Source organism: Ylistrum balloti, unplaced genomic scaffold (assembly GCF_031769215.1).
Source record: "Ylistrum balloti isolate Yb309-2 unplaced genomic scaffold, AGI_CSIRO_Ybal_v1 Utg369758, whole genome shotgun sequence".
Lineage (NCBI taxonomy): Eukaryota > Metazoa > Mollusca > Bivalvia > Pectinida > Pectinidae > Ylistrum > Ylistrum balloti.
Genome location: NW_026781958.1, coordinates 1,166,045 through 1,301,046, shown reverse-complemented (window position 1 = coordinate 1,301,046; position 135,002 = coordinate 1,166,045). Strand labels below are relative to the sequence as shown.

The following is a 135,002-nucleotide window of genomic DNA, read 5'->3' as shown; positions in this document are numbered from 1 at the left end:
ATTTGCTTTTAATTATACAAAATTGGAAAATTCCGCTCTCGAATAACAATAATAATTTTCAATTGTCAAATTAAAGTTTGTCGGTTGTAAGTATTTTTGTTTTCCCTGACAGTCCTAAAATAAAACAAGAGGCCCATGGGCCTTAACGGTCATCTGACAAAAAGCAAGCCAAACCTAGAAAGTGGGTTGAGGTCATTCATTTGAACAAACTTGGTAGCCTCTCCTCCAAGCATCTTACAGGCCCAATATCAGCACTCATGGACTTTTGCTTGTTGAGAAGAAGTCGTTTGTATATTTTAACATATTTGACCCCTGTGACCTTGAAAGTGGGTTGAGGTCATTCATTTGAATAAACTTGGTAGCCTTTCCTCCCAGCATGCTACAGACCCAATATCGGCACTCACAGACTTTTGCTTATTGAGATGAAGTCCTTTGTATATTTTAACATATTTGACCCCTGTGACCTTGAAAGTGGGCCAAGGTCATTCATTTGAACAAACTTTGTAGGGCTCCATGCCAGCATGCTATGGGCCAAGTATTAGCCCCCTAGGCCTTCTAGTATTTGAGAAGAAGTTATTTAAAGATTTTGACATATTTGACCCCTGCGACCTTGAAAGTTGTTCAAGGTCATTCATTTAAATAAACTTGGTAGCCTTTCCTCCCAGCATGCTACAGACCCAATATCGGCACTCATAGACTTTTGCTTATTGAGATGAAGTCCTTTGTATATTTTAACATATTTGACCCCTGTGACCTTGAAAGTGGGCCAAGGTCATTCATTTGAACAAACTTTGTAGGGCTCCATGCCAGCATGCTATGGGCCAAGTATTAGCCCCCTAGGCCTTCTAGTATTTGAGAAGAAGTTATTTAAAGATTTTGACATATTTGACCCCTGTGACCTTGAAAGTTGTTCAAGGTCATTCATTTAAACAAACTTGATAGCCCTTCATCCCAGCATGCCACAGGCACAATATCAGCAATCTGAGCCTTTTGGTTATTGAGAAGAAGTTGTTTAAAGATTTTAACATATTTGACCCCTGTGACCTTTAAAGTATGTCAAGGTCATTCATTTGAACAAACTTGGTAGTCCTTCATCCCAGCATGTCACAGGCCCAATATCTACACTCTGAGCCTTTTGGTTAATGAGAAGAAGTTGTTTAAAGATTTTAACATATTTGACCCCTGTGACCTTTAAAGTGGGTCAAGGTCATTCATTTGAACAAACTTGGTAGAGCTTCATGCCAGTATCCTCTGTGCCAAGTATTAGCCCCCTTGACCTTCTAGTATTTGAGAAGTCGTTTGAATGAAAAGTTTACGGACGGCGCACGGCGGACGGCGCACAGCGCACGGCGGACGACGACGGACGAAGCATGATGACTATAGGTCATCGGACCCTTCGGGTCAGATGATCTAAAAACACAAGGGACCGAGGGAAAACTACATATAAGATTTGTGAAAGGCCCATCCAGTACCTCTTAAGAAACAGCGAAAACAAACTTTTAATGTCGGAAACCAAGACTGCCTCCTTTTGTCTCTCCGAACAGATTGAATTGAATGGGCACAACTATGGACAACGACGAACATATTTATGAATTTGAGACAGACCTGCCCAGTGCTTCTCAACAAATAGTGATAACAAATGTTCATTGTCAAAATCCAAGATGGCCACCTATCGGCCATTTTGCTTTTTCAAGCAGATTCGAAATCAAAATCAAAGGGCACAACAAGGGACCTATGGAAACCCACAAAAGAAATTTAAGACTTCTAAAGAAAGAGTTATAATAGTCTTTCATTGTCAAAGCGCCAGATGACCAAAATCGAAACGGCACAATTAGGGAACAATGTATCCTTACTTATGAAATTTGAAAAAAAAACCCAATATTTCTCCAGCAATCATGATATCAAACTGTGAATGTCATGTGTATGTTTTTTTTCGTATCAGTCCGAAAATGAGACGTCTAATTTGGGACCAAGGGGTCCCTATACGAGACAGATCTGTTCAGTACTTCTCAAGATATAGTGATAACAAACTTTCGTGGTCAAACACCACAATGGTCGCATACCTTATGTGTGGCATCAGAGAGAGAGAGAGGAGGGGAAAGGGGAAAGAGAGACTGACAGCAGACAGACAGACAGACAGACAGACAGACAGACAGAAAACAGCATAAAATCAGAATAATGGTGAATTTTTATTTTTAATGGAAAACAACAATGCATTGATCAAATACCATCAATATGTGAGGTTACATTGCAAAAGTAGCACTTGATGCACAACTTTGTTACTGCTGACTTACTCAAATAATTATCTCACCAGAAAATAACAAATATCACATGTAAATTGATAAGTATCACAGGAATAAATAACAGTCAGTGGGTGTTGCTTTGATAGGAGGCAGTCATTGCCAATCAAATTATTAGTAAAATACTGTCACCACAAATACTAGAGGTATATTCTAATCAATATCAGAAAAACATGAATAGATAGATAATACAAAAGAGACCAGATATAAACTCTGAATAATCAGTCAATCTATATGGAACAGATACTATTCAATAATATTTGCCTTTTCAATATCTATACCAGGTCGTCTAAATTGCTCAAACAAAAAGATGAACACATTTGAAACTTAATATTGTTACTTTTTAACACATTTTATCACATTTTCATAGCAATTTACAAAGTGCCCAATGAGCTTAAACCCCTCACAAGTTCTGCAGTAACTCAGAAGTCTTTATCAGTTCCTGAAGTCAATTTCTAGAAATGTGAAAGCCTGTTCACCAAGCATGCTACTACACAAATACTATGACTAAGGACCCATGGCTTAATGAAAAGAAATTTTCAGTTCTTATTACCTATGACCACTGTGACCTTAAAGCCAGATAAGGTCATTTATGTTAACAAACTTGGTAGCCCTTTATTCAAGATTTCTACAGGCTCAATATCAGTGCCCTTAGCATTTTGGTTTTTGAAAATGAGAAGTGATGCCAGACACATGGATGGATGGATGGAGATGGCCCCTATAAAACATAGGCGATAAGCTAGTAAAATTATACGGCAAACATATCATTTATATGATCAAGTAAAAAACAAGATTTAGATATCTTGAATAATTATTGACTTATCAAATCACAGTATTACCAAGAAAAAAATCAATTTCTCTACGAGTTGCATTGCAGTATCAAGAAATAACAACTCTGTGACAAAAAATGTGGGAACTCCTTCTAATATAGGGTACTGGTCCTGGTCAATGTAAATCTTATTATTAAAGTGGACGGGTTGTAGAATCAAAGCTGTGTACTGTTTAATGGTGGGTAGATGGGTCCTAGGCCTCCCATCTGCATACCCGAGGGTATGCAGGGGAATGATGCGAAAGGGTGAGCCTAAAAATCCTGAGAATCAATCACCTCAGGCTGAAGGCTAGAATCTGCCTCCAGCCAGTTGTGATTGAATATCCGGATTTTAATTATTAAAGTATTCCACTTTAAACTTATGAAAGACCTTTGTCTTAAATGTGGAACTAATTATCTGACAAAGCGAAATACACAAATAGAGCAATACATCCAAACTGGCATCAATGAAAGTTGAGAATAAATGTAACGGAAAGAATCTTCTGGAGGGAAAGTATGATATTTTTCTTTTGTGCTGTGCACTCCTGAAGAACATCAAAGTTTCCATCTCACTTGAAGAAATGTAACATTATTAATCAATGAATGAAGAATATATAGAATTATCATTGTAATAATACATGTCATAACTTTCATTTACCTTTAACACATATGCTTTGTAATGAATAACTTCCTTCATCCATTTTCTAAAATCTGATTTTCATGAACTTTGTTAATCATTATATGGATAAAAGTGATACAAGTACTACAAAGGGAAACAACTCATATAAGATTTACATTGATAATACCAGTATTATTCCAGATGCAGACCTATTTTATTCTTATACACAACAACGTAAAAAGAAACATAATTTTATTGAGGGATGGATATTGAAACTCTCTCATTTATTTAGCTGTGGGATAATAAAGGACTTTTGGATCAAATATGTGTCTTTTCTTCACCTTGGGATCGTAAATACCTGAAGAAATTAAGGGAATGGTTAAAAACAAAACAAAAAAACCCTCATAACCAAATTAAGATCAAGAATAGAGTCCTTCCATGGCTTACAATAACTGTTGACAATTCAACAACATTTATACTGTCCTTTAAGAATGAAGGAAAAAACCGAGATATTCTTTATAGTCTACTGATAAAGCAGCATAAAAAGACTTGCTTTGTTTTGTAACACAACTGTAAATCATGACAAAAATTGAGGACTACATCTACTTTATGAGTCGACGAATCACACAGCGACATTATTACATTAATGCATAAGCCCTTAATGTTAACTCGATATATTTACAATCTGGCAAAATATGGGCTATATGTGTCTGTTTTGACATCAATGTGACGTTCCCTTCCCCTGCATATTATACACTTATACTTAGTACAAATGTACTATTAAATAAATATGAAAGACAAAGTGCATCAATACAGATAATACAGGTGTATAAATAAAAAAAAACAAATTCTGTTGTTATATCGCAGAAATAAATTTTAAAAGGGAGTCTCTTTTACACTGTATTCAATACCTTAAACAATTCAAACTATCCTTACAAGGATGATTTTCTGACTTTTTTTTTTAAACCTGACATGATGATATTTTAACTAGAAATATGTATACAACCATTGGTAAATTAAACACCTTTAATTATAAATTCCTGCTGATAGTGATGGAACACATTTACAAAGACTAGAAACAATTATCTTCTTTTAAATTTGTGAGTCAGCAAGATATCTGAAAAAAGAAAAAAACAACATTAAAAACAAAGCAATTACACCAAAATCAATGAGAAAATATTCAATTTGTGTTCTTAGTCAGAAAAAAAGGAAAAAAAAACCTCCCACCTCAATAATATAACACAAGACAAAGCAAAACAATTCAGAGATTATAAAGATGTCAGGATGGCTAACCTTCTGATGGTCTCGTTCTGTCTTTGAAGGTGTCCTGTGAAGTTTTTCTATATGATATATACTTCCTGTGAGGAAAGACGATCGTAGGATCTGTTAGACAACATTCAGTAGCCTGTGATAACTCAAATGACTTCTTAACAGATTTAACAGATATCTTTCTGAGAAAATCAGAGTCAAAAGCCTTCAAAGTAGATTCAGATGAAGATTGAATATGAACAGATGTATCAGTTGATGATGAAGTTGACTTCCGTTTCCTGTTCCCAGTAGGCGTTTTCTGAAGATTCTGCTCCAAACCTCTGTGTTTCCCTGGTAACTCCTCCTTAATGTCAAATGGAAAGGTATCAGGGTAAAATCACTTGTTATCTTCCTTTAATTAGTATGTGTATTATATTCAAAAACCCTTGTAATAATGATTGCTACACTGACCTTTGTAAATAGCCCAGAAATATCCTTATCACAAGTTAGAAAGTTATTAACATAAAAAGTTGGTGGCACCTGGTACATAGCCACACAAATTAACAATTGTTTATTTAATCTTTTTATCCTGATTCAGTAACATATACACTCGCCTGTGTTCTATGTTCACTCCAAACCTTATTGCTGAAGTACCAGAACAGCAGGGGTTTGCATTGATAACCCCTCTCCCCAATCTTTTTCTGATCTATATCAACTGAAGTATTAATCTATCAAAGAAATTTTTATTTCAAAAGTGGTCAACAATGACCTTTGACCTTTAATCTTCACCAATGATCACTAATATTCTAAATGGTTAGAACTTGTTAGTGTGATGTTACAGTGTGAATACAGTATGAACAAGATCTGTCCATGACGGCATAAGATATCTTAGTACACAAGAATTACAGACAAAGGAATGGAGAGTGATCACTCCATACCCCCATTACGTAAGAGGTGTGTATAAAGAAGTAAAAAACTATACACCTGGATATTGGATACAGAGTAACTCTATAGTCTTGTTTCTGCTCCTTTGAAGAGACAGAATCCTGATGCTATACATTTACCAGGGCATGTATCAGTAAATAATAATCTGCAACACCTACTGGTAACAAAACCACGGACTGTAATAAATTTTATACTTTGTCCCACAGTGTGGGATATTCTACTGTTTATTCCAGTAATTGCGTTTCAGCTTAGACTTAACATTATTCACAATTTTCTTTGCATCTTATTTTACCTCAACATCTATATCTTCCTCAACCAGGTCTTCTGGAACGATCTCATCAGAATTCACCTCGATGGATTCATTGATCACTAACTCATCCTCAAAACTTAGACATGGCACGCAGGTCAGGTTAACCTGTCACAATACAGATATGTCAGTCTAGAGAGGTCTGCAGTTCCGTCACCAGAAGTAATAATACAATTCATGCAGTAGTATCAGTGATTTCAACAGAACAAAATCCATCTCCTGTACATCCTCTTTAAACATATCATTTTTTAACTTCCCTTCAAAAATAAAATTATAATTTACAAAATGTTTATCTAGTCAACATTTGTCATATCCTCGAGCATACCCATCCCCTTACTATATCTCAATCTAGAGATCTCAAATGTCATTGTTTAAATGCTAAAGTAGCAACATATTAAGATTGCTTTAAGCCCAAGGAGGCTAATACATAATCTTTCACTCAAATGTCCTCTTATTATAAATGGGTGACAAGGCAATTAACAGCATATCATGGATGAGCTTATTACAAGACATGACATTGCTGAATAAATATGACATAGGCAAAAATGACTGCTAATTAGACAACCTAATTTTGAAATTTTGAAATCTTTAAGTAAGAGTATTTTGTGTTTCAGGAACTACATCCATTTATGGGAGATGTTACATACTTCTGGTCTTTTAAACTGTGTATGGGTTGAGGAGACAGGAGTGCTTGTCAAAATCTTCTTAGATTTTTCAGAATCCTGAAATCAAATTCCACAATGCCAATTTTAGTTGATACATATTTTTTGAAATAAGATAATCTGAACCAATACAATATATTTGTTAAACAAACAAGTCTTTCAATCAATATGTGAATATTTTCTACATATTAATTTCTTTAGGTTCTGTTGAATGAAAAGGCAGCTATTGCAAAACTTTTCAAAAATCGTGTCACATCTCAAAATTCAGAAATGTATGAGCTAGTGGATATAATATGCATACAAGGTATTATAGGTAGGTCTTAGATTAGTCATTTAAAGATACTGTCTTGTCCAAACTCCAATGAAAAACGTACATTGATGACAATGAACAGAGGAACATGATACATCAACACATCACCTAAAGAGTTCCAACGATATTACAATTTTCTGCCAGAAGATTTTTCTCACAAACCTCTTTCCACAATGAATTAGGTCCACTTCTAAAGAAATGTTTTTCTTCCTTTGATTTCTTTGTTTCCTTGCACGGGTTGTCTTTTGTAACTTCCTGGTAACTCAGGTTATACTCTAGGAGGAATAGTTAAACATATTTAATATTGGTTTTAAATCCAATTCACTGCATTACTAAAGGTATATTCAACTTTAGCATGTAATGAAACTAATGAATGAATCTTATATACTCATCCTTTCATCTCCTAAAACAGTAAGTCAAGGTCATTCATATGAGGCAACTCCACTTAGTCCATATTATTCTGTCCAAGCCACCAGCTATATACCATGGAATCATGGTTTTTATGGAACACTGCTAGAGTTTCTTTTTCATTCCTTATGACCTAATCTTGACATGCAAACCTGGTCAAAGTCCTCGAAAAAAACAGAACAACACAACTGTTCAGAAAAAGATATGGTCCAAATAACATTTAACCCTAATGATCATGACTGCTTACAAAGACAACATCAGTGGTAATTTTGCTGGCAAGACCTCATCATCATTCTGCGTCAGTTTTCTACTTCCACCTTTAAATAATGTCTTACTTGCAGATGCAGCATCATACAAAACCAAGAGCTCAAACTTGTATCATGTAATGTTCTTTCTACTAGACATATAGACAAAAATACAATTGTATTTAGAACATCTTCATGTATCAACTGAAATTTTAAATCACTGTTTGTCTATGAAAATAGCAGTTTACATTTTTACTCAAATTAACCAATATTAAAGTTGATGAAATGATTTAGATACCACCACCGACTGTAAACTGAGATAATTCAGGCACCTGTGTTTTGTGAACTTCTGATTGATGACAGGGAAGGTGTATGAGAGACCAGACTTCCATTACAGCCAGACATAAACAGAACTGTGGAACTCTTGGGCAATAATCTTCTCTTCTTCTTGGTGGCCACAATGGCTGATTTCACTGGAGTTCTTATGATGAAAACAAAGTTATAAAACTTTTTTGTTTTTTATGATCAGATCAAACTAATTTTGCTTTTACCTTTCCTCTAACTGCCGTGGTTTCTAAAATATTATCTCTGATGCAGTATACTTGTTTTTGGAGGGGTTATTCTTATACAAATGCCCAAAGACACATGCACACATTGAAATTCCAAATAATCTAGACATGTGACACACCGTATTAATGTATATTTACTTTGGCATTAAGCCTATGTCTGGTAATAAGCCCACTGCTCTTGTTGAATAGAACTACCAACAAATGCTATTCATTTCATTGTCCTGTAATAAACCCATCCCTTGACTTAAGAATCCCCTGGAATGGCATGAATAAATAAAAGCGATTCTTAATAATAATCGTTCTGGTTTAGGCAGAATATCAAGAGTTCTATTTTAACTCATGGTTTCCGTGCTGAATTACAGACTTACGCAACTTCTGATTTTCTTGTTCTTGCCTTCGGCGTAATTTCCTGTACCTGTTGTAAATGACCTTGTCTATCTGGGTAAAGGAAAACAATATAATCATAGTTTAATGTCAAAGTAAAACTGCAATCATCACAAGAATGTCTGACACCAGGATACCCCAATCCGATATTTTTTGCCAAGGTGAACCAAAATATTACTAAATAGTACGCAAACCTCACTGATCAATGTTTATATCGAAGAATAGCTGTCGAGGTAAAGCAACATATAACTATGTAGTACTAAAATCTCATTGATCAGTATTCATATAGATATATAACACGTGTTTACATAAAGTACTTTAAGCTGTGGTTGAGCTGAAGCAGTGTCGGGAAGATAATATGACATTTACTATATAGGTAAAATGTTTGGTTCCTTAAAGGTAATCATTAGAAAATGCTATAACATAGAGCTGGTAATTTTCAAAGGTCAAAATTTTTTAGATTTTCTTCAAAAACGATAGAGTAACATTTCCATGAATTAAAATTTGATGATCTGTATGTAAAAGGTCATCTAATACATATGTGCCTGATTATTTTACAGATTATATTTTTGCAATCACGTTGATGTAACTTGAAATTAATCAGCTATACAGTATTAGTCAACGAAACTTCAATACACAGCTTAGGTGTCAATGTATTGATGTGTTAAACAAAAGGCAAATATGATCATAAGAAAAGGACCCTATAGAAAACAAATATTGTTAACACTGAGACGGATTAGTCACCATCCACAGAATGCACTTCTTTGATTTCAGAGATATCAGGCATAAATTTGTCCTCATCAAAGTCAAGTCCTCCCCTTCTCCTGGTTGAACTTAAGCAGTAGGGCACTTTATCATCCTTCATTATGGCCTTGGGCTGATCAACAAGACTACACTGCCCTGAAAGATAAAAAAAACATTGTTTAAATTAAAATAATTGCAGATGTGAATTTGTCAATTAATTCATGTCATTTAATTTATATATGAACATTTCTGAGCTGCATTCCCTTTTTTTTTTTTTTTATTTCAATCTATTTTTGTCTTCTTAAGGCCTAAATTTTTAGTACTTTTGCTGAGAAATAATTTCAAATTTGATCTTTTTCTTTCAACACCCTCTAGCTTCTCTAGGGTTGAATTAACTTGACTACTTGTTTCCAAGGTAATTAAGACAATTTTGAAATTGAATCTACTCCACAGTAAAGGCACTATTAAACCACATGATCAATGTGTGTTGAAAGTTTTATGAAGTTGATTGATTTGTGTAGAAAGTTTTCTGTAGATATATCATTAACGGTTCTGGAGTCCAGAAATGCCCCTTGACACATGGATATGCACATGGACAACGTTTGGAAAGAACCTGTTGTGTATTCCCATGCCAACCTTCAATAAAAGAAATAAAACTGAAGTGCGTCAGTTATTTCATTTACTAACCTTCCACTGGACCAATTCTTTCAATGACTGACATGTCTGGTAATTTTATCAGATCAATATCCAAACCATCCTTTTTCCGTGTGGAATTCATTTGCAGCACTCGTTTGTGACTTTCTGCTGGGACGAATGAATCCTTATCCTGAGAAACAACTTTTTCTAGAATGGCAAAAGAAAACAAGATACAGACATATCTCACTATGAAAACCCACAATGGACCTGCCCTAATCATCCACTTTGGGTTAGATAATTTCCTTGTCTACAGAGGCCTGATACTCATTAGCAGAAGATTATTTCTGTGAATTTTAGAGATAATACATCAGCAGTTTTCTGATGTCCATTTGAGGAAAGCAACCAATTAATATAAAGAAATAAGATCCAATTGCTTTCAAAGTTCTGTATACAGTGGAAAAGTGGCAGAACTCTCTGTCTCGAAGATAACTAAGATAATCAAATTCAAGCTATTTATTTTGTAATTATCTTTACCTTGTGATGGACTACTCGTGATAACAGACAGATCCTCTGGAAATTTAGCTTGAAATACACTTAGAGCACCAAGCTTCTTAGTAGAGTTGAAGAAGCCATGAGACCATTTGTTCCTGTCAGTGTGTTTAGGTTTGCTCAAACCAGATCTCCTATCCAAACCCTTGGCAGAAGTATCTAGGAAATTGCAATATATTTTCAGCACAGTCAGTAATGATTTTTACGCAATTCATTGAGCCTGAACAACTGGGCCATACTTTCGTGGATTTATTGATCATAAGAAATACATTTTTTTAGAACAATAGGGTGATCAGAACCAGAGTTATGACATTGCTTAAAATTACATATTTCTACAGATCTGACAGAAGCTGTCACGTGCTAATGTTTTTCCTAGACTTAATTTCCATGCTTACTTTTTATTGCTACCTCTGTTTTTCCTGAACTATGTTACATACAATTTCACACCTTATAATTTTCTCTAGATTATTTATTCTGCTATACACCATTTCGTCAATACCAACTTTCAAGACATAAAACTTGATAAGTTTTCTCAGGATTAGCAATCTACATATACCTTTACCCTTCATTTAAACTCTATTTCACCATCAGGCTGCATACCTAAACTTCATGGCTTTCTGAAAACCAGTTCTCCTTCCATTAATAAGTAGATCTGTCCTTAGAAACTGTCAGACTATTCATAACTAGTGGACTATGTGTCATGACTCCAGCGTTTCCCTACCTGGTTTTGTTCCCTGTGCTGTGCTAGAAGGACAGTCATTAGAAATTGCTTGACCATCTCTGCAGGAGTGACCACTGACTGGACGGTTCTGAACCATGTCTGAATCTGTCACCCAATCATAGGTGTACATATCACTATTGGTTTGAGACTTCCTGTTCACAGTTTCTAAAAAAAATATTTACAATTTTTGTTTATCAGTTAGATGAAATTCGTAGACAAGATTCGTGGATTTTAATAATTTTCCTGTTCTTTCTGTTACTTCTCAGAAAACAGTTCATAAGCTACCTTATGACTCAAAAGAAATTTTAATTTAAGCACTACCTGGACTTGACACATAACTTTTATGCAAATAAACAGTGCTTTTTAAGTTTAAAAACATAATTACTGGCAGAGATTAATATGAAAGAAAGTGGAAAATGACTTGTGGTCTCAAAACAAGAAATGATAGGTTTACTCTTGCTTACGTCTTCTTATTAACAGCCAAGATCATTTTAAGGATGTTTGTGTCATGTAGGTTTTCAGTCAGAATTCCCGCAGAAAAAAATGCTTACTGCGGGCAGAACTTAGCGACTGCAAAACATTATCTGAAAATATTTTTTGATAGTTTCGACAAATGTCATTCCCTGTGACCTTGAATATTAGGTTCAAAGTCATTTCTTTTCACAACCTTTGTCTGGATTCACCCTTAAAACCTACCAGCAAAATATCATGCTTCTGGGCCTATTGGTTAATCATAAGAAGTTGTTGGAAGGTTTTGACTTACTTGACCCCTGTGAATTTTGAATATGGATCAACATTGTTTCTTTTTGCAAACATTATTGAGTTTTATTCCAGGGACCTACCAGCCAAATATCATGCACTGAAGGCCTTTCTGTCAATCAAAAGAAGTTGTTAAAAAGTTTTGACACATTTGATCCTGGTGAACTTGGATATGAATCAGGGTAATTTCTAATTGCAAATGTTGTTGGGTTTCATCCCAGGGCCACAGCCAAATAACTTACACTGAAGACCTTTCTGTCAATCAGAAGAAGTTGTTAAAAAGTTTTGACAAATTTGACCCCTGTGACCTTGAATATGTGTCATGGTCATTTCTTTGCACAAACTTTGTTGGGACTTTATCCAAAGGACCTAATTGCTGAGTATTACAACTCTAGGTGTGTTGATTATTGAGAAGAAGATGTTAAAAGGAAGACATTGATGCCCCTTGGCAAGTCAGGTAATGAACTAAATCTGAATTGTATTTACTTATAGAGGACATTCTGTCTGTAGATTGAAGTGTAGTCTGTGCCGTAGGGCCTTTTCCCCTCGTACTGCTCGTCTGATGACTAACTGGTCGTGAATCTGCAGTGTCTGTTACCCATTCATAAGTGTAAGTGAATTCGTCACAAGTGACATCATATGTTGGTAACTTTGAATTTTTATTCTTGTTTTCTGTAACAAAAAAATGTGAAATAACTTGTAATTAAACATTTCTCTGTTTTATCAGAATCTTTATACCTTACTAGCTTTTCAAAATACAAATTCACATTTTTCCGATTGAAAAAAGGAGGCTCAGATTATGGATTTTAACTCTGATTAAGGTAGTTTAGAAAAGAATAAAAGGAAGCAAGAAAACAAAGGGCGCAGACAAGCATGCAAGTGTAGGCTTCATGGGAAGGCCAGATGTTTTGTCAGTATACCATTCCTTTACATTACAAACCTTGTTTCTCTTCTATCGGTTCCATCTCTGGTAATTTATCTAGAAAAGGTGAATGATGAGGTGGCATTCTGGAGGCTAGAATATTGGAATTTTTCTGCTCCTTGGAAGTTCCAGGTGATGATAAACAATGATCATCACTGGATTCGTCATCATCCTCCATCACCTCTTCAGCACTCAGGTTCAACACTGAGTGACCAGCCATTTCACATCCAGACGTTACTCCTGATGTATAAACAATGTACTGTCACTATAAAGGGAAGTATGTTAACTCCTGAGGTATAAACAATGTACTGTCACTATAAAGGGAAGTATGTTAACTCCTGAGGTATAAACAATGTACTGTCACTATAAAGTATGTTCAGTTAGACACCAGGAAAGTCAGTCCATTATCAGAACAAATTGTTTGAGCATTTTAAAGAGCTTAAAAATCATTGTGAAAGCTACAGATATCTAAATACAAAGCAATGTAGAGTGACTACAATATGAACGATGTTGCCCTATGTAAATCATAATGAGTCTACTCTCAGTTGATGATGGTTTAGGAGTAATTACAAAGTTTCTTTAGTGCAGAAGCAAAACGTAAGACGTTTAAACTGAACACCTTATTATTTTTTATTCCATAACTATCAACAATATAACAAACCTGGTGAGAAAGATTGGCATAAAATCCGTTTAAATAATTTTGAACATCTCATGTAGACATTTTTTTTCTTTCGTAAAAAGTATGCTAGGAGAGTTTATATACCTGATACTTTTTGATCTGTCTGGTGCGGAGTCTTGTGGATCATTTTTGGCATCAGCAGAGATATTTTTTCCTGCCCTGTGGATGTAGAAAATCTCGATAAAAATAAAAAAAATCTGGTAATGAGTTAGCAGGTAATGATCATCTGCAAATAGAATATACAACAAAATCCAGTATACATTACTAATAATGGTTATACATTAGATTATCATTTCCTCATCATTATATAGACTACTAAGTCTAATGTCTTAGCCTTACTTACATGTCAATTCTTGGTCTCGCCTTGGCAGCTCAATGCTGTCGTCTTCACTGTCACTACCTTTAACCTTTGTCTTGACCCAGCATTGATTAGCTTGATCAAGTCCATGTCTAGGAGTGGATTCCATTTGTGGAGTTGGTTGACTTTCTTCTCTCTGCTTTTCATTTTGCTGAACGATGATGTATAATTTAACACACTGACATACCATGTGTTTTTAATGAAACAAGGAAAAAACAAGAGCAGCTTTGATGGCCATCTGAGGTAAGCAATACTAAATATAAAAGTTATAGATTGAAAATGCTCCGCTGAAACAATGGAAGTTTTAGAGGTCAACATCTGTACACAAGCAGACTGTTTATGTATCATACAGCTATGTGTATAATTACACATTAGGCATTGTCACAATCTATTTATACAAATTTCAAAAATATTACTTGGGCATATTGACAATAACCGTCTAAGATGTAATATTAAGGCAAAATACGTTTGCTTGTAACCATAATATTTTGCTTTGCAAACCCATTGGGTTCAAATTCTTATGAAACGGAACAAGTACAAAAATTCAGATATCCATCTAAAGCATATTTTTTACTGAAACGTGCTGATCATATGAATGGCACCTATTGTAGTTTATAACACCTTGACATCATTACCAGGTGATAATAAGACAATGAAACACTTTTACCTCAGACATCAATTAAGCTGTCAAAACCTCACTCATTTCATTATTTTAAGGCCATGAGACAATTCTATCAAATAAATAATTCAAGTTGCAGGTGAAAACTTAACTATCAGCTTCACTGTTTTTCCTACCTCTGAAGATGTTTTTAGTGGCCATCTTGCAACTCTTTTTCCCCTTGTTTTTCGAGACTGTTTTTGTATTGGAGTACCAGTGCCTTTCCTGCTTTGTGTGGTTCTTGATGTCTTCCTAGAAACATTAAAGTATTAAAAATATATGTTATATACATGTACATGACTTTATTTTCATGCATCCACTGAACTTTAATAACTTTCATCCAATTCCATCCCTCCATCAACTTTAAATTAAATATTCTTTCAGAGTTGAACTGTTTTTTTCAGTATTTGGTCTCACTTCTCTGTCCCATCATAAACAACATTAACTAATTCTGTTTGTCTGATTGCAGTATTGTATCCTTGCAATAGCCATAGTGAAATGATAATAATTTCATTCCTTGTCTCCTTACATAGTCAAAAGACACTCTAGGGATAAAAGTTGGACTAGATTGAATTGCTTCCATTCACACTGAGTGATTCCATTCTCTGAAAGATTACCATCTGTGACCCATTTCTCTGTTCTTTTGGGGAGGGGTTGGAGCCCTTAAGAGATCAGGCCACACTATGTCTTCTGCTCTTCAAAAAATACCATGTCAAATATTCTGATGTAACGATACACTGAGCCATGATTTGATACGTATTTCAATACACTACCCACATTAGAGTATATCATCAATAATTTCTTTCTAAATCATGTTTAAATATTTGAATCCGAACTTTGTCAAAACACTGTACCGGAATGATTACTCTTACCTCTTGCACAAAAGAGTTCCAAATTTCCTATGAATGTTGACAGCGTATTAACACTCAGAGAAATGGAAGGCATGAACGCATTATTCTAAAATCAACTTGCTGCAATATGAGCACAAGCTTTCAAAAGCAGATAAATGAATAGTTTATCATTTACAATGGATACCTATATCAGCAACTCCATACATGTATCTAGCTCCATATAACATGGTGCACCAGTGTATTGTTACACAAATAAATTGTTTTTCTTGTTATCAGAAATCAACAGGGACATGAAGACTTAAATTAAAACAATATTTGATAAAGGCTATGACTACAGTATTTTTATGAAGTGAAAATTCACAGAAGATGAAAGACCAAGATATACATCCTAAATTTCACATTAGCTAAAATGGTGTGATACAGTTGTGAGATGAATATTAATATTTGCTCAATAGGACTGAGACAATACAGCCTAACTACCCTACCAGAACAGATCATACAACTAAAAAAGGAAGATGATGTAGGGTAGCATTTGGCAGATCACCTTTATAAAGCCCATCAGCATTTTCCATTTTAGTTATTATAAAATATGTTGTACATACCTTTTATTGTCTTTAACTGTTTGAATGTCATCCGAGTCGTCTGTTTTAAAAAAAGAAAAAAGGAGAAAAAAGAATATTAATAATACATGTTGGGTTATCATTTAGTTATTCATTAAACATAGAAACACTTTCTTTAAAATTCAGAGTCAGAAATGAAAAAACGATCAAATGAATTATATCAATTTTGCTTTAAACAAACCAACTTTGTAAAGGTCAATGCAAACTAACTCCGAAGAACACTTGTACTATTTGTATATATGTTTTGATCAAATTCAACATCACATTAAAATAAAAAGTCCTCAAGGAAGCCAAACAAATATATACAATTATGGCACTTTGCTTTGGTCAATATGAGGATTTATGGAGAGCAATAATCAATATTGACGATAACCATTATTGACCGAAGTGCTACAACTGTTTTAATATGCCACATCTTTGATAAAACTTTGTATTGCACTTGTGTGCAAATTGCTGAACATGTGTCCAACACATCTGATTGGCTGAAATTATGTAATGTCATAGAATGCATGTACTTGAATGCAACATGATTTTATCACTTTTCCAGAGAGAAATTTGATGTTAAATGAAATGACACTTAATTGGATGTAGACCAATCAGCATCTAATACAGAACTTTAATGACATTAACAATTTAAACCAAAACATTGGATCATCCAAACTTCAAATAATTGCAAAAAATCACCAATACTGTAAACATACTTATTTTGGCGACAATGTTATTTCAACACTCAAGATACTGCATTAATATATGATTGTGCTCATTACACTTGCAATATAGAAATATATGTAATTGCAAATGCGCGATTTCCTCATTGCCACCAAATTTGTATATTTAAATCATTTTTTTACCAGACAAGCTGAAAGTGTTGGTATTTTCATGTGCTTTGGAATTTCCAATCTGGCTTTGTGTTTTTTGTAGGAGAATCCCTCTCGGCCGGTTACTAATCCTTGTCCTACTGCCATAGGTCCTCAGTACCGGACATTTTGGGGAAAATATTGTTCTTGGGTTCATAGCTCCTAAAAAGCATGCAAAAATAACTTGAGAAGGTAGACAAGAAGACAGCTCAAAACATTTTTATTTGAATTTAGATTCCTTTAGCTTAGTTTTGGTAATTTTTAGAAAACTGGTTCCTCTTCACTATAAATGAAAATAGTATGCTAATACAACAGCTAAATAATTTCTATTTCATTATCATTATTAAATTTACTATTGATCCAGTGCTTCTCCTGTCTGTTTTCAAAATATTTATTGATGGCACTCATCAGAAAATTTGTTACCCTTCAAACGTTATTGTGGCTTCTTATCATGAAAAACATATCTCCATGTACACATTTGTAGTTAGGTGTTAGCAATTTCAGCCTTTCCAGACTTGATAGCTCTCCAAAGCAGGGTACTTGTTTGGTTTATCACTAACTAAAGAATAGAATTCTCCACAACTTTCAAAAGGATTATGTAACGCCATCAAAACCGCATGAGAGTAATTAGTTAGTGGTTGATTCAGGTCTGTGGTGTGCGGTAAAAAGTCAGTGTAGTGTTCAAAGTGAAAAGCAGCAGACGTGAAGAAAGTGGACAGAAGAAATATGGGTGGATACAACCACAGACACTAGCCTCGCCTGTTTATACATTCATACGCAAAAACTAGTGCATGGGTGTATTGACAAACGAGGCGAGCACTTGTCTTGTGTCATGTATTAGAGTATATGGCATATCTGTGCGCGAGAAAAAGGGGTATGACGATATAATTTCCGAATCTTGTAGAATATGTAATGGTCTCTAAAATGTCTAGAATTAGGTAGTCATGATAAGGGTTATGCTTGTGAAAAATTCAGGGATGCGCCGACAAAAGTGAAATAGGCCTATAGCTGCATACAGCCAGTTCGACTGGGCCTGTGGTCGTGCATGTGATTCAAGCTTATACTCACTAGTCTACCGTCCCTGGTGTTATTGGCAAAGCCTATGATAGGCTAGTGTGTCCGAGGATGCTACCATCAAATATATTTCAAACCAATTGCTAAAACGGGTCTTCTGGTCATTTTTGTAGTAAAAGTTATCGAAAATACACTAGCCTAAGTACCGTAGGTTCTTACAACTTCCTGTTGTAATGAGACGAGCACGTCGATTGGTCTTTAGTCGAAAAATTTATCTATCGCTCATTTTCATTGGTTAGTCTGAAAAGGATTTTTAACCAGACGACAAAATCGAAGTAGAAAGGGCGCTTGGATACCAATTCGTTAAAAGTAATATTGACAAAATTTTTGTAACTAAATTGTACGCAAAACTATATTCTGGTGAAAATGCAATCATTTCTTCTCGGAATCCTTTGCTGTTCACTCCTGCTTAGAATAATAAGTTCCAAACTGTCAATTGAAGAACTTGCCCTAATCACGATGCCACTGGGAGTACTTGCTGCTGTGTTGTTAGCGTCATTACTGCTTATAATCTCTGTGGTTTGTATAAAGTAGTGTATCGATTTCTTGTTTCATTTTCGACAAACGACTTCGGTAATCACACATTTTAGTAAAATTTATATAAATATATTAATAAAGTTAACATTACATGGTAATTTTACATACAATTTAGTTACTTTGTCAAACAGTCGTATTAGCCGACGTTCATGATAATTGTACGCAAACAGAAAGTAAGATTGATTGATTAGTATACTGAAATTCAGACAATCTCTTTGGATGTTATATTTAAAGGGGCTGCTTCGAGACAACCTTTGTTGAAAATGAACAGCTGTTCACCAGCACAGCATGTGCCGACCACACCTTCCTTGAGACACCAAGGACAGGACTGGTGGGAGTCGCCTTCTGCTGTTGTACCAGTAACAAACAGCGATAACGATAATATAGGTGATAAACAGTGGCGTAGCCAGGATCTAAAGTTGGGGGGAGGCAAAAATCTGGCAACGCCGGCGAAGCCGAAGGCGCGAAGCTTTGGCGAGGGGTCTGGGTGTCCTCACCCAGAAAATTTTGAAAATTATGGCTCCATTTCCTGCATTTTGAAGGAAAATAACGACATAATAATACTGAGATAAGTCGATATAATGTATTGAAATAAATAACGTTTCACAAAAGTCACCTCTGGGACAATTATGGGGGAGGGGAGGGGGGGACGGGGGGGGCAAGTGCCCCCCCCTTGCCTACGCCAGTGGTGATAAATGTTTTCAATTGAACTATAGATCTAGCTTATCATCATGCGAAACCTGAGATCTATCTAGATCTTCCAGGAAAAAGCAATACGAACGTACATGAATGTCGAATTTGTCACAAACAGAGATTTACACGTGTATTTTTAATAGACACCCTTGCAGTGGTAGTACCACGAACTCCACAACATGTATTACCTTGGAGTACACCATTACGGGAGGGTAGAGGAACAACGACTACATTCAGAACACCTATATCTCCGGCCACACCCAACCTCACACAACTATCAAGGACCACGCCTTTATTCGCCACGCCATTTACGAGGACCATGTCTACAGTGACCACGCCCACATCCGGGCTCACACCAGTTCCTCCCTCGACACCCTCCCAAGACAATTACTGCAAAGGCATCCGACGGACGTCGCATTTGGGTATTCACTTTACTAATACAGAAAGTAGCCCTTCATAGACAATTGCTTTGTGAAAGGAACGTTTATTCTTAAGTCAGGGGCTTTTATGGTATTACCAAACAAAAATTGTCTAAACTCGATGGTATTAGTTATATAATAAAATTCAAGATTTCAAAAATTCACAGATACGGAGATAGGCCATTTAAATGACTTGCAACATCAAAACGTCGTCACACGGTTAATGCGGGTTTATCATAACACCGAGTTAACATGCATACTGATTTAATTTTTCCTGTAAGATAATGAGTTCAACTGGAGGCTGTGAAATATATAATTATCTGAAACAATGTCACTGCATGGCTAACAATAATCTTTCAACTACCATGTCTTCTTTCTTGCCATCAACTCTTCGATAACTCTACCAGGTCATCAGCCTCGCTGAACTTATTCAGAAAGTCTTCACTACCTAACGATCTTCTTTTGCCTCCTTACTTTGGTATTGGTGACCGTAAACTAAACATTATTCATACAAAGCTAAGACATAATTGCAGTTCCCTAAGTTACGACTTATTTCGGATGAATCTTGTGGATACCCATAGCTGTGTATGTGGAAATATGTGTGAAAATGTCTATCCCTTTTCTTTGAATGCCAGCGTTATAATGTTCACAGAAATGTCCTTTTCCAACGTTTAAATGATATGAATTTACAAGTTCACTGTGACTTAGATCTGCTCCTTAATGGAAATGATCAACTGTCCCCTTAAACAAACTCTGATTTTTTTTACGAGTCCAACATTTTATAAAAAGTAGCAACAGGTTTTAACTATGAAACTCTGTTATAATTTTACTTCCAATGACGTCATCCATTCTACCATTCCCCCACCCCCATCCCACCTCTCTCTCTCCCTTCTCTTTAAAAATATATTAGTCAATATTTATGTAAATTATTGATTACTTTACAATGTGATGTTTTTGTTTTGTAATGTATTAAGGAAAGGGCAACTATAAGTTGAAATAACTTGTGCCCGATCCTTTTGTAAATAATTTACAATAAAACATGCTTAATTTAATTAACAATAATAGCGGTATTGTCTTTGATATTCCTCCAGGCGGAGAGCAAATTGTTCCATCTACACCAAAACTTAACGAAGCAGCAACGCCAAAAACCCCAGCTTCGATACCAACGGTGCATACCACACAGGGGGATAATGGCAGGAGAACACCGAGGGTGCTTTTGTCACCTCAGAACCCCTCCAATTACACGTATCTGGATCTGTTTAGTGGGGATGACTTTTTCGACTGATAGATAGAGAAACGAACTCCACCACATGTCGACAGGGACTCTTTTTGTATGAGTATTCAACCTTCAAGAATTTAAACTATTCTCCTCGTCAAGATCATGAGTTTTGTTCAGTTATACAGCATCAATGACTACAGCAACACGTGTAAAGTATCGTCAGTTTTAAACCTTGTAGACTTATGGAATCGGTACTAACAACATCGTAGATTTATAGAATCGGAACTGTTTAACTTTATGCGTTTATTGACCCGTTGATAGCAGGGTCCAGTGATTCTGGTGGCTACTTTTCTTTACATGCGGGAGAACTTCGCATACTGTCTTCAGGATTCGAACAACTATGACATGTGCCAGAAAGATGCTTGCCCGTCAAACAGGATTAACTGGTATTGCGCTGTTAACATATGACGTTTTCATGTTGAGATGTCGTTTATATCTAAATGTATGTACTTAGCTCTATTTTTCACATTTATTACCTGTACATTCTGTTAAATTAGAATGTCACAAATGATATCCTGTTTCTTCCTAAGAATCATTTGATGCGAAAAGTAAAACAATGTCACTCATGAAATATATCTCGCCTATTTTTAATAAAACAAAAACAAAAGAACACAAAGAAATCACAAGCTGTTGGCTTCACAATATATGTCTTGATATCCGCGAATACTACTCTGCCTGTTAGGACCGTTCAATCGAGTTTTAATTTTTTGGGTCTTTATTTACAACTTGGTTCCACTGTGGAAGTCTGTCTGACGAAGCAGCACAACAGGTTTTTACGGATCCAGCCTTTCTTCTTTGCGACCTTGGATGGACGTGACGTCTGCTTGCCGACTGAGGCGCCACTGCTGCCACCTATTGGCCACAGAATGAACGATATCAGAATTCAAGAGGATTATCAAAACGAAAAACTTAATATCAAAACATGATATTTCAAATAGATTATTGATAAAATACGTCGAGTCTGAATTCTTCTATCTTTTTGCGGTATTTCTGATTTTACCGCACAGTAATTACTAATACTTGACTTGAATTGACGGAAAAACTTTTCGTAAAGATTTCGTCCGGTTTCTGGTTATTTTTAAACATATCATCGACACAGAGTTCAAAACTGAAAGACATTGAAAATAGATATATTCTCACCCTCTGTAGTAGTGGCGGTTTTCTTTACTTCTTTTTTTTATCTCTCTGAAACAAATTTAGAAACAAATTATGTGTAAACACTCTAATTCATTATTCAGGCAAAGACATCACAGAAATAAAGTCTTTTTATAGTGCTCCGTTGTTTTACAGATATAATGAAGAAAATTTTCACTTTGTTGAAATTAGTTTTAATTTGTTATCATAATACATCCGTTTTCCGTTCTTACGCTTGTTACCTGTTGAAGAACCCCGTTTTCACTTAAATTATCATATGCAGCTATTACTAGCACGTGGTTTACAATGGTGCCGGTAAGCTTACCTTCAGTAGTCTGTCTAACAGTCGTCCCAATATATTCTTTTTGCCGGAAGTCTCGCTCAACTGATGTGTAGTCACGGGTTCGTTAGCTGTTTTACAAAAAGAACACTAATTAGATATCTGGTAAAGTTATTCGGATACATTTATTCAATATAAGATAGTCTGATGTATTGTATTTATGTCAGTAAATAATGCCGTATACGAAATAATAGGGTTTTCTAGAGTACCTTGGACGATGTTTCGAGTTGCAGTTTGTAGCTGGCTGTCACTTCCACTTCCTGTCACGTCTTGCTTGATTCCCGCGTCACAAACCTTCAGTGGATTACTTCCTGATGTGACAGTTGTTACTTCCGATGTTGTTTTGAACAGTCCTTCCATCTTATTACCAGTCGGCGATGTTTGACCTTTGCGGATGGCGGTCACCGATTGTCCAATGGTCAACTCTACAATATCGCTTACTTCTTTATCAAAATGTCCTGACCATTCCTTCATCTTATCATCTGTTGAGGAAGTTCTACCATCGCGTATAGCGGTAATTGACTTTCCAATGGTCAGTTTCACAATATCATCCACCCCTTGGTCAAGATCTTCGGCCATTACCTCTGTAAAGATTTTGTCCATTGCATTGTCTATTGCAGTATTCGTCAAATTCCGCACTATACTGCGCAGTTGTTCATCGTCCATTCTGTATTCTGAAATAACAGTTCCTGTTGCTAAGTTTTTCTGAGTAAATTAAGTAATTAACCTTGGGATGTCGAGGGATGACAAATATTACTTAATAAACAACGGCAGCAGTTTCAAGAAGAATTGACAGACGGCTGATATACGCTTTGTCTACCTTAAAGTTCAGTGGGACGAACAATGGTTATCAACCCAACCCTTCTTTGAAATGTGTAAATACTTTGGTTTATGCAATTTTTTGTTAAAAAAAGAGCAGCTTGCTTCGATGGGAATCGAACTTGCAGCTTCCTAACGCAGTCTGTTTCTCTCCAAGTAAAAAGGCTTAAAAAACTAAAAGCAAACATTTAATCGGTGACCTGTCGTCATAATCACATCGAAAACCTGCACGTGAGAACAGTAATTGAAAGAAAAAAAGAAATAAGAAAAAATGTATTTAGATTTATTATAAATCTTTAAAATAACATGAAATTGGGAAAAAAATAGTTTGCGTCCAAATGTTGTAGGATATCTTTCTTGTCCAAATGACATTAATAAACATTAATGTTTGATACACATATTGAAGGATAATGAATAGTTTTACTCACCTTATAAAAATTTTTTTCAATAGGGAAAAATGAATTAGCTAATTTCCTTCTCACTCTCCTAAAGACGACGTCTTCTGTCGCTAGCAACAAAGTGACAATGACGACCAGGAAATCTCGCGTGATGACTGCCTATTGTGACGTCATAGAGAAGGTAGATAGAATATGAACCGTAATTTACTTAGTTTATGGAAAGCAATAACTTTTTGTCTCGCTTTTGTGGAGATGAGGAAAAGGAAATGACAGCTGCAATGATGAGTATTGCTGCAATGATCACAATTACTAGTCACAGAATCCCAATCCCACGACAGTCTATCCTTGAAAGGAGAGAAAAAACGTGTTTATAGGAACTCCCGATCGTGAAGGACAATTTTCCATACAATATCATAAAAGAATCCTTTTTTTCATAAAGAATATTTCATCGGCAATGTTGACCTTGTATTAATTGCTAAGTAGACATTTGTCTGTCAATTTGACATCTATAGCCATGGTGCTAAGGATTGCACAAGAATATACTCTTTTTAACTTCCACCTTTAACCCATTTTGTATCATTTCCCACCATTGTTGTCCGGTAAATAGTCAGGATAGTTCGCAGCTACCCTTCTGCCATGAAGATCACGAGTACTAACTCAGTCCCTTGGCTTCCCTCGCGTTCTCGGGACTGATGATACAGTGTTTGTTAACTTGGCCACTACTGTTCGACTGGAGCGCTTTCGATCAACTAGTTTTTTTCCTTATTTTTAAACGGAACCGAAATGCAATGTAAAGTCGTTTTATTATTGACTCTCGAACTGTTTCAGTGATGATTTTGATCCTGATCCGCGATTCATTCCAAGGTAAACTGAAATTTCTGCTGGTTAAAAGTTCATCGTTTAACAAATGGTCGACTAATTTTGGATGCACCACTAATGAAAATAAGGGGTAAATCTTTATCTTGTATGTTTTTTTTAAATGAAAAACAAGGTAATCTACAAGAAGATAATCTTAAGAAATCTATAGAGGCAGAAAAGGCCAAACCAGGGGCAATTAGAGGGGTTCAGAATAGATTTAAAGTTCATTCGTTTGAAGGGAAAAATAGAGGTAGTCTCATTGGGGCAAAATGGTTGAGGAAAGAGGAGAACCGACTTTTTACTTTCTTACTCTAGAAAACGGAATGTTTACTTTCAAATTTTTACATAGAATTTGAGTAAAATCATTCAATACAAAATCACATAAGATTCAGGAAGTTAATAACATTAATTTAGGAGCACACATTAAAGTACAAATAAAATCAAATTAAAGTTGTTGAGATATACTTACTTATTTAATATCAATTTAAAAAATAGAAACCTCAGAAAGTTATACATACTGATTATCATTTAATTAAAATATGGTTCTAGCTCTTCAGATTGTTACGCCGGACGCACACTAAACACTACTACACTATCTTTACTCTTCTTTGTTATCTCCCTTGTGGCGCTTTACATCGAGTGACTAGTTACCAAAATGGACGACGTTTTCTGAAGATCTGATAATCACGAAGAATGGGTGGACGAACCGGGAACGCAGGTTGCTATAAATTTGTTTTATACCCTAGATTATATCAATATAAGCAACATCTACTTATTTACTTATTAAACGCGCCATTTTATATCGCAAGTTCAGTCTGTGCGAGTTCTTCAACATTCGTTACATGTAGAAACATGTTCGGTTACCTCAGCAGTTCAGTTTATCATAGCCGAAATCGGTCGATTTCTAAACACAACACATTCATTATTCATGTCTTAGTCTGTTGCTAGCCATGTATTCGTCTTCTGTATTGATCTCGTCTCTGTAAAGCCGTGTTTTAGTATGATTCAATTAACTTTCATTGCACCCAGCTGCTATAAATAGGAAATATGATTTAACATATATTTGTCGAAAACATCTTGAAATCCAGACTTGGTTCTATAATTCCTCCTTCTGATTCGTACAAGTCTACAATCTACATCACATTGCCAGTATGTAGAATTTTTTGTAATCGTGTTTATTACGCAGTCGCGCAATGAAAAGCACACAATTTTGCATATACATTTGCATTTAACACGGACAGTATATTTGAAGTATGGGTTATTGTACGATAATTAATAATAGAATAAGCCTAGCCTATTAGAAATTGTAGTGTTAATGATAAGTCCCATTTTGAAGAACCTCAAAACAAAACATTCTTTGGCTATTTGATGCTAAAGTTGTATATTGTGCTCAATTCCGAATGGTTGTTGTTAATAATTAAATCACACAATGTCATTGTTGTGAAGTTTTGCAAACTTCAAGAGTATTCATGATCATGATAAAATATATCAGGTAATTATATAAGAATAATAGACCAATATAAAGTCAATGACAGTGGTTGATCTGAGCTCATTTTATTTCAGTTAGAGAGATTATAACATCCTACCCATTGTATAAAAATGAAGAAGAGTGATCATGAGAACATTATTGATATAGATCATCTATATACATCATTATATCTGTTATATTGAATTGGTAGAATATCATTTACAGAAGTAGCAGCAGAATTTACAAGTTTTGTGTTTGAATTTGTTGATAAGAACCTTCATTAATATTTTTTATTCCTATCAGTTTGTTGAATTGTTGGTAAATGTCATTACATTATAGTGATAAAAATTCCAGATGACACCATATATACATATATTAAAACTGTGAGTTTCATGAAAATTTCTCCCAGCATCAGTTTCTACTTTTCCTATCACTCTTTTCCAACTTTTTTTCGTCCTCAGCCTTATATTTAAACATTTAATGTATTTATCTGATTTTGAGAAACATAAATAACATGTGATGTTAACCATGTCTCACAAACTCTTGCTATAAGGCTGAATAAATAATGTTTTTAAATATTCCGTTAAATCAATTTTGGAAATTTGACAAAAATGGTAATCCAAAACACATCATTTGTTTGGACTTAATGCAAGGTAACAGATTGATGTTGTTTATCTGAAGGGATGCAGGCGAAATCCAACATGTCATCTATGAAAGGCCAACTTGGATTGCGGAGCAGTGGTAATATACAAATTTGAAATTTGTAAATCTTATGTTTTGAATTTAAAAGAAGGGCTGGTGTTTTTATTTCAAAATTTCACTGTCAACAACAATAATATTGAAAGTACAATGTCTAGTGAGATATTGTTTTGAATTAAGATCAAAGCTAGTAAATTCTAATATGATGTGTTTTCTAACTGATTCTGTATCTTTACTTATTAATAAACAACATATAGATGTATTTCATTTTAATAAAATCATTTTTCTGTATATAAACATAACCTGGGAATCTGTCTTTTCTAAATAACATAATTTACTCTATTCTTGATTGGAAAACATTGATTTTATCTATAGCTACCAAAACTTTATTTTCATCCCTGTCAGACTTCTTTTACAGAATGGTTGCTAAGAAAAAATATATATGATAATAGTGAGGTTGTACATTTTCAATATTGATAAGTGTACTGGTACCTTCCTTATAGGTTTTGATTTTAATTCTTGTCAAGGGGAAATATCAATGCATTAGTTTGAATTGAATGTGATTTAATGCAATTGTTTTGTTTTCTAGCCTTGGCCCCAACCTCTGCCAAGTTGACGACTCAATACCTTGTTCTGGACCATATGAACAATCATTACAGCAAAATTGTCAATGCCAAATGTAAGTCAGAAATCTACATCAATATTTCATTGGGTCTTAATTTCTATCTTATGGGTGTAATTGCAGAATCTTTCACTGTACATGTATTGTAGGAAAGAAATCAGTCCCTTACAATAACATGTACAATTCAGTTTATACCAAGCATCCAAATGTTTCAGTCCACTACTTCTCAGAGTTAAGTGATAAGAATGAATTTCATTTAGAAGAAGTAAAATTTAAAATAGGAAATAAGTGTTGGAATGGATTGGAATCTTTTATTAACATAGTGTATACATATTCACTGGTGTATGTAACCATGGCATGGAGAATACATTCACTTTCATTGAATATTAATCACACAGTCAGCTGATTATGTAATCAATTAAGTACAATGAAAAGCCAATATTACTGATTGCCAATCACTGGCCTTGTCTTAACTTATTGATTAGTGATGGTGTTGTTTTCTGTTGTCTAGCTGCCATTGATAACCGCCCACCAAAGGTCTTGTCAACTAGCCAGAAAGGTAAGCAAGAAAAGGATGAGTAGAGCAAAACAAGTCCTTTTGTACAAACTGCCTTATATATTGTAGCAGTATGTCACGGTAGGTTAGAAAAACAATGGTTTAAAATAGTGGAATACATACGGTAATGAAAATAGTCGTGGAATACATAATGAAAATAGACGTGGAATACAGAATGAAAATAGGTATGGAATACATAATGAAAATAGATATGGAATACATAATGAAAATAGATATGGAATATGAAAATAGATATGGAATACATAATGAAAATAGACGTGGAATACATAATGAAAATAGGTATGGAATACATAATGAAAATAGATATGGAATATGAAAATAGACGTGGAATACATAATGAAAATAGACGTGGAATACATAATGAAAATAGACGTGGAATACATAATGAAAATAGACGTAGAATACATAATGAAAAGAGACGTGGAATACATAATGAAAATAGATGTGGAATACATAATGAAAATAGATATGGAATACATAATGAAAATAGATATGGAATATGAAAATAGACGTGGAATACATAATGAAAATAGATGTGGAATACATAATGAAAATAGACGTGGAATACATAATGAAAATAGACATGGAATACATAATGAAAATAGATGTGGAATAAATAATGATTATATTTAAATAAGAGAGAACACATACCATAGGATATTACATGTACACATCCATATTCTCTACACATTGTGGGGCTCACTAAAACAACTTTACTCATATTCATTATGTCTAGGTTCAGTGATGATGAGACAGCGTAATCTAGATGTGATACTTAAGAATATCTCCACTATCATTTTATAGTTAGAATGGTTTAAGTGAAAGAAAAATTGACTTGAATATCACAATGTTATGAAAATACTCAAAACTGTCGATTTTTATATGGATATATGAGAACATATATAGACATGTAATACAAGATTTATACTACAGCTCGTGACAGGAAGACCCGTGAGTATGTGAAGAAGACTGGTGTACGTCCCAGTTCCAGTATGAATATCCGTCCTACTTCCAGAAATATTTACTATGATGACATGGATGGAATGGATGATCATGCTGCTCTGGTAAGATACGGTCATTTAAATCATTGTATGGAGTATCTCCTCTGTGGTTTATAGCCTTTATGTGGTAGGTTTCGCACGGTTAGACGTTTTCTTGTATAGAAAAAAATCTTCAGATAAGGAAATACTGTGGTAGCAACCAATTTAATGAGTGGTCGAGTAGTGGCTTACATAGACATCTTGGGTTCAATTCATGAAATGGATAGGAAAGGTATGGGGTCACCTACCTGACCACATGTGTTTTCCACAGAAACACAGGTTTCTTCTCAGGGTAAAACCCTTTTGAACTTCCATCTGGGTCAACAAAACTGATAACTTGTTTCAAAATTGTTGTAAAATTAATAAAGTATATCGATACAAGATATTTAATCAGGGACTCAAATTTGTTAGGGTTTGTACTGTTAAAAGGACTGTCCACTGTATACATCACACAATGATCAAAATCCAGGTATACATATACGCAGGTATTTTTGTTTGATTTTTATTCCAGAGTTCCTTTCTCGCTTTATGCTACATGTATGATTATGTGATTTTTAACTGACAATAACTTGAAATGTCTTTAAGTGCATCCTAATGATCTCCTGATCTTTTACAAAAATTTTTTAGAATGACTTTGATCCTGAAGACGACGATGATCGCTTGGTGTTGGACATTATGAAAACAACTCTTAAATCCAACAGACAAGACAAGGTAGAAAGTACTGAGGCTACATATGGTGGTTCACAATCATATGATGCTTATAATGGACAAAGTGAAGGTCAGGTTCAAGGTCACAACTACCGCAGCCAAGGCCACAGCTATCAACGTCCTGATCCTCAAGGCTATCAATATCAGACTTATTCACATCAGCAAGTCAACAGATCAGGTTACCCCAAAAGACCCTCATCTGCTAGATCTGTAAGATCAGCCACTAGTGGTGTGTCAAGATCTGCTCTGCCTCATGGTGCAACACATAACAGAAAGGTTGAGGATGGAGATATTCTTGCCACAAGGAAACACGTTTTTACTGAACCAGAGAAACCGTTCACACCAAGAACTTTGAAGTCAACAAGGACATCAAAACTCAGCCAAACAAAATTTTACACAGCTCCCCCACAGAAGAGAAAAGATCCAACAGAAGAGAAACACAGTGACAAACATTTAGAGGAAAGTGTGGAGAAACCAAAGCCTAAACCACGGAGGGCAAAATCACCAATGAATAGGACAGAAACACCTTTAACAGAAACCAGCCTGATGTATGAAACTTTACAAAGTAGGGATTTCTCAAAGTTTGACAAAGATAAGATGGTTCCAACACTGGACATCTCTATGGACAAAGACCATCTCAATTGGATTAAAGAACAGGCCTCCAAAGCAGAGATCCGTGCTAAAAGCTCAAAGCTCAAGACCAGCATGGAACGAATAAAGGAGAAAGATCTGCAGGACACAACTGATATGGGTGAGACAGGCGAACTCACTACAGGTACTCTGGGCCGAACGACAAGGTAAATCTAAGCCTAGGAAATGATGCTTCAAGTTTCATTAACATCAAAAGTATTTGGCATAGATGCCATTTTTGCTTCAGTCAAAATTTAAAAGATATTTTCACCTAGAATAATTTCTGGTTCCAGAAGAAACAGTTCCTTAATAAAACTATGTGATTGGCATAAGATTTGGGCAGTTATTATCAAATTAATCTTGACATTTATTCAATGTAAGGAATACATTCCCTTAGTAGGGAAAGTTTATCAAATAAATCTAAGCATGAAATGAATAAAGCAAAATTATTCAAACAAATGAAATGGATGGAGTTTGATTATAGAGATTCTTCAAGCTTTGCAACAGTTATTTTACTTGCTTTTTCTTCACCCTGTGTCCGAAACTTTATATTAAATAATCATGAAAAGTATTGACTGCAAATACACAGTTTTCAAAATGAAAAAGTAAATGGAATCATTATTTTTTATTTTGTGGAACATTTTCTTCAGGTTGGTATTACCAATAAAATAACACAACCAGTAGAAGATTCTAAACTTCAGATTAGTTTGTCATTTTGGTGAATATTTTAGCTATTGAATAAAAGACTTGTATACCTGATAAGATGTAATGATCTTCTGAAATTGCCCTGTTTTCATAACTAGAAACAGAGAAAGTTCTCTGTAGAGATGTCCCAGAAAATTGCAAAAGGATTGCACATATTCATGTACATGTACAAGTCATAAATGAAATTTAAATCTTACATCTGTATGTTTAAACAAATTTCATGTTTATGTGTCATTAATACATATGGATACACTTAATTCCACCATTTTCAAATAGTGTCTGATTTCACCCTATTTGTTTTTGTTCCTACAAATGTACTAATTTATAAAAATAGTAAACATGATATTGTTTGATCTTTTTTGATGGTAGGCTATATGTATAAAATGGTAAATAACATGTCCCTTGATTTCTCCATCATTTTAGATTGGTTAGTTACCTGGTAGGTTTTCTGTATGAACTGTAGACAATCTGTGTATCATAGAAAAGAAATTTGTTGAAGAGACCATCTAAGCTGTTATTTTTCAGGTCTATAAGATTGGGGTCAGGAATGTATAATATTTTAAAACTACATGTAAGAGCTCGAGGATGGTCATAATTTTAACATTGCTACATCAGAATGTTCTAATTTCCATATGAGTTGGTAGGCTGGTAGGTAACTGGAATCAAATAATATTTTTGTTTTCCTTTAGAACAACAAGTTAAAACACTTTGAAATAAAATGACATGCTATAACCAGATAAATTTTTAAGATTGAACTGTGAAATACTTCGGAATGAAATGAATTACACTATAACCAGATAAATTTTTAAGATTGAACTGTGAAATACTTCGGAATGAAATGAATTACACTATAACCAGGTAAATTTTCAAAAATGAAATGTGCTAGGAAATGTTGTGATGTACTTGTTAAGTTATAAGTTATGAGCTATAAGAACATTGTAATGTTTTCTGACTCAACAGGTCGTTTGGAACCAGAACTATGGGCCGATCTGGACGCCTCAATGAGCAGTGAGTACTCACATGTACAATGAGCCATGATTGTGTTTCTGTTCACTCTGTTTACTTGTAGTCAACACTCTCTCCAGTTTTACCTGTGGTTTGACATTGACATTTGATTAAACCACAGTTAACCTAAAGACTTACCTGACAAAGTTACTTAATTATTAATTATTTCTGTGATGTCTCTTACCTGTACCTGATTTCAGCTTATACCTGTGACTTACAAAAATCAGCCTGTGACCGTCAATGTTTTGTGATCTGTCTTCAACCTTTCAAGCGATCTTTCACCTTTCTCATATAATTTCACATCTATCATGAGAGTAATGTTAATTACATAATTCTGTAATATTTTAATTTCTTTTGCACATTCTATGTATAATTGTTTCCATCTAAACAATGACCTAAAGCTTGTCTTGTCTATTGCACATTCCATGAGTAACCAGCGACTGGATATTTGTATCATTTTGAGTTCAGCCAGTACTGAAGCTTTACGACTGTCCACTAGTGTTATATAGGTATATACATACACATGTTGTTATGAAATGTAGAAGAGCAATGAAAATTATGATATGAAATATGTTTTGTACTTAATATGTTAGTGAGAGAAACCAAAGGTGTATCTAATTGTATATTAGAAAAAAAAAAACAGGAAAACATATCGGAGTGAGAAAGTATGCAATTTGAATCCCTTCTAATCGTCTTAATGATATCTAACCAAAAAAACCATTTATTTACATAATTTCATTTCGAAATTTCAAAATAAAAAAGGTTTTCTTTTTTGGGAGAAGGAGCAGGTGAGTTAAACAAAAAGTAGGGAAAAGAGAATGACAGCTAGGGAAAGGCATAGAGGGATTAGCTTTAGAAGGTGAGAGACATGAAGACAAAAAAAAAGCACCATAGGAGAAGAAAAAAATAGCTAGGGAAAAGTCCAAGAAAAAGGAAAGGGGAGGCAACCAGGTGGAAGATAATAGCTGGGGGGAGCAAGCTTAATGGATACTGGAATGAGTGACAGGGGATGAGAATTATACAGAAGAGGATAAGCTGGAAGGGACAGGTGAGCTAGGGAAAGGTAGGAGCTCAAGGGGACCCAGAGGCTGTCTTGAGATTAAGGAAAGAAGCTTAAAGGGATAGGAAAGTTGTAGGGGGGAAAGGTACAGGGAATCCATAGGGAAAGGGGAGGGAGATGACAGGGCCAAGAAAGCTTGGTGACACCTCTTTGTGGTGTATACTGTTATGTTGTTAAGATGTACTTGGTATATTTAGTATGGTGATCCAGTTGTTTTTAGTGCTGTTAATGATTGTTTGAAAGTGTGAGTGAATATATACAGTGCTAACTTTTCTAAATGATTTATTTGCAAAAATAAAAAAAAAAAAAAAAAAAGAAAAGAAAAGAAAACTATACACACAGATTTAAAGAATGTACCTAGGCAATTTTAGGTCATCTGACCAGAAATTTGGGCCTCTAAAAGGACAAATATTTGGAATGTTATTTGTTAGAATACGGAGAAACAGATGTTATGTTGTTATTTTTCAGTCTGATCAAAACTTCATCATGGTTTTACAGTAACCATTTTGTAACATGATTGCGCAACTGTTTTTCATGAACAAAACCTACCATTTATGAGTTTCTGATACTTTCTAGAAATATTCAAAATTTGAAATAATCGAATTTGTTAGGCCCCATCAGCAGCCTGGCTGTCCATCTGTTAAGGACCATGGCCTTCTTGTCTTTAATGTGGCCATGTACTTAAAAACATGTATTTAAAACAAGTGAAAATTTTGCAGATCAATACAGTTCATTCAAGAAGATATATTAGAGCTAGTATTGACCATAATTATGAATTTACAATGTAAGCTATCTTGGTTGTTTTTAACTTCTGTCTGTAATGGTGACAAACTTAATTTATTAAAAAATTAAACTGGTAGTTGATGAATTAATGAAATACTTGAATACTATTTATTACACATTTTTATACGCCCATCGAAAGACGTACGTATTATGGTATGGCGCTGTCCGTCCGTCCAGCATCCGTTGTAAACTTTTATTTGTCCGGAGATCTCCTCCTACATTTCTCAGCTGATCTTTATGAAACTTGGTAGGCTTAATCACCATGATATGAAGTTGTGTTTTCCTGAATGGGGTGTTGATTTGGTGATTTGAACAAGAGTTATGGTCCTTTGTTTATTTCACTGTAGAAATTTTGTCCGGAGATCTCCTCCAACATTTTTCAGTTGACCTTTATGAAACTTGGTAGGCTTAATCACCATGATATGAAATTGTGTTTTCCTGAACAGGGTTTTGATTAGACGATTTGCCCCTTTGGATATACATGGGCGTATTTTGTTCTGCTTTGCGGTACTTTTAATGAATCTGTAAAACATCTTGAATAATCTTATGTAAGATATTTAAAGGTCGTTTTGAATACACTATAGTATGATATACATTTATATACTTTAAACACACTTCCTGCCTATTTCATCCTCAGTAATGCATTTTCTAGACATATTTCTCAGTCTTTGCATGAAATTCTATCTTATTCTTTTCAACCTACACTAAAGTAATTGTTTGATATTAAATCAATATCTATTCATTATAGGACTTTGATCCCATGTAATCCCAGATGTAATTATAGACTTGTTTCTATGTAAGTATGGGTTGGTTAGAGTTAATCTACAGCTGCATGTAGTCAGAATAATTTGCATTTATTTTGCCTGTCTTGTTCTGTGTTCAGAAAGTATATATCATATCTAACTGTTAGTTTTACCAGAAACGAAAACATCGCCGGTGATGAGCACAAAATTTATATTCTGAAAAAATATCAAGTGCAACAAATTTAAAAAAAAAAAGAGGAAAATTCTTGACATTTTCTTTGGAGACCATTCTTACATAACAAGAACAACACATGATGATCAAACTTCAGTACTTTAAGATTGTGGTGACTTTAATGAGCCATCCAAGTAGTTATTACTGACAGGTTTCATCTATTCTAAGAATTCTGCACTTATCACTGGTACATGGTATACTGAACATGATAGTTGTATTGTTTTTGCATCGTCCTCGTTAATAGCATGAGTATACAGGTCTATCTAGACATTTATAATGATATAAACATTAAAACAAACAACCACAACAATTAATTATGATCTTCGTCAACATGTTTAACCCTTATTGGGCTTCATATGGTTCTGACGATGACATTAATAAATTGAAGAAACATACTTGGAAGCTGTTCTGTTTTTGTTAATGTTGTATTGAGCCAACCTATGACACAACAGCCCTGCATACCTTCAGGAATCCAGCCGAAGAGTGAAAGAAACCAGGAAGCATACTTTAAATTATACCATTGGCTCTATCCCTTTGGTCTTATAAATATGTTATGCAAATATTGATCATCTCATGGTTTTAAGAAAATTGTAACCGAGAGTTCTAATGTAAGTGGACACAAACTGAGATTTTTATCTATTGTTTATAAAAGACTACTTTCTCAATGTTACAAAATGTTATGATGTTTAAATAGGTAATTCAAATCAATTTATAGATTTCAGACAAAAAACAAAATCATTAAAAACATTAGGTTGATACAAAATTTTGAGGTTCTTTTGAAGTAAAATGTAGTTTCAATGAGAATGAGAAATATTTTAATTTGAATTATATTCTATCATAATATTACATAGTAATGTGAATAGAGATAATAGTCTGACCAGAATAATCTGTCATGTTCACCTTTAATATCTTTATTAATAGGTGGGTGAGCATCTATATATAGTAAGTGAAATAAACTGTATTGGCTGACATAGGGTATATGTACTCTGTTCATTTCTTGGCTTTCAAAAAATTTCTAAAATTGTACTAATTTTTATACTCATAGTTATTCAAGAAATAAAGGGCGGTTATACACAAGAACAAATGGTTAAAGTTCAACATGAGGGGTCATTGTGGTCAGATTATACCTAGTTAATGATTCCATGTTGTTTGTAATATTGTGTTATTGTTATAGACATGGCCTGTGTGTGGTTGGAACGATTGTACAATATTTTATATTAAAAAAGAAAGATAACAGATACAGGTTGTACTCTATGATATTGTGTTATACAAGTTTTTAGAGTAAATTACCATATCCTTGTTGTATTTGACACAGAAGTATTTCTCTTTGACAGAGAATAATACATTTTCCAAAATAAAGGATTACACATCACTGACTATGCCCAGTCAGCACAGGCATACTTTATTGTGGAATATCTGATATTATGAAAACATATATGGTTATGATTCAACAGATATACTTGTGTAATTAAATACATATCTTTTTCAATTATTGTGATTGTAAGACATAGTGAGCTTTAAGATAAAACAGATATTTTTTTATATCAAATGAATCTATAAATGATTGTAAATATGTGTATGACTGAAATATTTTAATTTTACTTGTCAAGAATACTTGAAGCTATTTTTTTTACCCTTTTGCATTTAAAAAAACCCACAGGCTTGTTATATCGATCACATCAAGAAAAAGTTGTAACACATAAGTTTTATACAGTGACAATGTCTTCAAGTCTGTATCATGTACTAAACAGTATTTAGAAGAAGCCTGTTATTGAAGGCCATCATGTATATAACAGTGTGTTGTTTAATTATAATGTCACTTTATAGAGGTGTCATAGTATCAAAGTCAGATCAGTAATGTGCTCAAATTTTGTATATTTTTTTTATTTGTGGATAAAATGTATGAATAGTTTTAACATTAATATTTAGTATTACTGATATCAGGGCTTTTTCACTAGAAATATCATGTTGTTAATAACAATTTCGTAGATGGATAAAAGTGCCAGTATCGAAAGACCTAAAAAAATTGTATGACAGCTTCAACTCCATATAAGGAATATTTCATATTTAATGAAATTATTGAATATTTAGCCAGAAATGAGCCCTTGACTTTCAATAAGATCACCATTATTAGAATTAAAGTTGGTTAAATGCAAACAAATGCTGTTTTATGGCAAAGTATGTTCTGTAAGATCTGTTTCCTTGCCATCCCGGGCTTATTGCATGTTATATATGATTGGTACGCTCAATTATGCTCTCATTGTTTTTGACATCCTTGCCAAACAGCCTATCACCATGTCCATTGAAACAAGGATGTCAAGGTTTTTGACTGTAGTGTGATGTTTGGTCAAACTGTTTGTAATTTATTGACTCATTAAAAATTAATGATAGAAATTCTTCTGTTTGTTTTTTTTTTTTTAATTAGTTTTATTTTTCAATTTGCTGATGTTTGAATTTTAGTGTTTGCTTGCATTGTTGATTTATTATTTGCTTGAAAAGCTTCAGAATAAAACTGGTTTAGAAATAATTGTAGCTTCCAGCAATGTTTGGAGTAGTTGATGAGAGATCACTGGCTTAAAAGTGATTATTTACCAGGGCTGCTTACTCATGGAAGTTTGGAAGAGACTTTAATTGTTGTTTGACACTCTCTGCTTTCTATATGTGCACCTTCACAATTCTTCTCCATAACATTTCATTTCAACTTTTGTGTGTGATTTCTGCTTCAAAAAATTGCAACTAAAACATTTGTCACTTTGTAGACTTTTAAGTTAGAATGATAACATTTTTGCATAAAATTGACAACAGCACAGATTATTTGTGAGACAGCTGGATATCTAATATTATTGTGGTACTTGAATACACTGAATGAAAATAAGGGGGAAAAACTTAATGTATGTACCTTACAAGCATTTTTAGATAAATGATTTGAATGCTGAACACATCCTGTAGTCCATGATTACGATGACATTTTAGTTAAAATATGAAAAAAAAAATTTAAATGCTTGAAAGAAATTGATTCTCGTAATTGATCCAAACAATAGTGAATATACTTGATATATCTGATACATGAAGTATTTACCAAATATTTTTCAAGAAATTGAAACATGGATATAGATGTAGATGCTTGTGCTTATGATACGTATGATAAATGTCTAGTCACTTTACGTATAATATTTAGTGACTCTGTACATGTAGGACGTTGACATTTTATTGAGGTTGATAACCACGAAAATCAAGGCTGTGAATAGAAAATGGCCTCATCAGATGATAGTAATTGTTTTAGCACATGATATACTAACTGTTGATATTGATTACTAACATCACTTATAGCATCCTCGGTTGACTAATGACAATGCTTGTTTTAGCATGATATAGCAGAAAGTTAATTTAGACGATCATTCAGCAGATGTTTGCAGCAACCAATCTGTAATATATGTCATAAGGCTAATATAATATCTGCTGTTGACAGTTGTCAAAAAAAAAAAAAAACAATTACTTTGAAGCCTGAATGTTTAGAAGATGTGGCTATTAACAGAATAGAGATTACTGAGTTTTAGAAACATTATTTAGGAAACATTTGCTACACAAAATGGATGGTAACTGAGACATGAAAGAACATACCATCCATGTGTAGCTTTCATAAGACTTGAATGAAATAATCAAATGAAATGTATGTTGTATTTTTTGGTCACCTGAGACAAAGACTCATTGTCACCTATTGTGATCGCCTTTTCTCAGACATTGTGCAACATGCGTCCGCAAACTTTTAAACAGTTTTTACTTCTTCTCAAAAGCCCTTAAACCAATTTAAATGAATTTTTCAAAAACCTTCCATGGTCTGTGATGAAGCAAAACTGTGAATTATACAGTCCCAACCCCAGGGGCCTGATCATCTTCTCAACATTTGGATATGGTAGAATTGAATGCTCTTCATGGATGGAAGTGTCTTAGGGTGCTTTACCGAAATTATGAATTTTTATTAGGGTGTCATATTTCTCCATGGGGAGGTGAAAAGTTTACTTGACATGTCCTGTATATGGGAAAAGTGCCTTTTTGAACATAATTAGTTTAATTTCCATTAGAAATATTTCAAACTTTGTTGGAATTGAGATTGAATGGATGACAGCTTGATGGTATACACATAGAATCTGGCTGACCCCCAGGACTGATTCTGTCTCAATTTCTGTAGAACTTTTTTTTAATAAAAACTTAAAACTTATATTTTCCTTTACATTCATACTGTTACAACAATCATGATAAAATTAAAAATTGTATCACTAGCTGCATATTAATAAAATAAAAATCAAAATTTTAACACGAAATAACTAAATCTATACATAAAATAAGTATATACTCAGTGATGATACAACTATATTGATGTAACAGTTTTTCAGTGCAGATATTATTGTAACAGCTGTCTGACGACATCTACAGTCCAGTACATTTTCTGTAACGGCTATCTGCCGACATTTACAGTCCAGTACATTTTCTGTAACGGCTATCTGCCGACATTTACAGTCCAGTACATTTTCTGTAACGGCTATCTGCCGACATTTACAGTCCAGTACATTTTCTGTTATAGTGAAACCTTAGCGCTTGTAAAGACATAAAACTAAAAGAACTTTGTTACACTCTAAGTAAATAATGACCAATCCCGATATTTAGAGGTTTTGGGGTTAAATCAATATTGGTTAAAAATAAAAACATTCTATTGTGTTATAAGAATATCATCTTTACAGAAAATTGATCTAAACTCACCAACCCCCTACCCTGACCCCTCCTAAAAAACAAAACAAAAAAAAAGCAACTTTTAAAAACCATGTTAACAGACCTAGGTATTCACCTTATCTGCAACAATGATCAGGTCCCTGTGTAGACGCAACAATAAAATCTGTACAAATATTGGATCCTAAAACAAACCACACATTGATTTGGACATAGTAGAATTTCCAACGTGTTGCTGACATACATGTAATTTGTTAAAGTAAGAGAGGATGGTCAAGGTCTTAACTATAATGGTGTGGAATTCCAACTTTACAGAGAGGAGGAACTGCAGTATGTGGAATTCATGAAGGAAGTGACTGATGACGTCCTCAACAGAGGTGTGTTTACAAACAGGTGAGTGTTACATAGAATTTGAGAAAAAAAACACTTGTTGTATATAACTATATTGATACATTGTATTGTTAAAGTATTGATTTCCATGAGGTGTTAATTTCATGAGTACTTTGACCTTTTGTCATCACTCAAACAAGAACCTTGACCTCTTGTCATCATTCAAACAAGAACCTTGACCTCTTGTCATCATTCAAACAAGAACCTTGACCTCTTGTCATCATTCAAACAAGAACCTTGACCTCTTGTCATCATTCAAACAAGAACCTTGACATCTTGTCATCACTTAAACAAGAACCTTGACCTCTTGTCATCACTCAAACAAGAACCTTGACCTCTTGTCATCATTCAAACAAGAACCTTGATCTCTGTCATCATTCAAACAAGAACCTTGACCTCTTGTCATCATTCAAACAAGAACCTTGACCTCTTGTCATCATTCAAACAAGAACCTTGACCTCTTGTCATCACTTAAACAAGAACCTTGACCTCTTGTCATCACTCAAACAAGAACCTTGACCTCTTGTCATCATTCAAACAAGAACCTTGATCTCTGTCATCATTCAAACAAGAACCTTGACCTCTGTGACCACTAGAACAAGTACTTTGACCTCTGCCATCACTATAACAAAGACCATGACCTTTGTAATGAATAGCACAAGAACCTTGACTACTACCATCACTAGAACAAGAACCTTGACCTCTGTCATCACTTTCACAAGGACCTGACCTCTGTCATCACCTGAACAAGAAACTTGACCTCTGACATACTATGAGGAAAGATCTTGACCTCTGTCATCTTTAGAACAAGTACATTGACTTCTGTCATCAGTAGAACAAGAACCTTGACCTCTGTCATTACTAGAACAATGACCTTGAACTCTGTCATCACTAGAACAAGAACTTTGACCTCTGTTGCTATTAGAACAAGCACTTTGACATCTTTCACTTGAAAAAGTACACAAAGTTCTTTGACCTTGCTGTAAACACAACAATTATGATGAAATTTGAATCTTAAATTGCTTGAAGTGTACACCTTTGTCCTCAGGGTACTGAAGCAAGTTTTCCAAAACCACATTGAGAAGCGGAAAGGACACTTAGATGAGGTATATATCTTTTATTGATATTCATAATTTAATCTCTCTTGGGAATTGTTTACAAATTCATTTAGCAGAAATATTAATTATTAAGTCTCACTGATGGAGTTGAATTATAGTATTGTGCTTCATGTTATAAGATACTCGTCAATGATGTTTGCTGATATGATGTGTTTAATGAAAGACTCCATATAGATATATTCATAGACAGTAACTTTTTTAAAACATGGATTGCAGTCTTATGAATGACATTATAAAATGGAATCTTGTTATATGTCTGTTTAGAAATTGTTTGCATCATCCATTCCTGAATAACACTATAATAATATAATCAAGTTTTTGATGAAATGTTTGATGAACTTTTCTTCACAGCATAAAATGAGAGGTGTTTTAGATGAGATCAGGAGGGACTTGGGTATTCCACATGAGTCTGACTCGGATATAAGTTCATACACTGGGTCTCCAGATATTTCCTCAAGGCTTAAATCTACAGGATATACTGGAAGAAGCAACAACAGCATCGGAATCTCTAAACCCTTTGATAGGACCTTCAATTCGACCATGGATTCTCAGAATACTTATGGCCTGCAGAGTATGTCTGGGGATTTATTTAGCACTATCAATTCTGAGTTTGATAGAGAAGATATGTCAAACACCCAGGCGCTGCAAAGCTACCAGCTTGAAATGACTCGCAAAGAAGCAATAGACGAGGCAATCGAGGAAGGGGTCCCAGAGGCTGATGAGGGCAATGAAAAGCTTGATGAAGGGATAGAACAAGATGCAGAAGGTACACTCCAGCAGCCCAGAGGAAGGTTGATACAAGTCGGTTCTAGGGATACTGATCAAGAGTCAGTTCATTCTTCGTCGTCAAAATCTAGAGTTAGTAGAAGTAAAAAAGATGTCCCACCTGTTGAGTCACATCAGGAAGTATTTGATAAGGCCTCTGTCCATTCTCAGGCGTCACGATCTTGGCTCTCAGCAGCGTCACGAAGTAGACCCAGTAGCGTGGTATCAGCGGGGGAGCAGGTAAGGGACAACATTTCTGTACATTCACATGCCTCAAGGTTGAAAGCGACATCTCCACAACCAAGACAGAATGTGGACCAATATCAGGATATTGTGCAATCACCCAAAAGTCGATCACTGGTCTCGCGTGGAGAAGAGACAGATGACACATTAACACATGACCATTCACAACTACTGAGTGAAGGCGAGACTGAGGGGGCGTATGGTGAGGATGAGTTTGAGGAAAGTGAACCAGATGACCAGCTGGGTACTGCCACACACAGAACATCTGACGATGACTTCTAACAAAAACTTGCTTATTAATGGCAACAGTAAGGAATGCACTATATTTGAAATTGCTCTGCAGCTTTTACATGGAAAAGGAAAAAAAAATTCTCAGTTGTTGTGGGATATATGTATTCCAATCCTTTTAGAGGCATGATTAAAACCAAGCCCTTTCGCTCCAATGTATGTTTATATGAGATGTGGATTTGTAAATTAGTATCTGATTGTAATCAGGTTATGCGATAATCTGAAAAAGAAGTTACAGTAATTTCCATTAATTTTTGCTTTTTAGCTTAGCATATCAAGGAGATCAAAACACGTTATTTCTGAAATGTAATCCCCAAACCTGGTCAGCCATGTTAATCTTACCTCTACTGTAGATATGTTTAATTTGGCATGGTTCGATTTTAGTGTGATAACTACAGGGCAAAAGGCACTAAAATGAAAATACTGCTAAGATATATCCATTTACAGTATTTGTTCTTTGTTCTACGTAAACACTCTATATATTGTCTTTGATATTCGTGGATGTTGCCATATTGATGCATCGTTTATCTTGCTTTTTAAACTCGCAATCGCTCACTTGTTCATGAATTAAACTTTGATGCATTGTAACTGCTTAAAAAAACCTCCCATTTGCTCATCGTTCGTCAATCAAACATCGAAAGTGTCTTAAATGTTGTATATTCTCAATATTCTCTATTGTCATATAAAATACCTGTAGCTGGCTATTGGTACTCTTGTTTATGAACGCAGGAGATGCCCATTGACATGTTTTCTAATGCATTTCTCTGGTGATGAATTCAACCTTTTTCTGGACTGTATTACACTTTGAGTAATGCTGGATTTGAATTTTCCCTTACCTGAATGTTGTTGAAGGTCAAAAAGGGTTGTCTTATGTCATTTATCTAAGATGCTAATTTTCATAATTTGTAAGGACACTGAGAAATACACTTAGGAGAAAGGATAAATTTTGTCTGCATTTCGTGAAGCATGGCAAATTGTGAGATAAGTGTCTGTGAGTAATGTGACATGTTTTTGTCTGGTAACAAAGACAAACATTACATATAAGGCTTGGAACAAATTATCTGTGATTGAAGCTATTTCCTGGCTCATACACTACTGCTGAAAGGAACTAACCATGATGGAGAAAAGAAAATGGAGGCATTTTATTTTTACAAAATATTTTGTTATTTCATGCATTTTCATCAATATTAACCAAATATTATTTTTGTGTGAATCCTGCCAACAATATTGATGTATGTGAATTAGTTACCTGGTATATTTGTCTGTTGTTTTGTTTTTAGTTTTTCATTTTCCCCTTATCCGTCCTTATTTGGCTGTTGCAATATATCCTACATCTATACATTTTTTTTTTTTTTTTAATTTTATTAATTTTTTCCAAAAAAATATTTAGAGGAAAAGGGTGAAAATAAGTTCACCTGTTGATGAAGACCCACACATTTTGTGTTTTGATTTGTTACCCTATATCATTATATATTTGCAATTCTTGAAAAAAAAAAATAGTTTTACATATAGTAATTTTTTTATATGTGTTGTCCTACTAAATATGTTTGCACTGTAGTACTAGTCACTAGATGCTTACCAACCAGTTTGTTTCAATGTACATGGCTACACTGAATCACATTCTCTTGTGATACAGTATGATTGATTGGCAATATATATATTTTACATTTGCACTGATACCAGTATATCAGTGTACCATTTACAGAATTACAATGTATATTTCTCTTCGAGTAGTGTAAGTAATTACAAAAATTGTGATTAATTAGTAGCCTAGGTAAGTACTTACTTGTAGTGTCATTTTCAATGTTTCCATATATTTTGTTATTTTCAACCATGATAGTGTAACTAGATAGTGATAATCTGTAGGATGTTGAATGAGATGTTTTTAATTTTCATTATTAACAACATAAAAACAGGGTTTGTTTTATATAGAAAGAGAAAGTTAGATTTTTATTGACGAGATGTTTGAATTGATAAACCCTTCTTTGAAATGAAACAAGTTTAATAATAGTGGCCCAAAGACTGACTTTTTAATGAAAAAACAAGGACATACCTTTATCATGAGTGTGAGCATTTCGAATCTATATCAACATTGCCAACAGACCCTCACCCAAAAAGGTCATCCAGAATTTGGTTAGTGTTTTTCGTACCGGTTTGTCATGGACAAAGTGACATAACATGAACAAAGGGCCATTACTCTGTGTAAGTGGGACATGAAACCAGATTTATATACTAGAACTAGCTGTGTGACACTGCCACCTCAAGAGATACTCACATGTAAATTTTTGGAAATAAAATGACAACGAAAATTTGAAGAACTGATTGTCAGACAGACAGGACGAATACCTGCAGTCATTTCTGGTAGTATCGTTGAATAAATTTAATGTTAGAAACTTTCATTACAAGTTTCATAAGTAACAAAGTTTGTATGGTGAATAAATGAGACAGAAGTCTCTCTAGACATGACAAAGAGAAATCTCATCTTACTGTTAATTTTGTTGTTATCTCATGTGATAAATGTTGTGTATTTAGCTTTGTTTACAGAGCACTGTCCCACTGTTTTCATGTCATTATCATTTTGAAATGTTTTGGTAGATACAGGGTGAATGAGTGTAAATGATATTTTGTCCCAGGTGGTCTTGAAATCTGTCTCGTGTATAATGCTCCATCCATTCTGTTGTAACCTTTTTACATTTACATAACAATGATGTGTTGCTTATAATGAAAGGGAGATAAGCAGTTTTCACTCTATTATAATTGTTTTTTTTTTCTTGCAATACAAAATTCAAGTCTGTGATTTAAAAAAAAAACTTGTCATTCTTGCAATTTCAAAGCAAAAGTCCCATTATTTATGCAAAAAGATAGATTGAAAATAATGATTTATAAAGTGGAATATATGAATACAAATGTATTAATTATGATACAAAATGTAAATCTTATTACATTATACATGTCATACAGCAAATATTTATATGTGTTTGTTGATAGGATATATAGATATATATGGAGTAGAATGGGTTTAGACAGAGTCCATGTAGAATCTCTAAATTTAGTATAGTTCTATTCAGTATTCAGACAAACTGTTTTGAATTTCAATATATCGTATTTATTTTTACCGATGTCACAGAGTTTTGATATATTATCTTCAAATTCCGCCGTCCAATCAAAGGTTTCTTCATATTTTGTTGTCTTGGCAACCAGTTTTGTTTGTGTTTCTGTATCATTATTTTAGGTATACACTATTGATTTTTTGTCCTGTACGATATATCTAATATTGTGGTTCCTTTTCATTCTTACGGTCAAGGTCAGAGCCTGAAAGTTGAGAGTTTGGATGGGGCTGTATAATGGTGTACCATTAACAAGTATTAGATAGACATGTTATAATGGGTTCTGTCTGAAAATTTCTCTTTAATTATTTGTAAAGAAATGAATATAAGTTGTTATTAGACTTATTTTTTTTTTATATTTTTTTTTAAGATAATTACACAAACTTAAGTGTGATAAATGAACATGTATTCTTTATTTTTTTAGACATTAATTAACATCATCACAATAGTTTGATGGTTTCAGATTGCTAACATTGACTGTCAATCTAATAACTTACAAAATCAAATTAAATAACAATTTGAAATACATATTTATGTCACATGTTCATTTTTGATCCATTGCATTGTTTAAAATAACTGGCTGACTCCATTACTATTCAGGGCCTACCTGCTTAGAAGAAAATTATTAAAAAAAATTGAAAAGGATTCAAAATGTTTTCTTATTTTTTTTTGTACAGAAATATTGATTGATGGATATAACAGCTGTGCACAGTGGTTTTCCTGATGATTTTTTCACTTAGATACGGGATACCATCATCATATGACATCTGATTTTCTCTTTAAATGATTATCATCCTGCTTTTAAAAATGTTTCAGCATCATCCATTTCTTGACTGGTCAATTATCGGGTCATTTTAAACTTGTTACCTGGTATTATGAATTTATAATAATTGTGGATAACATTAAAACAGTTTTACAGCCAGAATAATCATGATTTAAAAAAGATATTATAGATACACTAAAGAGTTCAAAATAAAATGTTAGGTCTTGTGTAGTTTCACAGCTCTTTACTTTATAAAACAAAACACACATGACAAGTACAATATATTTCATTGAAATATTTCATAGAAAAACATATCATGAGATCTTTTGCATTATCAATTCCTAACATATTCATATAAATTCCTAATATGTTTATCTTGAGTAATATAGTTATCTAACATTTTTCAGAAGATTCATGCATAAAAAGCACAGTGCACAACCAATAAAGGAACAAAATATAATGTTTTCTGGTTATGACCATCATAAATAACAGATATCAATACCATGGTCACCAGTCAATACTAGAGAGAGTTAACAGTCAATACCTGAATTACCAGTCAATACCAAGGTAACCAGACCATAACAAAGTTATCAATCAATACTAGAAAGAGTTCACTGTCAATATCAGAGTTTCAAGTCAATATATAGCAGACTAATAAATTCCAATTAAAACCTTCCAAGTTTACAAGTTTACTAGTCAATATGAAGAGTTAGCAGTCAGCATCAGAGATATCAGTCAATACCAAGGTTACCAGTTTCTTTAACTCAATTAAACAATCAGGCTATACCAGGCTAGAGGTTATACATGTTTGTAATACTTGTAACTTTGTATCTTTCTGACGTATACACAGTGCCTATCACACCAGTCTTAGATCTTCAATAAACTGCAAGTAACCAATCTGTTAAGCCTTATTTGTAAGTGGGTATTCATGAAAACATTCCATGTAAATAGCTATATAAACAATTATTTGCTCATTTCTATAGTTGATATGTATAATTGTATATACCTTACAGGTGTTTTTGAGGTATACCTTCCACAGTAAATTAAATATACAGTATTATGTACATAAGTATGTACTGTAGATAGTACTGATATTATTTTGTTTAAATATCCAAATTCGATAACTCTAGTCAGACTAGAATATACTACAAATAAATCAAATTATCAGTCAAAGTGCAAACATGTATTGCAATTTTGGAGACAACATATATGTAAGCAAAAATTTATATCTACATAATCACTTAACAGGTTGAGATTGTCTTGCCTCCTTAACTTTTCGTAAACAATGATAAGCTTGTTTCTGAGCAAATTCATCTCCAGCTTCTCTGGCCAGTTTTAAAGCTGTTGAACACCTTGTCTCTGCTAAATCCAGCTGTGACAGTTTGAGCGAGATCGCACCCAGATTGCTATAGATAGCATGCACAGCATCACATGATTCCATATTCTGACTTATCACTAAAGCCTTCTGTAGGGTCACTTCAGCCTTGGTATAGTTTGATTGTACTATCTGCACTGCTGCTAGATCATTTAACACTCTAAGCATCTGAGAAGAATTTTCTCCTACTGCATGTGAACATATTTCTTCACAACGACAGAAAACAGTCTCAGCTTTTTCCAGTTCATTATGGTGGAGGAGAAATCGGCCGTATGTCTGAAGGGCAATACCTAACAGTCCATATGTATCTATGTCAGATTTTGGATTAGCTTTAATCTTTTCTTCTTGACATTCTATAACTGTTGTTAATCCTAGCCTGGCCTCGTGGTCCTTCTTTATCATGGCATAAAGACTAGATAGTTTCAGAGTAAGCTCCATCACAGCATTGTCTTTCCTATCTCCACCAGTCTCCAGATAACCCTTAAGTGTGTCCTTGTATAAAACCTCTGCCTTGTCAAACTTCCCCTGACTGAGAGCCATATCAGCCATTGCATCAAAGATATATGTCCTAGCTTGTATACTGAGCTTTTTTGAGAGTTTATCTGCCTTAAACTTCTTGTTTGCTACCTTCAATGCTTTATGGTAGTACATGTCTGCCTCTTCAAATTCCTTTTTCATCTGTGCAATTTTTGCTAGTCTAATGTAGTGCTCAATATCAGTCTGGTCTTGAAGCAAATCTTTATCTTTGTCTCCATCAGTGACATCATGTTCAGCTTCTTTTTCAGTTTCATTAACCTCTTCTTTTTTCATAGTGAAAAAACTCCAAATTCCAATGCCAGTATAGCCTCCATATTTCCATGTAGGATGAAAACTGAAAATGGAGTAAATCATATTTCAAAGATATAAATAAACGAAAACCTTAGAGAGAAAAAAATTAATTAAAGAGAGAGAGAGCGAGAGAGCTTAAACACAGCGAAGGGATTCTACATATTACAGTTTTTCTTTATTTCAAAAATTATTTGTTTATATTTACATAAATTAGGAGTTACCTACCTTTGATCAATTGGTCATATTTGTGGTAAAGTGATAAAAGTGAATTAGTCTATATCATGTCGTAAAATCAAATTTCATGGAATATTACATGTGTAATCCAAAACTGTTATTTTTATCAGTTGTTATGATCTACCTAAAAATTATCAGTTTTCCAGCTATTGGTGACCTCCACACAACCTCTCATACAACTAAATTCAGCGGTGCACAGGTTGACATGGGGAATCATAATCACTGCATTACCTTTTACTGTAACACGAGTATTTTTGTGGACGTATAAGTTGTGTATATCCTATTGTGCCTCTAGTCCTACACATGAATCCGAATCCGGTGTGTTTGTAGAATTTATCTGAGCAAGCCCTAATCACTCTAAAAACATGTTTCATGGGGGCGGCCATCTTGACAGTCAGATAAGTAAAGCTGTTTAAAAATTTTCGAACTTTTATGTCATCATCCCAATCAAGCAATTTAAGATATATTTCGAACACAAAAAAAAACACATAAATGTCTGGATGATATTTGATGCTTTTCATATTAGCTTCATTACGATAAAATTGCATCTTAGAATAATCAGAAATCATAGGTGTCGCTTAATGTTTCCGTCGTCAGAGCGAGGCCAACCCATGCGCTCTCTTTTCCAATATCGCCATCATGGGGTTCGCAAACATTTGGAATGCGCATCCCAGAAAGTTCGGGCCAGGCTCCCGTTACTGGTATACAACTTTTCTAATCTTATTTATTAAAAGATAAAACATTCCCTTTTACAATAATGACAATTTTAACACTCTGATTATAGTGGGTTGAAAAGGAATAGGATATCTTTGTCACGATACATGATCAATCCTGTGGAATTATCCCCCCCCCTTTTCTCGAGTCTTCCCCACAATTATAGACTATAGGTAATAACTCGTTTAGACGATTCCCCGTAGATTAATAGAAATTACATTCTGATCTTAAGTTTGTTTCCCAAGATCATCGTAAATTCCTATTCCAAATAAACACTAGCGTATCGACATTGTTCATGAAAGTCTACTTCGGTATAATTATAAAAATACCTTGGGATTCCTCTTTTTGAAAATGACGATAGCGGGGTGACAACATGTTTTGGTAAACATGGAAATCTTAGATGAGAGAATTGTTGCAATTCTGAAAAGAAACATGAATTAGCGTTGTGTACTAGTATGGAAACCCATCCAATCATATTTTTTCATGCGAGACAGGACAGAAGATAGGCCCACTTGACTTATTATCCAGAAAAGAGTTCATAGGTCTCACACTGTCAACCGATTCCTATATCTCTTTTTTCCTATATTTTGGTTCAAAAACCTATTTTGAAAAATATTCAAATATCTCCAGGAAGAATCCCAGATTAATTTCCATATCCAAAATTGAGGCCAAGGGACAGGTCAAGATGAAACTGTGCTAAAGATAACTGATTGAATTAGTTTTTTCTAACTATTTACAGCAATTAATTGTCTTTTGAGTTCACCCTCTTAATGTCTTTTAATGAAAAACCTATAACATCTAATCCCATGATGTTGAATTTTTAAATGATAATACTTTAGAACTGTTTTTTTTGCAAGGACTGATGCACTATTTAGATTTGAGAAATATTGGCCATGAGCAAGTACTACATGTAAGAAAATGTACAGTACCCATTAGGTCACTAATTTTTACTAAAAAGAAGGTATTATGTACAAAATAATGATCAGCTTTTGTTGAATGAAACATGCAGAGATGAATGTATCTCAGCTCTACAAATACAGGAATATGTATTTATATAACTGTAATTTGGGAACAAAAATATGGTAGAAGTTGTTTGGCATGAATTCTAGTTGATATTGTATATTTCTGTATGTTGTTAGCGCTATAAAATATTTTGCTACTAAATTGTTGTAATAATAGTCATATTTTTTAAATTGTTATACTTTGTTTTGAAACTTCAGATTCAGTTTAAGTTGTTTCTGTATTTTTTTCAGCCGAGTGTGCAAAAACACTCACGGAATCATCCGTAAATATGGTCTGAACATGTGCAGAAGGTGCTTCAGAGAATATTCTGATGACATTGGCTTCAAAAAGGTATGAACATAGATATATTCTTTCATCAATTTTTCTTTTTAATGTAAGTATGTATATATTTATGAATATATTTACTTTATATGCATGTAAAGATCCATTTGGACTATGTATTTGCCTCTTTTCTTTACAAAGCTCATTGCAAATATAAGCACTGCTAACTCAGTGAAGACATTTGAAAACATTTGTCTGTAAAGGACTTGACATAAGCGATATCCTGGAGCTTGGGGTACCCATATAAACTTACCTGAGCATTTGGTATTCAGTCAGAACTTTTGAAATCTGGCAGCATAAATTTGACAGTTAAATCAGTTAACTAAAAGTGAAACTATGATACATACTTTTGTCTTGTCCTTGCAGTTGGATTAATTACCATTTTGAAGACTTAGAAAATGGGGAGAAATCCACAGAGGAATGCAGGAGATGAGCTTGCCAGAAACCAAGAACTATCTGAAAGACATTGCTCTCAAGATCTAATAAATCCCTGTTTCCTCTAAACACTTGTAGTGAATCTTATTTTATAGATTTAGGAAATTTCTTGGCATTTCTCCAAAGCATGGTGTTATTTGCTTAACATATTCCTGGCCTTACAAACATCAATGGAAAATGTTTTTTGTTTCATGGAAGGAATAATTCAGTCAAGTAATAGATTGGAAATTGGGCCAAGTATTGGGAAAATGCCACTCCAAGAGACATTTTCCATGGTTGATAATTGATGACATAGGTCATCTGATTTCTTGGGAGATGGTGGTGATAATTTTAGTGTCATCTTAAATACAGCTGCATATGGGCTGAAAACATGACACAAAATTATTCTTGTGAAATGAGCCCTAGGGAAGCATTATGTCTTGCATATTTGATGTAAATGAGGATTAATTGGTCACACACAAAAAACCTTGACGATAAATTACAGACATGTTGTTCATCAAGTATACTAACAAATGTAAATATGTGAACAGTAAACAGAAAATGTATCAACTAATTACATTGCTGAAGAGGACATTATCACGAAGGTAGAATTTTCTTTCTTGAAACTGGTAAAGTAGAATAACCAGTGCTTGAAGGGCAATCTTGCTATGATTTCTCAAAGTGCAGCTAGTACTGATGAACATCCTGTCACATTTAAATCAGAAGGAAATGGCGCCCCTCTCAATATTTGGGCGCCAATTGTTCACTAGGAGTATGAAACTGTTAAGGATAAAGTTATGATATTGTAAAGAAAATTAATTTTGACACTTTTATGTGAAATTGGTTAGGTAGTATTTGTTCTGCATATATGATGAGGAAATCATCTTTTTTCACGTTTGTTTCTAAAGCGAAATATTTATTTGACAAATTGCCTTTCTGTCTTCAAATCACAATTCAGAGAATTAAAGACATTTTAAAGAGCCTGGAGGCAAAGTCATTAGTGATTAAAGAAATAATAGGCACATAGAGAAGTTCTTATGAAGCAGTCAACATGTTAAGTATTTGCTAAAATGTTGAGAGGGGATTGCATACCTTGCTAAGAATAACCATGCAATGTGAAGAAATTTTACATGGGGCCAGAGACTATCTTCTATACTAAATCTAAGGAGCTGACTGCTTGAAATGTGCCGCATAAACTTCTGTCTGGACTAAATGACAACCTCTTGAACTTTGCAGAAGAGGTAACTGACTGATAACCTGATCATGATGTAAATTTCCTATGTGGGAATACAGTGTCTGTGTCCCAACCAATATCAATATAGCAATAATGCTAATACATAGCAAAATGATGCCCATGAAATTCAATGAAGTATTTAGTCGGTGCATTCTTGGAAAACCTGAAGTGTTGTATGATGGTGATCCAGCTAGCACCACCTACAGTACACTGAAGTGTATGATGGTAATCCAGCTAGCACCACCTACAGTACACTGAAGTGTATGATGGTAATCCAGCTAGCACCACCTACAGTACACTGGAGTGTTGTATGATGGTGATCCAGCTAGCACCACCAACAGTACACTGAAGTGTTGTATCATGATGATGATGGTGATCCAGCTTGCACCACCTAAAGTACACTGAAGTGTTGTATGATGGTGATCCAGCTAGCACCACCTACAGTACACTGAAGTGTTGTATCATGGTGATCACGGTGATCCAGCTAGCACCACCTACAGTACACTGAAGTGTATGATGGTAATCCAGCTAGCACCACCTACAGTACACTGAAGTGTTGTATCATGGTGATCACGGTGATCCAGCTAGCACCACCTACAGTACACTGAAGTGTATGATGGTAATCCAGCTAGCACCACCTACAGTACACTGAAGTGTTGTATCATGGTGATCACAGTGATCCAGCTAGCACCACCTACAGTACACTGAAGTCTATGATGGTGATCCAGCTAGCACCACCTACAGTACACTGAAGTGTTGTATGATGGTGATCCAGCTAGCACCACCTACAGTACACTGAAGTGTTGTATCATGGTGATCACAGTGATCCAGCTAGCACCACCTACAGTACACTGAAGTGTTGTATGATGATGATCCAGCTAGCACCACCTACAGTACACTGAAGTGTTGTATGATGGTAATCCAGCTAGCACCACCTACAGTACACTGGAGTGTTGTATGATGATGATCCAGCTAGCACCACCTACAGTACACTGAAGTGTTGTATGATGGTAATCCAGCTAGCACCACCTACAGTACACTGGAGTGTTGTATGATGGTGATCCAGCTAGCACCACCTACAGTACACTGAAGTGTTGTACGATGGTGATCATGGTGATCCAGCTAGCACCACCTACAGTACACTGAAGTCTATGATGGTGATCCAGCTAGCACCACCTACAGTACACTGAAGTGTTGTATGATGGTGATCCAGCTAGCACCACCTACAGTAAACTGAAGTGTTGTATGATGGTGATCCAGCTAGCACCACCTACAGTACACTGAAGTGTTGTATGATGGTGATCCAGCTAGCACCACCTACAGTACACTGAAGTGTTGTATGATGGTAATCCAGCTAGCACCACCTACAGTACACTGAAGTGTTGTATGATGGTGATCCAGCTAGCACCACCTACAGTACACTGAAGTGTTGTATGATGGTGATCATGGTGATCCAGCTAGCACCACCTACAGTACACTGAAGTCTATGATGGTGATCCAGCTAGCACCACCTACAGTACACTGAAGTGTTGTATGATGGTGATCCAGCTAGCACCACCTACAGTAAACTGAAGTGTTGTATGATGGTGATCCAGCTAGCACCACCTACAGTACACTGAAGTGTTGTATGATGGTGATCCAGCTAGCACCACATACAGTAAACTGAAGTGTTGTATGATGGTGATCCAGCTAGCACCACCTACAGTACATAGAAGTGTTTTATGATGGTAATCCAGCTAGCACCACCTACAGTACACTGAAGTGTTGTATGATGGTGATCCAGCTAGCACCACCTACAGTGCACTGAAGTGTGGTATGATGGTGATCCAGCTAGCACCACCTACAGTACACTGAAGTGTTGTATGATGGTGATTATTGTGAGCCAGCTAGGGATGTTATGAACTATATATATTTTCATAGATGATGTCAAATTGTAACTAATTTGAAATCAATTTTATACAAAGGGACGAATGAGCTATAAAAAGTTGATATGTAAGATTAAAAATTATGCTAGACATAAGTCAGATGTTTCATCATAATGTATCTGCCTATGTTAATTTAGTACTGACATCTACTGGGAACATTTATGTATTGCCCGGTGGCCTGATTATATAAGTCATTACCTGAAGCCTATCTAAGCAGTTTGTATGATGGTCAGTGTAACTTTATCTTGTTGTAAACAGCCGAATCTATTGCCATTTATGTGTGCAAGACCTTGTGGACAACTTGTGTATACTTCAATCCATGTTTACCAGTAATCTAATGTGTATTAGTACTTCACCAGTTATTTAACATGGCTAGTATAAATATGACCACCTTTCTAGCCAGTATGTATCGGTTCCTGAAGGCATGTGAGTGTTCCATCTCTCCATAGCCTACATCGCAATAAACCTTCAACACCCAAACAACGTTTGGACTTTTTCATCTCCACTCATCACCATACAAGAACAAAGTATCATTTTAGCTAGCCACACTGATATATCTGCATAGATAGGAAATTATCTGTGGAATGCTAACTATGTTAACTAAAAGGAAAAGCCTTCAAAACCCAAACCACCTGTTAGGCAAGTGAAGTGTATGAAATGCCACAATGCATGGATGAAAGGACCTCTTTCACGAACAATGGAATTTTGCCCACGACCCGATTTAATCCAAACCATGTTGCATTTATAGCACCCCAATACACCCCCCGGAAATAGCACTTAAAAAATTCAAAAGGCCCATAGGGCCTGAATTATTATAGAATTTGTGACGTTAACTGAGGGTATAAGGTAAGGTTCAGAAATGGCTCCACAACAAGGCAAGGGTTCATCGCAAGGCTTCTTATAACCACTTAATTTGTTCATTGGAATCTATTTGTCATTTTAAGCAAACATTATTTGTCAAATTTGGCATCAGAAAAAAGTTACGATCAATTAAATAAAGAAAAATGTGATTTTTTCTTGATTTTTAGAACAAAGTTTGATCTTAGGAGGAGTGTTTCAAACTCTTCCGGTTTCAGTGCACCCAAGAGCTTTTGATATATTTTGGCCCCTTATATTTACTGTTATTAGCCAAAAAATCGAAAAAATTAGTGACCGGTAAGTTTGTCAATTAGCAGCTTAATTGCGTGGAGTCAGAGTCTCGAAAGTGATGTCATGTGATTGATATGTATTCCATTTACCGAAGCCCATGCAGTTGCAGGATAAAAAAGGGTTATACTGTTGAGTTGAAATCCATAAATTCAATGAATCTGTATTGTAAATCAGCCATCCACTTGAGCCAGGTTATTATAGCCTTATTCCTGTAGTTAAATGTGGACAATGCCTATGAAAATGGTGTATCTTAAAGAACTGATATGGGCTCTCCAGGCCTCTTACTTTACTTGCAAAGATGTTTTATATCCAATGTCATCTCTAAACTTTATCTCTGTTTTACTGGTTACAGTTTCTCCTTTTTATAACTACAAATTTACCAGATATATCTAATGAAATAAAGTCAAATGGAATGAGGTGCACACAAGTAAAAAGTGTGTTATGCTACTTAGTAGATGTTCATAACGAAATGTGTAACTTTACTGTGCATACTGAATATGTTTTCTAAGAGACTTGATCTAAAGCACTGATACGGGCCCTCCAGGCTTCTTACTTTACTTACAAAGATGCTTTTATATCCAATGTCATCTCTAAACTTTCTTCATCTCTGTTTCATATTTTGAAGAACAAAAACCTAGATAAGAAATATATCTCAACACCATATCAATCACATGACATCACTTTCGAGATTCTGACTCCACGCAGTTAAGCTGCTAATTGACAGACTTACCGGTCACGAATTCAATTTCAATTTTTTGGCTAAGAACAGCAAATATAAGGGGCCAAAATATATTAAAAGCGCTTGGGTGCACCGAAACTGGAAGAGTTTGAAACACTCCTCCTAAGATCAAACTTTGTTCTAACAAGAGATCCCAGAGGGATCTTGGCGCCCACCATTTGAGGATCTGTTTTCAGTTCTTGAAGATTTGTTTATTTTTTTTTTTTGTTTGTTACAGGTGTTGTAAATGTTCATGAACTGGTCTTCATTGAATGTACTCAATGATGGCACAAGATATTTTTATTAAGCACCTATTAGCAAATATCATTTGAAAAAGATCCCAAAGTATTATTAGATAGCAGTCAATTACAGGTGGATAATGGACAATATGCTTGTGCTGTATTACTGTCGACATCCAAGATGGCTGCCTGTGGGCCACCTTGATTTCAAATCAGTCCAAAAAAGGTACAATGCACAACTAGGGACCAAGGGAAACCAATATCTATGAAGTATCAGAAGGATCCATCCAGTACTTCCTCAGATATAGCAGTAACAAGATTTTACTCTCAAAATCTTGAATTCGAATCAGTCCAAAAAAGGTACAATGCACAACTAGGGACCAAGGGGAAACTGCATATGAAATTTGAGAAAGATCTATCCAGTACTTTCCAAGAAATAGCAGTAACAAAGTTTTACATCCAAAATCCAAGATGGCCACCTGTCGGCCATCTTGAATTCGAATCAGTCCAAATAAGGTACAATGCACAACTAGTGACCAAGGGGAAACTGCATATGAAATTTGAGAAAGATCCATCCAGTACTTTCCAAGAAATAGCAGTAACAGGCTTTTACTTCCAAAATCCAAGATGGCTGCCTGTCGGCCATCTTGAATTCGAATCAGTCCAAAATAGGTACAATGCACAACTAGTGACCAAGGGGAAACTGCATATGAAATTTGAGAAAGATCCATCCAGTACTTTCCAAGAAATAGCAGTAACAGGCTTTTACTTCCAAAATCCAAGATAGCTGCCTGTCGGCCATCTTGAATTCGAATCAGTCCAAAATAGGTACAATGCACAACTAGGGACCAAGGGGAACCTGCATATGAAATTTGAGAAAGATCCATCCAGTACTTTTCCAGAAATAGTGGTAACAAACTTTTACTTCCAAAATCCAAGATGGCCACCTGTCGGCCATCTTGAATTCGAATCAGTCCAAAAAAGGTACAATGCACAACTAGGGACCAAGGGGAAACTGCATATGGAATTTGAGAAAGATCCATCCAGTGGACTAAGGGGAAACTGCATATGAAATTTGAGAAAGATCCTTTCAGTACTTTCCAAGAAATAGCAGTAAAAAACTTTTACTTCCAAAATCCAAGATGGCTGCCTGTCGGCCATCTTGAATTCGAATCAGTCCAAAAAAGGTACAATGCACAACTAGGGACTAAGGGGAAACTGCATATGAAATTTGAGGAAGATCCATTCAGTACTTTCCAGGAAATAGCAGTAACAAACTTTTACTTCCAAAATCCAAGATGGCTGCCTGTCGGCCATCTTGAATTCGAATCAGTCCAAAAAGGTATAATGCACAACTAGGGACCAAGGGGAAACTGCATATGAAATTTAAGGAAGATCCATCCAGTACTTTCTCAGAAATAGCGGTAACAAACTTTTACTTCCAAAATCCAAGATGGCCACCTGTCGGCCATCTTGAATTCGAATCAGTCAAAATAAGGTACAATGCACAACTAGTGACCAAGGGGAAACTGCATATGAAATTTGAGAAAGATCCATTCAGTACTTTCCAAGAAATAGCAGTAACAGGCTTTTACTTCCAAAATCCAAGATGGCTGCCTGTCGGCCATCTTGAATTCGAATCAGTCCAAAATAGGTACAATGCACAACTAGTGACCAAGGGGAAACTGCATATGAAATTTGAGAAAGATCCATCCAGTACTTTCCAAGAAATAGCAGTAACAGGCTTTTACTTCCAAAATCCAAGATAGCTGCCTGTCGGCCATCTTGAATTCGAATCAGTCCAAAATAGGTACAATGCACAACTAGGGACCAAGGGGAACCTGCATATGAAATTTGAGAAAGATCCATCCAGTACTTTTCCAGAAATAGTGGTAACAAACTTTTACTTCCAAAATCCAAGATGGCCACCTGTCGGCCATCTTGAATTCGAATCAGTCCAAAAAAGGTACAATGCACAACTAGGGACTAAGGGGAAACTGCATATGAAATTTGAGGAAGATCCATTCAGTACTTTCCAGGAAATAGCAGTAACAAACTTTTACTTCCAAAATCCAAGATGGCTGCCTGTCGGCCATCTTGAATTCGAATCAGTCCAAAAAGGTATAATGCACAACTAGGGACCAATGGGAAACTGCATATGAAATTTAAGGAAGATCCATCCAGTACTTTCTCAGAAATAGCGGTAACAAACTTTTACTTCCAAAATCCAAGATGGCCACCTGTCGGCCATCTTGAATTCGAATCAGTCAAAATAAGGTACAATGCACAACTAGTGACCAAGGGGAAACTGCATATGAAATTTGAGAAAGATCCATCCAGTACTTTTCCAGAAATAGCGGTAACAAATTTTTACTTCCAAAATCCAAGATGGCCACCTGTCGGCCATCTTGAATTCAAATCAGTTAAAAAAAAGGTACAATGCACAACTAGGGACCTAGGGGAACGTGCATGTGAAATTTGAGAAAGATCCATCCAGTACTTTTCCAGAAATAGCGGTAACAAGAATTGTTTACGGACGGACGGACGACGGACCATGGACGCAGGGCGATTTGAATAACCCACCATCTATTAGATGGTTGGCTAAAAATCAAGAAAAAATCACATTTTTCTTTATTTAATTGATCGTAACTTTTTTCTGATGCCAAATTTGACAAATAATGTTTGCTTAAAATGACAAATAGATTCCAATGAACAAAATAAGTGGTTATAAGAAGCCTTGCGATGAACCCTTGCCTTGTTATGGAGCCATTTCTGAACCTTACCTTATACCCTCAGTTAATGTCACAAATTCTATAATAATTCAGGCCCTATGGACCTTTTGAAAATTTTATGTGCTATTTCCGCATGGTGTATTGGGGTGCTATAAATGCAACATGGTTTGGATTAAATTGGGTCGTGGGCAAAATTCCATTGTTCGTGAAAGAGGTCCTTTCCAGTAAATAGTCTTGGTTATGATGCACTAGCAATATATAAATGACTTAACCACCATAATATCATTCCTACTATCTGACACAAAAAATATTTTGATGATCAATATAAAACATTTCACTCCTCATTAGTTCTAATGAAGTGGTGTTTACAGAAGTCGTGCACATCACTCCCTGTCACAATCAGAGGGACAGTTCTTGATTTGAAATAATTAAGGTAATTTATGTTTTTGGTAAATTGCTGTGAAGATTGATTTGATTCATAAGAAAATTGTTTAAAAAACTTGAAAATTGATTTTGTGGACAAAACAAGGTCTGTGATTATATAAGAACATATTCATCAGTAAATACAAAATATTAAGCTGATGAGGAATAAGACAATTTGATATTGATAACTGAATTTGGGTCATGTGACTAAAGGAGAGACAGACTGATCATCACATTTCATACTTGGATTCCCCATGGCCCTAGATTTCGCATTATTCATTTTGGAACTGATAAGAAAAATAAACGAGATCCCAGATGGATCTTGGTGCCCGCCATTGTTTGATCTTTATATGCTCTTTGAAAATTGGATCTTTTTCTCTCCTTTTCTCTTCTCTTCTTTTGCTCATAATAATGAGACATTTGAACATTCCCTTGCAGAAATTGCGATGATAATCTTTACCTGCGAATTCCAAAATGGCCATCTTGAAGCCATTTTGTTTCTTCTGATCAGTCACAAAATCTAACGAGCACAAGGAGAGACCAAAGGGAACATTAGTATGAAATTTGAGAGATATCCATTCAGTACTTAATAAATAGCAATAACAATCTTTACTAGGCAAAATCCAAGATGACTGCCTGTTAGCCATTTTGTTTTTCTGATCAGTCCCAAACTCAAACAGCCATAACTAGGGACCTTAAAGAACCTATACATAAATTTTGAATTTTGAGAAATATCTATAAAGGAGTTCTCGAGAAATGGTGATAACTTTCAAAGTCAAAATCCAGGGTGGTCGCTTGTGGGCCATTTTGTTTTTTTCTGATCAGTACTAAAATCAAACAGGCACAACTAGGGATGATGGAAAGCATACACATGAAATTTGGGAAAGATCTGTGCTGAAGTTCTCAAGAAATAGCGATAACAATTTTTCATAGTCAAAATCTAAGATGTCTGTTCCAAAATCAAACTGGCACAACTAGGGACCAAGGGAAACCTACATCTGAAATTTAAGAATGATCTATAAAATACTTCTCAAGAAATAGCAATAATAACCTTTCAAAATCAAAAACAAAGATCACCACCTTTCTGCCATTTTGTTTTTTCTGATCAGTCCAAATATAATGGGCGCAACTAGGACATATCATTTAAGATCCATCCATTTCTTCTCAGAAATAACCTTAAAAAACTATCGAATCCAAGATGGCAGCCATTTTTAGTTTTTTGATCAGTCCCAAAATTACATATGGATATCTTGGGACAGAGTGGAACCTACATATTAAATTTGAGAAAGATCCATTCAGTACTTCTAAAGAAATAGCAGTAACAAAAATTATTTACAGGAGGATGGATGGGCCATTGTTGCAGAGTGGTTTGAAAAGCCCAACAGACAGCCATCTTTGATTTTGGTGGTAAATATTCATGAGGTCATTCTTAAATTTTCTATGTAGGTAACCCTTTAGTTATGCACTGTTCATTTTGGGACAAGGAAAGAAAATGCTGAGTGACAGCCATCTTAATTGTAACAATAAAGTTAATTGTTATCACTTTTTTGTTTATATACTAGATAATCATACCCAAGTTTCAGGTTTCCCATGTTCCCTGGTTGTGCATTGTCCATTTTGGGACTGTTAGGAAAAACAAAATGGCCACCAGGATGCCATCTTTTTATTATGTTGGAAATAGTTTGTTACCAGTGTTTCTGGAAAAGTACTGGAAGGATTGCACTTGATTTCAGATGCAAGTTCCCAATACTTTCTGGTTATACGCTATCCATTTTGAGATGAATGACAAAAAATCAAAACGACCAAATGCAGCTTGTTATTGCTATATAAGTACTGGAGGGATCTTTGTGTAGATTTTCCATTGTGCCTTATTGCCCACGTTCAGTGTTCAGAGTATATAAGTAGATAGAAGAACAAGAAAGGGAAAAAAATCCAACTAATTGGTGGATGCTGATATTCTTTGGGGATCTCTTCATTACATCCTGAACCATCCATTATTTGACCTTTGATCACACACTTAGTCATTTCATTTTTCAGCAATGCTTCATAGTATGAAGCTGACCATGACCTCTATATCTAGTGATATTCACTTGCCATTTGATATTGGTCACCTTTACTTCATAATGACATAACAAAATATTAATTATTTAGTGAAATTCTGCTTAGTAAAGATGACCTTCAGCTGAAGGTCACAGTGATCTGTTTGGTGATGTAGTTCTGTGCCAAGTGTCATCAAGATATCTATTGTTTCACAAAAGTTTTGACAGCAAAAAAAGTAGTACTTGAGTTCTTAACCTTTGACCTTGAGGTGATGGTTTTAGTGACCTAATATCAGTACACAGCACACCTACTGCTCCTTTGTAATGTACTTATTTTACCAAAATGTCTGAAGTGACTGAACATTTACAGTCCTGACAAGATTGTTGTATAGAAGGATCAGTATTCTTGCAACATACCTCCCTTCATTGATGAGTAGTTCAGTAGATGTCAGTGATATACAGATAAAATATTGAGTGTTAATACTGGTACTCAACAGCTGTCTTCTGACTGTGATTTGTCCAAGTGGTACATGTTTTGATCAAGGGGATTTTATAAATACTACCATAGAGAAAGTTATATGTGAATGGCATAGTATTATAGCACACATTTATGTGAATCTAAAATAAATCTGAAGTAGAAACAAGAAGCCTTGTACAGCCATAAGTTAACACCATTCGTAGACAGAACGAGTAGGTTTCAGAACAAAGGAGGCGTGAGAGCATGTTCACTTACAAACCAACACGTAAATTACATTTTACAACATTAATTGTTGAGACAAAAAAACTAAACAAGGATATAAGAAATTGCATCATCTTTTATTTTAAATAAAATTCTAGTTCTCAAGATTTGGACGATATGTTTATGCAAATATTTCACATTATATTGCACTATAAAACATCTTGTCACACTTGATAATGGCAAGTTAACCTGTTTGAAATGTTGACTCCTGTTCATCATATTATAGTTTTCTCCTCAAATCGGAGGAAACTTCAGCTTTTAAGTATCCACAACCTTTTCAGTTCGAATCAGTTCGAAACACTTCACTATTACACAGGTTTCAGTGAGTTGGTTCTCAATAAATAATTCAATGGTGAAACAGAGAGTTCCTAAACTAATGGTGATGATAGGGATTCAGAGTAATATATCTTGTCGATCAACCATCTTACCAATCTCTCCAGGTACATAAACATCTCTGTAACTTTCTCAATAGCTCCTTCCAAATAGTGTGTAATATTTGGCATCCTTTGAACAACCTGGGGTGATGCACTTTGTACCGCTAGCCATCTCCTTTGGCTGCTGAAAAGGGATACACAGCCCTTTGGCTCCCATAGCTGGTGCTCCTTCCTCCACCACAGCATCCCTGGAAAAAAAACATATCCCTCAGAAAACCTCTCTGTACATGTTTTAAATGTTGGGGCCTTTGCTTGTTATCTTTGGATAGCAAAATTTTTATTACCACATTCTATTTAAAGTAAACACAGAATAATAAAAGCACAGGAATATGGTTTTTTTGCCATCTTGATGTTGGAACAATATCTAACAGTACTCAAAATATTTGGTGACAATGCAAAATGTGTACCTGGCACTATCTTTTTTGATCTTGTCCTCGCAAGGAATTGCTCCACAAAATGGAGCCTGGATGATCTTCTTATCGTCTAGGCTGTTGCAGAAGTCCTCCCAGTCATGTGACACTGACATATGGTTGGACAGGTCCTTGTTGGCTCTGTAGTAAAAAAGCCACAATTTCAGATTATGGTTTAAAATCACAGTTTCAGATTACAATTATCTCCCTTCATAAGGTAAGCTTGTAAACTGATGGTTCAATTCAATAATTATTCATAAGACTAATTTAAAGGAACAAATTTGAAGTTCGTCAAAATGAGATATGACTTATGAAATCTGTGGCATGGAGTAGCTGTGAAAAAGAGATTCCAGCAGAAACTGGGATAGTTGGTCAATGATCTTACTTTGCAAACAAACTTTGTTGGATGTCACTGAGAGTATCCATGATAGTTGCTGCCAATTTGTCCATAGAAACAGTTGACTTTGCACCCGAGTCTCGTCTCACGGTGACAGCCTGGCTCTTTTTAATGTCGCGAGGACCTAGCTCAATTCGAAGTGGCACACCCTGTAAACAAATGATGTAATTAAGTTTACAAATCACAAGACAAAATAAGATTCACCATCATGATAACATTGGGTGAAATCTTTCACAAAACTTTGCACAATCTATCATGAAAAGCAAGAAAAATCACATTCATGGCATAACTGCTTGTTCATTTAAACATCTGTTTAATATATCACTGCTCCATCTATCTAACACCTTGTTTACATCATTGCTACATCTATCTAACACCTTGTTTACATCATTGCTACATCTATCTAACACCTTGTTTACATCATTGCTACATCTATCTAACACCTTGTTAACAACATTGCTCCATCTATCTAACACCTTGTTTACATCATTGCTACATCTATCTAACACCTTGTTTACATCATTGCTACATCTATCTAACACCTTGTTTACATCATTGCTACATCTATCTAACACCTTGTTTACATCATTGCTACATCTATCTAACACCTTGTTTACATCATTGCTACATCTATCTAACACCTTGTTTACATCATTGCTACATCTATCTAACACCTTGTTTACATGATTCCACCTTGTTTACATCATTGCTCCTTCTATCTAACACCTTGATTACATCATTCCACCTTGTTTACATCATTCCACCTTGTTTACATCATTGCTACATCTATCTAACACCTTGTTTACATCATTCCACCTTGTTTACATCATTGCTCCATCTATCTAACACCTTGTTTACATCATTGCTCCATCTATCTAACACCTTGTTTACATCATTGCTACATCTATCTAACACCTTGTTTACATCATTGCTACATCTATCTAACACCTTGTGTACAACATTGCCCCTTCTATCTAACACCTTGTTTACATCATTGCTACATCTATCTAACACTTTGTTTACATCATTGGTCCTTCTATCTTACACCGTATTTACAAACAAGACACAGTGGTAAATATATCCAATTTTCATATTTTATAAAACCACACATTCTCAGTGGCTGTAGACAGAATAACAAGTTTTTATTCCAAAATTACCATCAAGTTTACAGAGAGTAAATTGTACTACAAGAAAGCAGGTCTCACAACAAGGCACTATTCTTTAACAATTAGCAATTGTAAATGAGGCCGTTGACTTTACTAATAGGACAATATAACCTAGCACAGAATTTTCGGACAGCCTGAACAAAAAGTCAGTGTCCCAAACCCTTGACAAATTTGTGAATAATGAACTGTTTACTTTAAGCTCCCAGTGGTAGAATTTCCAGCCTGGAGAGTAATTATCACGCAGATCACACTTGGTCCTGATGCCAGCAGCTGTGAGTGATTTCTGTAGGTCCTTACACTTCTCATACACACTTTCCCCTTCTGCGTCTGATAAGTTAGCTGTGATACCACAGGGAACAATTATCACCTGTGTAAATAAACATTTAGGTAAGTAAAACCTGATAAAATTATGTTACAATAACATTAAGCAGTGGTCAAACTTGTACTTTGAAACTGGCAGTACAGTGTACATCAATGACAACTTCAAGAATTTCAAATTTATTTTGATAAATAACCTTTTTGGAAATGTAATTGTGGAAAATGAGATACAGTGGGATCATACACATGACGAGAGTCCCAATAAACAGCCAAGTGGAGAATCAATATCAGATGACAAATTGTCATTGTGTTGAATCAAACAACCTACCTGTACACCAGCCACTCTAGGTGGAAGTACAAGCCCATTGTTGTCGCCATGGATCATACACAGCACACCTATTGTCCTAGTGGTGATACCCCATGAGTTTTGATAGACAAACTGCTTCTCCCGTGTCTCTGGGTCCTCAATCACTATCTCAAACATCTTTGAGAAGTTCTGACCAAGATGGTGAGATGTGGCTCCCTACAATTTTAAGAAGAAAAGATCTTGACCATCACAAAAGCCAGTTACATGTAAGACAGAACTGACAAATCATTGCACAGAAATACAGGCCCCTTTTTTTTGGGGTGATGTTTCACAGAACATTTCAGCACATACAGTGATACAACAAACTTCTTGTTAATCATTGAAACTTCTAATTATCAATGAATGGTGCTGATCGTTCCAACTGTAATGGATAGAAACTCACCTGAATGGCACGCCCACTAGCACTGATATAGGCCTCGACTGTAGTTGTAAAATCTCCTCCAGCGAATTTTTCCTTCTCTGTTTTCCTTCCTCGCACCACTGGGATGGCCAGGAGTTCCTCATACACTCGGGCATACAGCTCCAGTATTGTGTATACCTGAAAGTCCAACAGGTATCAGACACTTTAACTAAAGGATCATCACTTACAACTTGTGGTGACTTTCATTTGAAGGCACAAATCCTTATATAAAGAAGGAAAGAAAGAAAGAAAGGCTTTTAATTGTTCAATTATTTGCAGTTTTTTTTTTAAAAATCTTAATCAAAAAGACTTTCTTTCAAAATTTTCATTTCATCCTATAACAGCAAAATTAGCACTCCTTAAATTAATCAATACTGTGGCAGTTAAAATGAAATCCCTGTGAAGTGTAATAATTATGTCAAGGCTCATCACCTTATCATTCAACTACAAACCTCCTCTTGTGCATCCTTAGCATTACTGTATGCTGTGTGGCCTTCCTGCCATAAGAATTCTCTTGTTCTCAGAAATGGTTGTGGATGTTTGAACTCCCATCTCTGTAAAACAATAACCATTGGTATCTCTTTATGTCTGCATTTTATTTTCCATTTAATCTGAATTTAGAATCTGCCACGACTAGATGCTCTAGATTTCTGGTTCTTCTAAATTTAATAGAAATGTTTCTAGTATCACTTGAGTTAAAACTTCCAATACAATATTGTATATGTTTTGAAAATTTTAATCAGTAATTACACTGTACATCAAAATGTGCTAACTTATATCAGAACTCATTGCATGAAGGCTTAATATACAATATATACACATTTTCAACTCTTCCAATGGTCAAATGATAACTTAGGCCTAACTTGACAATCGCTTTAGACCTAACTTGACAATCACTTTAGGCCTAACTTGACTATCACTTTAGGCCTAGCTTGACAATCACTTTAGGCCTACCTTGACGATCACTTTAGGCCTAACTTGACAATCACTTTAGACCTAACTTGACTATCAATTTAGGCCTAACTTGACTATCACTTTAGGCCTAACTTGACAATCACTTTAACCTAACTTGACGATCACTTTAACCTAACTTGACAATCACTTTAGGCCTAACTTGACAATCACTTTAGACCTAACTTGACAATCACTTTAGGCCTCACTTGACTATCACTTTAGACCTAACTTGACAATCACTTTAACCTAACTTGACAATCACTTTAGACCTAACTTGACAATCACTTTAGGCCTAACTTGACTATCACTTTAGGCCTAACTTAACAATCACTTTAGGCCTAACTTGACAATCACTTTAGACCTAACTTGACAATCACTTTAGACCTAACTTAACAATCACTTTAGACCTAACTTGACAATCACTTTAGACCTAACTTGACTATCAATTTAGGCCTAACTTGACAATCACTTTAGGCCTCACTTGACAATCACTTTAACCTAACTTGACAATCACTTTAGACCTAACTTGACAATCACTTTAGGCTTAACTTGACAATCACTTTAGGCCTCACTTGACAATCACTTTAACCTAACTTGACAATCACTTTAGACCTAACTTGACTATCACTTTAGGCCTAACTTGACAATCACTTTAGGCTTAACTTGACTATCACTTTAGACCTAACTTGACGATCACTTTAGACCTAACTTGACAATCACTTTAGGCCTAACTTGACAATCACTTTAACCTAACTTGACAATCACTTTAAGCCTAACTTGACAATCACTTTAACCTAACTTGACAATCACTTTAGGCTTAACTTGACTATCACTTTAGACCTAACTTGACTATCACTTTAGGCCTAACTTGACAATCACTTTAGGCTTAACTTGACTATCACTTTAGACTTAACTTGACAATCACATTAGACCTAACTTGACAATCACTTTAGACCTAACTCGACAATCACTTTAGGCTTAACTTGACTATCACTTATTTCAACCATGAGTAGAACTTGACGCTAGTAAATTACTCTAAGGTAAATAAAAAACATTTGGTGTAGTATGTGGATTATCTTGGGCACAAGCTTTTGATGATGAAAACATCAAATATACTTAGCCATCTATATGAGAGGAATACTGGAAATCAAGTGAGTGTTTCTATTTTCATATCCTTTTCAAAAATAGCAAAAAATTTTCATGAAATTCAAATTACCACTGTAGATAGAAAGTTATACTTCTCAGTCACAACTAAGAATAGAATTCATTGTAGAGGAATTTCTTGACACTGTGACTGTGTAAAATAGCCTAAATGTATAAAATATGCTTTCCAGATTACCCCAGGAATACAAGCTTTGTATTGTACATACCACAACATTGCACCACTGATTAAGTTTAAGTGGCAGGTCTCGATGTGACTGAATCCACTTGGCATACGACGGGTACATTACAGTCTCGCTGGTTGGTCTAATGGCTATAGGTTCAGCTAGATCTGACTTCCCAGATTTGGTTACCCAGGCAACCTATAGTTAAACATATGTTGAATAAGAATACTGACTGGTCTGCAAGAATTCTGGAGGGTGAGTAATAGTTGGATAGCAGAAGCGTCAAAATGGTCAGCGAAAAATGGGACAAAAAAAGCCAAAATAGTACTTATTTATAATAGGCCTAGGGAACTAGCTCATAACTGCTGGCTTTATTCAAGGGATGGGCTTAAAAAGTACACTGGTATAGCACATAACTTCTGGCTTTAAGGGGTGGGCTTATTATATAACAATGGTATAGTACATAACTTCTGGTTTAAGAGGTGGGCTTATTAAAGTGCACTGGAATAGCACATAACTCCAGGTTTTAAGGGGTGGGCTTATTAAATAGCAATGGTAAAGCATTTCTAAGAAACTGTGATTGATTAGCATGGGCTTATTACCAGACATGGGATGAATGCTGAAGATCATAATAAATCTCACCTCTGGAGCAAAATCCTCTATGTGGGTTTTCTCCCTTTCCAGTGCCTGATTAGAGACAAACATGGGGAAGTAAGTGTTCTCTACGCCAAGTTTCTTGATCTCTCTATCAAAGAATTCCTTAATGAATTCCCAGATGGAGTAGGACCATGGGCGCAAGATGTAGCAGCCACTCACATCATAATACTCAATCATCTCCGACTTCGTGATGACCTGGAAAATACATATGTTACATGTCGTAAATCATACCTAAGTGACTTCAAAAGTCAGAATAACATTCTTACCTGTTCAGACTCAACACCTTATTCTGTTTTAATGTGCTTTTTCAGCATTTTGAAAATTAAGATACCGACCAGCTAATGAAATATTAACCAATCAATTTATTGCTTTATATATTTCATTGTTTATTTTTGGGTTTTTTTTTTTGTAAGTTTTCTGGACTTATGATTTTGTTGATAAATATAGCTCAATAAGTCTGCTTTTATTTATTTCAAAAGTTTGTAGTCATGTAAATTCATGGACTATGAGTGCCCACAAAATCAATGAAAATAGAACCCGTATAGGAATGATTTAACAGTAAATCAATTTGTAACTTTAGATCTACCATCTTCATGTGTAGAGAGTATACAGGGTTCAGTTCAGTTGGTCATGCCCACATACCTGTTGATACCAGTCCGATAAATTTTCTTCTTTCTTTGCCTCTAGACAGAGTCTACAATGGAGAGAAAGTACAAAATACTGCTCCTCCCAAATATAATCACTCAGGCTATACTAAAGACTACACCACTTTTCAGTGTTTAACACTCATACCATAAACTTATATAATTCTGTCCTAATTTTACTTACTAAGAGGTGAAGCTAGAAATGGAATACCAACTCAGTGATGAAGTCAGAGAAACTTTCCAGTCATCATATGGAGCAGAACCATTATCCTGTCTATATCTTTTGTGTTAAATCATTTTTCTAATAAAACCAGCCAGAAGTTACATTTGACCCAACACACAATTTTATCACCTGGAAATATATTTTGTGAAGTAAATGTGTGTTTATCAGACCCTGGCAAATTTTAAACATATTCTACATCCTCTAGTGAAATCTAAATGTGTCTGGACGCACCTTGTGACTTTCTTCATGTCCTTGTTTTCCAAGTCATCCTTGCTCGCCGAGTCGTCCTTGACCGGTGTTTTTTCCTGTTTCTTTGGTGGTTTGTTTTCTTTGGCCTTTTTATCTTTCTTGTTTTGCCGTCCTCCTCCTCCCAATTCCTCCCCTGTCAGGTCCTTGTATTTACCTTTTAAGGCCAGCAGTGTCTGTACCTCTTTATCAACATCACCCTGTAAAGGTCAAAAGGTCATACCTCATTTTCCCTTTCACAATGGTAAAATTTTCATCTACAAAAACCTAATAACTAACACAACACTTAGATAACTTAAGTCACAATCAGATATGTATATACCTTTGCTGCCCCAGAAGATTTGAGTGACCGGACTTTCTCACCCTGGGCATCAATCTGTGCCTTCAGATCTTTTGCTTCTGCAGATTCAGCCATGTTGGAGCTGGATGACTCGGTGGACTTTGGGGTGACCTCAACTGGCTGGGGCTTCCAGTCCTTGCCAGTAGCAGTCTTATACTCTGCCTTAAGGGCCAGTAATTTTTTCACTTCAGGGTCAAGCTTGTCCTGTAATGAAGACAAACAAAACACTAGGTATTAACATTATGACTATAGATTTAATGCAGAAAGTATGTTGAACTGATTGAAACAGAGTTATCAGAGGATGAATAAAAACATATTTGTATGTAAAATTCCAGATAAACAAGCTAAGTTCTACAAAATCGTTTACATACTTGCAAGAAGGCAAAGGGGACAACATATAACCTTTAACACAACCTCTAACCCAAAGTCTGGGGATGGAGGCAGCACATAACCTCCAACACACAGTCATGTCGGCAGAACAGTGATTTTTGTTGGTGGGATGATACCCAGCAACAGGAGGAGTTATGGAGATGGAAAACCTGTAACCAACTGGGCTTATTACAGAGTAATGTAATAGATTTGTTGGTAATTCTACTGAACAGAAATACATACGGGTGGACTTATTACCAGACATAGGCTCACTGTGGAGAAATGGTGTACTTGCTTTTATTTTAAAACCTGTGTACATATTTTATAGAGATAGAACTTCTTTTTTATTGCATAACATTTTAAATACATTCTAATGGTCTTATCATAATTGGAGTAAAACAAATATAATGAGTTAGAGGCTATGGGGAAGGGGGAATTCAACCTTTATACGGGATTCATGTTTCTTAGGAAATTATTGTAAGGAATCATGTGCAATGTTACCATGTAAAAATCTTGGATCATCTTTATGACATGATGTCAATAAAGGCTAATGAAATACTTGAATGACTTTAAGTGATTATGGAACTCATCAACTGCCATTGTATTTCTGTTTCACATGAATTTTTCATACACTGCTGTGATATATCACCGAGCACCTTGTTATAAGATTTATTTATTACTTACTGAAATACCTATAATGTATAAAAGCTACAAATGTTATAACAACTTTATAATATTTCAGTGACAGCCATGTCAGATTCGTTACAACTCATAATCAAGCATTTGCACTCACTGTGTGCATCAAAGAAAACAAGTTTTTTGAAAGAACTGCTTGAGAAACACATTTTTAATTGCTGCTGTTGTTTAAGATAAACGAATTAATTTTTTATCAATTATAATACAGGAATAATGACTGCAATGCTGTCAGTCAATGCGACAGATCATACATATATCCAAGTATGTACAGGAATGTCATAAAGATGATCCAAGATCAAGTAGTCATATATAGGTATTTTAATTTTAAAATAATGATGATGTATTGAAGAATTCATTAGAAAAGTGCAATGCTGTGAATATTGTAAAAATTAGTGTGTGTGTTGTGATGTTTTCTACAAAAATGACAAGCCATCATCATATTCAAATGATTATATGTCATGCACTGGAATATGTAAAAAAAAAAATGTGAATTTTATTATTTTTTTTCCTAACTGCTTTAGAAAATTTAAACACTGACTGACATTTGAAAATTGTAATTGTTGTCAATTTGTTCTCTATTAACTTAGGTATCAATATGCTATTAAATTCTGTGAATTTTGAGAGTCAGCAACCAGGAATTTGATTTACCACGCCATTAAGGATATGCTATAACACACTAACAAACCGTAGTAGAAACATATACAGATTGCATCATACATCTTAAGTCAAGAGAGTTTTTGTTTCCAATATCTCAAAACAGAAGTCAAAGGTTCACTAAAGTACACCACCATCAAATTTTTGTCGGTAAGAATCCCCCAACCTATAGTCAACACATATACATGTGCCACCACCTGTTTCCATTGTATCCTTGTATATCACACATATGGGCATGAGCAGGCAATATTTATATCACAACAAATGACCCTATATACCTAACAATGAAACAGGCATTAATATTTGAAATTAACATTTTATACAAACATATACTGGTACATGTGCTAAGCTGTAGGATACTGTTTACATCGGTTTTGCCATTATAAATAATAAACAACATCTGTCAAAACAGGAATCAAGAAAATATTTCTCCTATGACTCCAATACAGTCCTTCAAAGCAATTCTCTGATATAAAACTCACAGATAAAGGCTGTTTCACATTCTGTTACCGATACAGCTGAGAACCATCCACGTGGCTAATTCTTCAAGTCAACATGTACACACAAACACTTGCTCACTATTGCCTGACCTAAATTTAAGGGAGTGTTGAAGATAACACATATGTTGTTATAAATCCTTTAGCCCTTATTGCCCAGAGGTGCATCAGAGCATATGTGTCTGTGTGTGATACTAGCCAATGTTATATAGCCCTGGGCCCCTTGAATATAAAACAGTCAAAAACTGCTCTAAGTAGCTAGCCCCAGGATAAAAAAATATTGATCTGACATTCATCTGGTTCTATATTTATTTTTCCTTTCGGTTTTGAAAGACATACACAGATAGATCATACTGAGAGAATTCTTAAAAAGAAATAATGATTTCCTTGGCCCCTTCCTTCCCCTTCCTCTTCCCTTGGGCTTGCAAGTCAGCAATTTTCAGAGAATTCTTATCCCCCACCTCTCTGGGATCGCATCTACCATATCGGATTAAAATAGTGGTCTGCTAAATAAAGCTGATTTACGTGACCCCATGTGATGATCCTGCCCTCAAGTCTGTCACGTAGTAATAGTAATCATTGTTAAGTTACTTGAAGGTTGGTATATTGAAGTGTTCATATCAAAGACCAGTAATTAGGAATTATTTTATCGAAAAACACACAACACCAATTAAAAAAAAAACAAAAAATATCTGACATCCCCCCCACCCCCCATCCATCCCCCTATACTTCTTTTTCTTTTATACCATTTATTGATCCCAAGAGCCAAAATATAATCCAATGTATTGAATACTTGCCACAATAAGACTTGTTCACTAATTGTTTGTAGAATTAATTGCCTTTGAGAGAATTCAGGAAAATATTTCATAATAGTTACCAACAATCTTAAAAACCCTGACATATAAAAATTGGAATATACCTCAATAATGTTGTAATCAAAATTTTACAAACCAAAGATAATAAGCAAAAGCCTCAATATCTAAATGATTTAAAACCTATAATTCTGTCGGACTTTCTACACCTTGTCCCCATCATCTAATCATGATATCAGAAGGACTACAAAAGAGTCAGCTGTAGTTGTGTTTATCATTTTACAAATAATCTTTTGGTTACTGGATTCATATACAAAAGTGCTATTCATTTAAGTGCCTTTTTGCAAAATCTTTCTCAAACATGTATGATGATGAAAAGTCTTGATCTTGGATTTTAGTTCATGTATAAAACAGGATCTCAACAATTTACCCCTAGATATGTTAAGGTAGGACTAAGTGATAAGGTTAGGACTCGGGCACTGTAGATCTATTCTGTAGAATGAGTGTGTTTTTTTCTCTACATGCCAATAAATTTATAAATTATTGTTGAAAGTTTGAATAGATCCATGTGACAGAACAGATCCTAGACAAGACCTGTTACAGATTTTATAAAAGGCACACAAGTGAAAAGCATTTACAAGGTAATACAAATTTAGATAAGAAACAGCAGAGCTACACAGTAAAGTAAACTGAAGCATAGCTGTTTTGTCAAGAAAGTAATATCACACCCACTCTCAATTTTTTATATTTAAAGCCTCTTCTGCTTAATGCTGTCTGACTTGAAAATAAATATTATCGGCCAATCAAACCTTAGAAATGTATTTTTTTTCCTTACAAAAATAATTTAGAATTTGGCTCAAATTTCTAGATGGCACCGTTTCCTGATTGTTTCCCTTATTGTTGATGTTTGCAATACATTACATACCCTATGCCTCTCTCTCTTTCTCTCTCTCCTACCATCTCTCTCTTTCTCTCTCTCCTACCATCTCTCTCTCTCTCTCTCTCTCTCCTACCATCTCTCTCTCTCTCTCTCTCTCCTACCATCTCTCTCTCCTACCATCTCTCTCTCTCTTCTCTCTCTCTCTCTCTCTCTCTCTCTCTCTCTCTCTCTCTCTCTCTCTCTCTTCCTCTCTCTCTCTCTCTCTCTCTCTCTCTCCTACCATCTCTCTCTCTCTCTCTCTCTCCCTCTCTCTCTCTCTCTCTCTCTCTCTCTCTCTCTCTCTCTCTCTCTCTCTCTCTCTCTCTCTTTCTCCTACCATCTCTCTCTCTTTCTCTCTCTCCTACCATCTCTCTCTCTCTCCTACCATCTCTCTCTCTCTCTCTTTCTCCTACCATCTCTCTCTCTCTTTCTCTCCTACCATCTCTCTCTCTCTTTCTCTCTCTCCTACCATCTCTCTCTCTCCCATCATTAACCTCTTTCTAACTGGCAAATGACAACGTTGAAAAAGTTCAAAACAAGTAAGATTTTTATTTGATATATAAATGTATATGAAATACTGAACAATTCTATAATGCATACACAGTTGTTGTGATGTCACAAGAACAACATTTATGGAGTTAGAGAAGAACATTTTATCGTAAAAAGAACACCCATATAGTTTATCTTATTGGCAAAATGATGGTTTTAATATTCCCGAAGAAGAGACAAGATTTACTTAATTCTGAATACAGGGCTGGTATTGTTTGATAAAGAGAGTTTTAGATTTGACCAATCAGGATACTAATGAATGTTAACCACATTCAAAGCCTGGTAATTATAAATGACAATAGAATACTTATATAAACAAAGAGTGTTCATGCTGTACTTTACAATTTATACAGATATAGCCCTGGTAAATACTAGCCACAATATACCAATCAGCTAGAATGATCTCATTCTGCTCTAGCATCACACTAATAAGCCAGAGGTCCCTGTTTCGATTCCTAATGGAGACATTGAAATAAAAATGGCCTCTGTTTCATTAGAGTTCATTCCTGGAGAAGTACGTAACACTCGCAACTACTAGTGGCAATATACCTCAGTTAGAGAGAATTTCTCTTTAGCTTGATTGTTTGAATATCAGACCAGTAAACCAGAATCCTAGCAGAGGCATTGAAATAGAAACAATGTAAAAATGATAATGCACTTTTAGGCAAATCTATCAGATAATTCAAGACAGCAAGTGGTCCATTCAAAATGTGTACACTCTTGCCAAGTAGATATTCTATTTAAATGGCAGCACACCTCAGTTTTTTTTAATTTATGATCCAGAATTATTAAAAATATCAGTATTCTGCATAGCAATGATAAGAAGCAGCAAATCACATATCCTACATATGTCATAAAGGTTGAAACAATTGTCAGTTCCAAAATTATGTTTAAACTGTATGGAAAATCACTTCCAATTCATGTAAATAATCACTCAGTGTTATATTAGTTCTTTAATTATAGTTACTTAACATGCCAGGTTGTGAAAAAATATCCATTGTCACAATGCAGTACACTGCAAATTTCTTTGTGTATAGAGAGTGCAACTTCTCCACATTGATCCTTCTGAAAACCAATTACTTTTTGAAACCAAACAAAACAGTGATGTATGGAATAATGCTATTATAGTTATCAAGATATTATTTTCTACTAAAAGTCTTTGATGTGTCCGGGTGTAGGATAGAGATATTCCACGCGAGGGGTCACAAAATATCGCACAGCCTGAGGCTCTGAAAAGGATTTCACCTCATTTTGTGAACTCGAGAGTGAAATGTCTCGCCTTTCACCTCAAGAAATAAAGGAGTACTTTTCTTTCATTTTTCATCCTGAAATATTGAGTAAAAATAACTTCAGATGTCAACAATGTACTTCTAGTACAAAGGACACCATATTACACAACAAGAGATCCCAGAGGGATCTTGGCGCCCACCATTTAAGGATCTATTTTCAGTTCTTGAAGATTTGTTTATTTTTTTTGTTTGTTACAGGTGTAGTAAATGTTCATGAACTGGTCTTTATTGAATGTACTCAATGATGGCACAAGATATTTTTATCAAGCACTTATTAGCAAATATCATTTGAAAAAGATCCCAAAGTATTATTAGATAGCAGTCAGTTACAGGTGGATAATGGACAATATGCTTGTGCTGTATTACTATCGACATCCAAGATGCCTGCCTGTGGGCCACCTTGATTTCAAATCAGTCCAAAAAAGGTACAATGCACAACTAGGGACCAAGGGAAACCAATATCTATGAAATATCAGAAGGATCCATCCAGTACTTCCTCAGATATAGCAGTAACAAGATTTTACTCTCAAAATCCAAGATGGCCACCTGTCAGCCATCTTGATTTCGGATCAGTCCAAAAAGGTATAATGCACAACTTGGAACCAAAGGGAACCTGCATATGAAATTTGAGAAAGATCCATCCAGTACTTTCCAAGAAATAGCAGTAACAAACTTTTACATTCAAAATCCAAGATGGCCACCTGTCTGCCATCTTGAATTCGAATCAGTCCAAAAAAAGGTACAATGCACAACTACGGACCAAGGAGAACCTGCATAGGAAATTTGAGAAAGATCCATCCAGTACTTTCCAAGAAATAGCAGTAACAAACTTTTACATTCAAAATCCAAGATGGCCACCTGTCTGCCATCTTGAATTCGAATCAGTCCAAAAAAGGTACAATGCACAACTAGGGACCAAGGGGAACCTGCATATGAAATTTGAGAAAGATCCATTCAGTACTTTCCAAGAAATAGCGGTAACAAACTTTTACATCCAAAATCCAAGATGGCCACCTGTCGGCCATCTTGAATTCGAATCAGTCCAAAAAAGGTACAATGCACAACTAGGGACCAAGGGGAAACTGCATATGGAATTTGAGAAAGATCATCCAGTGGACTAAGGGGAAACTGCATATGAAATTTGAAAAAGATCCTTTCAGTACTTTCCAAGAAATAGCGGTAAAAAACTTTTACTTCCAAAATCCAAGATGGCTGCCTGTCGGCCATCTTGAATTCGAATCAGTCCAAAAAAGGTACAATGCACAACTAGGGACCAAGGGGAAACTGCATATGAAATTTGAGAAAGATCCATCCAGTACTTTCCAAGAAATAGCAGTAAAAAACTTTTACTTCCAAAATCCAAGATGGCTGCCTGTCGGCCATCTTGAATTCGAATCAGTCCAAAAAAGGTACAATGCACAACTAGGGACTAAGGGGAAACTGCATATGAAATTTGAGAAAGATCCATCCAGTACTTTCCAAGAAATAGCAGTAAAAAACTTTTACTTCCAAAATCCAAGATGGCTGCCTGTCGGCCATCTTGAATTCGAATCAGTCCAAAAAAGGTACAATGCACAACTAGGGACTAAGGGGAAACTGCATATGAAATTTTAGGAAGATCCATCCAGTACTTTCTCAGAAATAGCGGTAACAAATTTTAACTTCCAAAATCCAAGATGGCCACCTGTCGGCCATCTTGAATTCGAATCAGTCCAAAAAAGGTACAATGCACAACTAGGGACCAAGGGGAACCTGCATATGAAATTTGAGAAAGATCCATTCAGTACTTTCCAAGAAATAGCAGCAAAAAACTTTTACATCCAAAATCCAAGATGGCCACCTGTCGGCCATCTTGAATTCGAATCAGTCCAAAAAAGGTACAATGCACAACTAGGGACCAAGGGGAAACTGCATATGGAATTTGAGAAAGATCCATCCAGTGGACTAAGGGGAAACTGCATATGAAATTTGAAAAAGATCCTTTCAGTACTTTCCAAGAAATAGCGGTAAAAAACTTTTACTTCCAAAATCCAAGATGGCTGCCTGTCGGCCATCTTGAATTCGAATCAGTCCAAAAAAGGTACAATGCACAACTAGGGACCAAGGGGAAACTGCATATGAAATTTGAGAAAGATCCATCCAGTACTTTCCAAGAAATAGCAGTAAAAAACTTTTACTTCCAAAATCCAAGATGGCTGCCTGTCGGCCATCTTGAATTCGAATCAGTCCAAAAAAGGTACAATGCACAACTAGGGACTAAGGGGAAACTGCATATGAAATTTGAGAAAGATCCATCCAGTACTTTCCAAGAAATAGCAGTAAAAAACTTTTACTTCCAAAATCCAAGATGGCTGCCTGTCGGCCATCTTGAATTCGAATCAGTCCAAAAAAGGTACAATGCACAACTAGGGACTAAGGGGAAACTGCATATGAAATTTTAGGAAGATCCATCCAGTACTTTCTCAGAAATAGCGGTAACAAATTTTAACTTCCAAAATCCAAGATGGCCACCTGTCGGCCATCTTGAATTCGAATCAGTCCAAAAAAGGTACAGTGCACAACTAGGGACCAAGGGGAAACTGCATATGAAATTTGAGAAAGATCCATCCAGTACTTTTCCAGAAATAGCGGTAACAAGCTTTTACTTCCAAAATCCAAGGGGCCACCTGTCGGCCATCTTGAATGCGAATCAGTTCAAAAAAGGTACAATGCACAACTAGGGACCAAGGGGAACCTGCATATGAATTTTGAGAAAGATCCATCCAGTACTTTTCCAGAAATAGCGGTAACAAGAATTGTTTAGAGACGGACGGACGGACGGACGGCAGGACGCCTAGACGGACGGACCACGGACGCAGGGCGGTTTGAATAACCCACCATCTATTAGATGGTGGGCTAAAAAGTCCAGAAAACAATATTCCCTGAGAATTTTCTAAGTTCAAAGGGGCATAATTCTGCCAAGAAGGGTCACAGACAGCCGGAAATCAAACTTACTCTGTACGCTTCCAACAAGAAGCCATATACTAAATTTCATTTTGATAACTCAAAGCATAAGCGAAAAAAGTCCAGAAAACTGTCGTATGGACGCTGCCGACGTTGACGTGTGATGACGGACAAAGTGATCCCTAAGTGTCCGCAAGCTCTGCAGGCGACACAAAAACTACCCTCGTTTGACGAATTTGCTGAGTTGTCCAATTCGACCTTTGACCCTTTACCCTTGACCATTGTCCACTTTCATGTAATAAGGTGTAGAAATTTATCTTGCTATACAACAGGGCAATTACGAACCAAAACCTGTTGAAAGGTTCTCAAGATGTGATATTATTTGAAACAGGATGTAACTTGACATGTCCGAATTGATGGTCATGGAAAACAATATATGCCCCCCCTCCCCTACCTCCAACATCTAAAACATTGTGGGGGCATAAAAACAATACAGAACAACAGTTAATTGATTGCAGTGCTCACCATCATGTTAATATTTTTATGTGATGTAAAACATAAAGTGAATTTGACAAATTTACCTTTGAAACTTTCTTGGCCTTTAGGTCTCTGATAAGATTTCCCTGAGTGACAATTTTATCATTAAGTTCCTTGTCTCCAGTTGTTGCTGATCCAGTAGTGGCAGTAGTGGCAGGAGCCGGTTTAGCATCTGGTTTCCAATCCTTACCGGTGGCAGACTTGTACTCGGCCTTCAGTGCTAAAAGTACCTTCACCTCAGCATCTATCACTTCCTACAACACATTATAAGTATAGTAAGTATGGTATACATACAGCCACGCACAAAGATAAAAAGATTTAAATTCTTGGGCTAAGGTTGTAATGTTGCTGTGTTTATCCTGTAATTAATCCAGGGAGTCTAAACATTCCTCACAACTTAACGTTAGGAGGTGGGTTTATTACAGTTCCATGCAGAGCATTTGTTCACATTTCTAATGAAATCCTTTATTTTGGGTTTATTAACAGGCATGAGCTTATTGTCTGATAAACATGGTAAAAAATTCAATCACAATCTTATTTGTTCAAAAATATATATTTGTTCAGAGAGAGAAGCATAAATAAATATGTATTAGACTTTTGTCAAATGTCTGGTATTTACAGGTTTACGACTGTTTAAATAGACAGTATATTGTAAACAAACATATTGCAGTGATAATCTTATATCAGCACTTTTCACATAGCTTGCCAGTTTTCTCAATAAATACTTACTTTCTTTGCTTTCTGTGACTTCAGGTCTCTGACCTTGTTTCCCTGGGCTGCGACCTTGTCATAGAGGTCAGCATCTCCCGTAGTTGCAGGAGTGACTGCAGCAGCTGGAGCTGGTTTAGCATCTGGTTTCCAATCCTTACCAGTGGCAGATTTGTACTCGGCCTTCAGTGCTAACAGGATTTTCACCTCGGCATCTATCTGGTCCTGTAACACATCATCATTACATTACACACAGTCTTCTGACGCTCATTCACATCTATCAATCTTTAGACGTTTTTAAATTCAAGTACAAACACTACAATCCACAGGCTTGCTAATGGTCAAATACAGATCTCTATATTATATAAATCTATTAAGACAAGTCTTTTTTCATAATAGATTTTACATGTTGAATAACATGCATACATATTATAAGGGGTCCAATTTAGCCAGATTGCATAGTATTTTTTCCAGCTTTGAGAGTAATCACATCCAAGTTTCAGTTGAAAGTTTGCCATGTTTTAGAATATGAAATAGTTATCAAATTACTCACTTTCTTTGCTTTCTGTGACTTCAGGTCTCTGACCTTGTTTCCCTGGGCTGCGACCTTGTCATAGAGGTCAGCATCTCCCGTAGTTGCAGGAGTGACTGCAGCAGCTGGGGCTGGTTTAGCATCTGGTTTCCAATCCTTACCAGTGGCAGTTTTGTACTCTGCCTTCAGTGCTAACAGGGTCTTCACCTCAGCATCTATCTGGTCCTGTAACACACCACCAGCATTGTACACCCACTCGAGACATTTATTTGAAAGTCAAGTACAAGAATGACTGAACAGTATTAGGTTCAGAAGATACCATTCTCTGGATTAAGAGGAATTTGTTTATACAGAGATCATTGTCATCAAAATACAAGATGCCCAAAAGGACCCTGAGTGAAATGGGAGACCCCAGGGTCACAAAAAACCAAAACTTTATGGTGAAGCACGTTTTAATAAGACTCTTACAACCATAAAGAGTATTTCCTTCTACCATTTTTGGGTCCAAAGAAGAAAACTTTTGGAATTTGCCAATTAAATACTTTTCGCCCAATCCCTCGGACCTTTGAACATGGAGAACATATTTCTGTAATTCCATTTCCGACAATCTATCCTGAGTGCGTATCGGTAAGATAAACTGCATTTCCTATTCGGGAAATCAAGACATTTTTGACTTATTGTTTCTGTTCTAATGTCTAAAATAGAATATAAATAAAGGATTAACAGTAAATGAACTATTAATGTTTCTTTGTCTTTTCCATTCTTAACATGAAATTTTATCTACTTTTTTATTTGTATGAGTGTCTAGAATGATTGTCTGAGCTCATGTCTCCTGCCTGAGCTGCCCCCCCCCACCCACATTCTTTTCCATTCAACAAAAAAGGAAAAAAAAAAAGTGACTTATTTCTATTGCTTTAGAGGTTATAAGGTTATAATGCAGTGGATTCTCTCCAGCTTAGAGTATATATTTTATCACACCGGATCATCACACTAAGTTTGTGTAAATAATACCATTTGTAAAGTTTCTGAATATTATATACTTACTTTCTTTGCTTTCTGTGACTTCAGGTCTCTGACCTTGTTTCCCTGGGCTGCGACCTTGTCATAGAGGTCAGCATCTCCCGTGGTTGCAGGAGTGACTGCAGCAGCTGGGGCTGGTTTAGCATCTGGTTTCCAATCCTTACCAGTGGCAGATTTGTACTTGGCCTTCATTGCTAACAGGATCTTCACCTCTGCCTCTATCTGGTCCTAAACCAGTCCAAGAATATTTGTGAATATGATTTTCTGTATTGAATATGTGTTCTCAACAGATTTGCATGCAAATTTCACAATGCTGTGTTTTTTAAAACAAATTAATACAGCTGACTATTCATAGTAACAAGAATTCTCACACACTTTGTGGAGAAAATTCAATTTTAGCAAGTAAGAAATGCATGAAGATTCCATATTCACTTCAACTTAGTCCTGATCTGAGGAAAACATTCCATAAAACTCCTGTAAACCTTCTGTAATTACCTTGGGTGCTTTATCACTCTTCAGCTTTCGTATCTGCTCGCCCTGGGCACGAACCCTATTGTCAAGATCAACTGCAGAGCTCCCTCCTGGAACTGCCGGAGCTTGTTCGTCCTGCGGCGACTTTTCAGCGGACTTTCCTTTCTTACTCTGTGCCTTCTGTAACCAGAGAAGAAAATAATAGAAGTTCTTACAACACAACCAGTACACAACTGGCTGTACTATAACTTTAATGTCTTTATTCTTACAGCAAGTGATTCAGCCTTCAAATTTCTGCTCAAGCAGTGAGAATGGAGTGTAAATGTGAAACAAAACACATGGTTCGCATTAAGTAAATAAAGTCATATCTATACATGTATTTCTATTAATACAGGAAGCAAGATCTAGCCATGCTAAGGCAGTAAATATAATCAATACAACATACATTGCATAATTCAGTATTGAAATGCATCATCATCCGACTGGGAAGAAGTGAAAAAGAGTACCCTGAGAACTTGTGTATACATATTTATTGGCAAATCAACCTGCTAACTTTTGAAGTGTTTTGACCATCACGGCACATTAAATGAAAATAATAGCAGCCTGGCTAGTATGTCTTTGGCCCATTGAAAAAAAAAATCCAAAATGTACATCAATGCCAAATATGTTTCAAGGAAATACTGATAACTAATTTAACATTATAAAGAAAAGAAAACTTAAAAAACGTAAAACTAATCAAACAAGATTTCCACATGAACAATGATTAAATCATAACTTTGATTGTTTTATTTCTAAATCATTCAAAGAATGTCATTAATTCAAAGAAATCCATACCTCCTTGGCACTGCTCTCCTGTTTGTGTTTTGAGCCAGCAGTTGGCATTTCTTTCTGATGGCCGTCTGGTATGTTAAGAAGTACACATGGACTACTCGTTCCAGTATAGGGGCTGTGAAGACCAGACCATTCAACATTTACAGGAGATGTGAAGTGGTGACAAGGTTTAATAATATACTTCAGAACATCAGGACAACCAGAACTCCAGTTATAAACACAAGTAGAAAGGTCTAAGCAAACTTTTCTCCTTGATTAATTTGTGTATAAGAACAGAAAAAATACACATTGAACTAGGAATCAAACCCAGGTCTGCCGTGTGATAAATGACAGGCTTAACACTATATACAAGCCAAACTAACCCACCAGCTGAGTGACAGAGATCGTATTTAACACTATATACAAGTCACACCAACCCGTCAGCTGAGTGACAGAGATCGTATTTAACACTATATACAAGTCACACCAACCCGTCAGCTGAGTGACAGAGACTGTATTTAACACTATATACAAATCACACCAACCCACCAGCTGAGTGACAGAGACCGTATTTAACACTATATACAAATCACACCAACCCACCAGCTGAGTGACAGAGATCGTATTTAACACTATATACAAGTCACACCAACCCGTCAGCTGAGTGACAGACACCATATTTAACACTATATACAAATCACACCAACCCACCAGCTGAGTGACAGAGATCGTATTTAACACTATATACAAGTCACACCAACCCGTCAGCTGAGTGACAGAGACTGTATTTAACACAATATACAAATCACACCAACCCACCAGCTGAGTGACAGAGATCGTATTTAACACTATATACAAGTCACACCAACCCGTCAGCTGAGTGACAGAGACTGTATTTAACACTATATACAAATCACACCAACCCACCAGCTGAGTGACAGAGACCGTATTTAACACTATATACAAATCACACCAACCCGTCAGCTGAGTGACAGAGACTGTATTTAACACAATATACAAATCACACCAACCCACCAGCTGAGTGACAGAGACCGTATTTAACACTATATACAAATCACACCAACCCGTCAGCTGAGTGACAGAGACTGTATTTAACACTATATACAAATCACACCAACCCACCAGCTGAGTGACAGAGACCGTATTTAACACTATATACAAGTCACACCAACCCGTCAGCTGAGTGACAGAGACTGTATTTAACACAATATACAAATCACACCAACCCACCAGCTGAGTGACAGAGACCTTATTTAACACTATATACAAGTCACACCGACCCGTCAGCTGAGTGACAGAGACTGTACACTATATACAGTCACATCGACCCGTCAACGGAGTGACAGAGACCATATTTAACACTATATACAAGCAACACCGACCCGTCAACTGAGTGACAGAGACTGTATTTAACACAATATACAAATCACACCAACCCACCAGCTGAGTGACAGAGACCGTATTTAACACTATATACAAATCACACCAACCCACCAGCTGAGTGACAGAGATCGTATTTAACACTATATACAAGTCACACCAACCCGTCAGCTGAGTGACAGAGACTGTATTTAACACAATATACAAATCACACCAACCCACCAGCTGAGTGACAGAGACCGTATTTAACACTATATACAAATCACACCAACCCACCAGCTGAGTGACAGAGACCGTATTTAACACAATATACAAATCACACCAACCCACCAGCTGAGTGACAGAGACCGTATTTAACACTATATACAAATCACACCAACCCACCAGCTGAGTGACAGAGACCGTATTTAACACTATATACAAATCACACCAACCCACCAGCTGAGTGACAGAGACCGTATTTAACACTATATACAAATCACACCAACCCATCAGTTGAGTGACAAGTACCGTATTTAACACTATATACAAGTCACACCGACCCGTCAGCTGAGTGACAGAGACTGTACACTATATACAGTCACATCGACCCGTCAACGGAGTGACAGAGATCGTATTTCACACTATGTTCAAGTCACATGAAACCCACTCAGAGTAATTTTTTGGTTAGAATTTATCAGATATAAATGACTGGTAGTAACACTAAATGTAAATAAGGTGACAAGAAGGCTGACCTGGTTGGCTGGTATGGCTGATCACAAATGTAGTAACCTCGTCTCTGTAGTTGGATAATATCTCCTTTCTTTAGACTGGCTAGACACGGGTCTCCATACATAACCTGCTCTTTCTGTAACAGGTCAAAGTCCAATTATCATACTTCAATTTCGTTAGATATTGTGAATCATTGAGATCTTTGAAAACATTTTTTCTATATTTTGTTTGTTTGTTTGTCTTTTCTTTCCACTAAATATTTTCTCTGAAAACTCTCTACTTCCAAAAGTCTCCTTTGGTGATTGACCTCTAACCCATACCTTAGAATCTCTGTTGGCATAGGCCTTGAAGTCTTCATCTTTGGCAAGAATAGGTTTTGAGATAATGTGATCATACTGGACACAGATGGCTGGAGTGAAGGGAGCCTCATCTGTACTGGCTAACCATGTTATCTTCTGGGTCTTTTTGTAATCCTATAAAGAGACAATTTCATCAAAGTCAGATTTTAAACAAATATCTTTTGGAACAGCATTTTTATGTTTTGAAGTTTTATTAAGATATAATTTGTAGCCATTATTTAAAATCTTAAGAAAAAAAACTGTTGAAATATCAATATCTTTAATACTGCAATTTAACTTAGAAATTCCTTGAAACACAAGATGGATGAGAGATTATCAAGGGGTTGCTGAAAATGTAAGACAGAAGTAAAGTGCTGCGAGATGCCTAGCAATACAAAGATGGGAGATTACCAAGAGGTTGCTGAAAATGTAAGACAGAAGTAAAGTGCTGCGAGATGCCTAGCAATACAAAGATGGGAGATTACCAAGAGATTGCTGAAAATGTAAGACAGAAGTAAAGTGCTGCGAGATGCCTAGCAATACAAAGATGGGAGATTACCAAGAGATTGCTGAAAATGTAAGACAGAAGTAAAGTGCTGCGAGATGCCTAGCAATACAAAGATGGGAGATTACCAAGAGATTGCTAAAAATGTAAGACAGAAGTAAAGTGCTGAGAGATGCCTAGCAATACAAAGATGGGAGATTACCAAGAGATTGCTGAAAATGTAAGACAGAAGTAAAGTGCTGAGAGATGCCTAGCAATACAAAGATGGGAGATTACCAAGAGATTGCTGAAAATGTAAGACAGAAGTAAAGTGCTGAGAGATGCCTAGCAATACAAAGATGGGAGATTACCAAGAGATTGCTGAAAATGTAAGACAGAAGTAAAGTGCTGAGAGATGCCTAGCAATACAAAGATGGGAGATTACCAAGAGATTGCTGAAAATGTAAGACAGAAGTAAAGTGCTGAGAGATGCCTAGCAATACATCATAAGAAAGAAACTGTATGCTGGAGAGAAAAGACAGGCAAAAACTAAAACTTACTGTATTCTCAAGGTCGAGGTTAGCATCAAGTGAAGTTACTTTTCCACTGGTACTGTAAACAAAACATATCAGTTCTATTTTAATCAGTAACACTGAAAACCTTCATTTATCCTAAATCTTAAATAGTTATATAATGAAATATATCTTTCAAACATATTCAACATAAAATTACTGGTTTAGAAATCAACCAAAGTTGATAAAAATTATTTCACTGAAGCTATGAATAGGACCCAATCAAATGAGAAATACTAATTTCAATGCTAATGAAAGAGTTACCGATTGACTTTGGCAATCCCAAGGTTTCCCCAATTAATGAAGGTCACCGTTTCTCCCTCTGACAACATCTCTGCATCAGCGCCATCTATATACAGCAAGGGAGAGTACCAGGTATCTTTGGTTCCAAGCTCAGAGTTCTGCATATAAATGAATCATTATTGAAAATTCAAGTGCTTTCATAACAAAGAAAGAAAACATTCCCCAGTCTTAAGATGATTAAAAAAACTATATAAATTATCACTAATACCATTCTCTTATGCCATAAGTTCACTGGTCCTTCAGACCAGGTAAGATAAAAATTCAATATATTTGGTGTAATAGTGTATGAAAGGAGATGCTGAAGATAAGACATTGTAGGAACACTACTAGCTTTTATTTTGACACAAAATCTCTATAAACAGTAAATGCTGGTACCTTTGGATGTACTGCCACTTTTTTACAGCCAACACCAGCTCCCTTCACATTGACAGGAACTACATCACTCTTCAGCAGGGCAGTGTATCGTGGTACCACCGGGTCTATTACCTACATGTCATGAAAAATCTGCTGATTTGCATTTCAACTTTATTTATTTTACAACAACTAAGAAACATGCTTTAATCTTATATTAATCACTCTTGTTGACCTGGATGGAAGCGCATGAGGAGTCTTATTGTGGGAGAAAACTGGAGTAACCGGGGAAAACCATTGTGGTGGAGTAGGTCACCCCTTACCTTTTCACGTCCATACTGGGAATTGAACCCAGGACACCTAGATGTACGGTGAAGGTGTTACCACTGTTCCACCAAATCACCAATTTTCTATCTCATGAAGACAAACTGAATGTGATTGATCTATCCATCAATTTCCCTTCATTATCTGGATCAGTTGCAACAAGTAGCCAAAAAGTATTCTACGTCAGTGGCTGAAACTGTCACTAAATTTTACCCAGTTTGTCCGTATTTCCTACACTACTATCTTTATGCTGAAGTTGTAAAGACTAATTTAAAGAGATTTCTGTACCTACCTTTTTGTTAACGGACCAGATCTTGTCCCATTCCATCATGACGATGGATCGTGATGATCCCTACAATGTTTAGAAATAAAATGATAGAGCATGTAAAATTCAACTTTACATCACAACAAGGAGTGATATAGATGCTTTTGTTCAATCTATTCTTTCATTTGAGAATGAAAAAGAAAGAAAGAAAAAAAAACTGAACATTCACCTGCGCAACGATGAATTGTTTGAGGCCCTCCACAGTCAAACCACGTCTCAGCACTCCTCTCACTGTTGGGAATCTTGGGTCATCCCTACAAATGATGAAAAACACATAAATTTTGGATCTACTCAAACAAGCCCATTAATTTTTATCAAAAAAGAAGTTTAACATATTCATACACCAAAACTAAATGTTTCAATGATAATTTGTAAATTGTAAACATACTTAATTTGATGCAATCAAACTTAAGCACATTACAAACTTTGAGCAAATTAATGCAATGATGAATTCAAGCATCCACAATATTTACTAATTGACGGACATATAGAAACTGCAATTAACACTAATATTTTAGCTCAAACTTTTAGCACTAAAAGAGCTTAAATGGATACAAGCTAAGAGACGTAGATTTACAGAAGCTAGCTATGTGTATCTTGTCGTCCATCACCATATTATCTTTAGTGGTTCTATGTAAGAGCAAAGAATGAAGTGAAACCAACTTGTAGTGTGTTCTCTGTATGAGATATGTGGTACAAGGAAAATTGATTTATGAAACTTGACAATGACCCATTAGTGATATTCTTACAAAAAGCCTTAATTGTCAGGCCAAATTTCAAAATAACAGACTGTCATCAATTTTTTCCCTAAATCATGTTTGAAATTTAACAGAGACAACTAAGGTGGGTTAAAAATACAGCAGTTAAGTAAACATCTTAATGAATTGGTTTTCATTTGATTTTCCAAAATTTAACGTACCATCCATCAACAATTCCCTGGTCTACAAACCAAGTGAGTCTTCTCTTGGACAGCACGGTATTCTGCAAGTTTAGTCGACTGTACTCGTATATATGTGGCTTACGTAGACCTAAAAAACCAGATCATACATATGTAGTGGATAACTTCAACATCAGAAAACTGACTCTGTCAGGTAAATGGTAAACTAGAGCAATGACAGGTCAGCAAGGGCCACGCTGTGTGGCTGTAAATCCACCCCCCTCCTCTCTCCCATCAGCAAGCACTTTCAGTATAGATGGAACAGCATTGCAAACGACTCACTCTCCAACTGTATATATCTATATCTTCATATTAGTAATATGAAATATTTTTGAAGGAAAGTCTGTGACTGATCCTTGAATTTTTTATAATATATAAAAGATATCATTCCAGCAGCTAAGCCTGAACCTTTATCTATCAAATGGCAGGTTCAATAGTGAGTAAATATTTCATGACTTCATCAATGCTTTTTTTGTACATACCCAAAACATCAATTATCCAGAAGTATTGACAGTCACGATCGTGGTACTCTGTTGTCCTCAGAGCATGTGTCACTCCCTCTACACTGTCGACGATTGGGCAGGCAAAGTCGTAGGTTGGGTACACCCTGTAACATGCAATCAGTACTTGTATAATAAGTATTATTTACTTTACTGATACATCTGTGGGAATATTCTCATCAATATTAGTTCACCGACATGTCCTGTACTGTAATGACCATGTGTTTGGCTATGGAGTCATTAAAACGTGAAATAAGTTTGTAGCTAAGATTTCCCCAAAGCTGTGTAGCTACATATATAGTGTGGTGAAAAGTGATATGGTGTTGCTGCATTGTTATGTAGCTGTAGTGTGGCAAAACAAAGTGTATATCTAAAACATGCAACAAGTTCATAGTGACAGAACTAATTTGCATACAAAGTTGGACTTCAGCCACAATTTGCAGCAACAGAGAAATGCATTGTCGTCTCAATCCTGTAAGATTATCACAGAAGATGAGCCTGTATTTTATTGTTGGGTGTGAATTATTGGCATTAGATCATAGTAACAGGCATGGTGAATTTCAGTGAACGAAGAAGTGATGCTCCAGACAGATATAGTCTAGAAAGTACAGGTAAAGCATGAATGTCTACAACTCTGCAAATTACAATCAATGTTTGTTTTAGAGAGTGGAGGAGACAGGAAGACACAGGACAGGATTTGTTTTTTTTGTTTGTTTGTTTGATTTGTCGCACTGTGAACAGCTAAGATAATATTGAAACAAGTCTCCTTGTAGTAACTGGTGGCTACCTCACTGAATAACAAGGACACAACAACACAATTCATGACCAGACTTTTTCTCAGCTTCCTGACCAAACCATTATAGTAAGGAAGTGTCTAATCAAACAATTAAGATCTGAGGTCATATACATCAATAACCAACTGAGTTATCACCGAGCCTTGGACTGGGCTAAACCTGACGGACATGGTTAACATAGGTCTTGATCTGAGGTCATACACATCAATTACCAACTGAGTTATCACCGTGCCTTGTACTGGGCTAAACCTGACAGACATGGTTAACATAGATCTTGATCTGAGGTCATACACAACAATGACCAACTGAGTTATCACCGAGCCTTGGACTGGGCTAAACCTGACGGACATGGTTAACATAGATCTTGATTTGAGGTCATACACATCAATGACCAACTGAGTTATCACCGTGCCTTGTACTGGGCTAAACCTGACGGACATGGTTAACATTGATCTTGATCTGAGGTCATACACATCAATTACCAACTGAGTTATCACCGTGCCTTGTATTGGGCTAAACCTGACAGACATGGTTAACATAGATCTTGATCTGAGGTCATACACATCAATGACCAACTGAGTTATCACCGAGCCTTGGACTGGGATAACCTGACGGACATGGTTAACATAGATCTTGATTTGAGGTCATACACATCAATTACCAACTGAGTTATCACCGTGCCTTGTACTGGGCTAAACCTGACGGACATGGTTAACATAGATCTTGATCTGAGGTCATACACATCAATTACCAACTGAGTTATCACCGAGCCTTGGACGTGGCTAAACCTGACGGACATGGTTAACATAGATGTTGATCTGAGGTCATACACATCAATGACCAACTGAGTTATCACCGAGCCTTGGACTGGGCTAAACTAAATGGACAAGGGTAACATAGATCAATGCTGCAGATATAATGCTGCATACACAACAAGTACAGTGACTGAATATAAGTATGCAACATTTCATTTTCCACTGATACACACTGGTTAGCAATACCAATATAAATTTTTACCTGTATGTCTGTTCTCTCCTGTGATTTCATGATTACTTAATTTTATTGCGGCATAACAACTTGTGAGCCTGATCATATGTGGGTTTTTTTTCAAAAATATTTCTTAAAAAGGCAAAAGACTGAAAATAATCCAAGTTATAAGTTTTTTGGTCAACAAAACTTTTAGTATTAGGAAGTTTACTGGGAGTGTTTTAAACATTTCACTTCTGAAAAACAATACTCCTGTTACTTTCAAATCACTTCATACTCCATTCCAAACTTACTTGTACTTTGTGCCTGTTTTGACGTGGGGCTCAGTTTTACATCTGAAAAAGGTGGGATCCCTCATACAGCCATTGTCTGACTGCATGTCGACCATTCCTCGTACACAGCAGGTCTTACCAACAGCTGATCCTTTCTTCATCTCCTCCCACATCTCCAGGTTCTTCTGCACACCTATAACAGGTAAATAATATAAAATATAGCACAAGTCTTCTACACACCTGTGACAGGTAACCATATAAAATACAAGTCTTCTCCATCCTTGTGACAGGTAAACATATACTATAGATCCAAAAGGGATCTTGATGTCCACCTTTATTTGATCTTTATTTGCTCTTTGATATTTAGATCTTTTCCCTTCTTTTCTCTTCTCAGTATTTTGCTCTTAATGAAAAGAAATTTGAACATTTCTTTGCAGAAATAGCAATAATAATCTTTACTAGGTGAACATCAAAATAACTGCCTATCAGCCATTTTGTTTTTTTTATCATTCCCAAAATCAAATGGACATATCTAGGGACCAAGGGGAACTTTTGGTATTTGAGAAAGATCCATCCAGTACTTCTTAAGAAATAGTGAGAACAAAAATGGTTTAAGGATGGATGACAAATGTAGGGCGATTTGAATAACCCACCATCACTGGGTTAAAAATATGTCAAAAGTATTTTGCACACTGTGATAGGTAAACATATACAAAATTATCAGCAAAATCAAAATGTCACTATGATGTCAGGGGTGATACATATCAACTATATCAGTGTCACTGTGATGTCAGGGGTGATACATATCAACTATATCAGTGTCACTGTGATGTCAGGGGTGATACATATCAACTATATCAGTGTCACTGTGATGTCAGGGGTGATACATATCAACTATATCAGTGTCACTGTGATGTCAGGGGTGATACATATCAACTATATCAGTGTCACTGTGATGTCAGGGGTGATACATATCAACTATATCAGTGTCACTGTGATGTCAGGGGTGATACATATCAACTATATCAGTGTCACTGTGATGTCAGGGGTGATACATATCAACTATATCAGTGTCACTGTGATGTCAGGGGTGATACATATCAACTATATCAGTGTCACTGTGATGTCAGGGGTGATACATATCAACTATATCAGTGTCACTGTGATGTCAGGGGTGATACATATCAACTATATCAGTGTCACTGTGATGTCAGGGGTGATACATATCAACTATATCAGTGTCACTGTGATGTCAGGGGTGATACATATCAACTATATCAGTGTCACTGTGATGTCAGGGGTGATACATATCAACTATATCAGTGTCACTGTGATGTCAGGGGTGATACATATCAACTATATCATTGTCACTGTGATGTCAGGGGTGATACATATCAACTATATCATTGTCACTGTGATGTCAGGGGTGATACATATCAACTATATCAGTGTCACTGTGATGTCAGGGGTGATACATATCAACTATATCAATGTGTGTGAGACCCGGGTAGGGAAGGATGGAATTATGATTTTGAAGTAGGAGTGGTGTATTTTTAAAGGTATAATACCGAGAAGCAACATCAATGGTAATGCAAATAGACTGAAACCGTAACAGCATTACTTTAAGGCTTAATTCATTGGTTGTAGAAATAGAACAGTGTTATATAGCTACATATAACTGTCCTATTAGAATATGTAGGACCCTTTGCTACATACTATTAGATCTATTTTTGGAATTAACTCGCTCTTCTCTCTCTTTCTTCATGGTTTCAGGATCTGTATCATCACAGTATGCCTTTCCCTCACGGATCAACTTCTCTCCCAGCTGCAGAATCAGGTCAAAATGGTCGGATGTGTGACTGAAGATGTCGTATTTGATGCCCAGCATAGCAACATCTTCCAGAATCACCTAAAATACCAACATATATAAAAAGAAATGATTTTGTAAATCCAGAATATGATTTTCAAAACTTTTTACAAGTCCTATTACAAGAAAAAACATAAACTGAAAATATCATTAAATTCTACAGAAAAAGTCTCTGAAAAAATGATGGCTATTCCAGTTAACATTTATCCCTATACCAGAACTCAAGGATTTTTAGGGCTATTCCAGTCAAAAAAATAACCTATCCCAGAACTTCAGGGTTTTTTAGGGCTATTCCAAAAAAAATTTACCCCATCACAGAACTTCAGGGATTTTAGGGCTATTCCAATGAATATCTAACCCACCCCGGGACTCAAGGTTTTGTTTAACGTTATTCCAATAAAAGATCTACCCTACCCCAATGACTGCAGGTTTAAATCCATAGAATTTAATTGATTGCTTGGAAGTTACAGCCAGGAAACTGAGCAATGGATAGAATTGATTTACTTAATGAATCTTCAGAAAAAGAAGATGTTTTTTTAGATCGTCACTAGTCATTTATCAGCCATACTGGTGGTATTATCATCATCATCATCATCATAGACAATGATTTTATCCCACTTATCAAACAATAAAAATACATGATGACAATATCAGCAACATCCAACAGCCACGAGAAGATGGAAGTCTATCAAGGAGAGTAGCTGTTTACCATCGTCCTATAAACCATCATTAGTGAAATGAAAATTATTACAACCATTTACAGAATACTTCAAGAATTTTTATTTTATGATCTGAACATTTTACTTACTTTCTCAAAGTCAGCATCCTCCTTGGCTGGGTTGGTGTCATCAAACCTCATGATGAGCTTACCATTGAACAGTTGTGCATAATGATAATTCAGGAGAGCTGCCTTAGCATGGCCAATGTGAAGATACCTATTAATAGCCAAGGGTTTCACACATCATAATTCTTCAAACAATTATACAAAAGTCCTCATTATGTTAAATTTAGCATGGCCAATGTGAAGATACCTATTAATAGCCAAGGGTTTCTGACATACTAATTCTTCAAACAATTATACAAAAGTCCTCATTATGTTAAATTTAGCATGGCCAATGTGAAGATACCTATTAATAGCCAAGGGTTTCTGACATACTAATTCTTCAAACAATTATACAAAAGTCCTCATTATGTTAAATTTAGCATGGCCAATGTGAAGATACCTATTAATAGCCAAGGGTTTCTGACATACTAATTCTTCAAACAATTATACAAAAGTCCTCATTATGTTAAATTTAGCATGGCCAATGTGAAGATACCTGATAATAGCCAAGGGTTTCTGACATACTAATTCTTCAAACAATTATACAAAAGTCCTCATTATGTTAAATTTAGCATGGCCAATGTGAAGATACCTATTAATAGCCAAGGGTTTCTGACATACAATTCTTCATTATACAAAAGTCCTCATTATGTTAAATTTAGCATGGCCAATGTGAAGATACCTATTAATAGCCAAGGGTTTCTGACATACTAATTCTTCAAACAATTATACAAAAGTCCTCATTATGTTAAATTTAGCATGGCCAATGTGAAGATACCTATTAATAGCCAAGGGTTTCTGACATACTAATTCTTCAAACAATTATACACAAGTCCTCATTATGTTAAATTTAAAGATAAACTTCTATTCTTTTGAATTTTCAGTCTTTCACATATTAAATAGAGTGTAATGCACCACAGTTTGAGTAGAAATTATTAAAAAAAGTTTATGATTTCTTGTGCTGATCAAAGTAATATTGCAGTGATGTATATACAATGTGTTGCACTTACCCACTCGCCTCTGGTGGGAATCTGACCACCACCTTTCCCATCTCAGCTCCTGGTAGGTCTACAAACTTTCCTTCATCCTTTTTCACCTGAAAATGTGTAAACAAATGACAGTTTACTCCCACTACACATTTTCTTGACTGGAACGAGCTCAGTCAAACAATCTTTGAAAAAAGGAAAAAAATTGGCTCTATAAAATTCTCGGAGATAGTTTGACAACCAGATCGACATTGAGTGGAAAAGTAAGTTCCAGCTGAATGTAAACAGGAGTATTTCACTGTTAACTGATGTTTAGGTTATGGATCCAATTGACACATTTGTTGTTTTCCAACAACTTTTGTCACTATTTATCATTTAATATTGCACTAACATTTTTTAAGGAACTAAGAAATTTTCTTTATTCTTTAACCACAGCTTTAATAGTAAATATTGTTTTCCTGGCCAAATCATTAACTTACAGCCGAATCCGACTTTTTATTTCCTTGTGACTGTTTTTTGGGTAGAACTTTCAGAGCAGATGTGAACGGCTCTTGATCACAGAGAAACCGGAAATAGCGTGAAACATTCACTGGGGCACTATCTCGAGCCATCAAGTCATACCACTTTTTGTTAACTGAAATAGGAAAATAATTTGAAGTATATAAATAGTACTTATTAGAGTTTAAGTTTAGAAGTAAAGCAATCATCCTAAAACTACTTGGAATCAATAGATTTATAAAAATTTCTGATGTGTGTCATGTGTAGTTTGATTTTGATAATGATTTTGGCAAATATGTCCACAATTATTTAAATAAGGTTTCTTTCAGATATAGCTAGTGTGGACTAATGAGCTGCAGTAGACTAAGTCTGTACTTCCCTCTCCTGAAGAAGTGTTATATGGTTTGGACAACTTTTAGCCTTCAAATCCACCAAAATTGAAAATTTTCCATTGAATGTAAACACATCTTTATTAAAGTTCACAATATGAAATGTTCTTTGCAATATGCTTCTATAGGAATATCCCTGTTTGAGAAAAGATACATTTAAATGATTACAAAGGAATAGATTTTATTTACCATGAAGTGCCTCCCAGACAGCAAAATCAGCAAGTGTTAGACTATGGCCAACAAGGAAAGTGACCAGAGTCAGTCTCTCCTCAAGGTATTGCAGGGCCGATGAGAACTCTGAGTCACAGGACAGATGGCCTGCTGCAAAAGTCATCCAATGGTCCACCTGCAAACAAATTCACATAATCACATACTTCCTCTCACAGTAATATTCTAAGTATCCTTTTGAATCATGTCAGAGTTTGTTTTAATATTCCCTTTATTGACTTTGTGTTGCCTGAAACAACATCAAATTCTGTTATTTGATAGTGTTGTTTCTGCACGGCAATACCCAATATATCTACATACACATGTATAGTAGAATTATATACTAGAAAACATTTTAAGACTCAAGCTTTCAACATTCCTGCTCCTATGCAAACAATGAATCTGATCAGGTGTAGAACATACCATTTTGATACAATAGGGGTAAATATAACCAGATGTGTCGAGAGGTTCTCCAGATTAGCCATGGATCTAAATGGGGCATGACAGGCAGGCATGGGTAATACTATATGCTTGTACTCTTCCCAAATATCATGTGCTTTTAACAAATTTATACCATTTTATTTTGAGAATTTACTAATAGTTGAAATAACAGATATGAAATAAGCAGACAAAAACACCTAAATCTTGCCTAAAGCTTGCACCAAAATAAACAATATAGACACTCTAAATCTTGTTTTTCATGGAATACTAATTAAAATATGACTAAGATTGTTTACATCTCTAAGAAAGGCATTATCACTATTTAACTGATGCAAAAACGTATCTTATTTTCCAATTATGTGTTGCATTTTATCTTAATTATGAAGAAAAAAATACATGACAGCTTTCATTACTCCTTTTTCAATTCTTGTAAGACAAGAAAAACAGTTTCATTCCTGCTCTAGATCTGCTTTCTCCAAATAGAATCATAATCAAACTATGAAACTTCTATTCATTTCATTGATACATACAAAAATTACATTTTAAATTGTGGTTGAAAACTTCCAATGTTTTCCCATAGAATACTAATATTGCTCTTATGTATATTGAAATCACCTACAAACAACTGAATCAACAAAACACCAACCTCTGTTTTCTGTAAAAACGATTCCCCTTGTAGTCCTTCATCTGGGAAAGTTCTTGCCAAGAAGCGACAGATGGAAAAATTTGATGTAAACGATACATTGCTGAAAATAAGAAACAACGAAATATAAATACATTTTTCGCAAATCAACATAAGGATTATTTATCCATATTTCTTGCATGATTTTGTCAGTAAAATAGAAAAAAATCAATGTAAAAGCATCACAACAACATGTCTGTGGTTATATACTGCTACATCTACCTACATGTTGGATTTTTACCCGTCAAATTCTAATATTTTTTTCAGTGAAAGAAAACTACCTATACTAAACTTGTAAGCAGACTTTCATTGCTCGCTTTAAATTGAATTACATTTTAAATCAATATTCATGAGTTTTTTAACCGAATGTAAATGTACATCAATAGGAAATACCCTTTGTAGTTTCAATGCTTTTTAATTTCATTTCACCTTTACTTATCATCAAAGTGAAAATCAACATTAATTTGAAAAACAGTAAATGGCTAATAATTAAATATGTCTGATCTGGTGATCTTTTTTAGTTTTGCCATCAACATGTACCTCCATTACTATTTAGAAACTCTGGAGAACACATCCACACAGACATATATATAAAGCATAAATATTACATTAATTCATATCAAAGTCTTGCTGTTTACAGCTTAATGATATCTCATAATGGCATATCTTTTTTACTTACCCTCCAACAGCAAGTGAATTCTCACTTCCTAATTCGGTAGATACTGTTTTCCCTTTGGACTTCACATATTGGGCAGTTAGGTATGCAGCTATACAAGTAGAAACCCCAAAAAAGGAAGCATAAGGATAAAATCAGATTTCATGTATCCAGTTATATAGGAGTGTTTTGTTTTACTAGCCAATAGCCAAACAGCTGATGTCTGTGTACACATTTTATACAAAGAATATCCATCTGATGAAAAATCCTCTGCCAATATCATCCTATGCTCAGCGACATCTCAGATTCAACATAATATTACATGTGTGATAACAAATCAGAGATGGTCTGGCATGAAAATGAAAATTTTATTCTGGGCTGCCAGAAAAAAGCTAAATTTTACCATTTCAAACATTTAAACAATTCCGCTTGTTGTAATGAACAAGTTTATTTTAATATTTTATGGAAATTCATAAAATTGATATGATATCTGTTTGAAATTTGAAACAATTATTTGGGAATAGACATCATCTGGCCTAATTCAAGTATAATATCAATTAGACTGAAAATCTCTGTCTCTAAAATGATGATATAATGTCTGTATTCACATTTATTTGCTGTTATGGATATTTACATTTTTATTGATTATGCTCATTTGAGAGTCTCTAAATGGGCATAATGAGTGAAAATGTAGAAGTAACAGCGTGGTGAATGTGAATATTGACTTTAAACGAACCTTTTAGAGACAGAAATTTTCGGTATATTCAACTAACTGCTTAACTTTTGGTAGTCTGAATTTTCAACCAGTGATGAGTGATAAATAGATTATATGGTCAGTGTCTTGAAATATAAGCTGCATTCTTGCTCGTGAAAGAAAGACGAAAGTGGTTCGTCTGACCTTTCCCCAGCTTTTGAACAGCGCTGTGTACCAGATTCGTTCGAAATCAGACTTCTATATTAGAAGTGTCTTACATGTTGGACAGGTCTACGACGGCAATAACCTTATTTGGAATTTGACACATTCTTACCTAACGCTGGCTTGTCTTTCTGTATTACAACCTTGTACGCCATTCTATAGGTATCCAGTTATAAGTTTAGCAGAATTGTGACAGATCACACGCTCATAAGGACTAATATAACCAGCTAATCTATTTTACATGTGGTTTCATCAGCCCGGAAGTAGGCCACTAATCACAAACCGATGGGTGGGCATGCGAAATCCGGATATCTATGCGTGCTGTCGGTGATGTTTCACCCAAGTTGCATCATTCAGACATAATACAGAACTGATAAGCTTCTTTTATCTATAAGATTTGGCTTCGATGAAAATATATGCGACCCTTAGGACATGTTTTGAAATACTTACGTACCTGTTTCGGTGTCGCTAGAGTTCCATTTTCTTAATTCCGTATATTGGATTATCAATCGTTTGCTGAATTCACATTTTTGTGTTAAGTTGATAACTTTTACCATAGCAACATATTAATTAATTAAACAAATAGAAAAAAAAACAGAAAAACACCACCAGAGACGTAGTTCTTGTGTTATCGTGCTGTGTGATACATTGGTATTTTAACGTACATTGTGTGCGCGAGGGAACTGATCCAATTGGTTGGTTTAATGAGTGTGAATGTGCTAAACAGCCGTCAATACCGAACTTTTCAATCACAAAATATAATTCCAGATACAACATGAGAGGAAAAAACATAATTTTTCTTCAACCATCATCGTCTGCACGAATCATGCATTGTTCTCTATAAATAATTTAAATCTATCTTTTTGTTTGTCAGTCAATTTTTTCACACAAATCGCTACTGGTCATGAACGACCTGTTAGGGGAACAGATCCAATCAAATTTGGCCAGAAGCATTCTTAGGGGAAGCAGAATCAATTTTGCGTAATTTGTAGGTTCTGACCCCACTGGAGTCCTAAATCTTCTTCAGTAGGAATTATTGGTTTTTGCTCAATTTTGCATAGGACTGAAGAATTTTCAGGTGAAGGGGAACCCATTTTGTATAAACAGGGTCTCAGCATCCGGAGCAACAGGAATGGGGCCCGATAGGGCAAACAGAGCAAATTCTTTGAAACCTTTCTTCAGCATGAATGACAGGATTTTGTCCCAATTTGGTCTGAAGCATGTATGGATGAAGGAGACTTTTGTATATATATGGTTTGGTTGACCTCTTTGGCGCAACTTGGTGAACCCCATTTGGGAAATAAATGTAAACTTTTAGAATTCATTTCCTTTAGTTTGGATGAAGCAATTAAGCCACACAACGCCAGATGAGCGGCACAAGCCCTATGGTCATATTACAACGAGTTTGTTTGTTAAAATACAAATGAGTCATGACACATAGGTGTATGAAAATCGCAGAGAACCCATTGCTGTTGCAGGCTTGCGTCTTGTGTTAAAACCAAAACTCATAATCTTATTCCCAGTATATACATAATAACAAGCAGACCTAATTATCCTCTAAGTACATGCTACTTTTTACACTAGACAAATTTGCTGTTAACTTTCAGATGCTGTGTCATTTATCACAGAGTTAGAACGGAAAAGCTATGGAATACTCAACACTGAAACCTACACAGCAATAGCATTAGCTGAACATGTTTTATCAAAATTAACTTCCGGCAGCAGCTATTCTGTGGACGAAGCATGGAATTAACATCGGAAATGATTGTTTTTTGTCAGTGTGGGTGTCAAACTGATATAAAGCATATACTTGGAAATACCAGACTAAGGTTGGATCTTTGGCAAGTTGTCAGCTTTCATATATTTATGTATATATATATTTTTTTTTGCTTCCGGTGGAGATGGTGGGTGGGTAGGGGGCCAACCAGGAAAAGGTTTCACTACTTTCACGAATTTTAGAATATATGATGTAAATATTTTTAAATTGAAATTAACAATTCATCATTTGAACATTAAACCTGTAATCTTATAGCTTAAGTTAACAGTGGTAAAAACAGTATATGGTATTGAATGTTGTGTATGTGATAAAGTACAGGGGCAGCTTCTGTCAAACTAAAGACATTCGTATTACATGCCGTGTCCTTTCATCCTTTGTCAAATATTATCTGAGTTTGGTTTCTTCTTGTGTCCAAGAAGTGGTGTCATCATTCAATTTCTGTGTTCCAGAAAAGAAATTACTTTGACATTGTGTTCCAGAAGGCAAATCCAACTGTCTACACGAGTGTTTATGACTTTGTTAGTTTTTTGGTCAGTCATGTGGAAAGTAAATGTATGGAAGACATGAGTGAATTCTAGTTTAGGAGATAATATTTCGTGATGACCTTTTCCTACTTTTTTTTCTACATTTTATTAATGACAAATGTTTGATGAAATGTCAAGGATGGTAAATAAAGGAACCCAATGACTAATCTATTGACAGGCTGTGTTTAGCTTTCTATAGCTCGCATGTTCAGTGAGAAATTAGCATCAATAAATATCATCTGTTGACCATTTCAAATTTCTGGACATATTCTTTCTTCTACAAATATCTTATTATTGGCAACCCAATGTAGACTTGACTTACATCGATTTATTTTTAACCCTGACATATAAAACGTGAACACCATTCAACAGGAGATATATATGTAACATCTGTAAATAGCCAAAGTAATATAACGTTTCCGATAGCACTACACATTTCCTGTCATTGTTAGATCTGAAAGATCATGTTAAAAGTTCAACAATAATTATATATAGTGATAATGGATCACCTTGGCCACAGCCATGTCCGAGACAGAAGAAAGAAAAGAAAATGACTTTTGTCAATAATACATGTACAACTATAAAATGTCTTGAAATATTTACATAACAAGAAAACAAAATTAAATCATACCAAAGTTTGTTTTGATGAAATTCCTTTAATTACAATTAAAACCCTTTCCAGAATCATTTTTATTATTATTTTTTAAGTATCCAAGTGTCTCAGTTATGACACAAAAGGAAAACATGGATGGATTATAGAAGTCAGAGAATTACTGTGAACTAGTTAATAATACCTTTTCATTTAGAGTGAGATACAGTAGAGCCAAACAATTAATTAAGCTGCATCATAAAGCTGTTTCGTCCTTGTAGGAATCGTCAGTGATGCTGAGGGCCTAACATTGGAAGCCTAGAAGGCGACTGAGTGAAATCAAAAGTGATCAATACAAACATCAATATCTAGATGGGGAGGTGCAGCAGCCCCATAGCTACGGTCTTCAATAGTGACTGTTTAAATAGCTACTGATCCAGGGAATAGTGAATGTAATTGTAAGAACTAGTTAATGAACATCATATAGAGACATCTAGATCCTTATGTGATTTTTGGCAGCGTTAAAGTAATAGTTTCTTTGTCAATTATCATGCTACTTTGCTCCATTACCTGAAGTCACACTCCGTGTAACCAAACTACATCTCCTTTATGATAATCATTTATGGTTACTGTTTTATTTCAATGTACAGGCATAGAAACAATCGGTTGGTACCCATCCAGCATCACCTCGAAAGGATCCAACTGACCTGAAAGTTCTAGGCTGTAACCGGAAGGTATTGACAACTGAATGTGTATAATAGAAACGTTCGGTTGATATGTATTTGAGAGCATAACAATGTGATTGCAAGCAATGCGAATCTGATGATATCATTATCTTCCTTTGTCATAGGAAACACTTGTTATTTATCATTGATGTTAAACACTGACAACTACACTTCATGCAATGTTTGTTTCAGGTGAAGCAGTCTCATAATTAAATACATTTCGTAATCTCTTATATCAGACAATTTTAGAATAGCACCTACGTTTCATCATGTCAAGCAGATTACTTCTATACAAAGAATTTTTGACGATGCCTGTGAAATTTGAAAATTGATCCACTATTTTGGAAGCGTTAGGTAACTTTGACGTATGGTTGGAATTACAAGCGGTGATCTCTAAGTAAACATATCATCAACCAATATCGAGTTCCTGGTGACGTCACCAGAATCTAGTGTCAAAGGTTACAAATTACATGTTTCATAACGCTTGTAATACAGTTATTCTCGCGACACCAAGGATTAATTTTTTTACGAGTAGATCAAGAGTCGATGATGAAGATGTCGTAGGACTACACTGACAACTTGTCAAAACCATTAATTTAGTGATACTAATAGATATCATCAGCTGTTTCCGAACCACCACGGACTGACCACTGAGGTGCGATAAGCAAGTGTAAACACTGTCCATTGACCGACTGGAGCTAGTTAGAAGTGACCATAGAGATAATGCAAATTAAATTCCTGTCACGCGGTTTACATCCAACTTTCTTACTGATATTCGTTAAAAAAAATAATAAGACGCCTTCTGACGACTCTATGAATCATCTTTCGAGAAATATCGTTTTCAAAGAGATAGATATCTTGTTTCAAATCAACTTACTCGACACTTTAAGGGAGTGAATCGAACCTTCATCGAAATTTTTTATCGCTTTGACAAGTTTGAGGTTACTGTAAAATCGTTCGCTTTCGTTTAGATTTATTTTCAGTTTTTCAAAGGTACTCTTTATTCACGAATTCATGTCAACGAACTGTTAAAATATGAATACGCAGATTTATGGAGCTATCTTTAATCTCGAGAGAAAGTTTCCACGAAACAGTTTTTAAGCGACGAAAAGTGAGTCCCTTGAAATGATGGAACACTGGTGTCATAATTACAGAGAATGTTTACATTAATGATACCAACATACCAAATTAATTCTTAATATAAATCATAACATAAATTAATTGCATTTTAATTTTATCCCCGCCCCCATAAATACCTGGTTTGAAAGTTCAAATGTATCGTAGTGTAAAACTAAAGTTTTTAACACCTGATTTAACTGAGGGACATAAATATGCAGTTATATAAAATATTTCACTTTTGGTGATACATTTAATGGTCGCAACATAAAGATCATCTGAACGAAGTGTTGAGGGACCTTTTGCAGTTATTATCACGCTGATATTCAAATGGGTTCCGTTCGTCCTTCCGTCCGTCAGGATGCTGCTTTCCGCATGATTTCTTTTGAAGGACTGGTAGGATTTTGATGAAATGTGGTGGCTGATTTCTTAATCACTCTCGGATGCTGTTTACCGCATATCTTTTGAAGGACTTTGGAACCATGGACTTGGATATTTACCCTGTGTGATCTCGAGAATGTCGATATAAAGTTTTTCCTGTTCGTTTATGATAACAACCAGTCAAGTAACTGGTAATTATGGATAGGAGGGATCTTCCACTACTCGTACACTAAGGTGGAGCCTGGCAAAAGAAACCTTTGACCAACCGACCCTGACCCACTGATCGAACATCGAAACGTGACTCAAGTGCAAGGCCATAATGTACAACAAAGAAAGAAAGTTGATACAATGTACATTTGAAGCATTATCCCATGCTAGAAATTAGTCTAGAAGTGAACGGCTTAAGCAGATCACAACGGACAAACTGCTGGACATCGTGAGGCAGCGATGTCATTCTTTGTATATACTTGTTTTACAATGTTATCGTTCTGCTTCTAACAACATATTTGTTGAAGTGACTATATTGAGCAATATTTACGAAAAAATTAAGAATGATGGATTATTTTTGTGAAAAAAAACCGACGAAAGTTAGGCCTTTCAAAAACATATGATTTTACAGTAGCAGTTTTCAACTGATGCTGAAAATTAAAACAGATTATTTCTGTGTGTTATATATCAGAGTTCCCCTTCTTCCTTTTATGTGTCAAGGTAACTACTTATCGAATTGATCAAAATATATTTCGTTTGTAGAATTCAAGATAACATACATATGCTATGCTTTGAGTTATCATTGCTTTCTAATCATATCGAACACACCTGTTTATCGCAAACACGGAAGATACGTCATATTGAAATCAGATAGCGATATTATGATTGGCTGATGGTCTTAATCTATAAATAACGGATGTATTTATATATAGGTATATAACGGTTACACACCTTTACATTTCATTATTTATTAATGTAGTTTGAAGTGGATGTGCTATACTGCACCACAAAATGGTCATTGCTAACCAGCCCGTTTGCTGTACCCTAGTAGGTGATGGTATGGTAGGGAAGACATCAATAGCACACACTTTTATTGGAAAACGGGTGGAAGAGAAATATGTGGCTACAGTATTTGAAAACTATACAGGTATCTCTTGTTACTGTGTCTGGTATACCACATTTGTTTACAAAAGCAGAAACGTGAATTTTTGTCATTTAATTTGTTCATATGACTTTAAGAACATGTATATGAAATGAGAAATAATTAATGTTTGTAAAAGCATATTGACGATTGCAAACCTCAACAGAGGTAAAAACATCTGAATCATAACACCATTGTAATGCAATATTATAATACTGCCACGTTTGAAAACATGATAAAGAATTATTCAGGCTTATGTAATCAAGAATATATTATTTTCATCTACATCTATCATGGTAAGGAGCTATAGCAGTAATTGATTGATATATGTGCTTAAGAAAGAGTTTTTTCGTGTTTAACAATCAGATTGCTTTGTTATTGCAGGAGGGACCTACATCAATGGAGAGAGTCATACAGTCAACATATTCGATCCTGCGGGTCAGGTATGTTCATTCTTGATAAATATAATCGTTGCTATGCTGCACAAATTATATTGAGATGGAGTTAAGATGTTCAGGCGCCAGTTTCTTTTTAATGATTACGAATGTTGTAGATGAGTCCATCTCCCTATCTTTTTTGACATTTGTTCCGACCAAAATTTTTAAACTGTCGCCTCCTAGGTTTCAATAATTAAGACCCTTAACATCACTGACGAGTTCAAGAAAGACGAATCAGCAGTATGATGTAGTATAATCTATTGCTTGGCTCTACACACTATCCTTGGTGATATCTGTTTATGTCTATTGAACAATCTTTGTATTGAAAGGTGCTTCACACGGTTGACATATGTATTTTTTGCAATCCTCTGATACAAATATGAAATTATGTGTTCTGGGTAAGATAAACTTATCGTTGTCCCTTATCTATATCAATCTCACATGATCAAACAAAGCAAGCTGCACGTGGTAGTCACAAGTTTATATTTTAGTTTTATCGGCTAGTCTATCCTGATACTATAAATAAATACTGCCTTATTTTTACATCTTAGCTTGACTAGATATATTGTAAAATCTTTAGTAGACATTAATACGTTAAAATGATTATCAATTCCTTATAAGTTTAAGAAAATCGTTTCTAACATGAAGACTTTTGTTTTCAGCATGACTATGACCGAATGAGGGCCTGTACTTATACAGACTGTGAAGTAATACTTGTGTGCTACAATGCAAGCGACAGAGACACATTTGACAATGTTACATCATTTTGGCTACCGGAAATAAGGCGGTTCAGAGGCAAGAAATCAACACTCATTCTTGTTGCAACAAAAACGGATACTCGGAATCCGGATTCTGACTCTTCAGTTAGTACACAAGAAGGAAAAGACTTGGCAAGGAAAATCAACGCTGTAGGATACATGGAAACTACTACACAGAATTATAAAAGTGTGAAAGACGTTTTCGAGAAAGTCGTCACAAGTGCTTTAAAATGCAGAAAGAAAAAGAACAAATTTTTCAAAAATATTTTTCGGCGACAACCAAACCGTTTTTAAGACAAGAATGCCTTTGTGAACTTATAGTATGATATCCTCCCGGGAAGAAACAACACGCAAAAATACATAATTTATTTTATAAAGTTCGATAATTATTTGTATCAAACATATTCCTATGGAGTAGAATAGTACACGGATGCTTAGACTTTAAGAGAAAATAGATAACTGATATAAAATTTTTGTAGCTGAAAATTGTTTCTACGAAAGTTCTGTTTGTTAGTGGACCTAGTTTTACCAACCTTTTGAAATCCATAATTATTGCTTATGCACCAATGATAACGGTGTATATTGATACGGAAATATATGTCGGCATTCACATATCAATTCAAAAGCAATCTGTTTGTAACTGTTATAAACATATTCGCACTGGTCAACATCGAAACATCCGAAGTTTTAAAGTGTACTTTAAGGAGGTCGTGTTTGAGTGATTGATCCGTGAAAGCGATCTGGTGAATGAAAGATAGCCTTCCTCTAGGTTGTATATCCGTTCCATGAGATATTTATTTATCTAAGTCGTGCCGATATCACATTCCTTTTTGTATGAAGCAATGTTTTTTAGTTTAACAAATAATTTATACCAAAGTCTACACACTGTTGTTAATATTATAATATGCCTAGTGCAACCAAGTTTATGTTTTATATGTACAAAGCTGCTGGTCAGCGAATTTGTCAAAGTCAATAAATGTATTGATGAAAATCAATGTTTGGACTATTCTTTCCAATATCTCATCTTCCCATAAATGTATTGTAAATATCTATATTCAATTTGGGTTTTCTTCAAAGTTTCCTTTTCTTTGTATAAATGTATTAAAATGTCTGTGTCTGTCTGGAATGACTTACCAGCAACACATGTCAGCCTGCCAAGCAACGTCTGACCTGAACAAACATTAACATACAGATAGTTGAATTCTGTAGTGACCTGTATCATTTTCGGAATGTTTTAGTCACAACATTAACGTATTGTTGACAGACGATCAAGAGTTAGAAGAAAATATTGGCCAAGGGGTCAATAAGTACTAACACTTTACATCCATATTTGCATTGCTGGTTGCAGGTAGACAATAAATGTTAATTCACTAAGCGAAAATAAACCTGAATTTTTTAAGAGAGATGCAATATCATTTAGTAACAGACTTAAAAAACAACTATTTAAACAATACTGAATTCCACTCAAAACACATAGATCAAATCCATGGATCCAGGATCATGTCATAAGTGATACCGGGATATTTTCGCCCCAGGTTATTTTCGCCCTTGTACCATTATACATAACTTCGCCCTATGTTTATTTCGCCCCTTGATGATTATATAATGTAATCGTAACAAAATTTCGCCCCTATTGTAAATTCGATCTCTTTTTTCATAGACGAAAAAAGGCGAAAATTAAACTGGGGCGAAACTTTTCCGGTTTGCAGTAAGGCTTCCATAACAATATTGTTTCGACTTCAGTTTTTAGGGGTACACACCTTTCCTACATAGGGCTAAATGACAGGGAGTGATTTATGTGATCAATGAATAATAAAACCCAGGATGTAATTTATTAAGTTAAAATTTTAAACCTCAATACGACGTTGTTGAAACTAGTTTGAACCAATTTGTATGATGAATTATTTGTAGCAATTTGTAGAAAAATGCTTCATTTATCAGGTAACATTAGGATGATTATTTTCGCCCATTTAGTTTTGATTTTATTTTAAGTACAGCCACATTCCATGCCTTAAGTAATGTCGAAAGTGTCTAGACACATAGAAATAAATACCAGATTTTAAAAAACGTACTTTTATAAATCATGACTAAAAATAAGTTGATTGCAACCAAATTCAAAACATATGTTTTCAATTTGCAACTTTTTGCCAAATTAAAGATGAACATATCTATCCGTCGTCAAGGGCACAAGCGGAATTGGAATGACAGCTAGGGGACATTGCAGTACTATATTTTATGCTTAGGTCATACAAATCTTAAACACTCTGTTACAAGAGGTATCCAATTTTGTGTTAGAAGGCCACATCCACGTTTGCCAGATCACTGACGTTCGTCGGTGAGACAAGACTAAAGATAGGACCAACTAACCACCAACTCACCCACCCATCCATCCACCCAAACCAACCCAACCCAAGAACAAAGCCAGGTGTACCTTTAGAGAGTGTCGTTTACAATCTTATATACGAAAAAAAATGTGGGTTATTTGAAGTTGGGTAAGAGAGAATCGAATCGGCGACAAGAAATCACTAGACAACCTTATCAGCGATGACCACTTTGCATTACAATTTCAAATGAGAAAGATGGCCATGAAAAGTTCCTATCTTTTCCATGTATTTCTCCATGGCACAATTATCTTATCATTTTTTAAAATGCTCACGAATATCTATAAGTATACATTTGGTAAGATATATGTTCCTACCTTAAATGGTTTTTCAATGTGTATTTTCTTTGTCCGATTTTGTTTGATTTGTGCTCCTACTCTCTTTTTCCAGTCTTCATGTAAATCTTTTTTTATACTTTGCCATAGTTTTCAGGAATTTTAGTTTGAATTATGATCATTTTGCCATGTTGGTATTTTCTTGATGTTTTTTGAGAACATCTATTCATCCAGATTTGATAACGAGTTAAATAATGTCTCTGATTTCACGGGATTATTTCATGAAATTCGAAGATTTTGTCAGTATAATTTTTATGACGTATTAGTATGACGTATATAACTCTAACTTACTACTATGTATTGTGATGTGCTCCCAGAATTTTAGCATGTAATAGTAGCCTTTTTGGAGATAAAACCTGCTGGGCCAGATTCTCACATATCCGTTATCAATGACAAACGTTCCTTGATGTGGTTGTACCGCCCTAAAACCCATGTGATATATTAATATATTTGAATTACAAAATTCACTCAAACAGTTATACTGACTTTTCCACGTTTTTATTTATTTACTTCTTCATTTAAAATTCGTTAACACATTTGAATTTGAAACTATCAACCTCCGTCATGTATGAATTGCTGATCCGACAATTTTGATAGATATGATTCTGATGAAGCTATTTTAAGAACAATCAGTACACATGGTAACTTTGTGTCGAAGGGGGATAAGTACATGTAGTCATGGAAACTCTACCATTTTTTCTACGTAATCTGTAACATGATATCTGAACTGTGAACAGAGGATTTGCTATATTGAGTAGTACATGCTATTGACGGCGATGGCATAAAAACACCGCATTACAATTCTTTTGACAAATCAAAATTGATTTTAAAAGACCTCTTTTAAACAATGTGTTTCTGCATGTGTCTTAAGAAATAGATCGCGCAACAAATTTTATTTTACGTTCAACAAATTTATTTCCATCGTGCTGACAAGCATGAATGTAAACAAACAGAAAACTTGCATACCATTGAGAAATGTCCATGTTATTAATTATTGATAAAAATCATCTTGACGTCTCCAACATATTTAGTGAAATGATATTTACAAGCATCGCTTAATCACGTGAACACTCTTCTTAGTCTCTGTTGTTCATAAGATCGGAAATTCTGAAATGCTTAAATGTCACTTATGATCGTGGGAAGATCTTCACAAAGAACAATTTTTTCTTTCTGCATTATATTGCACACATGAATACTCTCTCGAAAACATATGTTACAGTGTTGTTTATCTCCCTTGTGAACTGCTCTTCTTACTTGTGTACTGTACTGACTGAAGAGTCAGAATACGCATACCTTATACGCAGATAATTGCAATGTACAGTTTATTCACAATATTCAGACGCTGCACCATCGAAAAAAATATTTGTTTAAAAGTTTGAACGTTCGGAAATTCTTTATTGTAATTATTATTTTCTTCCATCCGCTCTCCAATAAAACAAGCGATTGACGTCAAAGCGATTTACGACAAAAATATTTCCTTACAATATGCGGACCGGATGAGTAATATAGTTCTGCAGGGACTATTGGCAATGTTATTTATAAAATGAAGTAAATAGGCCCTGAACCAAGTACGTCGTTTTCAATCAGAAACCTACAGCATGGATATAGATATACTTGTATATATCTTATATAGAATCATATGATAGACATGTGTGTGAAACACAACGCAAATTACAAGACACTGTCACTCAACATTTCACAACAGACATGCCATGAAATCATAACTGAGACTTATCAATCTAAATACATTCCCTATTTGTTGGAGTCTGTTTTGTATTGGTTTTAACCTGGATATCCACTGCTATGAAACAAATATTGAAATTATAAACTTTTATAACTTATCAAAGCTTTTAATTTTCACGTTAAACATAATTAAAAACTCTACTGAAATGATATACTAAGATACAACGAAAGCTCTACTGAGTATCAATTGATACAACCAGTTGTAACGACAAATATTGAAAATTTCTCTCAAGAAAGAGAATATTTAAGCAAGTGGCGTTAACTAGCATATAGTGATATTTTGGAAATTTACATATTGATTGATAGAATTAAATATATCTTAAGTTAGAAAATGTGCCCTTATGATGATATTGCGTGAGGATCAATACCTTAGTTTTCATAAATGAAGTTAAAACCTGGACACTACACATTGATAATTGAGAACATCTTGAGCTTTGCCTCAATTTCTGTGTGTATAGGCAATGCAGAAATTACTCAAAACACGCATGCATAAACTTGATTGTTTTGAAAACTACTTGGACTGGTGATCGAAGCCACTGATCGGAAAAATCAAAATCAGATGTACGTTCTATAATGCTGTAAATGAACTACGTCGTTTCATTGACAATAAACGTTTATTATTTTGGAATAACCTTTGTGTAATGTACTTTGTGAAATAACGAATCAATTATCGAAATGTTCAAAAGCTGATTTTTCCGTTTACCACCGACGATTAATCTCGACGCACGTGGGTTAAGTTTTTTAGGCACTGGTTCAATTTTTTTTATAATTCCTAAATAAGGTATGGATTGTAGATGTAATTGTGCTTGTTTGAAAAAAACTGAAGAGAATCTGAGAGGAGATGATAACATTTCTTTGGTAATCAGAATCTTTTTTAAGTATATCGTAATTTCAGTAGTATACTTTAGCGTGTTAGCAACAAAATGTCAAATGAAGTTCTAAACTGTGACAAAGAAGGTTACAGAAACATAGCATTCACGTGCTCCCAACACATACACCCACACCGCAATCACTGACAGGCAGTATTTGTTTTGTTTTGTATTTGTTTAACCTTTTGTCCCTGTGATGAAGGCTTTGTGTTTGACCTCTTATCCTTGTGATGAAGGCTTTGTGTTTATCCCTGTGATGAAGGCTTTGTGATTGTCCCTGTGGTGAAGGTTTTGTGTTTGACCTCTTATCCTTGTAATGAAGGCTTTGTGTTTATCCCTGTGATGAAGGCTTTGTGTTTGTCCCTGTGATGAAGGCTTTGTGATTGTCCCTGTGATGAAGGTTTTGTGTTTGTCTCTGTGATGAAGGATTTGTGTTTGTCTCTGTGATGAAGGCTTTGTGTTTGTCCCTGTGATGAAGGCTTTGTGTTTGCCCTGTGTTGAAGGCTTTGTGTTTGTCCCTGTGACGAAGGCTTAGTGATTTTACCTGTGATAAAGGCTTTGTGTTTGAACCTTTGTCCTTGTGATGAAGCTTGGTGTTTGTCCCTGTGATGAAGGCTTTGAGTTGTCCCTGTGATGAAGGCTTTGTGTTTGTCTCTGTGATGAAGGCTTTGTGTTTGTCTCTGTGATGAAGGCTTTGTGTTTGTCCCTGTGATGAAGGCTTTGTGTTTGTCCCGTTGATGAAGGCTTTGTGTTTGTCTCTGTGATGAAGGCTTTGTGTTTGTCCCTGTGATGAAGGATTTGTGTTTGTCTCTGTGATGAAGGCTTTGTGTTTGTCCCTGTGATGAAGGCTTTGTGTTTGTCTCTGTGATGAAGGCTTTGTGTTTGTCCCTGTGATGAAGGATTTGTGTTTGTCTCTGTGATGTAGGCTTTGTGTTTGTCCCTGTGATGGAGGATTTGTGTTTGTCTCTGTGATGAAGGCTTTGTGTTTGTCCCTGTGATGAAGGCTTTGTGTTTGTCTCTGTGATGAAGGCTTTGTGTTTGTCCCTGTGATGAAGGATTTGTGTTTGTCCCTGTGATGAAGGCTTTGTGTTTGTCCCGTTGATGAAGGCTTTGTGTTTGTCTCTGTGATGAAGGCTTTGTGTTTGTCCCTGTGATGAAGGATTTGTGTTTGTCCCGTTGATGAAGGCTTTGTGTTTGTCTCTGTGATGAAGGCTTTGTGTTTGTCCCTGTGATGGAGGATTTGTGTTTGTCTCTGTGATGAAGGCTTTGTGTTTGTCCCTGTGATGAAGGATTTGTGTTTGTCTCTGTGATGTAGGCTTTGTGTTTGTCCCTGTGATGAAGGATTTGTGTTTGTCCCTTGGGCAAGACATATAATTTCTAAAATGGTACTTGTTATTCCAGCGTTATGCTTAACGTAATGATGATGTTAAGACTGGGTTGCCAGCTGTCACCGAAATGTGAATGAACGAAGCATACCGCTAGGTTGGCGCTGCAGGGTCGGCTTCGCAGCGCAAATTGGTGTATGATACATTAGTTTTAACGAATTATTTGTGATACGAATGAATACTATTACATAGATGATATTGTTCTTTTAATGAGCAAAACAACAAATCACGCAGTCATTTGTCCAATCTGGATACGATTTTCGCGGGGAGTCTTGCACAAATATTTTGCCGCCTCTCATCACGTGTAATTACCTTTCATCAACGATTTTTAAGGATAAAACAGAATCCTGTGATTTGCTTTTATAGTGGTTATTGTCCCTTCAATAGTGAAGACGCCTTTGCCTGTGTTTTCGAAAGGCCACTCTTTCTACTGATAACAATAGACACGGAGATGTTTGAACCTAATTGGCAGGTTCTTGCTTAATCGTGAAGTTCAAGCCCGTTCTATGATTTTATGTGTCTCACATAACGCTTAAGAAAGACTACCATTTCTGGGGCCTGAATCGCTTTACACTTAGTCGTCAATGCATTACATGACTTTACTGAAGCCTGACACAATGTTTCGGCAGCTTTTTATGTCTTCAGTCATATTGAATATAATAGGTTGTCATGGAAACCTCACCTTTCGCTGGTTTCAATGTTTTTCACATCCGGTAAAACTGGAAGACATGAGAACAACACAATGATGTTGTAAACGACATGCTTACGATCGACGGTGTGTTGTAAGTCAAAATTTATTTTCAGGCAGATAACATTTCTTGCCACTGAGAGAAAACAAGAGAGTAAAATGCAAAATTAACGATTTTTTAATTTCAACGTTGGAAAAAATTCTCTACCGCTTGATATCGTCAACCAACATTTGAACAATTGTGGTCAGGAAACAGAGAACTATCACCCCGGTACAATTTTACATGAAATGCATAATGATCCTATACTTTGTGTAAATAGTGATACCTTACCTCTGTATATTGTAACCGTTACGTCGCAACTGTCATTACTGTATCATATTACAGGTACTTGAATATCTTAACTGTGATTAGGGGATTATTACATATTATATAATGAATTATATTGATAGTAGGACATAATTGCATAACACCACAAAGCAAAATTAGATTTATATGATAACAATCTAACGATGTATTTTGCTTTTGAATGCGTTGATTATATTGAGTATATTATAGGTAAAATCAACAATGACACTGTTCCGTATCAAACAAATTTATTCTTTTCCAGCTGATCAGCAGTCATGTATATATAACAAAATATTCAAATGTTAAACAAATCATTGTTTCTAACCCCTATATCGGGGTCACATTTTTTACCCCTATAACGTGGTTACATTTTTTACCCCTATAACGTGGTTACATTTTTACCCCTATAACGTGGTTACATTTTTACCCCTATAACGGGGTCACATGGGGTCACATTTTAGACCCCTATAACGAGGTCACATATTAATGTCATCGTCGGCAAATGTGTAAAATATCCATAAAATGCAATACCAAGCACCGTTTTAATCATGTTTGTTATTCATAAAAGTATTTAATTCTCTCTGCAACACATTCATGTGGATGACTTTTACACATATTGTTTAAATGTTATGTATAAGACAGAAGCAGTTTTGAAAGCATATATTTGATTGTTTATCGTCGGAATATCCGTTTCAGGAAATTATTCTTTTTCTTTCTGCATTTTAAGGCACACACAACTACTTTTTCGAAAACATCCTTTACACTATCAAAGTTTTGTATCGTCGTTTCCATATATCCCACAGCATTTATCTCTCTTGCTAACTGCTCTCCTTCCTCTGTACTAACTGAAGAGTCAGAATCCGGATTCCGAGTATCCGTTTTTGTTGCAACAAGAATGAGTGTTGATTTCTTGCCTCTGAACCGCCTTATTTCCGGTAGCCAAAATGACGTAACATTGTCAAATGTGTCTCTGTCGCTTGCATTGTAGCACACAAGTATTACTTCACAGTCTGTATAAGTACAGGCCCTCATTCGGTCATAGTCATGCTGAAAACAAAAGTCTTCATGTTAGAAACGATTTTCTTAAACTTATAAGGAATTGATAATCATTTTAACGTATTAATGTCTAATAAAGATTTTATAATATATCTTAAAACTGCTGAACACAAAATCTTAATATTAAATTGTATTTCCATAGCTGATGTAGTAAGACAAGTACAAAAACGTAATGCTAGGCGTGCGTCATGTCGGTTCCTTATACTTATTGATTGAATGAATGAACATATAGTATATTAATACATAGCTTCATAATTATTTTATAATATATACCGTCCGTTAACAATAGTTAGACGATGTAATGTAGACAAAATTATTAATTTGATATTTGAAGGTTTGGAAATCTTTTACTATTATTATTAATTTTGTAATATACCTTTATATAATTATCAAGCAGCAGGCATAATTTCTTGCCATTAAAACGCTGATGTTGAATGGTTACTAAAGAAGATACTTACATGACCAGCAGGATCGTAAATGCTAACAATATAACTTTCTCCATCAATTAAGGTGCCTCCTGAAAAAGAAACAAAAATCAAATATGTCAATTACATCCTGACACGCTATAATTATAGGAAAAAAGATAACATCAAGAATAAAGATTTTTGCTATCGTCTCGAATTTACCTGAAACATAAAGTACTTTGAAGAAACTTATATCATCAATTATCTAGCTTTGCACGTCGAGCAGCAAATGTATGCTTGAAGATATGATCAGAGAAAAGATTTTCACCTGCATAGTTTTCGAACACTGTAGAAACGTAATTTTCTTCCATTCGCTCTCCAATAAAACTGAGTGCAATTGATGTCTTCCCAACCATACCATCACCAACTAGAGTACAGTAAACGGGTTTACTGGCAGTTACCATTTTACAAGGTAACATAGATTGTCCACTTTCAAGGTGTCGTAATATATCGGAATCCACAAATGGGTTTATTGTCTTATATATACCTTATCGTTTACAGGTTCAAGAGTCAGCCAATCAGCATCCTACTAGCTTGTTTCCATGTCGCTAATATGTGCGTATTGACGTGACCCTGTATGGTAACCGTTGTTAAGAAGATACTTATATGGTATAGCAAACATCAGTATGACAAACCGTACACAGCTTTCGTTTAAAAACGTTTCAGATAAATTGATGTATAAGAAGCTGATTTTAGGATCGGATCGCAAAAGAATATCAAATAAGGAATATGTATCGAAATCAAATCTGTTAAGTAATAAACTATGTTTCACATATAACAGACATTGAATCCTGATTAAGGTAGGTTGATACGGAATTCGATATAGGCTTTGATAGAGAATAGAATTGGAACGTGTAAATAGAGATTGGGCATTCAGATAATTGGTTAGACATGTACAAATTAAAAGTACTTGTATTTTTAAAAAACAAAACAAAAAACCAAAAAAAACAAAAATTGTACGTCTTTGTTTCTATAACATCTATACTGATTTAGAGAATTTCACTTATAATTCTTTTCGCAATCAATCATGATTTTATTCTTGCAAATGGCCAAATATAATATTTGATATATCATAAATATCAAGCTTAGTGGATCAGGGTATAATTGACAACTGGATTTCTTTTACAGCATTGAAATATGCTTAACTTAAGCAAATATATAGTATAGTGAGTCTATACCACGCTATCAACAAACAGGATTAAACGTAAAACCAGAACCTAATTTCAATTCAACGCTTATAATGTCGATAGTTTCTTAGACATCTCAAATATGTCAAACCGCGCATCATAACATATTTCTATGTTACAAATCAACAATTGGGCCCACTTATTTAAAATGACACTTCAAAACTTCATAAATATCCCGGGATATTTAATTCTAAAATACAATTAAAATATTTTTGTATGTAAAATCCTATATTTGTATTGCTTCGGAGTAATGTGACTGAGTGTGATGTTGACATTGACAACCCTAAGTATCGAATAATATTTGTACTTGGGTTATCCGACGGATAAGAATATGAACATTGTACAAAAGACACAATCTCAAGTGAAAATCGCAATCCAATACAAATTTTGAATTAGAAACAATAGATCAAAATGATTACGTAAACTACAAGTACAAGTATTTCGTTCTTCGCAGGACTCGTTGGTGATGCCGAAATCCTAAATTTTAAAAAATAGGAGGAGACGAAGAAAATGGAAATTGATCGAAAGGGATGTCAAAATGAGGAAACATTAATGCACTAACCACATAATTCATATTTCGTAAGTTACTGATTTATGATAATGTAAGAAAAAAAGTTATGTTCATGTGTACATTCTGAATCCCGACACTATTCGAATTAATAACAAAAGCGGCATACAGGTTAGGGGAAAACCCAACAACTCTGCCAGTAGTATACTTGTTGGCTTTTCGTTGAAGCGTTGGGAACAATGTAAGAAATTAATCTTTCACAATATACCGCATCTCTTAAATCTGAAAAAAAACCCAAACAAACAAAAATGATTGTTCAATCTGTTTAGCAAAAATATTGCAAATTGGGCACAAAAATGCAAACAGAGTTTGAAATAATGAATTCATGACGGCAATTCTTAGAGACACTTACAAAGGTTTTTAATCTACATTGATCTTTAACCTTCATTTTAAGTTGCAAATTGTAATAATCTACGTTAGCTACATATAGCTAGGAAAATAAGACTGGGACAATTGTCAGTACTGTCACTCACAAACTTTAAGTTTGTTAGATTGTGTGTTATATACGATATGTAATTACAATCAGAAGAATATAATGCATCATAATCAAATGTGTATTTTCATTTAAAACTTGTTGATAAAAAAATGTAAATACATTCATGAAATAGATTAGTAAATAGATGAATAAATAAAAGGTTTCATCTGACGAATCTTAAAAAATGACAACGCTTCTTCTATAAGAATATATTATTTTTCTACTATGTTAACCACCATACATCATTTTAAACTGAAGGCACGCCTTCGGCTCTTGTTATGATAGTTTTCTTCTCCACGAAAGGTGAACGATGGCATAAACAGATGGTTGTGAATGTACTGAAGCGTCTTTCGTAGAACAAAATACGTCCTAATCAAAGAAGAAATATACAGAGGACGGAATCATACAAATAACCAATGTTCTGGTTGACAACATCTTCGTCGAGTTTGGTGGTAAGGTCTTACAACAGACTTATGGCATACACTTGGGAACTAACTGCATCCCTCTATTGGCTGACTGGTTCGTTTTCGCACGAGGCTGAATTTATTGAAGAGCGTATCAAAACAGGTCACAAAGACATTGCAAAGTCATTTAATTTCACTTTCAGATATATTGGTGACGTCCATCGTATATATCCACCAGACTTGGAACTCAAAGACACGACATTCTACATCAGCTGCTTATCTCGATCTTTTCTTACATCGAAACCGACATGGACAGCTTTCCACCAAGCTGTATGATAAACGTGATGATATCAATTTCTCTATGGTATTTACATGTCACAGTTGAATCGGTATCCAAAGGCCTGTTCTCCATCATCACGATTTTCGTGTAAGAAGTCGTCCAATGACGGGCGAACTCGTAACACAGAAGTTCACAAGATATGAATTTACGACATGATTACGTTGCCATGTTGGTATTTTCTTGATTTTTTTTAGATAAGATGGAATGACAACAGATCTGTATTTTAGAGAAAATCTTGATATTCCCTCGTTAAATGTTTAAATATTTTATACGCAAAAAAGTGAAATCGATAATCATAATTCAACACTTCTAATGACAAGATATACAGCCGAGCGTACCTCTATCGTTCTGTGTGATAAACTGTCGTAATTCATAACATACGCTTTTGAATCCAGATTGACCCACTGACCCATAAACAAGTTTGTACCTAGAAATGCTAAAGAGCGTTAACCACAAATATAGATCTTCAAAATAATATAATATTAAAGTAAAGGAAATAATTTATTGAGCTGTAAACATTATACAAAAAGTTAAATAAGACGAGTGTTGACGTCAAATGCAATGTCTATATGATTAACATCAATATAAGCGTCATTGATTTTCTTTTTAATATAATCATTTTAAAGTAATATACATGAATGTGAGAATTCTAAATGTTCTAGGTTTCGACAAAGGAGTATGTATAGATAGTATAACAGACATACTTGTGAATAACAAAGTTCAATACTTTACAGTTGGATGCAGTTTAGCCAAACAATGTCTCAAACTATGCCATACATATTCGTACATCTAGGACTCATCAGTGATGATTAATCTAGGAGTCTACTGAAGAAAATAAAAAAATCGAAAGAAATAACAAAAGCTAGAGTTGAAGGCACGTCAGCCCAATATATCAATTTTCTTATATCTGATAATTTCAGAAGAACGTCAATCACATGTTTAAGTTACAGCAATGAAGTAAAATGTGGCATTATGTCTTTAATCTCGGGGACAACATTGTCAATCACCTCCGATCCTTTAAAGATATGTTTTAACCTGTGGATAGTTTATCATCACCTATTAAGAGTTTTATAATCACCGTTTACAATAATTTGGTCGGGTTTTTGTTGAAAATTCAATTTAAATTACTAGTAGTATATCGCTTCATGATATAACGTACCCTGTAAAGATAAATTATTCATCGATCTGTTAAAATGTCAACTAAGCTGCAAAATAAACTGAAATATAATAAAATCATGACGATAATGTGAACTTGACTTTCTTCTAAACTAATATGAACCTTGAAATTCTTTGAATTAGGCGGATAGTACCTCTTCCAATCCGGGTTTTAACATCTCTTTCAATCACTGTAGATTTTCTCGACTTCATGTATTAGGCCCTTATATCACTAACAAGTCCTACCTGTATGGACGAAATAGTTGTATGATGCAGTTTATTTTATTGTTTGACTCGACTGTATCTACCTATGTAAAGTATTAAAAGGTGCTATTTAAGTTCACGTCATTTATACAATATGAGAGACACCTTTATGACTTTTAAACGGCCATCGTCCCTTATCATCCTTGAGAGTGACAATATGCGATAATCTCCATTATTTAGCTCAGCAACCTATACATATGATTTGCCATGCAGCTGTTATATAGAAATCATTAACCAGAATTGACCCAGTGACCTATAAACGAATGATGTCAATCGGAATGTAACCTTGAATCGATTTTCGATACAGTTGTAGCTGAGTGCTTTTGACTTAAGCTATGTTTGAAATATATATATATATATATATACGACAAATACTGGACTACACGGTAATGGTTGATCTTAGTCTCCTTGTTCTAGGTAATGATTAAAACGATTCTTCAAACAAAACCCGAAAAAAGTGAAAAGTCAGTTCCCATCACTGAAGTGAGTACGAAGATTGCAAAACGAACAAATTCATATAGAATGATATTATTTTCAGCTACACAAAAGTTCTCGCTTATATGTAAATGTAGATGTGCAGTGAACAAAAATAAGTTGTAATAATTTACATTCGCCTTACACTTCATCAAAATACTGTATACCTAATTTTTTTGTCGACGTCGGCGAGGCCAGGATACGATTCGTCACCCATATTATCATTACTGGATATCGTTTAGCTACTTGCAGGGTCAAACTGTTTGGTCTAATAACATAATTTACTCCTAAGTCGTTTTATGATGCGGGATATGGCCGATTTAATGTATACAGTCTTCGGAAACAATACTTCTGAACAAGTTTCTGTCGGCAGAATTGACGTTACAATTGATTGACCAATGATAATCCTTGCTTTTCAGAAGGGAAATAATTCTAGATATTTTAACTTCCCCGGGTGTATACAGTTAGAAATAGTGTTACCTGTACAATATGCTGACCACTCTTATAAAGACATAACCTAATTATTTTTTACGAAAAAAATAACTTTTTATTTTCATTGCCGTTGACCTTTAATACAGAAAAGGGGTCACTACTAATTAGGTGGGATGTTTTGAAAAAATGGCATTTGAGTTAACGATGGAATAATATAAATCAAAGAACACGAAGTAGCTTTATTAATTCGTAACTGTTTCTAATTTGTTATTTGATTTATTGCTCTAACTACATCCCTCTGTTGCCTGACTTGTTACTATTATTTTTTTTGTATACGAAGCTGATTATATTGAAAAGCTTATCAAAACAAGTCACACAGACATTGCAAAGTCATTAAATTTCACTTTCAGATACATTCGCCAGAACTGGAAATCAATGATGCGACTGACTCGTCGATATCAGCTGCTTATCACGATCTTTTCATGCAACGAAACCAACATGGACAGCTTTCCACCTATCTGTGTGATAAACGTGATGATTTCAATTTCTCTATTGTAAATTTACAATTTCTGGATAGCAATATCCCCGCATCTCCAACCTATGATATTTACATTTCACAGATGATTTAATATTCAAGGGCTTCATCCCATTATCACGATTCTCGTGCAAGAAGTCGTCAGCTGACAAATACGTAACACAAGGGTTCAAAATATGCAGGCCATACATTCTTTGTGTGACACGATGCTGGACGTATTGGGTGCTCGTTAGTTTGTCTGTTGGTTCCGTTGTTGTATAACTTATTCTCATTTGAGAATATGACATTATTAACTTGGATTAATCAAGGTTTACATTGCGGATGTCGTCGATGAAGCACAAAATGCTTACTTTTCCGTAACACCTGGTCTTATTTTCCTTGAACTTTTTCAGGAGTCTCCATGTAAATATTCCCTTTATTCATATTTTGCTCTAGTTTTCTGGAATTTGAATTTGAATTATGATTATGTTGCCATCTTGGTATTTTCTTGATTTTGAAGATAACCTGTTTATTTATAGTATGAGTATTGATTAAGTCCCCGAGATTTGCCGTAAGTTGCATTCCACGTTTTCATGTTTTATATTGGAATATGCACATTTACTTGTCGTTCTTTTAAAATCATTATAAGACATATAAAAATTACGAAAATTGTTAGATAATGGGACCAGTGTATTCATCTAGATATTGACATTTACTGGACATTATAGATCATTCCGATACGAATTTAGATTGATATGGAGTAGACTGAAATAATGGTAAACTCAAATTATTGATTAAACTGCACTGTACAACTGCCTCGTCCCATTAGGTCTTGAAAATTAACTTGGTCACTGACGAGTCTTAGAAGAGCGAAACAGTCGTATAATGCAGTTTCGGCTCTTCTGTATCTGCCTAAATTTGTATTGAAGGTACTATTCACAATGTGTGTCTTTTGTACAAGATTTGCGCGTGAAAAGAGAGGCACGGTTCAGAATATACACATGTTTTGGTGAATTTCGATTTTCTTAATTCGCCTCTCTTCGGCTTCAAACTTTAGGTTCTTAGTATCACTGACGAGTCCTAGAAGGACGAAACTGCTGTATGATGCAGGTTGCTTTATTGTTTGGCTCTTTGTATCCAGCTGAATTCGTTAGAAAACAGCTTATTCACATTTGTGTATTTCATTTTATCTTTAAAGTAGTTTCGTCTATAAGACCTCTTTTTGCTTTGGAAGGAAATAATACGAATTTAAAAATATGATGAATAATCTTTCGTTACAGCTGGCATTTTAAATCCATATACTTAAACTCGTATAAAACCAATTAACACGAGTAAAAGAGCAAATTGCAAATTTCTAATTAAAATTATTTTTATATCGTTTCAACTGTGAAGACATACTTCTTTTCAATAAACTGTTAGCTTTTGAAGGTCAATAATTATGTGTCTGCAGTTCAAGTAGATTGACTTTAAATTATAAATCCTAACAATTTATGCACTAGTAGAACAATGAATATCTTCCCAAAACGTTGTTTGAAAGCAACTTCCAATACAAAGGTAGCATTTGATACAGGATAGCCAAGAAATGAAATTATCTGCTATTTCCTTCTAAGATTTGTTATTGAAGCGGAAGAGTTTTTGATTCCACGGAGGTTTCTTATGAAAATCGAAATTGGCGGTGGAAATAAAAGTTATATAAAAAAGGGGGAGGGGCACTGAACCCGAAATTGATTTGAATTATTAAATTTTTTTAGTTAAACCAGCCATTCTAATATTGTGGTATGACATTGCTAAATTATTTCCGAAATCTGATTGCTAGGCGTCAGTTAATACCGGCATGGCAGCTGAAATACATTTCAGATTTAACCTTAATTGATATGTTGGTATTTTCTTGTTTTTTATTTTTATTTTTTTCTAAGACAATTGTTTACAGCTGTGAGTGGCATGATTTGACAGACTTTCATTACAATTGTAATAATCGTGAAAACTCCAAGGACATCTTTTTCGTTTCTAATATGTATTTTGTCACCAATATAATATAATAATAATAATATAATTCTAATAATGATTTGAAGTAAAGTGTCAATGACATTTTCATTTTATACTGGCATTAAAAATAATGGCTTTTTATGTCATGATGGTGTAATTTCTCGATGTGTATTGAAAAAATGATAAAAGCAATTTAAAAATATTATATCTTGCTTGGATTATATCTATAACATTCATCTGTTTTTAACTGCATTATAAACAAACTAAGAATAACATTCAAGTGTTTTTTCAAATATACAATTATTTGTCAATTCATTAGAAGACTATTTTGTTGCAAATTGCTCGAAATAAATATTCCGGGAGTTATCTCCCTTGGACTTCCCTGTGTAATGTATCGAATACGTTTTGTTTGAACATTTCATAGACTATTAAATAAACTCAGGCCATCAATTCATGCGCAGTTAATCTAATATTTGGTTGGCTAAATCGTTTCTAAATATAAATTTGTTTTGAAAGGTGTTATTCGCTTGGGTGTCTCATCTTGAGGTATTTAAACTATATATCACGTTCATACCAATAATGGTTGATGATGGGATGTTGTTGGGGAGTTGCCAGAGAACCGCTGATACAGCTATATCTGTTACATTTCTCCAATAAAGATGAGGTGTTCTGTATAAGGGTTCAATATAGAAATACCATTTATACTTATTATTTATCAAATCTCATTGAATAATATACATATTAATTGTTCGACAATACATACTGATATATATTTTCCTAAACTCACCAGTATTGATAACCTAAACCTCACTCGCCCCGAACATCACAATTTGATAACATCACATGCAGAATGTTTCATTATCCTCCCATCATCCTCCAGGCAACATAAAGCATAAAAGTCAAAGAAAGCATGTCGATTGTCATCAATGATGCAGTTGTCTAGCCTGCAAATGAATGTACAGCTCTATTAATGACGATAACAAAATAAACATGTAAATACACAATAATCATGTTATGTTTGACATGTTCTTGTTAGGGAATGTTACATTGTTAATTGTGGATTGATCAGTATGTAAATTGAGGATGTCGTCGATGAAGCTAAAGACGCCCATTCCTCCGGAACATCTGGTATTATTCTCCCTGCACTGTTCCTAAGTCGGCCTCCTTTCATCGAGTTCCAGTATAAATTAAATTTCTGATTAAATGTTCGGTATTTACCATTTGAAGTTTTGAAAATCAATGACAACTTTTTCAGTTTCTTAAGTTAAATTAAACGAAGAAGAAAGACAGAGGGTATGAATCCTCATTTTACGACAGTCTTCACAAGAGAAGGCTACCAACTGACTAGAGGGCATTGACGATATGACGACCCTAAATAACAAATGCTAACGCCTAACAGTATTTTAACAGAGGTCAATACAACCTGATAGAGGAATAACCATAACGAGAGAGAGAGAGAGAGAGAGAGAGAGAGAGAGAGAGAGAGAGAGAGAGAGAGAGAGAGAGAGAGAGAGAGAGAGAGAGAAAGAGAGAGAGAGAGAGAGAGAGAGAGAGAGAGAGAGAGAGAGAGAGAGAGAGAGAGAGAGAGAGAGAGAGGGGGGGGAGGGAGGGAGAGATCTTCATTTTTCATTTCACATAAATCATCAGTCTGTTAAAGTGTTTTAAATTGATATGAATGTAAATGAAAAGTCTTGAATGATAGGCAAACAGCATCATATCATTTATTAAATAAACAACAATTCCCTTAAATATCAATAACAAAACTGAACATCATCTCACTACAATCGTTCGTATCTTGATCATCAATGTAAATGAAGCGCCAATACATTTTGAAGACAATCAATTACTGTCGCTGTTCTTTATGAAGCTAAAACATTATGACTTGAAGTCAGAGCAACTGAACATACCACTTATCACACATAATATTAATCACACATACCTCTAATCGCACATACCACTAATTACACATACCACTAATCGCACATACCACTAATCACATATACCACTAATCACATATACTTCCATTCACTAAAAGTAAAAGCGGCGATTGTCTAAGTAATCTTTTCAAAAACAATCAGCCCTGTATTTGAGCTTCGTATAACAAAAGAACGGAAACTAAATCACCATCAACTAAAGACCAGTATCAAAGAACAAGTCATTCGTCAAGTATATAAACACAAAACCTAGTTGGTATATAAACTCAATATTGCATAAAACAGCTCATTTGATCATTAATTTAGGATCCAGTTCAACTGCACAGTCTAGGCTTAGGCTTTTAATAATCACAGCTCTCTAGCTTTTGGTTGGAATGTTACTTATTTCGTTCCAAAAATCCTTTGAACAATACTATGTTTTTTCTTCTTTTGTTTCAAAGAGCATTGAACAACATCCTCAAATACACCCTGAACACAGTCTTGATTTGACGATGAACATTCAATGAAACTAAACGCTCCTATTTCTTCAGCCATATGATGTCCTTCGGCTTTACTTACTGGGATATCCTGATCGAGGTCAATTGATTCTCGTAAGTCAACCTGAGTTGCAACCAACACTAGATTTAATCGTTTTCCCATAATGTACGTCACTTCCGGTAACCATCTCGATTTTATATTATCAAATGATTCTCTGTCCATTACACTGTAGCACATGACGAATACATCACTGTCTTTGTAAGCAAATAGCCGGATACTTTCATGGTCAGTCTGCAACCGAAAAAAATACAACATGACATTATAACAGTAATTAAAACTAAAATAAAATTATTCAATATTACTTTAAAAGACGACGCGCCATTAATAAGGAGAGTGAAAAAAATTAGTATGTGTCTTTATTTCAAACAATAAGGCAGTATTTTAAACATTAAAAAAGGTAAAATTTGGTATTAAAGATATTTCGTTCTCAAGATATATTGAAAGTTGTTATCTATTTGTGTGGCTTCCGTAGTATGAATCAAGCATTATCTGATTGGAAAACATTCAGGATGATAAACCAATTACAATGAATTCACGAATTTAAGTGAAGAGTTTTGAAACTTACCTTGCTAGAACAATCAAATACACTTATTGTGAATTCTTGATTTGAATACTTTGATGTACCTGGAATAAAAAGAAGATTTTTGATAAAATGTATAATCTGATTATTTGATTAATTTCAGAAAAAAAGTAAGGTAAGGATAGTAGAAACGTTCATAAACTAAATGAGTAAATGAAATTTGAAACATTTAAAATCTGTTCACCGGAAGAAACTTCTGAAAATGGTAGGCAATTTGAAATTTCAGGTAAGTGTGCATTTAGGAAAGAATATACAATATACAAAACATGATTTTGTAAATACATCTTTATGATTTTTTGTTTTTTTAATCAAGATCGTTGTAGATAATTACCTGCATAATTTTCGAACACTGTATCTGCTGGAGGTTTACAGCACGTGTTGTCAGTGTAAGCCCTAATAAGGGACGTCTTTCCCACAGCCGCATCTCCCACAAGTGTGCATTGTATGCACTTAGCTTCATAGATATTGCTGGTAACCATGTTTTCGTTTGCTTCAATATTGCACTGTTATAAATGGAGGGTAATTCTTAAAACTTTTCAAATTACAGTCCTCGCCTTTTGCAATAAACCATGTATCTTTTGATACGATAATCTATAATGATTGGTAATTAAAACACTTTTTCTCTAAGGAAACCTTCCACAGGCATGTGCTTGCCTCTTTTGAATATTCCATATGCTTAAACAGTAAAGGTCCTCTCCTCTTGGCTGATGAACGATCGTGTGTATCGCACACTGTCCCAGTCTTATTTATATAGCCGTACGATCGCTAAATGTGTTTACTCTAGACTTTCAAAAACACTACATCACGTATCCTAGTCTTGTCATTGTATGGCGTGTTATTTATACAAAGTAGTATACTCACATACACTGCCGACGGTTAGAGACCAAACCCACATAAAGGCTAATGATAACAAATTAATTAGATTCAGTGCAAAAACATCTCACATCCCACACGTTTGTTGCCGAAATTCTCTTTCTTGCTAGGTTCATATCTCTCTCTCGGTACGTCAGTTAGTACAGAAATGGTGAACTCTGAATGGGAATGGTCTGTTAACTGCGTGGCATTAATATCGTGATGGAAAGTGCTTAAGCTCCAGTGCACGCCGCCAATGCCAGAGATTTACAGAACCCATTATAACAGAGCAGTTATTGTTTCTGTACTCATGTAATCTACGTCAGCGAGAAAGAACATTTCCTTTTTTCGTTGAAGCTGTGAACATTTTTGTGGTGCGGGGGAGTAACGGCAAGTATCCGGCGGCCTATTCGAACTAGATAGTTCCATTAAGAAAATTTTTAACTAAACCGCCTCGAGAAACAATATGCTTTATTGCCATTTGTTCCTTTTTGTAGCTCCCGATTCGTGTCGATGATATTATGCTTCAGTACAGAGGCAGCTGTTTTTTGTGAGACAAACAACCAAATTTTATGTGTCAGCCACCTGCTCCTTAAGTTTTTGTTCCTTACATCTTCGTCCGTTATGTAATATGTGCAGCATTAAGAAAGTCTACTTCCGGTTTCATGGTGCCATCCTTTGACCGATTTTCTAACTAGAGCTATTAGAGATGTCTATAGATTGAGTGACTAGGTAATCTTTGACTGAGTGCTTAGTTGATATTGATCGATGAATTGATTGATTGATTATTGGCTGGAAGACTGATTGATTGATTGATTTTTGATTGATTGATTTATTGATTTACGTAAAAATGTAAACTACATCATGGAAAAATACAAATGGGAACGCAGTGTTTTAACATCAATTTCTTTATGTCTTAAGATGATTTTCGAACATTTTGATCTGTTTTATAAATCAAAATACACAGTGAAAGCAATGTATTCCAACTAGTCTGAGATCTGACGTAATAAAATCAATCAGTCATTTCACAAATTGTCATTGCAATATTCTGAATTATTAACATTATATACATATAAGACAAAACATTAGTTGAGATTGCCGTTTTAAGGCACAAACGATCAGTCAATGACTCGGTCCACACAGGTGAACATCCGAACAAATCTTGAACTCATTGCTGTGTTTGATGATCTGAACATGCAAGAAACACACGTATTCTTGCTCTTCTTCCGTTCACTAACCCTGTTATTGTTGATATTTCAAAGCGAGAAACGTGTGTGACTATTAAACATTGACTCTCTTATCAGTATATCCACCCTTCTCTTACGACAGACATATGCAACATGTGGAACCTCTTTACAGACATCAATATTGTTGTATTACAAGGGATCTTTGTAAACACAGCCGTCAATGATAATGTGCTTTATTGCCTCTAATAACCATTGTCTCAGGTGTAAGAAAACGTTAATGATATTTTCAAAGAATTATTTTTTCTGCAGTAAGTATTTCGTCCATGATGTAATTTTTCTTGCGCCACATCTATCTTTTAATATTGATTGTTGTTTTCTTGTTGTTACTAAACATCGCCAAATTCTCATATTCTTTTACAACCCATCTTATTATTGCCTGAATGTCTAAAATATACAAATACGAATTCAATGTTAAATGAGAAAATAAATGAAAGAAGCAATCAGTTTAATGGAATATCGTAGAATGTGTTTATTTTTTCTGAAGCAGGAGATATTTCCAACTAATAGTATTATGTAAATATTTAACTGGGCGCTCCTCCCAAGAGGGAAACGGCATGGCAGCAGAGGTGCGTGCTATATAAATATATACCTACTTATTAGTACGTTTAACCCTCTCTAATATTGGTTTAGTTAAACAGAGACTTCCTAAGGTACTTTAACCTTTAATAGATCATTGATACCGGTTATGTCTTTTGAGGATTTTAAGGTCAATGTTTTTCGAAATTGAGAAGAAAGAGAATATGACTATTAATTATGTAGTTGATAGACTTATTGATAAAGATTTAAAGATTACAAAACTTGAATGTTGGATTTACAGAATTATTTCAATGATAATAGTTTGTATAAGACACATACATATATAATAACCTTCGATAGAAATTAAGAGTAAAAACGTAAAAGTGGTAAAATATTAGGCCGCAATATACCTCTTATACTGCTCGTCTAGAGAGAGCATCCCTTCAGCTCGATCGGTTGAGCGTCAGGCAGACAAGGCAGAGGTCCCGGGTTCGAATTCTTGCAGTGGTATTGAAATAAATAATGACATCTGTTACATACAGTATAGTCAAATAATTGTTAAATAACCAGTACCATACTGCCGTTTTATCCTTTCAGGACGAGTTAGTTGTATTAGGTGCCTTAAGTGATGGAGGGCGACTGAGAAAATATATATAATTTGGTCGAAACAAAAGTTTAGCGCACAATCGATAACATATTCTGATTTTGAAACTACTAGTCATTCTATTTGCAATTAATATATATCAAAATAAAGCTTATCCCTACTTGATTAATATTCTTGGTCTCGAACGCAAATCAGCTGTTTGTTCATATATCTCAAAGGTTTGCTGGAAGTCTCTTGGTTATTCTTATTGATCGGTAGGCTATAGTGCAGTTTGATCAGGAGTTATTCTCAACAGAATTAGGTAGGCTATAGTGCAGTTAGATCAGGAGTTGTTCTCAACAGAACTAGGTAGGCTATAGTGCAGTTAGATCAGGAGTTGTTCTCAACAGAACTAGGTAGGCTATAGTGCAGTTTGATCAGGAGTTGTTCTCAACAGAACTAATGTTATTGCCAATTAAATGTCTGGCTTTAACAGTACAAAGTACAATGGTAATATCTTATGTGGTACATTAAGTGTATTGGATAAATATCAACGTTTCCATTGTTTTAGAAAACAAAACGTATTTTACTGCTCTGGTTAGCGAGGACAATAACTTAAGACATTGTTTTGCAAAGCGTTATGATGACCAAGACACGTGTTTAAACAACAGTCGGTATTGATCAAGGCCGTTTGATTAACGATAAAATACCGTCATATAATTTTGATGTGTTCCAAACAAATATGGCACTGTGACGTCATTGATGTCAGCTGTAAAAAGGATTTCTGGCATTCGAAGGAAATATAGAACCCAAATGACACGGATCGAAGTAAACGTGCTCAATGGCATTTACAAAATACTACACAAACAGATCCTTCAAATTGACAACCAAAGATAATTGACATGTTGTTTATTCAGAAATGCATAACATTCTGTGATATATTCGTACAAAATAGCTACGGAAATATTTACAAAATCAGATTTGTGTTAAAACAAATGACATGTTTCTTTGGCAAAGCGATAAGTACAATTTAGTGTGTTCGAATAACTTGTGTCATAAAGAAAAGGTCAATTAAAACCAATGCATATTTGAAACATTTCAATCAAATTACAGTCAGTTATAGGCTATAATACAGAAATCTTATACACGTCAACATTTTGAATTTGATTTAGTATCAGATGAGGGTTGGATTTAATGATAACTGGATTCAAATAACGAATTGTTATAAGTAGAGTACACTCTGACTTTTGTTCATGGTTCCATAACGTAAAAATAATTGAAGTTGGCACGTTTATCTTGATATATCCTAAACACTCCTAAACATGTTTTTTTCAATAATGACCCCGTTTCTAGAAGGACGAAACAGCTGTATTTTTGACCCTGCTGTATCATATTTTAAATTTGCTTTGAAAGATGTTATTCATTTATATGTCTTTTGTACAATCTTTCATTTTGCGGATGGCAGAAGCAGCTGGTGGACTTCTCGAAGTTTGCCGCAGCCTGCATGCCAAGTTTTGATTTGTTAACATATGACTGGGTTACAATCCTTTTTTCCTCTTCAACATTTCATCCTTTTTTCACTCCATATAGATTTGGTGACGGACTTTCAGTGACCTCTCCTTTATTCGTTTGTTTCATCTCTATTCAAGCACTGTTTAAAATATCTGTATTGATTCTTTTTGCTTAAAACTATAGAAATAATAATACTCAAATGATAATAGATAAAAACATTCTGACCGTACTGATATCATTTCAATAGAATATCACAAAAATGGGTCTTTCCGCGGAAATTCATATCTAAGCAGCAGTAATACAGACCTAGCACGTTACTATAATCTTCTACTAAACAAACATCACATTGACAACTTAAGTACGTTATCATTTCCCTGAGTGATTGCATGAGTATGCGTCATAATTAGTAAGATTACTTGTCAAACCTCTATTTAACTTTATCATGTCATTTGATGTGATTGTTTGCTTGATGACGCTGTGAATGTCAATTTCAAAATGTTTCGTATCACTCAAGCCATGCGCATCGACGCGTGGTAATACAGGTTAAGACTAGATAACCTCGGCAATTCTTATCAGCATAAGATTCTATCTATACGTATCTATAAGTTAATATGATTTAGATTAATGACAGCCCGAATGTTAATATAAGATCATATCTATATATAATATCACATTAAATTAACGAGGTGTCAGACATGCTACGTGCATCTCCTGATCTATTTCCTTAGTCTCAATTTGTATATTTCAATATAGATATCGACAAGACATTTACAAATAAAGACAGACATTTATACGTCGTCAGTCTGGTTGTCATTACTTCTGTGATTTATTTTGGGCGGAACATTTCACTGTTCTTGATATCATACAACCATTTATTGTTGTTAATATTTTAAAATAGCTTTCAAATTGTACAGTGTCTATAGTTCCCTTCTGAAAAAACTTACAAACCGTGTAAATTATCAAAAAATACACCAAAGGACACTTTCAATTGTCCAATGATAAAACTAACCATCTGCTTATCTCGAAAATTCCAAATAATCACGTCTCAATTGTTTTCAAATCAGATACACTCAATTTTAATCGTGACAATATCGTTTCTCTGACTTTATCAAGTTTTTCTGACTTGAGATGAATACTCAAATACTTTGCCTAGTAGATATCATGTTTTTATTTTAGAAAATGTCAGGAATCCTAGTAAACACGATATAAACGTGTTAGGATAATACCTCACGTCAAACATATTGGCTTAGAATTACACACTTCCATATATGTGATCTACACTGGTCAGAATCTATCGCTGTTTGTTTGTCCAGGCAGTAATTTGTCATCGTGACATGCAACATTCCGGACCGTCACGATTCCGGAAAACCAATTTGTGTTTAGAAAGTTGCCGTTTAAATATCAACACCTGAGTTGTAATGTCTTCTTTCCTGAATGTAAACAGCAAGCACAATCAATTTGATTTGTCATCTTAATATTTCTTTTTTTCAAGTATGGTAATCAAAATTTCAAAATTAAAATAGTTTTAAACAATGTTTTTGCAATATTGGAGGAACATTTATCCGGAAATTGTTAAGCTGCTTACAAAAGATTGTAATCTTGAAATTTGTGTATAAAATCTGAGGGTTGTGAATCTATAAGGTAAGTGCTAAAGCTAACTAGGAACTACAAAACTACATGTCGGTCTAAATCTTAGATGTATGGAAGTGTATGCCAATTGAGTTCGGCGAATTTAAACTCTTTAATTATTGATCTCGACCATTTGTAAATACGTCCCTGGATTATCTATGACTAGTGTCAAATGAAAACAGACGTCACAGCACTAATGGGAAATGAGTAGAAGCACAATTAAGAACTATTTAATTTCATAAAGGATGTAATTGTTGAATAAACTAGCCGGATTTGACAGAAATAAACGTGCTGTTGTGGTTAAGAATGCTTGTTTACGTCAAACTGTCGATAAGAATACCATCAATTTAGTTAGAGTATGTGTTGAAATCAATTACTGGCAGAGAATTTAAATATGCGCTCGTGGACAAACAGCGGATCTTTGCACGAGGGAAACATTAACATCATACTTCTGTGAATTATAAAGTACACTTTCTCGAGGAGTTCATAAAACTAAGTGCCTCAAACAAAATCAGAAATTGGAGAAAATTCTTCAAGTTTAATACGATGAAAATAGAATTTTGCTGGATTTGTGTTACAAATTTTGTAGCTGTAGTTTAAATTTTTTAATAATTCTGAAGACAACGGATTGAAAGATCTGTCAGAAATATTGTTATGGAAGCATGGGCTTTCGATTGGATTCCTTTCAATAAGGATAATACCTACATAATCTTAATTCAAACACATGATCTATGGAACTAGACAAAACTTGAACAAATGACAGATTTACACGCACAATATTGAAAATTACACGAACAGTACACCCTGGTGTTCCAGAGGGTTTAGCGTATGGCTTCCGGTATGTAAATCTTGATTAATGTTTTGTACCCAAATGAGAACAAGATATACAACAACGGAACCCAGTTTAGATATCGCGTCTTAACAGATATTACTAATCCTAAAAGGAAATCACATCCGCATCTTTTCTTTTCTGCGACTTGTTTATCAATCTCCAAATTGTCTTCCTGAAGGTAAAGGTGAGGTGGGGGGATTGCTGGTTAGGAGTGAAATTTGTATCAGGTCATCTGTCAGATCAAGCAAGATTAATTGTGCCCTAGTTTACTTCATCTGTACATCTGAAAATTCGAATCAGAACAATTAAGAATGACCAATAGTAAGTTGATATAACAAATTAATGTTTCATCAGTACATCTGTGCAGATGGATCAATTAACCTAACCATCTAAAGCACTTACTACACAAAATATGTTGAAAAAGCGATACAAATATCCTCGATCAGCTTTGAGTTAAATCATACATGCTTCTGTAAGTATGACAGACATGGTTTATATATCATACGTATATTTAAATAATGATGTATAAACACGCTATTGTTTAGATGTTTAAAGGTACAACTGTATTGACTTGGGTACAAGTTCTGTATTGCTATCATTTTAACTTGTTCTTATTTTAATAAAACATACTTCCCACATGCCATGGTGATTCTTCTTACTATTCTGATGATACACTTTATTGGTTGTAAACTAATACATGAGCTTGACGCTCTCTTCATATTTTTTCAATAATGAATCTCTTAAGACCATAAGATTATTTCCTCACCTCATTTTACCAATTATTTTGGTCAATTATTATTTCCCCAACTCACGTTCCAGATTTCAAACCATTGACCTTCTAGAAGCAAAAAAAATCTGTATAATGCAGTTGAAATTAATACAGAAAAGATGTATTCAAGTGTATCTTTTTAGACTGAAATATAGAACAAAACTGATACTATGTATACTGGAACAAGGAAAATTTTACGATTGGAGACGACTTTTGTAGGTCGATGGTTAAAACAAAAACAGATAACATAATCAAAATTATAAATTATTTGTAATAAAACCGCCGATGTTAATGATTTATATTGAAATGCGCAACTAAAGTGAAAATTGATTCTTTTGACAATACATTAACTAGAGAGAACGGCACATGCCTACTTAATCATTGTCGTGGGTATAGTAACTGCATGAATATGTAGAGAATTTAGGCCATAGATCAAAGCTTGTGAATTAAATTAAGATGAGAGCAATGTGTGATAAAATATAATATATGAGAACAAAAGAAATCGTTTTTTCCTTTCATATAATTCATTAAATTCATACTATCAATCATTATAAATGATAAAATCACCGAA

At 35.0% G+C, this 135,002-nt stretch overlaps 7 protein-coding genes and 1 long non-coding RNA gene across 8 annotated transcripts; 3 read left to right on the top strand and 5 right to left on the bottom strand.

Annotated features, from left to right (window-relative positions):
- Positions 1–21,876: 21,876 nt before the first annotated feature.
- On the bottom strand, positions 21,877–23,301 carry LOC132543573 (uncharacterized). The gene is made up of 2 exons (XM_060207087.1): positions 22,845–23,301; positions 21,877–22,013 (listed from the first exon to the last, which is right to left on the bottom strand). Exons 1-2 carry the CDS (start codon positions 23,299–23,301, stop codon positions 21,877–21,879), a joined length of 594 nt encoding a protein of 197 aa, XP_060063070.1.
- Positions 23,302–25,402: 2,101 nt separating this feature from the next.
- Positions 25,403–45,362, top strand: LOC132543544 (spermatogenesis-associated protein 7-like). The gene is made up of 10 exons (XM_060207061.1): positions 25,403–25,428; positions 26,860–26,919; positions 27,467–27,556; positions 28,011–28,058; positions 29,010–29,140; positions 29,744–30,621; positions 32,120–32,167; positions 40,023–40,100; positions 41,146–41,203; positions 41,567–45,362. Exons 1-10 carry the CDS (start codon positions 25,404–25,406, stop codon positions 42,503–42,505), a joined length of 2,355 nt encoding a protein of 784 aa, XP_060063044.1. The 5' UTR covers position 25,403; the 3' UTR covers positions 42,506–45,362.
- A 1,182-nt stretch (positions 45,363–46,544) lies between these two features.
- On the bottom strand, positions 46,545–49,204 carry LOC132543529 (tetratricopeptide repeat protein 19, mitochondrial-like). Its single transcript, XM_060207043.1, has 2 exons — positions 49,050–49,204; positions 46,545–48,627 (listed from the first exon to the last, which is right to left on the bottom strand). Exons 1-2 carry the CDS (start codon positions 49,202–49,204, stop codon positions 47,619–47,621), a joined length of 1,164 nt encoding a protein of 387 aa, XP_060063026.1. The 3' UTR covers positions 46,545–47,618.
- A 13,342-nt stretch (positions 49,205–62,546) lies between these two features.
- On the bottom strand, positions 62,547–99,182 carry LOC132543513 (bifunctional glutamate/proline--tRNA ligase-like). Its single transcript, XM_060207026.1, has 36 exons — positions 99,051–99,182; positions 98,047–98,134; positions 97,332–97,431; positions 96,227–96,383; positions 95,630–95,784; positions 95,175–95,260; positions 94,150–94,276; positions 93,191–93,383; positions 91,496–91,667; positions 89,404–89,528; positions 88,904–89,012; positions 88,154–88,238; positions 87,952–88,011; positions 87,360–87,470; positions 86,946–87,082; positions 86,670–86,721; positions 85,608–85,760; positions 85,311–85,423; positions 83,200–83,311; positions 82,390–82,545; positions 81,919–82,122; positions 80,896–81,099; positions 80,364–80,567; positions 79,679–79,888; positions 70,352–70,573; positions 70,015–70,229; positions 69,559–69,610; positions 68,902–69,111; positions 68,305–68,457; positions 66,433–66,534; positions 65,963–66,118; positions 65,542–65,736; positions 65,089–65,262; positions 63,718–63,878; positions 63,330–63,473; positions 62,547–63,110 (listed from the first exon to the last, which is right to left on the bottom strand). Exons 1-36 carry the CDS (start codon positions 99,091–99,093, stop codon positions 62,954–62,956), a joined length of 5,097 nt encoding a protein of 1,698 aa, XP_060063009.1. The 5' UTR covers positions 99,094–99,182; the 3' UTR covers positions 62,547–62,953.
- On the top strand, positions 79,763–81,608 carry LOC132543514 (uncharacterized). The gene is made up of 3 exons (XR_009553972.1): positions 79,763–79,909; positions 80,388–80,564; positions 80,920–81,608. It is a non-coding gene; the product is annotated as an uncharacterized LOC132543514 (long non-coding RNA).
- A 5,867-nt stretch (positions 99,183–105,049) lies between the features above and the next one.
- Positions 105,050–106,668, top strand: LOC132543572 (ras-like GTP-binding protein RhoL). Its single transcript, XM_060207086.1, has 3 exons — positions 105,050–105,185; positions 105,564–105,622; positions 106,279–106,668. The coding sequence occupies exons 1-3, from the start codon at positions 105,050–105,052 to the stop codon at positions 106,666–106,668; spliced, it is 585 nt and encodes a 194-aa protein (XP_060063069.1).
- Positions 106,669–114,793: 8,125 nt separating this feature from the next.
- On the bottom strand, positions 114,794–116,045 carry LOC132543571 (ras-like GTP-binding protein RhoL). Its single transcript, XM_060207085.1, has 3 exons — positions 115,910–116,045; positions 115,636–115,694; positions 114,794–115,168 (listed from the first exon to the last, which is right to left on the bottom strand). The coding sequence occupies exons 1-3, from the start codon at positions 116,043–116,045 to the stop codon at positions 114,794–114,796; spliced, it is 570 nt and encodes a 189-aa protein (XP_060063068.1).
- Positions 116,046–125,145: 9,100 nt separating this feature from the next.
- On the bottom strand, positions 125,146–127,385 carry LOC132543546 (cell division control protein 42 homolog). Its single transcript, XM_060207063.1, has 3 exons — positions 126,823–127,385; positions 126,477–126,535; positions 125,146–126,142 (listed from the first exon to the last, which is right to left on the bottom strand). The coding sequence occupies exons 1-3, from the start codon at positions 126,968–126,970 to the stop codon at positions 125,756–125,758; spliced, it is 594 nt and encodes a 197-aa protein (XP_060063046.1). The 5' UTR covers positions 126,971–127,385; the 3' UTR covers positions 125,146–125,755.
- Positions 127,386–135,002: the final 7,617 nt, after the last annotated feature.

What these genes read in the sequence shown, in the direction of transcription:
- LOC132543546 (XM_060207063.1), bottom strand. Translation starts at nt 126,970, where the DNA reads ATGGTTACCAGCAATATCTATGAAGCTAAGTGCATACAATGCACACTT. An exon ending in AGTGTTCGAAAATTATGCAG is followed by an intron (nt 126,536 to 126,822) that starts GTAATTATCTAC and finishes TTTTTATTCCAG; the next exon opens with GTACATCAAAGTATTCAAAT. An exon ending in TATTTGATTGTTCTAGCAAG is followed by an intron (nt 126,143 to 126,476) that starts GTAAGTTTCAAA and finishes TTTCGGTTGCAG; the next exon opens with ACTGACCATGAAAGTATCCG.
- LOC132543571 (XM_060207085.1), bottom strand. Translation starts at nt 116,045, where the DNA reads ATGGTAACTGCCAGTAAACCCGTTTACTGTACTCTAGTTGGTGATGGT. An exon ending in AGTGTTCGAAAACTATGCAG is followed by an intron (nt 115,695 to 115,909) that starts GTGAAAATCTTT and finishes TTTCTTTTTCAG; the next exon opens with GAGGCACCTTAATTGATGGA. An exon ending in TTTACGATCCTGCTGGTCAT is followed by an intron (nt 115,169 to 115,635) that starts GTAAGTATCTTC and finishes TTTTGTTTTCAG; the next exon opens with CATGACTATGACCGAATGAG.
- LOC132543544 (XM_060207061.1), top strand. Translation starts at nt 25,404, where the DNA reads ATGGGTGGACGAACCGGGAACGCAG. An exon ending in TGGACGAACCGGGAACGCAG is followed by an intron (nt 25,429 to 26,859) that starts GTTGCTATAAAT and finishes GTTTATCTGAAG; the next exon opens with GGATGCAGGCGAAATCCAAC. An exon ending in GGAAAGGACACTTAGATGAG is followed by an intron (nt 41,204 to 41,566) that starts GTATATATCTTT and finishes TTTTCTTCACAG; the next exon opens with CATAAAATGAGAGGTGTTTT.
- LOC132543572 (XM_060207086.1), top strand. Translation starts at nt 105,050, where the DNA reads ATGGTCATTGCTAACCAGCCCGTTTGCTGTACCCTAGTAGGTGATGGT. An exon ending in AGTATTTGAAAACTATACAG is followed by an intron (nt 105,186 to 105,563) that starts GTATCTCTTGTT and finishes TTGTTATTGCAG; the next exon opens with GAGGGACCTACATCAATGGA. An exon ending in TATTCGATCCTGCGGGTCAG is followed by an intron (nt 105,623 to 106,278) that starts GTATGTTCATTC and finishes TTTTGTTTTCAG; the next exon opens with CATGACTATGACCGAATGAG.
- LOC132543573 (XM_060207087.1), bottom strand. Translation starts at nt 23,301, where the DNA reads ATGGACGATGAACAACTGCGCAGTATAGTGCGGAATTTGACGAATACT. An exon ending in AACTCGAAACATCGTCCAAG is followed by an intron (nt 22,014 to 22,844) that starts GTACTCTAGAAA and finishes TGTGGCCAATAG; the next exon opens with GTGGCAGCAGTGGCGCCTCA.
- LOC132543513 (XM_060207026.1), bottom strand. Translation starts at nt 99,093, where the DNA reads ATGGCGTACAAGGTTGTAATACAGAAAGACAAGCCAGCGTTAG. An exon ending in AATCTTCTGGGGCAGCAAAG is followed by an intron (nt 70,230 to 70,351) that starts GTATATACATAT and finishes TGACCTTTACAG; the next exon opens with GGTGATGTTGATAAAGAGGT. An exon ending in TATCGGACTGGTATCAACAG is followed by an intron (nt 69,112 to 69,558) that starts GTATGTGGGCAT and finishes TGTATTTTCCAG; the next exon opens with GTCATCACGAAGTCGGAGAT.
- LOC132543529 (XM_060207043.1), bottom strand. Translation starts at nt 49,204, where the DNA reads ATGGCCGCCCCCATGAAACATGTTTTTAGAGTGATTAGGGCTTGCTCA. An exon ending in TACTCGTGTTACAGTAAAAG is followed by an intron (nt 48,628 to 49,049) that starts GTAATGCAGTGA and finishes CTCCATTTTCAG; the next exon opens with TTTTCATCCTACATGGAAAT.